At 37.4% G+C, this 144,179-nt stretch overlaps 5 protein-coding genes and 4 long non-coding RNA genes across 15 annotated transcripts; 2 read left to right on the plus strand and 7 right to left on the minus strand.

Moving 5' to 3' along the window:
- Positions 1-24,762: 24,762 nt before the first annotated feature.
- Positions 24,763-31,200, minus strand: LOC121810554. Its single transcript, XM_042211317.1, has 5 exons — positions 31,171-31,200; positions 31,034-31,044; positions 28,477-28,721; positions 28,282-28,368; positions 24,763-25,202 (listed from the first exon to the last, which is right to left on the minus strand). The coding sequence occupies exons 1-5, from the start codon at positions 31,198-31,200 to the stop codon at positions 25,027-25,029; spliced, it is 549 nt and encodes a 182-aa protein (XP_042067251.1). The 3' UTR covers positions 24,763-25,026.
- A 2,355-nt stretch (positions 31,201-33,555) lies between these two features.
- On the minus strand, positions 33,556-34,879 carry LOC121811564. Of its 3 annotated transcripts, none has more exons than XR_006052713.1 (3): positions 34,635-34,879; positions 34,440-34,526; positions 33,556-33,704 (listed from the first exon to the last, which is right to left on the minus strand). It is a non-coding gene; the product is annotated as an uncharacterized LOC121811564 (long non-coding RNA). The 3 variants fall into 3 exon arrangements; XR_006052712.1 differs by having other exon boundaries at positions 33,808-34,526; XR_006052711.1 differs by lacking the exon at positions 33,556-33,704 and having other exon boundaries at positions 34,237-34,518.
- Positions 34,880-50,537: 15,658 nt separating this feature from the next.
- LOC121811546 lies at positions 50,538-68,023 on the minus strand. Of its 2 annotated transcripts, XM_042212428.1 has the most exons (7): positions 67,847-68,023; positions 66,848-67,270; positions 66,647-66,738; positions 66,439-66,558; positions 65,517-65,567; positions 50,867-51,024; positions 50,538-50,628 (listed from the first exon to the last, which is right to left on the minus strand). In XM_042212428.1, the coding sequence occupies exons 3-7, from the start codon at positions 66,656-66,658 to the stop codon at positions 50,604-50,606; spliced, it is 366 nt and encodes a 121-aa protein (XP_042068362.1). In that variant the 5' UTR covers positions 66,659-66,738; positions 66,848-67,270; positions 67,847-68,023; the 3' UTR covers positions 50,538-50,603. The 2 variants fall into 2 exon arrangements, 1 of the variants encoding a protein (XP_042068362.1); XR_006052647.1 differs by lacking the exons at positions 50,538-50,628; positions 50,867-51,024; positions 65,517-65,567 and adding an exon at positions 61,705-61,854.
- On the plus strand, positions 51,593-69,489 carry LOC121811572. Its single transcript, XR_006052720.1, has 3 exons — positions 51,593-51,628; positions 56,521-56,522; positions 69,355-69,489. It is a non-coding gene; the product is annotated as an uncharacterized LOC121811572 (long non-coding RNA).
- LOC121811569 lies at positions 55,300-56,726 on the minus strand. The gene is made up of 2 exons (XR_006052717.1): positions 55,669-56,726; positions 55,300-55,586 (listed from the first exon to the last, which is right to left on the minus strand). It is a non-coding gene; the product is annotated as an uncharacterized LOC121811569 (long non-coding RNA).
- Positions 68,146-79,022, minus strand: LOC121811551. 4 transcript variants are annotated; one of them, XR_006052674.1, is made up of 16 exons: positions 78,270-79,022; positions 77,557-77,640; positions 77,309-77,480; positions 76,780-77,217; positions 75,849-75,944; positions 75,294-75,433; positions 73,997-74,091; positions 73,839-73,900; positions 73,570-73,653; positions 73,349-73,416; positions 73,065-73,116; positions 72,793-72,876; positions 69,460-70,203; positions 69,152-69,233; positions 68,539-68,684; positions 68,146-68,300 (listed from the first exon to the last, which is right to left on the minus strand). It is a non-coding gene; the product is annotated as an uncharacterized LOC121811551 (long non-coding RNA). The 4 variants fall into 4 exon arrangements; XR_006052675.1 differs by having other exon boundaries at positions 68,539-68,678; positions 69,152-70,203; XR_006052673.1 differs by having other exon boundaries at positions 69,152-70,203.
- A 16,557-nt stretch (positions 79,023-95,579) lies between these two features.
- On the minus strand, positions 95,580-96,319 carry LOC121810555 (protein TIC110, chloroplastic-like; the record flags this gene model as incomplete). The annotated part of the gene is made up of 2 exons (XM_042211318.1): positions 95,580-95,984; positions 96,071-96,319. Coding segments are annotated over 2 exons (495 nt in total), but the record flags the coding sequence as incomplete, so codon positions are not given.
- A 22,106-nt stretch (positions 96,320-118,425) lies between these two features.
- LOC121810556 (protein TIC110, chloroplastic-like) lies at positions 118,426-119,500 on the minus strand. The gene is made up of 3 exons (XM_042211319.1): positions 119,447-119,500; positions 118,759-118,971; positions 118,426-118,671 (listed from the first exon to the last, which is right to left on the minus strand). Exons 1-3 carry the CDS (start codon positions 119,498-119,500, stop codon positions 118,426-118,428), a joined length of 513 nt encoding a protein of 170 aa, XP_042067253.1.
- A 12,841-nt stretch (positions 119,501-132,341) lies between these two features.
- On the plus strand, positions 132,342-132,820 carry LOC121810557. The gene is made up of 2 exons (XM_042211321.1): positions 132,342-132,671; positions 132,731-132,820. Exons 1-2 carry the CDS (start codon positions 132,342-132,344, stop codon positions 132,818-132,820), a joined length of 420 nt encoding a protein of 139 aa, XP_042067255.1.
- Positions 132,821-144,179: the final 11,359 nt, after the last annotated feature.

Raw genomic sequence — 144,179 nt, forward strand, 5'->3', positions numbered from 1 at the left:
ACTAATCAATATTTTTAACCTCGATTCGGTCGCAATTTTGGGTAATCACAAATGGGTTGGCGTTTTGGTTAGGGTTTTGTGTTATTCTGCAAATGTAATGATTTACTAGTTTAAACTTGTGTATTCGGCGATTTGATTTGTTGTTCGTATGACAGAGTTTAAATGATGAAAAGAGGTCGACCGTCGAGATCTCAACCTACACAGGCTGCAGGTAACCAATCAATCGAATTGAATGTAGAATTACTTGAGTAGTTGAACTTTTTTTTTTCAAAAAGAAACTCCTATATTAAGAAGGAGGAAATTACTAATAAACTCCTATAGAAATGAGGAAATTACAATTGATGTCAAGAGGGCTCGAACTCGGCACCTCTTACAATAATGTCTAATCTCATTGCCGCTAGGACAAAGACTCTGGACGAGTAGTTTAACATCTATTAGGCTTTTGTTGTGCATTCATCGACAGATCTGGTAAATGGCTGGGTGGGTAATTGTAAAACTCGTTTGTGCATTATTTGATTGCTGTGGTACATGATTAAATCTCGGGTTACACATTATGTATCGTGTATTATTACTTTTTTAAAGTGCTTGTGTACCTGGGAGATTATCTCAGTAAAGTATTAATTTTTTTTTTGAAGCACTAATTCTTGATTAATAAATCGAGAATAAAATAACTTGAGATAAACGAAGGAGTAGGCAGAACTACTCTTAACTTGACCAAGTAGCTAGTTTCATGTATTCGATTTTATTAAAGAGTTTCTTATGCTCAAAGGATCGTGTTAGTTTTACGCTCTCTCGTAATTGATCATTTTGTAGGAGAATGACGCACCTAGAATAAGTTGATCATGTTTCCTAAGTTCCACTCGGTAATCTATTACCACTACTGACACATAACATGCTTTAGAAGCTAGCTTCTAGTGTAGTTCAACCATAAAGATTCGCCCCTAGACTGTCTTCTGATCAATTTAGTCGTAGGGTTTCTTGAACATAATAGAAAAGACTAGATAGCAAATCCAATTTAAACAATGAAAAAAATAACACAAATTGGATCAAACAGACAAACACAATAAAAATAACTAGATATCAAAAGAAAAATTGCACAATCATTCAATTAACAGAAAACATGTTTTGCAGCAAATTCTAATACAAACCAAGAGTAATCTGGAGTACTAGCTACTCATCATATTTACAAATATGCAATAAACAATTATAAGTACCATAGTGCCTAATGGAAGCTTCAATCTGTTTCCTCCATGCTGATTCATCGATTTGTTGAATTCACATCATGCGAATTTAGTGGCCCGCTAATTATGTTCTAGACCCTAAGAGCATCCACAATGGTGTCCCACTTAGGTGCCCGATTGCGCGAAATCGGGCTCGGGCGAGATCGGGCGTCCATTGCAGGCGCCCGACGCATCGGGTGATGCATCGGGCGCCCATTGCAACGCGACGCCCGATCTCGCCGAGCCCGAGCGACGCATTTTCATATATATATATATATATATATATATATATATATATATATATATAGGAGAGCATTAATCTCCTATTCATCCCTTAGATTTAAGTTTCTTCTTAATTTGGAGAGTTAGCTTAGATGGATGGAGGGACAAGATGGAATCCTTTTTTTAATCCCGTGTTGCACTATAGGGAGGATTCAGTGCATTATAAGGGTAAACAAATAAAACAACCTAATTAAAAACCTCCCAAAATGGCAGGAGCGAAATTTAAGCAGGATATTGATACAACCTTCCATCTACTCACTCTCTCTCACTCCAAACGTCAATCCCTCTCTCCACGCCTCTGCAATTCATCTCCTCGTATTCCACCAATCGTCAAACCCTAGTCGCCACTGATTTTCATCTGTTATCTCCAGAAACTAATCGTTTTCGTCGGTTTCACTCTCCAACTCGCACTCCGATAGCGCGCGAATATATTTTTGTACCCGTCGACAACGTAGGGTTGTAAAAATGTTTTTTTTAGTAATAGCAACCGGTAGACGGCGGTAGACACCGTGTACTAATCAATATTTTTAACCTCGATTCGGTCGCGATTTTGTGTAATCACAAATGGGTTGGCGTTTTGGTTAGGGTTTTGTGTTATTCTGCAAATGTAATGATTTACTAGTTTAAACTTGTGTATTCGGCGATTTGATTTGTTGTTCGTATGACAGAGTTTAAATGATGAAAAGAGGTTGACCGTCGAGATCTCAACCTACACAGGCTGCTGGTAACCAATCAATCGAATTGAATGTAGAATTACTTGAGTAGTTGAACTTTTTTTTTTCAAAAAGAAACTCCTATATTAAGAAGGAGGAAATTACAAATAAACTCCTATAGAAATGAGGAAATTACAATTGATGTCAAGAGGGCTCGAACTCGGCACCTCTTACAATAATGTCTAATCTCATTGCCTCTAGGACAAAGACTCTGGACGAGTAGTTTAACATCTATTAGGCTTCTGTTGTGCATTCATCGACAGATCTGGTAAATGGCTGGGTGGGTAATTGTAAAACTCGTTTGTGCATTATTTGATTGCTGTGGTACATGATTAAATCTCGGGTTACACATTATGTATCGTGTATTATTACTTTTTTAAAGTGCTTGTGTACCTGGGAGATTATCTCAGTAAAGTATTAATTTTTTTTTGAAGCACTAATTCTTGATTAATAAATCGAGAAGAAAACAACTTGAGATAAACGAAGGAGTAGGCAGAACTACTCTTAACTTGACCAAGTAGCTAGTTTCATGTATTCGATTTTATAAAAGAGTTTCTTATGCTCAAAGGATCGTGTTAGTTTTACGCTCTCTGGTAATTGATCATTTGTAGGAGAATGACGCACCTAGAATAAGTTGATCATGTTTCCTAAGTTCCACTCGGTAATCTATTACCACTACTGACACATAATATGCTTTAGAAGCTAGCTTCTAGTGTAGTTCAACCATAAAGATTCGCCCCTAGATTGTCTTCTGATCAATTTAGTCGTAGGGTTTCTTGAACATAATAGAAAAGACTAGATAGCAAATCCAATTTAAACAATGAAAAAAATAACACAAATTGGATCAAACAGACAAACACAATAAAAATAACTAGATATCAAAAGAAAAATTGCACAATCATTCAATTAACAGAAAACATGTTTTGCAGCAAATTCTAATACAAACTAAGAGTAATCTGGAGTACTAGCTACTCATCATATTTACAAATATGCAATAAACAATTGTAAGTACCATAGTGCCTAATGGAAGCTTCAATCTGTTTCCTCCATGCTGATTCATCGATTTGGTGAATTCACATCATGCAAATTTAGTGGCCCGCTAATTATGTTCTAGACCCTAAGAGCATCCACAATGGTGTCCCACTTAGGTGCCCGATTGCGCGAAATCGGGCTCGGGCGAGATTGGGCGTCCATTGCAGGCGCCCGACGCATCGAGTGATGCATCGGGCGCCCATTGCAACGCGACGCCCGATCTCGCCGAGCCCGAGCGACGCATTTTCATATATATATGTATATATATATAGGAGAGCATTAATCTCCTATTCATCCCTTAGATTTAAGTTTCTTCTTAATTTGGAGCGTTAGCTTAGATGGATGGAGGGACAAGATGGAATCCTTTTTTTAATCCCGTGTTGCACTATAGAGAGGATTCTGTGCATTATAAGGGTAAACAAGTAAAACAACCTAATTGAAAACCTTCCAAAATGGCAGGAGCGAAATTTAAGCAGGATATTGATACAACCTTCCATCTACTCACTCTCTCTCACTCGAAACGTCAATCCCTCTCTCCACGCCTCTGCAATTCATCTCCTCGTATTCCACCAATCGTCAAACCCTAGTCGCCACTGATTTTCATCTGTTATCTCCAGAAACTAATCGTTTTCGTCGGTTTCACTCTCCAACTCGCACTCCGATAGCGCGCGAATATATTTCTGTACCCGTCGACAAGGTAGGGTTGCAAAAATGTTTTTTTTTAGTAATAGCAACCGGTAGACGACGGTAGACACCGTGTACTAATCAATATTTTTAACCTCGATTCGGTCGCGATTTTGTGTAATCACAAATGGGTTGGCGTTTTGGTTAAGGTTTTGTGTTATTCTGCAAATGTATTGATTTACTCGTTTAAACTTGTGTATTCGGTGATTTGATTTGTTGTTCGTATGACAGAGTTTAAATGATGAAAATAGGTCGACCGTCGAGATCTCAACCTACACAGGCTGCAGGTAACCCATCATTCTAATTGAATGTAGAATTACTTGAGTAGTTGAACATTTTTTTTTTCAAAAAGAAACTCTTATATTAAGAAGGAGGAAATTACAAATAAACTCCTATAGAAATGAGGAAATTACAATTGATGTCAAGAGGGCTCGAGCTCGGCACCTCTTACAATAATGTCTAAGCTCATTGCCGCTAGGACAAAGACTGTGGACGAGTAGTTGAACATCTCTTAGGCTTCTGTTGTGCATTCAATGACAGATCTGGTAAATGGCTGGGTGGGTAATTGTAAAACTCGTTTGTGCATTATTTGATTGCTGTGGTACATGATTAAATCTCGGGTTACACATTATGTATCGTGTATTATTACTTTTTTAAAGTGATTGTGTACATGGGAGATTATCTCAGTAAAGTATTAATTTTTTTTGAAGCACTAATTCTTGATTAATAAATCGAGAAGAAAACAACTTGTGATAAACGAAGGAGTAGGCAGAACTACTCTTAACTTGACCAAGTATCTAGTTTCATGTATTCGATTTTATTAAAGAGTTTCTTATGCTCAAAGGATCGTGTTAGTTTTACGCACTCTCGTAATTGACCATTTCTAGGAGAATGACGCACCTAGAATAAGTTGATCATGTTTCCTAAGTTCCACTCGGTAATCTATTACCACTACTGACACATAATATGCTTTAGAAGCTAGCTTCTAGTGTAGTTCAACCATAAAGATTCGCCCCTAGACTGTCTTCTGACCAATTTAGTCGTAGGGTTTCTTGAACATAATAGAAAAAACTAGATAGCAAATCCAATTTAAACAATGAAAAAAATAACACAAATTGGATCAAACAGACAAACACAATAAAAATAACTAGATAGCAAAAGAAAAATTACACAATCATTCAATTAACAGAAAACATGTTTTGCAGCAAATTCTAATACAAACTAAGAGCAATCTGGAGTACTAGCTACTCTTCATATTTACAAATATGCAATAAACAATTGTAAGTACCATAGTGCCTAATGGATGCTTCAATCTGTTTCCTCCATGCTGATTCATCGATTTGTTGAATTCACATCATGCGAATTTAGTGGCCAGCTAATTATGTTCTAGACCCTAAGAGCATCCACAATGGTGTCCCACTTAGGTGCCCGATTGCGCGAAATCGGGCTCGGGCGAGATCGGGCGTCCATTGCAGGCGCCCGACGCATCGGGTGATGCATCGGGCGCCCATTGCAACGCGACGCCCGATCTCGTCGAGCCCGAGCGACGCATTTTCATATATATATATATATATATATATATATATATATATAGGGTTATTTTATATACCAAACTAACTTTAAATGCTAAACACTAAACACATCATTATAAAACAACGCGGAGTTCATTACAATTTTATTTGTAGTTCATTATAGGGAATTCAAAGATATAAAAACAATGACATCATCTAGCATAATATAAAGATCTAAAGTTCATTATAAGTTTGTTATTAGTTCATTATAATGAACTTCAGGTTGTCTTATAATGATGTTGTTAAGCGTTTAAGGTTTAAGACTGGTTTGGTACTGATCACAGTCCTATATATATATATATATATATATATATATATAGGAAAATGATCAATACAAAACTTGATCTCAATACAAAATCCAGACCAAATCCTGACCATGAGATTTGACAATCCAATGGTCAATAATTAAACAAAAACACGGAGGGTCATTGTAAAGCAGTTTTAGGTCATATTATAAACTATGGGTTTGAGGTCATGTTAAGATCATTTCATGTCATCCTTACTATAATGACGTAAAAATAAGCTTACAATGACCAAAAAATGACTTTTGTATGCTTGGTTCTGCATTATTGTATTAAGAATGGTTTTGCATAGATCAAAACCCTATATATATATATATAGAGAGAGAGAGAGAGAGAGAGTTGTGATCAATGTCGAACCAATTTTAAAGACCGAACTAGAGACCAAATTTGGGCCATTAGATCTATTTTTTTTTTATGAGATGTGTTGCTGTGTAAATTTTTCGGCCTTCATTAAAAGCCCATTTTACTTCATTGTATAGGTTTATTACTTCATTCCGTATGTAATAGCTTGAAACTACAACATGTTTTTACTTTCTTCCAGTAGGTTTCGAAATGATTCAACATATGTTTCATTTGAATTCATTGACCTGAGTTTTACTTTATTTACATTAAAAATGCAATTTATTCAAGTGCGTTTATTACTTCATTCAAAAACGTTATTACTTCATTGGATAATGTTTTTACTTCATTCCAGTAGGACTTCAAATGCTTCTACACATACTTCATTCCAATAATTTATTGCATCATTCCATATGTTTATTACACCATATCAGGGTTGTGGCGGTGGTGATAGATATTGTAGAGAGAAAGAACGGCACGCGACGGCGAAACCGCATTTACGTACTGGAATGAAGTAATAATCCTACTGAAATGAAGTAAAAACCTACTGGAATGAAGTTAAATCTTCGTAACATGTTAGTATGACTTATTTACCTTCGGATGAATTAAAATAGGCTCGTGATGAAGGCGAAAATAATTGATAAATTTGTGTCTTTCATCCATAAAAAACTAGATCTAAAAACCCTAATTTGGTATGGTTCGGTGGTTCGGTCTTTAAGAGTGGATTTGTGAATAATGGGACTCTATATATATATATATATGGGAACATTAATCTCCTATTCATCCCTTAGATTTAAGTTTCTTCTTAATTTGGAGCGTTAGATTAGATGGATGGAGGGACAAGATGGAATCCTTTTTTTTAATCCCGTGTTGCATTATAGGGTTCTGTGCATTATAAGGGTAAACAAGTAAAACAACCTAATTGAAAACCGCCCAAAACGGCAGGAGCGAAATTTAAGCAGGATATTGATACACCCTTCCATCTACTCACTCCAAACGTCAATCCCTCTCTCCACGCCTCTGCAATTCGTCTCCTCGTATTCCACCAATCATCAAACCCTATTCGCCACTGATTTTCATCTGTTATCTCCAGAAACTGATCGTTTTCGTCGGTTTCACTATCCAACTCTCACTCCGATAGCGCGCGAATATATTTCTGTACCCGTCGACAAGGTAGGGTTGCAAAAATGTTTTTTTTAGTAATAGCAACCGGTAGACGACGGTAGACACCGTGTACTAATCAATGTTTTTAACCTCGATTCGGTCGCTATTTTGTGTAATCACAAATGGGTTGGCGTTTTGGTTAGGGTTTTGTGTTATTCTGCAAATGTAATGATTTACTCGTTTAAACTTGTGTATTCGGCGATTTGATTTGTTGTTCGTATGACAAAGTTTAAATGATGAAAAGAGGTCGACCGTCGAGATCTCAACCTACACAGGCTGCAGGTAACCAATCAATCGAATTGAATGTAGAATTACTTGAGTAGTTGAACATTTTTTTTTTCAAAAAGAAACTCCTATATTAAGAAGGAGGAAATTACAAATAAACTCATATAGAAATGAGGAAATTACAATTGATGTCAAGAGGGCTCGAACTCGACACCTCTTACAATAATGTCTAAGCTCATTGCCGCTAGGACAAAGACTCTGGACGAGTAGTTGAACATCTATTAGGCTTCCGTTGTGCATTCATCGACAGATCTGGTAAATGGCTGGGTGGGTAATTGTAAAACTCGTTTGTGCATTATTTGATTGTTGTGGTACATGATTAAATCTCGGGTTACACATTATGTATCGTGTATTATTACTTTTTTAAAGTGCTTGTGTACATGGGAGATTATCTCGGGTTACCTTTTCCTCATATGTCATTGTTTTCCACTTCTCCCCACATGTTTTCCCAATATCGCGCATTGACTTGATATCAGGATTAGCGTCTCGGTATTCCTTACGAAAATCCTCCATGAAATAGAAGAAAGCCGTGGGAGGTTTCTTGGGCTTCATGGCGTCAATTTTTTATACCTTTTTTCGCGTCGTCTTCTTCCTTGCAATCTTCTTTGTATCTCCTGCCCAACCAATTTTCCTAGATGCCGAAGCTGAGGAAGTTGAAGAACTTCTAGTTTTGATTTTGACCATCTCGGCGGCGACGCCGCTTGATTGCGGTGGAGGGTTTTGCAGCGACCTTCAGTAAAGTATTAATTTGCACATTAGTTGATTGAAAATGTACATTATTTATGTATTGGTATACATTACTTGTCAAGTATTTGGTATTATTAGTTTGCTTGTTGAGTGGTGTGGGTAAAATGCTGAATGGAATATGCATATGTGCATTATTTGTTTGAATTTGTAAATTATGTATCTAGTAGTTTTCATTATGTACCATGTATGAGGCATTATGGGAATCATTGTGTACATGGGTGAAATGGTGAATACCACAACTCACAAGTGTGCTTGTACATTATTTGAGTGAAACTGTACAATATTTATTCGGTAGTATACATTATTTGTCAATTATTATGCATTTTTGGTCGAACCGCACCGCGAAATCTCGCCCGGAACTAACACACCGTTGCTATCACCATCGTCCGCCTTTAAGGCTTATCATGAGGAGTCCCCCCCCCTTGGAGAAGGGTCGAACCTTAAAGATTCGAGACGCCTTCGAGAGCGGGTGGCCGAAAGGATCGGGGACCGGGCCGAGATCCCTAGCGAATCAAGGCGCGATTTCTAGTGCGTATGTGAACCCGGGTGTGGGCGAAGCCACCACGGACATGGCCAACATCATTGGGGCCGAAGGAAATGCGGAGAACCCGACGCCATCATCCAAGCCGGGAGCAATGGCTGATCTTTCTAACGCAACTCCGGCAGCAACAATGAACGGGACCCAACCTAGAAGAGGGGAGGGAACTGGGGCAGGTATGAATGGCAACGCACAAACCGATGGAGCCGAGATGGCCCCGGAACCCAACAACGCTTGGCGCTCAATGGCCGATATGGTCAAGAGGGCTCCCGACCCGAACGGTCCACAAGTGTTCGTGCCCGACAAGATCCAAAACATTGGACTTGCATCAGTTTCAAATGGAAGACCGGCTATCTACTTCTCGGGGATGGAAATTCGGAAGCTCGCCGAGAATGTAGGGCACGCCATTGTAGGTAAATTCTCCCACTCCATCCCAACAGTCGGGCAAATCCAAAAGGCTCTTAACAACATTTAATTTCAATGTGGTTTTACTTTTTTTTATATATAAACACCGTCGCGGTGGAGGGTTCGTGGGTTCCTCAGCCCTATATATTATAACAAAAGGCGGTTACAATCAAAGAGTTACAGTGGACCAATCTTTTTTTCTTTTTTTTTTTTCTTTTTTTTTAATAAAAAACACCCCAAGGGGTGGAGGGTTAAGGCGGACCCACACATGTGCATTACCAAAAGCCATTTGCAACAACCATACAAACACCGAGTCGCCCAAAAGTGACGACTCGCCATGACAATTAGAGTACAACGAGGGCCTCCCTAACAACTAGAGTGGTCATCTATATACTCTCAAGAACCCTATTACACTTTTAATGCAGCCTGTGCATCACCAAAAACCTTAGTCCATCTCCTAATTAAGGCCCGCGATAGGGATACCTCCGCAGGGGACGCACCCTCCTGGGTCAAGGTCCTCAATGAAGCCTTCCATCTCCCGGTTGGGGGGCCCACATGCTACACTCATTGAGCCAGTGCCCGACTCGTTCACACCTGATTTATCAATCCCAAATGTCACCGTAGCAACATTCTCCTTCAAATGCCATGAATCAATGTGTTGCGCTTTGATGTACACATCGCCCTCATGTACCTTGCCTTTCCTCTTTCTCGACACCAATTGGAACCCATCAGCATCCACACGTGGTTGACTCCTGCTAGCCTCTTTAATCTTCGACGGTTCTGCATCCGTTGATCCCTCCATGTTCTTCGTTTGGTCGGTACATTCTTTAGCCTTGTTCGGATGCCCACTAGTTGATGAGGTGCCGGCCCAAGTATCCGCCTTTGGGCGCCACTCTTAGCGGGTGATCTTGGGGACATTGCTCGAGTAAAATGCCTTGGTTGGTACTCGGCGATCCCTACCTCCACCCCGATTCTTCCTTCTCGAAGCATGACAATCTTCTTTCACGTGCCCAACATGTTTACAATTTGCACAAAACAAAGGGATACGGTCCCATGCCACTTTGTACCTTGAATCTTTACCTCGGATATTGAGGATGATTTCTTCCGGCGGAGGGATCGAAATGTCAATCTCCACACAAATCCTAGCAAAGAAGAGCCGGCTTTGATGGATGGTGGCATGATCGGCTTGTAGTGGCTTGCCTAAGAGATTACCGATTGCCATGATGGCCGATTCCTCATAGAGATGCGCCGTGATGCCCATGATGTTCACTAAACGGCAACAAGCGGCGACTCGAAGAATGTATCGAAGTCCGGCGCCCATTTGAACACCCTCATCGGGTGAACATCAACATACCAATTCGGGCTCCCATTAGGACCATTTAACACCTTAACATAGTCGGCCATCTCATGGAATTGGATTAAAATATGCTTGGCATTCAAGTATTTCCAAGTAAATGAACCAACTAACCCCAATCCTCCTAGACTTTTTTGTATTTGGTAAGTAGATGGGAGCGAATGGGAGAATTTTCCAACGACGGCTAGCCCTAACTTCTCTGAGAGGTAATCCATTTCTAAGTCGGAAAAGGAGAGGGATGGTGTACCTTCAAAACAACCGGTTATCCCCAAGGCTTTGATCTTGGTGGCATCCAACGAGATTGGCTCGGCTTTTTGGAATTTTTGCGTGGCTGGTGCTCCTTCCACGGACCCCATCCCCACGCGAGATAGGGATTCTTTCGCCTCCTTCCACTCTCCGGCCCGCGGCACCAGCTTTTCCTGTGAGAATTCCGGCGGTGGTGCATCGGGAGGCCGACCCCCTTTGCGTTCACCATTGACTAGAGGTGGGAGGGAGGGGTGTTAGTCACACGGGGTTGAATTTGAATTCAAATTGTCACTTACCAAAAAAGGGCCAACACTTACTTCCCCATGCAAAGTAGAATTCGGCCTTTCCTCCATTTGTGGGTCACATGCATCCACTTCCTCACATGTCACCCCCACACCAAGACAAGGGTTCACATGACCTCTTGTACCATCCACATGATGAACGTTGACCAGCACCTTCTCCTTGTGTGGAACATCACGGTCCCCACTGGCCGGCGCCGGCAAAATTCTGGCGACCTCCTCACAATCGGGTTCCTCCATTTCACACGTTGGCGTGCTCCCTTCCTTAGACATTTGAGCTAGTGCGTTCAACATCTCCCCAGCAAGGGCTTGCTCAGCCTCCGGCGACCTCCTCCCTTCACCATGGGGCTTGCCTACGAGTCCATCAACCATTTCAAACGCCATCTTCTTCTTAGCCCGACTAACCTCCGAACCAGATTCAAGACCGGCTCGTTTGAGGGCTTGTCGAGCTTTCTCCGGGTGGGGCGTGCCAACCCTTTTGGTCTTAGGTCGTGCAAGCGAACGAAACTTCCACTCCGGCGAGGAAAGGGGCTGTATCGTGTGTATCAAGGCCGCGGCCTCTCCCTCCGGCAACTCACCACCGGACTTCACCTTGTGTCGGATGCAACAATCACGTTTCACCTCCCTCAAAGGGGAGGGAGGGATAGTGGACAAATTCTAGAGAGAAGGGAGAGCTTCTCTCTCTAATGTTGCGGGACTCCCAATCTATCAAAGCCTAGGTAACAAAATACATTTACAACCTACACTAGGACGACACCAAAAGAGTAGGGAGGGGACACGCCGAAAACGGCTCGACACCGTCGTACTCTATAGTGTCCAAGGGGATCAGGTTCATATGGTCCACCCATGGTCTTGTATCACTCTCGATCATCATCTTGGAGCCGTAGGTTGGGGATTCCCATCGCGTCCATACGCGCGATGGCCTTAAGCATTCTTGGGCATGTCTATGCGGACATGTGAAGGAAGGAGGCTTGCTCGAGTCCCATCTTAGCAAGAAAGTCAGCCGCTTGTTTCCTTCCTTATGGATGAAAGTAATCCATAAGGAAATATGTTACTTGGAAATATGTTAACGCCAAACATATTCTCATTCAATGCGAGGATTTGGCGGACTACGCTAGGCTACTTAGCGGCCCGAAGGGAACACAGGTTTGGTTCATCGATCGACACCCAATGAGGGTCGTCAAATGGTCCCCGGACTTCGATGCATATTGTGAGTCACCGATTGCAGCGATTTGGTGCAACCTAATAGGTCTCCCGATCCACTTGTTTGATCAATCAGCCATTAAGACAAGGCTGTCCTTTGTGACCCCAATTCAAGTCAATCGAGCCACCGCCATTAAGACAAGGCTGTCCTTTGTGCGCATTTGCGTCGAGATCGACATCACAAAGCCGCCCCTCGAAGAAATCATACTTGATATTTGTGGGAGAGAAATGGTTCAACAAGTCCAGTGGGATAAGATCCCAGCCTATTGCCAGGAGTGTAAGCATGTCGGTCACTCTAGTAATGTGTGCTATGCAGTGGGTAAGACCGAAAGACTAGCAAAAAGAAACTACACTAGGGTCTGATCGAAAAGCAAACTAACACGAAGCCTACATCAAATGATAACAATGAGTGGAGACGCCAAGGGAGAAACAAAGGAAAAGGAACATCCCCAAAAGCTAGACCGAATGGGGAGAAAAAACTTGATCCGGAATGGGAAGGTCCGGACATCGTTGGTGACCTTCATGAAGACGGCGAGATAGAAAATGGCCATCAAAACACTAGAAAGGTCCGAATGGAGGGAGCGGCCACCAACTATTCGATGGGGCCGGGTCGAACCAACATGAAAGAAGGTGAATCAATGGACGTGACTTGGGAACTCGGTGATACGCCCCGACGGATGTCGTCGAGCTCTCGAGGAGGATCACGAGGGGGGTTGAGAGGGGTTTGGCGACATTCCTCGGCCAATGGTGGAAGGAGTGGAGATGATTGGATGGGAAATGTCATGAGCACAAACAAGTACTACTCGCTCATGGCCAATGGGGAATATGGTGTTGATGGGTGTGGCGAGGTGGAGGCGGCGGCAATGGACATCCAATCATTGGGTGAACATGCTGAGGACACCCCCTTGCAAATTGACGCCAGGGAATACACAAGGGAGGACGAACAACAGATTGTCATATTCCAAGGAGGGCCTTCATACCTTCCGGGTACGAACCTACCTTTTTTTTTAATTTAAAACACCCTAAGGGGCGGAGGGTTGAGGCGGACCCACACCTGTGCATTACCCAGAACCATTTGCTACAGCCAAACATACACCGAGTCGCCCAAAAGTGACGACTCGCCAAGACATGACAATTAGAGTACAACGAGGGCCTCCCTAACAACTAGGATGGTCATCTAAATACTCTCAAAATCCAATTACCATTTGATGCAGCCTTTGCATCCCCAAAAATCTTGTCCATCCACCTAGCTAAGGCCCGCAATCGGGATACCTCCGCTAGGGACATGCCCTCCTGGATCAAGGTCCTCGATGAGGCCCTCTATCTCCCGGTTGGGGGGCCCACATGCGACACTCATGGAGCTAAATCTCGAGTCATTCGCACCCGATGGAACACTCCCGAATGTCACCGTAACAACATTCCCCTTCAAATGCCAATCCTCAATGTGTGGAGCCTTGGTGTGCATATCGCCCTCATGCACCTTTCCCTTCCTCTTCCCCGACACCAATTGGAAGCCATCCTCATCCACACTTGGGTGACTCCTACTAGCCACTCTTGACTTCGACGATCCAGCACCCGATGTACCCTCAATGTTCTCCGCGTGGTTGTTACTATCTTTGGCCTTCTCCAAGTGTCCAATGGACGATGGAGTGCCGACCCAAGCATCGGCCTTTGAGCGCCACTCACAGCGGATGATCTTGCCGGCATGGCTCGAGTGGTTCTCCTTGGATGATGCTCGGCGATCCTTGTCTCTGCCCCGAGCCTTTTTTCCTGTTGCATGGCAATCCTCGTTCTCGTGCCCAACATGTTTACAATTAGCACAAAACAATGGGATACGGTCCCATGCCACTTTGTACCTTGAATCTTTGCCTTGGATATTAAGGATGATCTCTTCCGTCGGGGGAGTAGAGATGTCAATCTCTACGCAAATCCTTGCGAAGGAGAGCCGGCTTTGATGGATTGTGGCATGATCGGCTTGTAGTGGCTTTCCTAGTAGTTTACCGATTGCCATGAGAGCCGATTCCTCAAAGAGATGCACCGGGATTCCCATGATGTTGCACCAAATGGCGACATCCGGCGACTCAAAAAATGTATCAAAGTTCGGCGCCCACTTGAACACCCTCATCGGGTGGATATCAACATACCAATTGGGGTTCCCATTGGGGCCATTTAAGACCTTAGCGTAGTCGGCCATCGCTTGGAATTGAATTAAGATGTGCTTCGCATTCAAGTATTTCCAAGTGAAAAAACCCACTAATCCCAAACTTCCAAGGTTTTTCTGGATTTGGGAAGGAGATGGGAGCGAGTGTGAGAACTTTCCAACGATGGCTAGCCCTAGCTTCTCCGAGAGGTCGTCCGTTTCAGAATCGGAGAAGGTAAGGGATGGTGTACCTTCAAAGCATCCGGCCTTCCCCACGGCTTTAATCTTGGTGTCATCCAAAGGTATTGGCTCGGCCTTAAAGGGCTTGTGCGTGGCTGATTCTCCTCCCACGCTCCCCGACCCCTTTTGGGGGTGGAGTACTTTCGCCACCTTCCATGCTCCCGCCGGATGCACCAGGTTTTCCGGCGAGTTTTCCGGCAGCCGGGCGTCTGGTGATCGGTCCCCCTTGTGTTCACCATGACCGATTGGTAGGGGAGGAGGGTGTGTGGCACATGGAGTAGAATTTGAATTCAAATTGCCACTGACAAAAAAAGAGCCAACACTTCTTTCCCCATGCAACGTAAGCTTTGTCCTTTCCCTCATTGGTGAGTCACATGCATCCAACTTCTCACATGTCACCCCCACATCAAGACAAGGATTCACATGGTCCCCTGTACCTTCCACTTGTTTATGGTTGACCAGCACCATCTCCTTGGATGGTACATCATCGTTCCGGCTGGCCGGCGCCGGTGAAGTTCCGGCCACCTCCTCACAATCGAGTTCCTCCAAATCACATGTTGGTGTGCTCCCCTCCTTAGCTATTTGAGCTAATGCGTTCAACAACTCCCCAACACAAGCTTGTTCAACCTCCGGCGACCTCCTCCCTTCACCATGGCGTTCGGCGGCAAGGTTGTCCGCAATTTCAAACATCATCATCTTCTTAGCCCTACTCACCTCCAAACCCGTTTCAAAGCCGGCGCGCTTGAGGGCTCGCCGTGATTTAACCGGGTATGGGGTTCCTATCCTCTTCGTTTTTGGCCGATCCATCATTGAGAAGGTCCATTCCGGCGTAGAGAGGGATTGCGACTCATGGCAAACGGCCATGGCCCCCTCCCCCGGCAACTCACCACCGGCCTTCACCATGTAGGCGCGTGCAAGCGCATATCACCACCAACCAAGCAAAGTAAGCCTTGGCCGAGAGACCGCGCACGTTCCCTCGACTGACCCGTCGGCGTGGAAGCCTCCTAGGTTACCGTCGGCGTTGGAGAATCTAGAGAGAGAAGGGAGAGCTTCAAAGTGAATTCGAATTCAAATTGTCACTTCGACAACACACTACTCCTTGACTCCGGGTACGAACCTACCTTGTTAATCATTTCTTACAATTTTATGTTTTGGAACGCTAGGGGAGTCGCTAATGCGCCGACCCAAAACGTCCTAAAAAGACTAATCAAGTGTTATAATGTCATGTTTCTTGCAATTTTGGAGCCACTTACTGCCCCCGACCCTGACCGATACTCCAAGGTGCTGGGGCTAAAATTCAAAAGAGCAAACATATCCGGTAAAATCTGGATCTTTGTTGAAGATGGAGCCGATTTTGAAATTGAGGAAGATTTGGATCAGGTCCTACATGGACGGCTAACCTCTCACCGCATGGCGACACGCATTTCCATCTCGGCGGTCTATGCTAAGTGTACAAGATCGGATAGATATCCACTGTGGGATAAAATGAGGGAGATTTCAACTCGGGCGGACGGAACACATTGGTTGATTGGAGGAGATTTTAACACGGTCCTTGCTCACGAAGATAGGGCCGAGAGCGAGACCAATAGCCAAGTCGAGATGATTGATTTTGCCGAAACTATTGAAGACTGTAGGCTCCTCGACCCAGGATACGATGGTGCGGATTTCACATGGGCTAAAAATGGGCTATTTGAAAGGTTGGACATGTTGTTCGTTAGTGAGGAGATCCACTCCAAGGCCGACCATGAAAGGAGTTGGAAACAAAAGATTCATCACCAGCCCGTCCCCCTCGGCCAAGCCGAAGTTCAAGAGAGTCGCGGCAAAAGAGGAGGAAGGAGAAACATCCACAATACTCACTCATAAGAAAAATCTGATGGAGGAAATGAATTTGGTTGCGGAGCCCGCCGGTAAAGGTACGGCTGTGGATGATGATAGCACGGTGTGGGAAAGGAGTCCGATTGATGGAGTGAATGCCGAAAAGGAAATGACCGTTGCGGATGAAGGCCCCGTCGGTAATGATGCAGGTTCGTCGGCGCAAATCTCCGGCCATTGCCCCGGCGACGGCGTGAAGAATGATGATGAGGATGGGGACAATCCGCCACATGCTTCCAAGATTCCTTTTGCTGGTCCTAGAGAAGGACAAACACCCTTGGTGGGTGTGAAGGTCAACCTACCTGAAATGGAAAAAGCAACAAAACCTATTTTTGAAAGTCGCTTGGTGCCTTTCCAAACCGAGCCTTCACGTGACACACTAGCCGTTGGCCTCCCAATGCAGCCAAAACATGACTCTATTTTGCAGATTATATCATTTGACTCGGCGGAGATATTGGACTCCATGGCGGCGCAGCCCCTTCTCGCCGTCAACCGGCCGGCGGACGTCCTTGCGGTAGCCGAACCACAACACCGCCTCCCATGGTCGAACGAACCAGCCTCGGTGATGTCTCTTGAATCTAATATCCCATCACTTAGTGAGGCCTCCACCGAGAAGGTCCCTCCAGAATGCATGCATCCGTCCTTTTATAGACACGGACATAATCTTCTAGAACCTTCGTAGAAATCACCATTCTACCCTTCAGTTCTGAGATTTACTCCGTCTTGCAATTTCTTTCACAACGTTCACTTATTCGCCAGTTTCCTCAGGCGTGTGATTGCCTCCTTCTTTTCCTAGACCTGGCGAATTTCTTCTATACACCTGGCTTAAAACATGTGTTAGACCCAGCAAATTCACGAATTTATCCCCTAGACCTATGCATGAAATTAGCCTTATCACCTGCCTATGGCCGCGGAATTTACGTGTCCGATCTGGGTGGAATCTGACGCTGACCAAGCGGTGAAGCCCCTCAATGGGACTAAATGGGGGCCAGCGCATATTCGTCGAACCAAGGCATGGCTGGCTATCCGCAAGCGCCAAATCAACCCTCGGGCCACCTTCATTCATAGAGAAGGCAACAAGGCGGTTGATGCACTCGCCAAAATGGGCCTTGAATTGGCCAACTTTCAACGCCTTAATGACCAAATGTTTCCAAGTGCCCTTAAGACAATCATCCGGATGGATGAGTTGGGAATGGCCAACATCCGTTTGCGTGAAGAAAACCAAGTACCAAGACCGGAGCCACCGGTTTGAGCCATAGTTACTTGAGCTTAATGGGAACCGTAGAGTAGGTAGGTGTTGGGCCTTGTTTGGCGTGTCCCCGTAGTACTCTAGTGGTCCTTACCATGAGTTTTGCTACATTTTGTTTTTGTAATTGACCTAGATGGTTAGGAGTGATTGTAATTTACTTGTAATCCCCCTTTTGTTAATATAGGGATAAGAGACCCACGAACCCTCCACCGCAAAGGTGTTTGATTAAAAAAAAAAGGGTGGCCAACCTTCCAAGGGTCTCTTCGGACCATGGACCGATCCTCGCTAGGTGCAAGATGCCAAGGCCCCCCACCGTGGGTAGTGCATTCCGGTTCCAAAATATGTGGGTCTGGCATGACGGCTTTAAGAAGCTTGTTCAGGAAACTTGGGAACAACCGGCGGGGGCAAGTGGGCTACTAAATCTCCAAACTAAGCTGGCTAGGAGTAAATTGGCACTAAAGGTTTGGAATAAAGAAGTTTTCAGTAATATTCACGCCAACCTCCAAGCTTTGGAGGAAAGGATAGCACAAGCCCAAGCCGACTTTGAGGCTGACCCAACACCCCGGAACAGAACCGAGATCAACAAGAACATTGCCGAATACATCCTTCTGCTTCAGATGGAGGAGGATTTCTGGAGGCAAAAGGCGGCTTTGAGGTGGCTTGCGGATGGAGACAAAATCACCAGGTTCTATCAAAGCTGGGTAAAGCATAAGAGAGTTAGACTACGCATACACTCCATTAAGGCGAATGGCCGGGAGATTGCGGATGAGACAAAGATAAGGAACTCGGCCATTGATTTCTTCCGGAGCCTACTAACACCGGACAACCCAACCCTTGCGGAGCCAGATCTAGACCTAATCCATCAACTCCCCCCCCCCACACCGGACCTAGAGGAGCTTCATAAGCCACCGGACCCCGAGGAGGTGAAGAAAGTTGTGTTTGACATCTCCGGGGATAGTGCACCCGGGCCAGATGGCTTCTCGGCCGTTTTCTACCAAGCTTGTTGGGGGATTATAGGATCGGATGTTGTGGAAGCTATAACGCAGGTTTTTCTTGGGGCATATCTCCCCCGAAGCGTCACGGCCACCAACATAGTCCTCATTCCGAAAAAGGCCTCCCCCGAGACGTGGGCTGACTACCGCCCCATTAGCCTCTGTAATGTTCTTAACAAGATCATCACAAAAGTACTAACGGCACGTCTTGCTCCCTTCTTACCACAAGTAATCTCACCAAACCAGAGTGGGTTTGTGAAGGGACGGCTCTTACACGACAATGTTCTTCTCGCCCAAAAGATGTTCCATGAGTTAGCAAGGTGCTCCCCAGCACCGAACGTGGTGATCAAGATTGAAATGGCTAAGGCTTACGATAGGGTCCAATGAAACTTTTTGCTTAAGGTCCTTCGGCGCATGAGATTCCCGGATGCATGGATAAGCCTTATTGAAAGATGCATTGGCTCATGTTGGTTCTCACTCCTCATTAATGGCGCCCCTGCCGGATTTTTCAAATCAACTCGAGGGCTCAGACAAGGAGACCCCATCTCACCGGCATTGTTCGTGATTCCCTCGACAAGCTAATTCTCGGCAAGAAGGAGATGACCTTCAAAGCCTCTATGAGATGCATGGAAATCAGCCATTTAGCATATGCCGATGATATTATTATTTTCACCCAAGCAGCTGCAAACCCCTTGCGCCGGCTCAGAGCGTGTCTCGACGGGTACGAGGGAGTCTCCTAGCAACAAATCAACCTCGCCAAAAGTAATTTCTACATTGCCGAAGCACATGAGCAATGGGCTCATGCAATTCAAAGTGAAGGAGGTTTCGCCCGATGGACTTTCCCCTTCCTCTATTTAGGGGTCCCCATATTCCGAGGAGTCAAGCGTACAGATATGTTTATGTTCATCCGGGAGAAGATTGCTAGACGAATATCCTGATGGGCGCATCGTCACTTATCCTTTGGAGGGAGGTTAACTCTTATTAAAAGCACCCTAGAGGCGGTTCCTATCCATATTTTCCAAGCTATAGAGCCGACAGCCGGCACTCTCAAGCTTCTTGATCAACAAATGGCACGATTCTTCTGGGGCTCGACAAATGAAAGGAAAAGGACCCATTGGATTAGCTGGGACCAAATGTGTCTTCCCACCAACGAGGGAGGGCTCGGCATTCGCAAGTTCACAGCCTTTAACATCAAACTATGGTGGCAGTTTCGAGAACAGAGCTCCCTATGGGCACGCTACATGATGAAAAAGTATTGCTCCACATATTCGCCACTCACCTCGAGAACCTCGGGAAGAAATAGCCCAACGTGGAAGAGATTGGCCAAAGTGTGGGTCCACGCTCACCCGCACATCCAGTGGCTAGTAGGGCAAGGGAGGATCTACTTTTGGGATGATATATGGCTCGGCAACAATCCTCTTAGGGAACTCTGTTTTGATGAGCGGGGCAGCCCCGGGACGACGGTCTCGGAGTACATCAACGATGGCGCGTGGGATGTTCCTAAACTGCAGTTGCTACATGACCAGGCTGGCCTCCCACAACATATCATTGATAAAATCCGCAACAACCCGAGATGGACCCTATCCCGACGAGGTGATTTCTCACTAGCCTCGACTTGGGAGACGGTCCGGACCCCTAGGCCCACCATCCAGGGACTTGAAGACATTTGGAAGGCTGGCCTTACTATCACCATTGCCATCTTCATTTGGAGGCTCTTATCTAATCGAATCCCTGTCAACTCAAAGCTCCAATGGCGCAAGATTGAGTTTGCGTCCAAGTGCCAATGCTGCCCCCTCCGGCCAAGCACCGAGTCCCTCCAGCATCTCTTTATACAAGGTGCCGGCGCGAATAGAGTGTGGAGGGAATTCGACGGGTGGTTCGAAGGCTCTTCCCCTCCTCTCCGGATAAATGACACTATCCCAACAAGGCTTGAAGTGTGGGCGCAAAGAATGCAGCACCCAAGCAGGAAGCATCTCAGCCGAGCCATGCCATACCTCATTCTATGGTTCCTCTGGGCAGAAAGAAACAGAAGCCGTCATCAAGAAGTTCAGTTCAAGGTGAACAGCGTGATTTGGCAGACCCTCACGTTCGTTCGGAATAGCATGTCTAATGGACGTCTCAAGCCAAAACATTGGAAGGGAGTTAGGCCAGGAGTAAGTATTCCAAGCCATGCCAAACCGCAAAGGCCATGGCTACTTGCAATGTCGATCAAATGGACCCCCCCGGACCAGCCTTGGATAAAACTCAATACGGATAGCTCCTTTACTGAATCAATAGGACAAGCCGGGGGAGGAGGTCTCATTCGAGACCATTCGGGCAGATTGCTCGTAGCTTTTGCGCTCCCTCTCGAAGCACACTCACCCCTTGAAGCTGAGCTACTTGCCATGCATCACAGGTTGAAGTTGGCCACGGATTTTGCAAAGCCAATCTGGCTTGAGACGGACGCCGAGCAAGCAGTCAATTTAATCAAAGGGACAAGCTGGGGGCCGGCTCACATTCACCAAGTCATGGCGCACATTGCCCTACACAAGTGCCAGCTCACCCTTCGAACAACCTTCATTCACCGAGAAGGTAACAGGGCGACTGACTTTCTTGCGAAGTTGGGTGTTGAATTGAGCATAGCCACATTTTGGGTGTCCAGAATGCGTCGAGGGACCTCAAGAATATCATTCGAATGGAACAAATGGGGATCCCCAACATCCGATTCCACGGCGATAAAGAAGCTTAGAGTGGTCACCGTAGAGTAGGAAGGTGTCGAGTCAAGTGTGACACGACCCCGACATACTCTTGGGGTATCTTTTGAATTTTGTTTTGGTAGTTTTTGGTTTTGGATGTAATAGCCCCATGTAATCGTAGGATACCATTCTGTCACGACCGCACTTCCTAAGGATAGAAAGCACGGTGGGTCGTGACTAATGGGGGAATTAAGAAGCGGGGAAGAAAGGGGAATCAATCAAGGGGTACGACATGTAGATCAAAAGATGAAACTTTATTACCAAATTATAGTCTGAAATCACGAAGCAACAAAGTTCGTAGGAAAAATAGTCCAACAGAATAAAGAAAACATAATAGTTTAAAACTTTACGTAGCGGAAACATTTGAGAGTTGGCTACAACTATGTATGAAGACACAATAGCAACCAGAACATTTATTGAATACGGTCCTTGTCCAAATGCTCAACATCCTCCGTCCCCCGTCCACGCTCAACCTGCACATAGGGAAAACATATGCAGGGGCTGAGTACTTGATGCACTCAGTCATGCCCAAAATACCTTTTATCAATAAAGTTATGTCAAGCCATCATTGAGTGAAACTCGGGTTTTACTTTAAAAAAAATGCCGAGAAACACTAAAATCATTTCTATCGTAAAACATGGCTGCGCAACCCATCATCATCATCTGAACCCATCCTCCATCATGTACCATATCTGAACCATCATGTGAAACGAGAATGTGGCCACAAACTCGATCACTGGACCGGCCGACCACAAAGGACGGCTCACGATCCCCATCAGTGCACTAGTCTGAGTAGGGACTCACTCTTTAGTCAGACCCGAATTCGTTAACCATCAAAGTCTAGTAGAACGTTATTGTAGTAGACAATCAGATAGGCAATTCAAAACATAAAATACGGCATGACATAACATTTAAACCACCCTTATCTCACCATATACATATCATTGCAAATAAAAGAGTTTAAGTAATAAAGCCCACCTCAAAGCTTAGAGTTTTCCTTAGTAGCTTCTCGTCCCGACCTTAGTGGCTGTGCGAACCACCTTTTCAGAAAATATTAAAGTACACATCAATCTCAAGAAAGAAACCATTTAGAATGCATGCACTCTAATTAAAGTCTTTTATCTCATTTTTCGGTTTTCGTGCATTTTCGATTATTCGGCTGCCGCCCAAGGCGTCGCCGGTCGGCCGCTTACACCAATACTTCCTCCGTTGGCACCTCGTATTTTCCACCCGGTGTCGAATTAAATTCCCGAAATTAAACAAGTACATAATTAAATTATCGCAATTATTTCCATTCGAAATTATTTTATTTCGGACTTGGGATAAAATTATTCATCCTTCAAAATATTTCGGAATTAATTAAATAATTCGTCCCAATTAATTATCGGCCTAAAACATAATTATTTCCCCATGTTATATCTCCAATTTAAATTAGAAAGCACCAAATAAATTAAAGAGAGCCCAACTTTTGATAAACCTTCCAATTAAATTAAAGGCCCAAATTAAAAGCCCAACAAAAACAAAGCCCCATTCTTATCTTCCTCTCATCCCTATCTCCTTCTCTTCCACTCTCTCACTCTACTGCTCTCTCTCCCTCATTTTCTTTCTCCTGTCGTCTTCTCCTCAACTCCGCCAGAGTCTGCCGCCGTCGCCGCCGGGTTGCTGCTGGCCGTGCTGCTCGCTGGAGTCGCCGGGGTTGCTGCCGGAGTCCAGTCGGCCGTCGCAGGGTCGGCGGCGGTTCTGCCATCCACCGCTGCCGCCACTGCCGGCACCTCCCTCCACCCCCGGCGATTTCTCCCTCCCCGAAAACACTCCGAACCAGCCCGGAACCACTCCGAAACGTCCCGCACAATACATTTTTATCTCAAAGTTAAGTTCTTTCACATTTTCGATTAAGTACGGCGGTGTTCGATTGGTTCTTAGTTGTTAAATTGTTTGAATTACTTGTGGGAGTGGATGTATGAAAATAATGTATGAAATTGCTACAAAAATTCATGCTTTGGGATTGGATTGGATAAGGATTATACTTCCTGACATGGGACAAATGTAACTTTTTTTTGTCGTTGCAATATAGGGATGAGAGACCCACGAACCCTCCACAGTGAAGGTGTTTGATTAAAAAAAATTCCTTTGTGAATTATTTGATTGCTTGTGTACATTATTTATCTATTTTTATACATTATTTATCAAATATTATGCATTATTTGACTGCTTGTGTATATGAACCCAATGGGTGCAATGTAATATTTCGTTGTGCATTATCTGATTGCTTCTGTACATTATTTAGCAAGTATTATACATTATTTATCAAGTATTATGCATTCATTGACTGCTTGTGTACATGTGTGAATGGTGCATTATCTAATGTAAATGCGACACAATATTGATAGCTTTCGTTATAATCATGTTCTGATGTTGTATGTTGGACAACAGCGAAGCAGCTTAGATTGGACATTGACGAAGCGGTCGAAGATGTAATTCTAGTTGCGATTGCCCAGAAATTTCGGGAGAGATTGGCCGAGGCCGAGACAAGTACAACTCAGGAAGAGGCTGAGCATAGGAAACCGAGGCTGATGATTGCACAATTATGGGCTGGAGTGATTGTTTGAACTCTCAGATTTTTTTTGATAACTCTTGTTGGAAGGGGAAATAGCCGACTTGTGGCTTGGTTTGTTTTGCACAATATGTAGTGTGCTTCTTCCAAACAGAAGCATTTTTTGGTATTAATGTATGATGAAATTAACTCAAAACATGTAATTGATGTATATTACAGAATAATGAAACGTCACTCCCTAATAATGGAAAATAGGAAAAAAATAATATAGAACAAGTTAACTGTATTTTAATAATAATGTACAACAAACTGCACATAATGGATATAATTAACCGAATAATGAACGTAATGTTCTTATTAATTAACTGTACTAGAATATTAATGTACAGACCATTAAGTGATTGTGAATAAAAATGTACAACTTCATGAATAATAATGTACATTAACAATTTCGTAATGCAATGTGTAATATACAGAATGTGTCTAATAATGAACTGTACTCGAAACATTGTGTGCAGTAAGTTAAGTGCTAATAACCAATAATGTACAACTTCAGTAATGAAAATGTACGTTAACATATTAATAATGCAATAATATTATGTATAAAATGTTGACAGTGGTAATACTAATAAGACTAAGACAACGATGTAAATCATAAGACTAATCAAAAAACAAAACCAAAAATATTGTGAGGTGCAAAATACATCAACTTTTCCTCTTGCCCTTCTGCAGCTCATTCTCCATTGCCATCTCTTTAAGCATTGGACAATTTCTAGAGTCGTGATGACCCATCTCATTGCACGCCTTACACCGTCTAAGAGGCCTAGTAGCCTCCTTTACAGCCTTTTCTCTCTTGGAAATCAGACGGCTCGCTGAGTGCTAGCGTGGCCCTTGGTCTTGACAACATCCGGAGGATGGACCTCAACTACTTCAGGCCTTACCATACCATAAAACTCTTCAATCATTCGCCTCTTTTCAGAGGCGGGTGTTGTAGGAGTTCCAACTAGAAGAGAATTACCAAGTATAACCACCACCACTGTATAAAATCGCAAAAAAACGGCTCAGCAAGCATTTACATTACAGATCATAAATCGTCCATTACTGAAAATAAAAAAACCATTACAGAGTAATATACGTACATTATGTGTATCAGTAAAAACTACTACTTAGCCAATATTATGTCTAAACCCTAGATGAATGACTGAAGCTCGTGTACTTAGACTACGGTTTTAAGAATTATTACATACTACACCCTAGCCCCAAGGATTGATAAACCCTTTGGGAAAACAAGAAACGTGCACCGAACAAGCAAACACAGCCAAACTCGAATTAAACTGTTCAGTAAAAATGTACATTACATGCTTTCTAAACCCTCGTTGAATGACTGAATCGTAGACTTTGACGACAGTTTTAATTTGTACACAGAAAACCCTTCCCCCAATGATTACTAAACCATTGGGGGAAACAAGTAAGGAGCGTCGAACAGTGAAACTCGACAAATAATATATTACTCATGACTTTGGATAACAAAACAAAACATCACATACGGTCGACTACTCCACCAAATCTGAATTTAAGTTAACAATTAGGAGTACAAATTTATGCAGACAAAAAAATAAGTACATTCTTCATTGTTCAGTAAAACAAAATCAACGACCGAGCCCTCCACCAAATCGGCGTTGTTAGCGACAAATAAAAAGCCGGAACGCGTCGACAAACAAAAACGCATGAGAATTTCAGACCTTAATGTGTTCTATGCAATATAAACGCTTAACTTTTATGGAGAGAAGACAAATTGAACGAAAATATCATTGAGAATAACCGCTGAGATTTTGGAAGAAAAAATCAAGGAAGTTACCATAACAAACACATTTGTGTATACCAAATTTAGCCTTTTCAAATTTTTTAATGATTTAATTTAAATTCATGTGGCATTATTTTGGGCCATTAGATCTTGAAATTGAATGGACGAGATTAAAAAGAATAATAGAACAAAAGATGGAAAAAGTATATGAATACATCCATATATATATATATAGTAGTGATATAGGGCAAGTGCCTATTAAGTCCATAACTAGAGAACAAATTTCAGCCATAAGATCAAGAAATCAAGGGCTGATATTAGCCATGTCATTTTCGAAATTGAAGCAAAATCAGTTCACTATACTAAAGATTTACTTCACTATAAGAAGGCGGGGGTATAATTGTCATTTAACAAACAAAATAGATCAAACAAAGTGATCAGAATCGGACGCCGAGGTGTTCTCGGAAGGAGATGAATTTCATGCTCTTCGCAGCGATTCGCGTCTTCTTCTCTCAGATTCCAGCAATAGACACGACGGCCTATTCCAGTGAGAGAGAAGAAACAATCTGAAGCTTAATCGCACACTGTGATGGATTTGTTGGCTAATTTTTCGATCAGATGCAGCGTTGGTGAGGAAACTCTGAATAAACAGAGAAGAAAATCGATCACCGCATGTCGTGGAGTTTCAACGTGACGGATATGTTTAGCTACGTTCATTACTTCACCAGATAAATCAATCCCAAATTAATTGAAAATGAATTCCAAATTTTATTTTGATGGCGATTGATAGGTGGGTCATGGAAATTCTATTCTTTTTAAGCTGTTTATTCTTCAATGATATGAAGAAAATAGACCACTATACGCATATATCACAGAAACATCACTTAACCGTGGAACACATCACTCTAAGCATGTTTTTACTTCACTGGTGTTAACAAAATAGATCATTATACGCATATATCACAGAAACATCAGTTAATCATGGAAAACATCACTCTAAGCATGTTTTTTACTTCACTGATATGAATAAAATAGATCACTATAAGAAAATATCACAGAAACATCACTCTAACCGTGGAAAACATCACTCTAGGCATGTTTTTACTTCACTAATGTGAACAAAATAGATCACTATACGCATATATCACAGAAACATCACTTACCGTGGAACACATCACTCTAAGCATGTTTTTACTTCACTAATATGAAGAAAATAGATCACTATATACATATATCACAGAAACTGTAACGACCCGCTACACCGATATTATTATAAACTATATTATTAGCTTGGTTATCTATATAAGTGACTTTTATGCGATTAAATCTGAGCTAAGATAGATTGTCGTTGTTGTTTGTTTTGATGTCAAGCAAGTGAATAGAACATGTAAATATATTACACATATATGAATATAATAAATCTAAATAAACAAATAAATAAATAAGATCCCAAAATTAAAATCTTGATGTCTTATACATCCAATTAAAGTCCAACAAAATTTAATTTATGCATCATATGTTTTAAGAAGACGGGCACTTCTACATGGACGGCCACGAACTTGAGCCGATTATACCTAAACCAAATTAAATAATCAAATAATTACAAAAAAATAAATAAAATAATAAATAAAATAATAAAAAAAATTCAAAAGGGAAGGCAGATTCAGAGGCTCTTACACAGCATTTAATGCTGCAACCCAAAATTTTCTAAAGAAAAATAATCCTTCTGACAGCATTTAATGGTGCATTAAATGGGATGTCGGTGTAATCATCATTTTCTCTGCTAAAAGAATATTTGAGAGGATTTTGTCATACCACTTGTTGTACTATTATATACATACCAACCAGCCATCGCCTTCACTACCCCACCTCCAACCAAACAATACACTAATCCAAATCAATTCCAACAAAGCAGAAAAAGAAAGAGGACACGTACACATCAGTGGAAAGTTGTAGTGAAGCTTTTTCCTAACACATAAAAAGGTGAGGAATAACGACATAAGTTTTTTTTTTCTTCTTTCCACAACATGCATATGGCAAGATTTTAGCCACTGACGAATACTAGCAAATTGCATCTATAGCAAAGAAAATATAGAAATAACAATCTCTAGCAAAGAACTCATAAACTTAATTTAGGGACGAAAATCTGCTGCCCTATCACCAATTTAGCATGATATGGATTTCATATAGACATCTTAGCACCTCAAGGACATAGAAGCCATAGCATCCAAAGAACATAAAAATATCAGATTCTTAATGAATAATGGGAACTTAGCTTGAAATGACATAGGAGCCTGCCGGAGGAACTTACGGCAACGAGCTCGGCACTCTGTCGCCGACGATGGCAGCCCACGCTCCAAAAACACATCCTTCCTTTTCTTTCCTTGAATCTGGAAATCTTGGAATGAAATTAACAAAGTTTATTATCAAAAAGGAATTTAAAATATAATCTTTAAAAGAAAAATAATAAAAATAAAAATAAAAGAGAGGGGGTGGAGAAACCGACCACCTACATGTCGGAAACGGCGTCGGCGACTGGAGGAAAGATTCTCGGTGATGGCGGCGGGGATGCGAACCCGCGACGACGGCGGACCCGCAGCGGTGGCGGCTGGACGGAGAAAACGGTGAGGATGGCGGCGCGACGGTGAAGAGAGAAGAGAGATAGAGGAGAGAGGAGCGCCGCCGCTCCGCGAGCGGCGGCGGTGAGGCTGGTGGCGGCGAGTCCAAGTGGGAGAGAGAGAGAGAGAGCTGCTGCTCTTTTTTTAAAAAAAAAATAAATGAGGGAGGAAGATAAGTGGTAGGGTTTTTAGTGTGTATTATTCCTAATGGGCTCCTGATTTAATTAGTTGGGCCGTGTAAAAAAATTTTATAAATATTTTGAGCCCAGATCTTTAAATTAATGAAGGTTGTTTTAAATGGAGGGAAGCTCAATTCCGAAATTAATTATGTTTTGGGCTGAAATTTAGTAGAAAATAATATCTTTTGGGAGCAAAATTAATATTTAAATTTTTGCCTAAGTTTTAAAATAAGATTTCACTAATGATTACTTTAATTTTTTTTTTATTTCTTCCATTAATGTAACTAGCGAAAATAACTGATCCTTCTATTTATTTTAAAGTTTTGGTTAAGAGTAAAATTTTCAAAGTAAGAAGATACATAGATCCAATTTAGTCGAAGCCGAAAATGGTGGATGAAGACGCATCAAATAATATATGAGTTTAAGAAATTTCTTAAAGATAAGTGAAGTAAGAAAATGAGATTTATTATGAGGCATGCATTCTAATTTAAGTAGGTTTGTCCTTGAGTCTAATTAGTGTATTATTATATTATGAAGTTTTCAAAGAGGTTACCCTTGCAAGTAAAGTTGGAACAAAAGATTCAAGTTAAATGAACTAAATGATCCAGGTGAGCTTTCTTATACTAAAATACAAATCGTATTTTATGAAAACACGAATATATGTTCGTGATTTTAAAGACGTTGTCCTGCCATAAATGTTTGTGTATGATGCCTATCTGTTTGGCTAAGGCCAAGTGAAATATGAATGATGATATAAGTCGAATTCGGGTCCCAGTGAGGGTGGTGTCCCCGCTCGGACTAGTGTACACAAGCTACCTCTGACATGTTGGGAAGAGCAGGTGACCGAGGAAGGTGGCCACCTTCCCGGCACAAGGATACCTCTGACATATTGGGCAGAGAAGGTGACCGTGGAAGGTGGCCACCTTCCCGGCACATGTATGTAAGGTGACCGTGTGAGAACACCATCTCGACGGCACAATGTGATCAGATATGGCTAAGTACAGGAAAAAGGGGCTGCAGTCCAATGTGACTATTTTTAGTAAGCTCGGGCCTTTTCAATAAACCCCCGAGTGTTACTGTGATGATGGCTTGACAATATTTTCAAATGTATATGTGTAACTTTTGGCAATGTGTTCACTGAGTACTTTTTGTACTCAGCCCTGCATATATTTCTAAATGTGCAGGTTGAGCAGCGAAGTGGTGGGGGAAGTGCTATTGAGACAAGACATTAATTCCGTCAGATTTTGACTCTCGGAGGTTCATGTCTTCATACATGGAACCGCGTTCATTTGTTTCCGTTGTGCATCTTAAAAGACTCAAGTCTATTTTGTTCAAAAGTCTGATATTTTGAAATTTCTTTACAAACAATTACTCGAGTTTTCATGATCGAGTATCTTTCTTCTATGTATCAACACTTGAGTAGTCATGTATCGCAACCAATGCTTGATTTTATTTTCCCCTTATTTCTTTTCCCGCTTCTTTAACCCTCCCCTAGTCGCGATCAACCGTGTTTTCTATCCTTAGAAAATGCGGTCGTGACAGAGTGGTGTCAGAGCGTTCTTCCTCACTCTGAACCCGAGAGTCTTCTTTGAAAATCTTTGGTCTAGCCTTGTTCCACTAGACTGTCTAATCGATGAAAATGCTCTTAGCACTCCCACCAATCGCGCTCAATGAGAAAAAGGTAACTTGTTCTTTTTCAAAAGAAAGTCAAGATGTTTGAAAGTTTGAAATGGAGAAATAACACATGCAGTTAATTTGAGTGAACATATGAAAATACTAAATTTAAATAAAGAGTTGATGTTTCTTGATTGGGTAACGTGCTTAAAGAAAGAGTTAGCATGTCTTTCCTTTGCTAAAGACTGTGAATGTATGAATAAAAGAAGTAACTTTCCTAAATGGAAAAAGGTACTGAAATATGCAAGTATAAAGTATACGAGTCTGGTACCAATTGGTGAAATGACATCTCTTTTTGAGTTAGTCATTAAATCATGTTGCTAGTATGGGGAAATTGAAATTTTCAAGAACTTAGAATACTTAGTTATGCGTCCCTTCTAGAACACAATATGAGCTCGAACTTAGAAGTACAGTATGAACATTTCTCGCTTTCTCGAGCGACGAAAAGAAAATGGCGCGATAAGAAAGAAAGTTCGCCACGAGAAAAGTAATCCAACATAGAACAAAACGATTTTTCTACGTCCCAATGACATGAATAATCTGGGTTTGCCATTGTCTTTCTTGGCAATCCAATCACTCCAAAGGATCATACCTTTGATCCAACTAAGAGATGTACACATACATAGCAAGAGAATATGATTACAATGTAAAGAAAGAACCTAGCTCTACAATGTAAGTAAACATAGTCGAGGTGTTACGAGGATGAGCGTTATGACGAACCGAGAGTACCAGAGAGTCGTAATCCCCGCATATGGTCATCTGACGTGATCGTAAAGTGAAAATAGCTTTTAACCAAAGTTTCTCATAACCCAGTTAGCATTCTCTATAAAGAATTAAACAGGGGAGTATCACCATTGTAGCTAACCAAGAAGATTCATCAGCAACGCTTACTTGGATTCACATGAATTCTATTTTCTCACATCCCCCTTGATCAAAATACTTTTGTTGAATTAAGATCTTAAATGACTTCCTTCGCAAGGCAATGTGCCATTATTTTCCCTCTTCTATGTCAAGGTTGTGAATCACTTACAGTTTTGAGCTTGCTCCCTCATGTTTTCTGATAACCTCCAGTGACTACGGTCCTTCTTTACTCGTTCTGTATAAAAGCAATACTTTGACTCTCTGAATTCTTGCCACCAAACTCCTATACTCGGAGCTGCTTTATTTATAGCCTTCAGAATGAACATGTTTCCCTAAACTATTGTCTCTTCAATGATAATATATTCTTCAAAGATCATTAGTAGACCTTTAGTGTTTTCAAATGTGCTTGTTGACAAGCTCTTTAATTTATAAAGAACAGTCCCCTCTTCTTAATTCCTCTATAATTATTCCATCATGCTGTGAGCTCTTCAGCAACTCCAGGTTTAAAGCAATTTTCTCTATCCCTGAACTAGTTTGCTCTGGTTGTCTTCTCTACTAGTCAATTTCCGTGATTTGGTTATAAACTTTGTGAATTCATTAACGTGATACAGTATCACGATATTGATGACCCAAAAGGGTAGTTCCTTGTTATTCTTCTTTCTCAAATCCACTTGGGGCCAATCATTTTCAGTCTTACTATATTGGAGCAACCATCTAGTGAGACCTTAAACTTTTAATTTGACTTTTTGTGTTTTCAGACATATTGGCAAGCTCTTTGTTTTACATGAGTACTCTCATCTTCTAAATTCAAATATGACTGTTGTCTCTTGATCTGAGCTTTTATGCAAGCTCCATGTTAAAGCTAGCATATTGCTTCTTCCTTGGCTAGTTTCCTCTTGTTGCCCTCTTTATTAGTTAGTTTCCCTGAATTGCTTATAAACTCTAAAAATTTTGTTGATATGATATTCTATCACAGTGTCGTCGAGCAAATTGCAATTGTTTGTTTTTATATTCTTTTCAAATCCATTTGTAACCCACAATCTCAGGTCTTCCTGTTATCATCTGGGAATACTGGAAACTTGTATACTTCACTGTTCATTTTGATTATATTATTGGCAACCTATTATTGACATCTACATTCTATTCATCATACCCTCACTTTCGCAATCTATTCCATCTGACAAGCTCTTCCCATAATAAAATTCTCAAGTTCTATGGGTATAGCTCAAGCCCTTTGAAGTTGTATCTTTTCTTTTCCAGGAGTGAGCATAATGAGCCCAATTGAGCCTAGTCTTTGCACTTCATGAAAACCTTTGTTGCAAGCTACTGGTGAAAGTTTGTGGTGAACCAAACACTCACGTAATTGAAATAATTATCATTGTTTTGTTTTCATGGTTACCTTGGAGCCTACACAAAGCAAGAACGATTCGAATATTTCTCTTGGAATCCCAAATTCAGTTCCTATCATAGTTAAAACGGTTAGATCAACTATATATTTCCTCGAGTGAGACCCTCATGGGAGGCAAGACATTGATCACAGCAGAAAAAAAAATCATACTCCGACGAACGTCGAATCGAATTGAAATTTAACATCGGGGAGAAAATATTCTTGAAAGTATCCCCTTCCAAAGGGATAACTAGATTTGGACTCAAGGGTAAGTTAAAACCACGATTTATTGGACCCTATGAAATTCTGGAAGAAGTGGGCCTAGTAGTATATCGTTTGGCATTACCATCCAACTTTGGGAACGTTCACAACGTATTCCACGTCTCCCAACTTCGAAGGTACGTGTTTGACCCGAAAAAAAAAGTAAATAAAAAATGTGATGCGCCACGAAAAATCGCTCTAGAGCCTGACCAGAGTTACGAAGAAAAGCCGGTAGAAAAACTAGATCGAAAGGTGCAGCAGTTTCGGAACAAGTCGATTACTACAGTGAAGGTTTTGTGGAAAAACCACGGACAGGAAGAAGCAATATGGGAGCTAGAAGAGAAAATGAAGGAAAAATATCCCGAGCTTTTTGTCTAAATACATCCTAAATTTCGGGACGAAATTTCTTTTAAGAGGGGTAGAATGTAACGACCCGCTACACCGATATTATTATAAACTATATTATTAGCTTGGTTATCTATATAAGTGACTTTTATGCGATTAAATCTGAGCTAAGATAGATTGTCGTTGTTGTTTGTTTTGATGTCAGGCAAGTGAATAGAACATGTAAATATATTACACATATATGAATATAATAAATCTAAATAAACAAATAAATAAATAAGATCCCAAAATTAAAATTTTGATGTCTTATACATCCAATTAAAGTCCAACAAAATTTAATTTATGCATCATATGTTTTAAGAAGACGGGCACTTCTACATGGACGGCCACGAACTTGAGCCGATTATACCTAAACCAAATTAAATAATCAAATAATTACAAAAAAATAAATAAAATAATAAATAAAATAATAAAAAAAATTCAAAAGGGAAGGCAGATTCAGAGGCTCTTACACAGCATTTAATGATGCAACCCAAAATTTTCTAAAGAAAAATAATCCTTCTGACAGCATTTAATGGTGCATTAAATGGGATGTCGGTGTAATCATCATTTTCTCTGCTAAAAGAATATTTGAGAGGATTTTGTCATACCACTTGTTGTACTATTATATACATACCAACCAGCCATCGCCTTCACTACCCCACCTCCAACCAAACAATACACTAATCCAAATCAATTCCAACAAAGCAGAAAAAGAAAGAGGACGTACACATCAGTGGAAAGTTGTAGTGAAGCTTTTTCCTAACACATAAAAAGGTGAGGAATAACGACATAAGTTTTTTTTTTCTTCTTTCCACAACATGCATATGGCAAGATTTTAGCCACTGACGAATACTAGCAAATTGCATCTATAGCAAAGAAAATATAGAAATAACAATCTCTAGCAAAGAACTCATAAACTTAATTTAGGGACGAAAATCTGCTGCCCTATCACCAATTTAGCATGATATGGATTTCATATAGACATCTTAGCACCTCAAGGACATAGAAGCTATAGCATCCAAAGAACATAAAAATATCAGATTCTTAATGAATAATGGGAACTTAGCTTGAAATGACATAGGAGCCTGCCGGAGGAACTTACGGCAACGAGCTCGGCACTCTGTCGCCGACGATGGCAGCCCACGCTCCAAAAACACATCCTTCCTTTTCTTTCCTTGAATCTGGAAATCTTGGAATGAAATTAACAAAGTTTATTATCAAAAAGGAATTTAAAATATAATCTTTAAAAGAAAAATAATAAAAATAAAAATAAAAGAGAGGGGGTGGAGAAACCGACCACCTACATGTCGGAAACGGCGTCGGCGACTGGAGGAAAGATTCTCGGTGATGGCGGCGGGGATGCGAACCCGCGACGACGGCGGACCCGCAGCGGTGGCGGCTGGACGGAGAAAACGGTGAGGATGGCGGCGCGACGGTGAAGAGAGAAGAGAGATAGAGGAGAGAGGAGCGCCGCCGCTCCGCGAGCGGCGGCGGTGAGGCTGGTGGCGGCGAGTCCAAGTGGGAGAGAGAGAGAGAGCTGCTGCTCTTTTTTTTAAAAAAAAATAAATGAGGGAGGAAGATAAGTGGTAGGGTTTTTAGTGTGTATTATTCCTAATGGGCTCCCCTGATTTAATTAGTTGGGCCGTGTAAAAAAATTTTATAAATATTTTGAGCCCAGATCTTTAAATTAATGAAGGTTGTTTTAAATGGAGGGAAGCCCAATTCCGAAATTAATTATGTTTTGGGCTGAAATTTAGTAGAAAATAATATCTTTTGGGAGCAAAATTAATATTTAAATTTTAGCCTAAGTTTTAAAATAAGATTTCACTAATGATTACTTTAATTTTTTTTTTATTTCTTCCATTAATGTAACTAGCGAAAATAACTGATCCTTCTATTTATTTTAAAGTTTTGGTTAAGAGTAAAATTTTCAAAGTAAGAAGATACATAGATCCAATTTAGTTGAAGCCGAAAATGGTGGATGAAGACGCATCAAATAATATATGAGTTTAAGAAATTTCTTAAAGATAAGTGAAGTAAGAAAATGAGATTTATTATGAGGCATGCATTCTAATTTAAGTAGGTTTGTCCTTGAGTCTAATTAGTGTATTATTATATTATGAAGTTTTCAAAGAGGTTACCCTTGCAAGTAAAGTTGGAACAAAAGATTCAAGTTAAAGGAACTAAATGATCCAGGTGAGCTTTCTTATACTAAAATACAAATCGTATTTTATGAAAACACGAATATATGTTCGTGATTTTAAAGATGTTGTCCTGCCATAAATGTTTGTGTATGATGCCTATCTGTTTGGCTAAGGCCAAGTGAAATATGAATGATAATATAAGTCGAATTCGGGTCCCAGTGAGGGTGGTGTCCCCGCTCGGACTAGTGTACACAAGCTACCTCTGACATGTTGGGAAGAGCAGGTGACCGAGGAAGGTGGCCACCTTCCCGGCACAAGGATACCTCTGACATATTGGGCAGAGAAGGTGACCGTGGAAGGTGGCCACCTTCCCGGCACATGTATGTAAGGTGACCGTGTGAGAACACCATCTCGACGGCACAATGTGATCAGATATGGCTAAGTACAGGAAAAAGGGGTTGCAGTCCAATGTGACTATTTTTAGTAAGCTCGGGCCTTTTCAATAAACCCCCGAGTATTACTGTGATGATGGCTTGACAATATTTTCAAATGTATATGTGTAACTTTCGGCAATGTGTTCACTGAGTACTTTTTGTACTCAGCCCTGCATATATTTCTAAATGTGCAGGTTGAGCAGCGAAGTGGTGGGGGAAGTGCTATTGAGACAAGACATTTAATTCCGTCAGATTTTGACTCTCGGGGGTTCATGTCTTCATACATAGAACCGCGTTCATTTGTTTCCGTTGTGCATCTTAAAAGACTCAAGTCTATTTTGTTCAAAACTCTGATATTTTGAAATTTCTTTACAAACAATTACTCGAGTTTTCATGATCGAGTATCTTTCTTCTATGTATCAACACTTGATTAGTCATGTATCGCAACCAATGCTTGATTTTATTTTCCCCTTATTTCTTTTTCCGCTTCTTTAACCCTCCCCTAGTCGCGATCAACCGTGTTTTCTATCCTTAGAAAATGCGGTCGTGACAGAAACATCACTTAACCGAGGAACACATCACTCTAAGCATGTTTTTACTTCATTGATATGAACAAAATAGATCACTATAAGAAAATATCATAGAAACATCACTCTAATCGTGAAACACATCACTCTAAGTATGTACTTACTTCACTGATGTGAACAAAATAGATCACTATAAGCAAATATCACAGAGACTTCACTATAACTCTAAACTTGGAACACATCACTCTAAACATGAACTTACTTCACTGATGTTAACAAAATAGATCACTATAAGAAAATATCAAAGAGATTTCACTCTAACCTTGGAACACATTACTCTAAGCATGTACTTACTTCACTGATGTTAACAAAATAGATCACTATAACCAAATATCACAGAAACATCACTATAACTGTGGAAAATATCATTCTAAGCATGTATTTCATGGTTAGAGTGATGTATGTGTTATCCTTGCTTAGAGTGTTATAATTGCAATTAGACAAAGAGTGTCATAATTGCACATGCTAGAATTGCAACATATCAAAACCAAATAAATTGCAAGTATTTGAATTCGAAAACACTCATCTAAATTTCGATTATTTTATAAATGAACCAATCTCAACTTCTAAAATATTTTTCCTTTTTTTGTTTGCTTTACCAGCAAATTCAACAAATACGATAAAAGTCATCAATAAAAAGACCCAGAAAGTGCATTAGCCAAAGGCAGAATGCAAGATCGCTAATACTCCGTATAAGAAGACATCTGCGGCAAAATTTGATCAAGTAGATTCCCATCATTACTTTTGCTTCCCTACTCTTTATTCAAGCAAGGCATGCTATTATTTTGAACAAATACCTAGCTCTGAAATCAGTTAACGCCGTATATCCACTTCTCCGCGTTGCTCGTGTAGTTAACCAGCTCCTCCTGTTTGAACCACAGCTTGATTTCATCCTTGGCGGTTTCAGGCCGTCGCTGCCAGAAATCAGAATTTTTTCATGATTTTGTTTTCTGATATTTATTTCTATTTTCCCAAGAATCTAAATCACCTGAGGAGGTGAGCCGTACTCCGCGAGAGGTAGACCGGAGGAGGGGGCTACAGATGGGGAGGCAGCCGTGAGAGGCAAGTAGGCCGGAGGAGGGTGTCGCCGGAGAGGAGGTGCAAGCTGCTCCGCCACCTCTTTCTTGAGAGAAGGAGAGAGTGTGTGTTTGTGTGTGAGCGTGAATAGTGTGTGTATGTGAAAATATAAGAATAAAGTTGATTTCCTAAAATACCCCTATGCAGTTTTTATTAACTAAAAATGTTTACTTATTTTGGTCATTGGATTAAGATAATGAGTGGCTGAGATTTATTCTCTAGTTATACACTTAATATTAATTATACTTTGATGATCTTCATATATATATATATATATATAGGGTTTTGATCTATGCAAAACTAGATTTAAATACAGAAACGCAGAACAATATCATAATTAGGTCACTTTTAGGTCATAATTAGGTAATTTTTAGGTCATGCTAACAAAGCATGACCTAAAACGATCTTAGCATGACATTAAACCCAAATATTATAATATGACCTAAAATTGTTTAATTATGACCTTCCGTGTTTTTGGTTAATTATTGACCATTAGATCATCTAATCCTAGGGCCAAGATTTGGTCTGCATTTCTTGATTTAAACACATACTTATTTTGATCATCCCCCTATATATATATATATATATATTAACACTATATATTAACACTAGAAAACAATAGAAATCATCCATATAGTAACACTAGAAAACATAATTTATTTTTATTTACAAATAAGGATTTAATGTAAAAAAATAAGGATAAAATTTTAATCGAGAAAACATTACAAAGAGAATAAATGGATTAGTTTAATATTATAAATCCAAGTTGTTATAATTATTTTTCTCACCTCATATCAAAAATTCTGGATACGCCACTGAACAGAAAGAAGGTAGAAAAAGTTAGTGGGGGTGGGTCATACTTTTATATACTAGTTTTTAAATAAATATGAATGAGAAGAGTTAGTGGAATGTGAGGTCATTACTAAAAGTAGTAAAAATATATGAGACACTAAATTTTAGACGGACGAAAAGGAAAACTTGTGACACTCAATCTGAAGGTGTTGACAACGGAAGCACAAATCAGAGAATCAGAGGTCATTAGCTCTTCTAATTAAATTGAACCCACATTTTAATTCAAGCTTATATTAGAATATTATTATCAGCAACTACAGTAATAATATTGTATTACCCATCCAAATTCAAAATTACAAGTAATCTGAGTTTCCACTTTTAAAAGGTTATTCCCCTCGCTTAAGATATAAATGTCCATTAATTAATTAATGTCTTCTATAGACTTAATTAATTAATATATTTTTAATTCCAACAATGGACTTCAGGAAAACACTTTTTTATTATTCATAGAATAATTAAAATTCCAACTAGCTAGGTTCCGAATAATAAAACGAGCTCCACTTGAGGACATTATTAAACCAGACTCACCAGACGCACGTTCCAATATAATAGCAATCCTAGCAGCGCTAGATGTTAATCAACACTACCCAAAATATCATGATTATTGGGTTGCGAAAACCAGCACCATTTGATAAATCAAAGTAATGCAAAAAAAGTAATGCATAATCAATAACGAATGTTCAATGCTAAATATATTGATTAAGAAATGATTATTTATCAAGACCTCGTCTTTTAGTAGATAGCATAAAGACATGTCTTGCTGTTAGATACGTTCAGTGCTATACCACACCAATGTTATCTGATTTCAGTAAGACTTAGAAATATGCGGACTGACATTGCAACCTTTCGCGATAAGTAATCAAAGCCTATCTGGGTTGTGAAATTGTGTTTTTTCTTTGTTTTAGAACTGATCGTGTTACCTTAAAGTGGACGACGCCCACAACCGGTCTACTAAAACAAAGACTTAGACTTGTTAAGTTTCTTATATATTTAAACATGTAAATAAACAACTGTTAAATGTAAAACATAACAATCATTATGACAAAAATAATCTATTTTATTCCTTAGAAATTAAAATAAGAGTTTTTATAGTATGCAATCACTCGAAATGTGATTTCTAGTATACAAAACTCTAACACAATCGTGGACGGAGGAAGTATCAGTAAAATTAGTATGGAAAACAATATATGTCATACTACATGATATGTCACGACGCACTTTCTAAGGATACAAAGCTCGGTTTACCGTGACTAGGGGATGTTATGAAGCGAGAAAGAAAGGGAAAAAAATGTGCAACTTAACTGAAACTAGTATCTCCCCCATGCTATGCATGGTAAATTGAAATTTTTTAAATATATATTGTTCTATTTCTATAATTTGAAATTTGTATATTTGATACTAATAACAACTTAATTAAATAGAAATGTTGGTATAATAGTTGACCTGTTTGATAAGTTAGTAATGCCTAGATATAGATATGTATATGACTATTTCCAGGTGTTTGGTATCATAGTTAACCTATCATGTAAGCCTGTGTTATCCTCTATGACCATCCAAGCCCGTAGTTTTTTCATTAAACTATAAAGATATGTATCTCACAAATTTGGTTGGATAGCATTTCTACCTCATTTTTTGTCTACCAAACAACAACAAAAAAAACCCTCATTTAATCTTATCTTGACATGAAGCTCGCATTTCTTATCTTACTTTGCAAATCATCTTATATCCCTTCTTTCTTAGCAAACGAGCCCAAGTGTGAATAAAATAAAAATATTATAAACTAAATCACAATTAATAATTCTAATCTTGATTTAGAGTAATATAAGTAAAATTTTAAACCCAATTATGCAGTTTAAGTTCAAAGCATGATTATAATATTTAAAATTATAGTAATACTCCGTTAAAACAACAAAGACACATATTAAATAGAAATATTTTGATATATACTACTTACTTCAAAAAAGATATTCACATTTTAACAATGATAGTGCAATTTAATACCAAAACACCATTAATTTGAAATTATTAATATACAATTTATAATAATTATAGAAAAATATAATTAAAAAAACTATATAGCAAATAAATATATAAAATATAATTTGCCTTCATATTTCATCAAATTCAAAAATATAATTATTTAAATTAAACAAATAAATTTATTAAAATGAATCCAGTTCATCGCATGAATCCATAAGTGTTTATTACATCTATATGTTCCATAAAAAATTCATGTGTAAACTCTTCCCCAATCATGTCCTGCACTTTACTTGTCCTACAATGGCTTTTTTAATTGGAGCCTCTTCATGTTTCTTTTACGTAGGAGTATGAAAGTAGACATATATAATTGCCACTATCACATGAATAAAAAAGATAATAATATTGATTGAATTTGCATTCAACTATGACTTGTCATTAATATAATTCGAATTAATAAACTTTATATGCATTTACTTAAACTTTTAATATATATTTAGAATATTAATAACAAATATATGGTACATAGAATATAATTCACTTCATCTTCTTCAAAACCATTCACTTCCCCATTATTATTATGATAATAACAAAAAACTTTTTGACTTCTCTAAATTTATGATATGTAATCAATTATTTTAATTTATAATATCATAATGACACTTCTGTTATTTTCTTCAAAACTTCCCTTTTATATATGTATAGATAGATATAGATGACTTCGGATCAACATAAAATATATCAGAGCACACGCATATTATAATGAACATAGACTCGAGTTTAAGTTGTAGCGAATGGTTCAAGAATGAATGACATTATGTATGGATACATAATGCACTCCACATTATACTATTAAAAGCTTGTCATCTCTGCTCAACATACCCTATCATCGTTGCCGCTCAACCTGCACAATTTTATTTTTCGGAAAAGAAACTTTAAGCCACAATTGATTAACGCAACATTTTATTTTAAAACGGCCCGAGAAACACTAAAATAGTTCATACGTAAAATTCTACTTTAGTCTAAGTTCTTTTAACATATATCATATCTAAACATACTTTAACACAGAATGTGGCCATATTCCACGACAGTCACTGGACTGGCCAACTCGAAGGATGACGCCCGACTAGTCTGAGCAAGGACCTGAATTCGGTAGTAACATAATTTATCTAGTTGGTATGCTCCCCTTTGCTGGTCAAACAGATAGACAATGCTCAAGACAAAACATGACATTACATAACTTATATAATGCCATTTTCTCATAAAACATACATGAAACGTAGCTCGTATTTAGGAAGAAAGCCTACAGTAATATAGGATTAGTAAAACCCACCTCATTTACTTAAATCCTTGATTGAAATTTTCTCTTCGGTCTTAACTTTCTTGTCGGTATAGCCCTTTTAAAACAATGATAACATGCTGACTAGACTCAATAAAATATTTAACTTAATTAGAATGCATGCTTGTTCATTTTATTTCTTAATCTTTTCTTAGGGAGCTTTTAAGATTCTTTTACATGAATTAAATTAGGGTTTAATTATTTGCATTAACTTAATTTATCTTCTATGAGTTATTGAATAATCCAACATATTAAACAATTTGACACCAAATTATTTATAACTAGTCCACCTAAAGTCAGCCCACTATTAATTAAATTAATCTAGAACAAAGAATTTAAAAGTTTAAAATTAGGGTTTAATTATTTGCATCAACTCAGTTACTATAATTTAAAAATCAGCCCACTAATTATTGAAAAATTGCCCACTTAAAGTGGGCCATAATTTATTGATTTATTCAACTTATTTCAACACATGGGAACGGATCCTCCGCTATTTGAAAAAACCCAGCATAATATGTTGTGCATTAAACGCACATGAAATGGAATGAAACGCAGACATATAAGTTAATTCCATTTTCAACCCCTTTCCCTTTTATTATGCTTTAGGTAAATATTAATACAAATTGCCCACCATACAGAGGGAAGCCCAATAATCATTATCTCTTTCATAGTATAATACACGCATACAACGTAGTATTTTAATAAAAGTTATTTTCAAATTTCTTATAATTAATTGCTAAAAACTGATTTCTTTTATTTATATATTATAAAAATATATTAGAATTGTAATAAAACAAAGTATATCATAAAAATACATACTAAGGAGTATTATTATATAAAAATATTATTCTATATGTAAAGAATTATTATTCAACATGATAATCAATAATTAAAATTTCTGTTTAAGTACAAATCTTATAAATCAAGTTGATTTTATTTTTTAAAAAATTAAAATAAGATGATTTTTACGTGATAAATAATTCAAAGAATTATTCAAAGGTGTAAATAACTAAAGTATACTTCGTCTGGGTCATCTTCTATTGCTTATATCATCATAATCTAAAATAAAGACCAAATCTTCACCATTAGATTTCAAAATGAGAGGATGAGATTAAATCTTACGAATTTCAATAAATAGTAGACAAAATATCAACAAAAGAGTAAGATCGTCATTCTATTATCATATCATAATTTTGGTGTTTTTTTATATTAACATAGTGTATTACAAATATCAACACAATGACATGAGTATTTCAACACAAGTACACGAAAATATCAACACTGTTTTATTGAGATTTTACATGCATTATGTTGAGATTTTACATGCATTATGTTGAGATTGTACATGCATTGTGTTGATATTTTACATACATTATATTGAGATTTTTTGATGTATTTGTTGATAAAAATCTGTTTATCAACATATTCGAAAATCTGAAATAAAAACCATCAAATTCTATCATCCGAACGTCGTCGGAATATATGCAATTGAGATCTCGTTAGAATCCTTATAAAATTACCTTTAAATTGATATTTTTTTGCGAAAAAATAATTTTAATCGAGCGAGTTACGTAAATTTAAAGTTTTGGGATAAATTTTATAAGAGAAAAATTGACATTAATACCCTTTAATTTTATTTAATAATTATTTAAATGTAAAATATAATCTACTTGACATTATATCAACCACTAGATCTCCTAATCTAATGGTTAAAAATTAGTCTTAATTTTGGATTGGTAATTACTTAGCAATTGATCACATTCTCCTGCTTCATATATTGATAAAATTTAACTAAAAATATATTATTGCATCTTCTTAAGATGCTAATTGATTCACCATGATCCTATTATATTAATCTGATTTTTTTTTCGTGCAAAAGTCATTGTATTCTAATTTGTAAAAATTAACTTGACATATAGAAATTACTAATACAAATGTTTATTATTGATATGCAGAATATTTTTTTTTAACTTATAAGAGAATATTTTTTTTTAACTTATAAGAGAATATTTTTTCTTTGTGGTGCTTCTTTTATGGTAGTATTAGTATATGGAGTATTTATATATTACAATAACACTTAGCTTTTAATAAGTACACCTATTCCATGCAATAAAACTAAGTACGTATTACTACTATTATATCTTAAATATTACTATTATAAAAGAAGTATTGTATAAAGAAGTACTCCATCCGTTCCACGGTAGTTGAGTTATTTCATTTTCTGCACTCGTTTTGGGAAAATAATAATAAATAGTTAAAGTGAAGAAAAAAATAAAGTAATTGAGACTATAACGTAAGAAGAGTCTTATCTACGTTATGCTCTATCTTACTTTACTATTTTTCTACTTTAACTATTTATGATAATTTTTCTAAAACGAGTGCAGAAAAAAAAATGACTCAACTACCGCGGAACGGAGGGAGTATTCAACATAAAAATTAAAAAATTATTTTATTAATATATTTTATAAATATGTCAAAAAAACAAATCAGTTTTAAGTAATTAGTGATAAAAATAAAAAAACCAACTTTTGTAAAAAATGATACGTGTACTATACGGAGTATGAAAGAGGTCACGATAGGACATGAACAAATAACTAATGCCTAGTTTCTGCATGGAAGGAAGGCATAAATTCAAATTACCTCCACAGTTATACATCATCTTCATTCAAAACTCCTGCAACTAAAGACATAGCATGACTTAAGTAAACCTACAGCAATAGTGTATTAGAATATAGATATGTACTACTACTTGATTAACCAAAGGGAAGAGTTAGAAGCAGGTATACATAAGTTCTGGCTAATTGTGGATACTTTGTCAGCTCTGAAGTAGAGAAAAGAATACATCTGACAGTTTCTGATAGTCCTTTTGTATGAACCGAATGAACTTGTGGACAGATCCTTCTCATCTGAGATTGAAACAAATGTAATTAGTTGCTATATAATAGTAGCAAGCGGCATACCCTTACTAAAAACAGAAATTACTAAATCATTTACCGTGGCATACATCACGAACAGAGAAATGAAGATTTGCAATCACTTTAATCAACAAAGACTTTCTTTGATGAGCATAAGAGGAACGAGGTACACAGCAAGGGGTTAATTCAAATAAAATGTGTCTATATACATTGATGATGACTTGGGGTGTTTAATGCAATAGTTGTAACTAACTGATTTGGCGAAATAAGAATTATCGAGGTGATGTATATAATACATAGTCTAATGGTGCATCCTCTTCAGAAACTAGAAGGTCAGACGAGCACCAGCCAGATACAAACTCTCCACGAGGGAATAGAAAGATTGCAGCTAAGGGTTCCCTGTAAAGGTACGCATTTTTTGGGTAAGAAAAAAAAATGCAAAATTTCCATGAGAAAAGATGATAAATTAAAAGAATTGATGTGTATGGTATGGCATACAAATGTCCGTTTACTCTTTAGACATGAAACGTCAAACAATATAAATATTTAACCATCATACATTGACAAGCTGAAACTCTTCTTACTAATCATTTGTATTTGTTTGCAGTGACAAAAACCAAACGAGGAAATGATGTCACTTGAACAGTTCGTGGTACTTTCCAATTAGATGATTAAAATGACAAAAATATTTATACTGGTAACTTACAAACTCATTGTATGTGCCAAGTGACTTGTGAACATAGCAACAACAGTTTGGGAAGCCCTCATTATTCCATTTCACAAGATACCAGCATATTCAAAAAATTAGTTGGTTAGGTTTGAGTTCAGAACTTTGCTACTAGATCCACATGCACACTATACTTGCAAATGACATGCAAAATACAAATAAGATTGTCGACAGACAACATAATACTACCATTTAAGCTAAGATAAGCTCGGAGGCGATCGTCAAGTCTAAGGTATTGCAGGTACTCAAACTCTCACCTTTTCATTAAAAAGTTACTCTCATAAAATTAATATCCATTTGTTAAAGCCAGCAATTTGATCAAAAAAATCTCTTCAAGCACATCATTGGTGTGTTCAAATAGGCAAGGACATTTTCTAAGAAACTCAGATGTCATGCTTCGAGTCTTTTCGACCTTCAATCATGAATAGCAAAGAAACCATGGCACGGAATCCATAGCACTCTAAAATTTTAAAATTAGTTGTACTGATGGAAAGCTTACAAAGTTTATCGATGAATGACCGAAAATTTGAATCATCTGAGAAGACATCTGCCAAGCGCATTGCATTAAGTTCCAGTTGCCCCTTCGGGTAGCTTGCTGCGGAGGTAGCATTAAACATTATTTTAGCAATGCAAGAACCTATACAAAACAAATGCCCATGATACCACCAAGTAAGACGAAATGACAAATTGACAACTGCATATGTGTATTGGAGGCCGATATTGCAATGCTTATTGTATAGGAAATACTATAAACATTTGTAATAGACCGGATTGCGACTGAGTAATACTACAAACTAGGATTATAATAGGCGGTTAAAAATCACAAGAAAAAGTTTGAAATGTGTCATATTTGAGTTTTCTCGATGTGTAAAATTTCTGCAGCACATTTAAGATTATTTTAGTTTCATTTTCAGTGTACAAAACTTGTTGGTTTTTCAATGTAATTGTAACAATAGATATAAAGGGTCTGGGAATTCTTTTTCTATTATAAATGCAATGAAACATGTATATCTATCAAAGTTATAACAGAAACTGCATGATGCTTTGATTTTAGAATACCTCGAGTCCAACAAACTTTGCTATATCTTGAGTTGCTGTGTTGCTGGCCACCTCATCCAGGTAGGATACACTTTCAGCTTCACAAAAGTGCAAAAGCAACAACGGAAAAAATCAGATTTACTTTAAGAAATAAGGGTCTGTTCACACAAGCACATAAAATTTTTATGGTGTGCTAACTTCACCAGCAGTTGTAATATTAAAAGACATATATCCACTTATCTTAACTGGAAAGTGCACTCACAATAGATAAAGCTTTAGATATTAGGTGGGAGATAGCATCCATGTATGAGGAAATATTGTTTGAGCCTGATAACTTTAAGTTCATGACGGCCGGACCAGAATAAGAACGCCTCCATTTCCACACAACTCCAGAATTAATAAACAGGTAACAGGGAAGAAACAAATAATAAAGAAACAAAAGGGGAAAAGGAAAAAAGAGAAAGTAATCAGGAATGAAGAAGTGTGAGATTTTAGTTAACTAGTGGGATATAAGTGCTATTAATAGAACTTGTAATAAGCTAATTCACATATGCAGGTTCAACTACTTAACTGGAAGATAACATTAATACCTCAATCTGTGGAGCAGAAGATTGAATAAGACCGGGTCGGTGATTAGTATTGGAACTATGGCCAACATCAGGTTCAGTATGAGCAACTGAAATAGCTCGTAAAGCAATGGCCAACGTAAGGTGAGTAACAAGTTGATGCTTAATGACTGATCCTGAAGCTGAAGCAGAAGCATTCACAAAGGATAAACATTAGGCAAGCTGAATATTTTAGAACAGGAAAACATTACAACTAACATAGTTAGGTTGAAGAGTACTTTACAACACTATTTATCTGTGCTCATGTTCAATCAGTAACCCAGAATTTGTTGTATCAAGCATATCATCAAACGGACCAATAAAGATAACAAACTCAAACACAGTAGACTATGTATAAAACTACCTAATTGACATATAAGAGATGTTAAGCCAAATTACAGTGTTGAGGAACTTGACCAAACAAATCAAGTCAACAGATAAAATATACAGAAATCAGAGATGCTAGAGTCCATACATTGTAATTAAATTATTTAGTGCACGAAAATTGTTTGCAAAATAAAGTAATGAAGGAAACTTCCCCAATATGTAATTCAAATTATTAATTAGATTTTCCTACATTGGCCTATATAATTTTTGCAGACACCCTGCCACTGTAGATGCAACAAGCTACACCTTATATGATGAGAGTGGCTGCCAAGATGGGGGAGAGGCAGCAACATCAAGGGGTATCTCAATTTAGTTTAGTGTCGAAATAGTTCCGACATTCAATTTTGATTGATCGATTACATTGTTTTCTTTAAATATATACTGCCATCTTTCCTATCATCTTTACAAGATAATCTTACCTTCGTACCTTCCTTTTCTGCATTAAAACTCCTTTTTAGGACGCTTATTCCCTACAAAACAGTGTAAAATCATTTGCATATCATGTAAGACCCTGAACAAATTAAGTGTTATTTAAACGTGGTTTTTTATTTACATGATTTTCAAATCTTAAGTAAAAGGAAGTAAACGTTTTATATCATAAAAAAAATCCTTCGTTTTCTTTTATCAAGTATAAGTTTTGTCTTACATCACTAGAATAGGTAATTACAACATCACAAGAAAAGATACATGAGATGATCTCTTACAGAAAAAATGTAGCGTTGGGCTACTCTTTTTTTCATCTGGGCTTAGAGTCCAATAAAGGAAGCTAGTCCTAAAGGTAATATAAAAAATGGTTAGTGATAAAATATATATTTGCTAAGGTAAATATCATTTCTACTAAGCCCCAAAAACAGATGCACTTAACATTTTATGGAAAAAGGTGTGAATGATATCCATAGGTTAAGCATGAGAGGTTTTACATGGACTAATTGTTTTTCAGATGCAGCACGAACGATCTGGGACACAAACTGACTTATAAATAACCTACAAAGAAGATTGCCTATCTACAAAATGCACATAATGAATAAATGTGGTGAGTGAAGCAGGTTTATTAAAGAAAAAAAGTGCAACTACAAGAAGCTGCATAGTGACTATGTGCTAGATTGTTTCATTACCTAAATTGCAAACCAAGAAAGATAGGAAAAACAAATAATTAATGCCCGATTTCAGCATGAAAGGAGGGCATACATTCTTATTATCTCAACAGTTGTACATCATCTTCATTCAAAAATCCTGACACTAAAGACTCCGCATAACTTAATAGTGAACCAACATGCAATAAAGTATTAGAATATAGGTATGTACTACTACTTGATTAATCAAGGGAAGAGTTAGAATCAGGCATACATAAGTTCTTGCTAATTGTGGATACTCTGTCAGCTCTTAAGTAGAGAAAAGAATCCATCTGACAGTTTCTGATAGTCCTTCTATATGAACCGAATGAATTTGTTGACAGATCCTTCTCATCTGGGATTGAAACAAATGTAATTAGTTACTAAATAGTAGTAGCAAGCGGCATACCCTGATTAAAAATGAAAATTACTAAATCATTTACCCTGGCATACATCAGGAACAAAGCAATGAAGGTTTGCAATCACTTTATTCAACAACGAAGTTCTCTGATCAGCATAAGAGGATCGAGGTACACTGCAAGGGGTAAATTCAAATTTAATGTGTCTATATACATTGATGACTTAGGGTGTTTCAGACAATGCAATAGTTGTAATAAGAATTATTTAGGCGATGCATATAATACATAGTCTAATGATGCATCCTCTTCAGAAACTAGAGGGTCAGACGAACACCAGCCAGATACAAACTCTCCATGAGGGAATAGAAAGATTGCAGCTAAAGGTTCCCTCTAAATCAGGTTCAGTATGAGCAGCTGAAATCTTATGAAGTGCCCTCTCTATAAATGCTACAAAGTGCATGATAAGATCGCAGTACTGTGACCATCCAATGAGACAGTCCACAAACTGCTCCAATGCCTCAGTCCCAAAGAAAAACATATGAATGTCATAAAGCCATGGTCAGACTGAAATTCTCAATAATAACATTAACTGATAACCTAGGAAGGAACAAACTTTTGAATCTTCAGGCTTCCTCAAAGCATCTAAAACAGCTCGTAAAGCAATGCCCAGCGTAAGGTGAGTAACAAGTTGATGCTTAATGCCTGATCCTGAAGCAGAAGCATCCACAAAGGATAAACATTAGGCAAGCTGAATATTTTAGGTTGAAGAGTATTTTACAACACTATTCATCTGTGCTCATGTTTGTTCAATCAGGAACCCATAATTTGTTGTATCAAACATAATCATCAAACGGACCAATAAAGATAACAAACTCAAAGAAGTAGATTAATGTATAAAACTACATAATTGACATATAAGAGATGTTAAGTCAAATTAAATTGTTGAGGAACTTGACCAAACAAATCAAGTCAACAGATAAAATATACAGAAACCACATAATCCTGGACATTATAGTACAAGTATCTAGTTGAACATAGGTAATGATAGACAATTCAAGAAACGGAAATTGATTCGAGAATACAACCATTTTTATATATATGATTGAGAGTGCTATCAGTTAGCACATAGGTTACCAGAGGAACCGATCAAAATTACAAGTCATTTTAGTAAGGAGTCCATAACAAGGAAGAAAATCCTCAGAGTAAAAGCATGTGAAAACCAAAAGGATCAAGATAAAGCGTAAACAGAGACCAAAACAATATAAGACAGCTACATCCAATCACCTCTATGGAAGTTTCTCTTCTCTCAGCTGTAACACTAGTCCCAATGTTAATGTAACCAACAAACACACCATGAGAGAAAGTAACACAGCTAAAAGTGATAATTTTCTTGCTGGGGTTGATCTAGAAGACCGTGGAAAACCCACGAGGCAGATTGTATTGACAGCATAGCGCCACTGCGTCACTGCATTGTGGGTTTGAGTAGATTAGCTCTCAAAAATACAGTCAAAACGATGTAAAAATAGAAAAAGTATCGAGTGAACTACATCAAAGTAGACAAAGACCCTATTACTTGCCTAGGGAAGGGTAGGTGTATTGTGTTGGCTTCATGAAATTAGGAGTCCACTCTCATCTAGAGAACTTGGTGGTCTCTGCTGTAGTGGGATCTCAAAGAGGGAATTGCTAATCCAGACAATATGCTGCCGGGTCCGATCAGAGAAAATGGTGAGCCTGCAATCTGAAAACAAAAGGACACAATTACAGTGATCATGAGTTCACGCAAATCACTTGGAATAGAAGTATTATCCACAACTACATAGACATGAGAAACCAGAAACCACACATAGGCATGAGGGAAGATGATTTTGGATGATGACATCCAGATAGCAATTTAACATTTGTCATGTTTTCAAGGAAACAGTCCTCTGTTCCTCATATGCAGGTTCAACAACTTAACAGGAAGATAACATTAATACCTCAATCTGTGGAGCAGAAGATTGAATAAGACCGGGTCGGTGATTAGTATTGGAACTATGGCCAACATCAGGTTCAGTATGAGCAACTGAAATAGCTCGTAAAGCAATGCCCAGCATAAGGTGAGTAACAAGTTGATGCTTAATGACTGATCCTGAAGCAGAAGCATTCACAAAGGATAAACATTAGGCAAGCTGAATATTTTAGAACAGGAAAACATTATAACTAACATAGTTAGGTTATAGTAGGCTAATCAAGTAATCAAGTCAACAGATAAAATATACAGAAATCGGAGTAGGCTAGAGTCCATACATTGTAATTAATTATTTACTGCACGAAAAATATAATTTTTGCAGTCACCCTGCCACAGTAGATGCAACAAGCTGCACTTTATATGAGAGTGGCTGCCAGGATGGGGGAGAGGCAGCAACATCAAGGGGTATCTCAATTTAGTTTAGTGTCGAAATAATTCCACATTTCACCTCATGCATTCTTGGTGGTTGTGAAGATCAAACATCCTTATTTAAAAAATCAGGATTACCTTCAAATTGTCAAACTACATCCTTTAGAAGAGAAAAGGGTGTGACATCCTTGAGGTCAACACTTAAATGCTTAAACAGAACCTGAAACCAAAGAGATATCAACAAAGAAAATTGTCCAAAATTTATGATTTGGAATCCAAAACAAAGATTAACTAGATATGTTTATACAGAATTACTTCAATCTTAAATTTGAGATTACCACTGCCCAAGGGTGAGGAGGCCGTATGCAATGCTGTTTGAACAGGCTTTGAAAATCTAAAACAAACACATTTTGAGTTGAAATAAACTTGGACTCGCAAGTACATAAAAAAATAAACCATGGATCGTACCTTTGAGGTAAAAGGACCAACAGGCATCCTGAGTCCCTTAAAAGCATTCAACAAATAATATACTTCCATGTGTCAGAAAAAAATTTGAATCAAGAAGATGAGATAATAATATTTATTGCAACATGAGGATTTCAGACAACCCAACTCCAAGTTTATGAAGTAAACTCAAAAACAAAACAGACGAAAAAAAGAATCTATCACTCGTTCCCTTAGAACTTGATTTTTTCCAATAGTAATCTTCCCAAGCCAGCTTCCTAAATTTTCAGCAGTGATAGTTCTTCCACACTAGATTTTACAAGTTCTGTTTAAACAGAACCTAGACATAGTACAAATACCAAGAATAAAGACCGTCTTTCCAAAATGAATAAAGTAAGTAGAAAAATCAAACCTTGCAGTTTACATAAATGGCTTGCACAATATCTCTGTTCAAATGTTTCAATTTTATTTCAAAATATTTCAAAATGCCAAACAGAAAGAGTAACTCCAACGGTAAATTGCATCCAGAGAACTATTTAAGGTAAGGAATGTAGTGTCAAGCTAAATCTCTCCCTCTCCATAACTATATACAACGCAAACCAGATATCTAGTCCTGAGCTTCTGATGCTGGAGCCTGTTCCAAACATGGATGGATAGTATAAAATTCAAAATTTCAATAAACTCTTTAGCTTTAGCCTCAACATTTGCAGTGGACAAGTTATTTATAATAAAAAGATATCTAGTCCTGAGCTTCTGATGCTGAAGCCCTGTTCCAAACATGGACGGAAGAGTCAGATACTAAAACAGAATAACAAAACAACAGATTCAACAAAAGATCAGTATTGTTTATCAACAAATATTGCAATGCATCAATTGCAATATTGCATTGCATCGTGTGTATTATAATGTGCATATTTGGTTGAATGATTGTTATTATTGTATATAAAGTACGTGATAGCATTTCCGGCTATTTCCGGATCTCTACAGCAACCACCTCGCTGCCACCCCATCGCACGACGGATCATCGCATCACGCTGCAACCAGGATCGAAACCAGTGTCGGTCCGACCCTATCGTTATAACCACACTCAAAAGGAAGAAATAGAGAAGTTGGTCTCGGAGATGCTGGCCGCAGGGATTATACAACCGAGTACAGGCCCATATTCAAGTCCAGTACTCTTTGTCCGGAAGAAAGATGAGTCCCGGCGATTTTGTGTTGATTATCGCGAACTTAATAAAAGGACCGTGCCAAACAAGTATCCCATCCCGGTGATCCAACAATTATTGGATGAATTACACGGTTCACAATGGTTTAGTAAACTCGATCTTCGTGCCGGCTATCATCAGATTCGTGTGGCTCCATCAGATGTGGCTAAGACTGGCTTCCGTACCCATTCAAGCCACTATGAATTCCTTGTTATGCCATTCGGATAGACGAACACACCAGCCACATTTCAGAGCCTCATGAACGATTTTTTTTGACCATTTCTTCGAAAATTTGTTCTAGTCTTTTTTGATGATATCCTCGTCTACAGCCGTACGTGGGAAGAACATATTGGTCATCTCCATCAAGTCTTTCAGCTCCTGTACAATCATGCCCCGATACTTAATCCAAAGAAATACATTTTGGGGCGTCAACATGTAGAATATCTGGGGCATATTGTGTCATTCGAGGGAGTACGTATGGATCTTATGAAGATAGCCGTTGTCATGAGCTGGCCGATTCCATCAACAGTGCGCGGCATAAGAGGGTTCCTCGGCTTAACCAGCTATTATCGCAGTTTCATTCGTGACTATGGTAAAATTGCTGCATCTCTCACAACCTTGTTAAAGAAACCCGATGGCAAGAAGTTTCAGTGGACGAAGGAGGCAGATGAAGCTTTTCAAAATCTCAAGCTTGCTCTCACCACAGCTCCCTTGCTCCGAATGCCAGATTTTTCAAAAGATTTCATTGTGGAATGTGATGCCTCGGGGCATGGTTTTGGTGCTGTTCTGATGCAAGAGAATCAACCCGTTGCCTACTTTAGCAAGACAATCTCTCCACACCTTCTCTCCAAATCTGCCTATGAAAAAGAATTGATGGCCCTCGTGCTCGCTATCCAACATTGGAGACCATATCTCCTAGGTCGCCGTGCTGGGGCTTATCGCACCTATCGCCGACTTGCTGCTAATGTGTATTGGCCTGGTATGGTAAGCATGTTACCAAATTCGTTGCTTGTGCAATCTGCCAAAAGAACAAGTACGACACACGCGCCCCTGCTGGCCAGCTTACACCATTTCCGATCCCTTCAAGGATTTGGGATGACATCAGCATTGATTTTATAACGGGGTTGCCCAGGGCAGGAAGTGTGGACTGTGTGTTGGTCGTTGTGGATAGGTTCTCAAAATATGCCAATTTTTGGGTCTCCGTCATCCCTTTACTGCTCGTCAAGTTACTGATCTCTTCACTAGAGAAATTGTGCGGCTGCACGGACTGCCCACTTCTATTGTAACAGATCGAGATCCGATTTTTCTCAGTTCATTTTTGCAAGAATTATTCCGATTCTCTGGCACTTCACTCCAGATGACTTCCGCCTATCATCCCGAAACTGATGGACAAACTGAAGTCCTCAACCGTTGTCTGGAGACATACTTACACTGCTTCTCTTCAGAGCGGCCTAAACAATGGAGCAATGGCTTGTGTGGGCTGAATATTGCTATAATTCTAGCTTTCAAACGGCTGCTCATATTACTCCTTTCGAAGTGGTGTATGGTCGTCCTCCCCCCACTATTCAAAGCTTTCTGCCAGGAGAGGTCAGAGTTAATGTTGTTGCAGAAGATCTGCGTGCATGTGATGAGTCGTTAGCTCACCTACGTTTTCATCTTGAGAGAGCACAACAGAAAATGCTACGTTCAGCAAATAGACATCGCCGCCACGAAGAATTTGATGTTGGAGATCTGGTCTATCTCAAGTTCCGGCCATATCGCCAGTAGACTTGTTTCGCTCAAAGAATCGTAAGCCTGCACCACGCTACTTCGGTCCCTTTAGTGTGGTGGGAAGAGTGACAACTACCTCCTGAGTCTCACATTCACCCAGTTTTCCATGTCTCCCTTCTTAAGAAAGCTATTGGGGCGACTGTTGCTGAACCCTAAACCCTAAACCATCTCTCCTTGAGGATCTCTTGTGTGTGGATCCACCTTATTTACCAGAGCTGGTCCTGGATCGTCGTTCAGTTATGAGGGACAGTGTCTCAGTTGCTCAAGTGTTAGTGCAATGGGTTGGATTATCAGCGGATGAGGCAACAAGGGTGGATGAAGAGGATATGCGATGCCAATCTTCCTTGGAAGGTCTACACACGTGGACCACGACATGTGGCGAATTATAATCAGTAGCCAAATCAGCAAGAATTAAGGAGATCATGGTAATTGCTAGAATTAATGTAATAGCCGCGACCTTTATTTTTGAGACTTTGAAATAAAGTGGGGAAAAAGAACAATTTCATCTTTTCGATTAATTAATGAGTACGATCCTTAGACTCTTGAGAAATGCGATGCGAATTGTGAGGAATACCAAAACTAGAAATTTAAAGAAAGAAGATAAGCTCAAACGGAGTGGAAGAGTATGTGTGTATTTCTTAAACGAACGAAATACAATATATGAAAGTCTTAAGCTATGTATTGAATTACAATGAGAATGATAGAAATAAAGGAAAAACGAAACACACACCAACTAACTATTACATGTTGAAGAAAGTTTACACGTAGAGCTACTCTATTACAATACGAGAAAGAAGAGAGAACTAGCTTCGACACATTTAGCACCGGTTGCTGCCTCGACTGTCGACGGGCGATGGGCCGAGGCAACGTGCTAATCGCCGGCGATGGATAGTCTCTTCCCTGCAAAACACAAACAAGTAAGCCAAGGAAAGCAGGGAAAGGGAGCAGCAACTTACGACTAAAGGGGAAAGGGTAGTACTACCTTTCTATGAGATGGCAGACCACCCTGCAGCGGACTGCACTCTGCGGCCAAGGCTGCCGCGCGTCCAGCGAGGGAGGAGAGGCTGCAGCAACACCCTGCACTCCAGCCAACCATGTCAGTTTCAGTCCACCTGCAAAACCGTACCCGAAGTCAGTAGGGGGGTTGGAAAAGGGGGAGGGAGTGAGATCCCGTAGTAGGCTGCCGAGTGAGGAGGGAGCAGCCACATTCAATTCACGAGTACACACCCCATAAACAACTAGAATCTGTTAGAAAGGAGTCAGGGATTCAAAGTACATCTCTGTCAAGAGTGCTAACAAACTCTAGGTACACAAGAGAGCCTATAAAATCCCCCTCCATATGCAACAAGTTTTCCCCCACCACACACACCAAACCTCCAGCCACGCATAGAGAGGGAATGCAGCTCTCGTTGACCGGAGATTAGAATAGCCTCGTTCATCAAGCAGCGAAGGTAAACCCCACTCCATTTGGAACTCAGTTTGAACACCATATCATCAAGTAAGAATTTAGAGCCGTCATCATTCATAATGGGACAGAATGATGGAGTAAGATGAAGTAGTGAAACCTCCACACACCCCTGCTCGTTTAGCTCAGGTATAACATAGGAAGTAGGAGCTTATCATACACACATTAACAGAGCTATCATATACCATCACTTGATCAGAAACCACAAACTTTACTCAAATTAGAATTTCTAATGCTACTATATCCCATACAAACTTCAATAGAATGAAATTTAAGAACTAGAACGAGGAGTGAATGGAGAATTAGCATGGGTGAGGGACGGCTCTTGCCGAGGGCAGCCGGAGGGAGCGCGGACTCGACGAGCGACAGCGGTGCGGCATTCCTGCTCCTCCTCCGAAAGCATAGGGTCAACGATGGAGAGACGACGACGGAGGAAAACGAGGAAGGCTGACGCCTCCCTATACACAAAATACGCACTCACACACACTTTACACAAAATACACACTTCACACACTGCACACTATACACACGCTATACACCAAATACACACACTACACACATTACAAACACACTATACACACCATACACACGCGGAACACACCATACACAAAATACACACACTACACAAAATACATACACTGCACATAAAATACACATTGCACACAATATACACGCACTACACATATTTTATAAAAAATACACACTACACGCAGACTACACACATTATATATAAAATACACACATTCCACACACTACACGCATTTTACAAAAAAATACACACACATGCTCAGCTCAAAATACACACACTACACACACTACGTACACTATAAACAAAATACACATTGTTCACGCACTATACAAAAAAAACATTTCACACATTGCACACTCTACACACACGGTATACATAAAATAAACATACTACATGCACTAAACACAAAATATACATACTACACACATTACATACAAAACACACACACTAAACATATTTTACACAAAATACACACACTATACATAAAATACACACACTGCACACACACTATTCACAAACTGAAATTTCAAATTTGGTTCAGTTTTTTAGGTTTTTTGTTAGTTCAGTTTAAACTTTTTGAAAATTTCAATTATCCAATGCAGTTCGGTTCGGATCAAGAAAATCTAAGAGCAGAAAAAAATATTCAAAAATCAAATGATTGAAATGTGTGAAATGTTGAAGTGTGTGAAGTGTGTGTAGTGTGTGAAATGTGTTTAGTGTGTGACGTGTGTGTAGTGTGTGACGTGTGTGACGTGTGTGCAGTGTGTGGTGTGTGAAGTGTGTGAAATGTGTGCAGTGTGTGCCGTGTAGAGGAGGATTGAGGGGAGAGAGAAAGAGTCGAGAAAGATTTAGGGTTTTTAGAGAAGAGGAGGATTGGGGAGAGATAGGAGTCGATGCAGATTAATGGTGGAGTTGGGTGAGAGTCTATTTTCTCAAATTGATACGCAAGAATTAACCCCCAAAAATATGATTCAACTTTAAATTTTTCGAAATGACTAAATTAGCCCCGACAACAATTCCTAATCCATTAGATAACAACATTTACTCTGTGCGCGGGATTTAATCATGAGCATTGGATTTCCAGATCTAGTGGACTATATTGGTGGTATGGTGTTACTCTATATATGGTGGCATCATAGTGCTCCCAATAAATAAATGTTGCATGTTCGAAATGTCTAACTAAATTACATTAAAATATCTATAAAAAATATTACATAAACCATAATCGATTAATATATTTTGGTACTATTTTTGTGGTTTTGAATATTTTTCTAATATTATATATGTAGCAAAACAAAGTTTCATTTGGAGGTTATATTAATGTCACTATATTATAAATTTTGATGAGATTCTATTTCTATAGAGTTCAACTGTAATATTACAAAAATTTAAAATTTTAGAAATTACAAATTTAAAAAGTAAAAAATTAAAATATAAATTATAAAATTTTAAAATCAAAACAGCAAACTCAATTATTATTTATATATTATATATCAAATTTCATTTTATTTTTATGATGTAATAAATTAAATTATGAACTCTAATATTTTATGAAACATATACACTACACACATTACGTAAAACACATATACTACACAATACTCACAACGCAGACTGCGTAAAACACATACACTACACACTACAAACATACAAAAAATACATGCACTACAAACACAAACAGATTGCACACACTACAAATAATCACACATTTACACACAAAAACAAAATACATGAACTACAAACACACACATTGCAAAAACTACAAATACTTATACAAAGTACACTCACTTCACACATAAGCACAAAATACACACAGTTAGTACATTATACACAAAATACACACAGTTAGTACACTATACACTTAATACACACACCGTGTGACAAAATACATACATTGTACACATTACAAACTATATTCAAAATACAAACATTGTGCTAAACACACAATAATCACATACATACACAAATTTCATAGACTATACACAAAATACACACTACAAATTCAAAAGCACACACAAAAACAAAATACATGCAGTACAAATACACATACACACACTACAAATACTAATACAAAATACACTAAATTCATACAAAATACACCGTTCGTATACTATTCACAAAATATACATAATTCATACACTATACACTAAATACACACTCACACGCATATGTAAAATACACACACATGTTACAAAATACATACACTATATACATTGGACACAATACAAACTATATTCAAAATACAGATGTTGTGCTAAATACATACAATACTCACACTGCACACTACATAAAACACGTACACTACAAACATTGGACACAATACAAACTATACTCTAAATACTGAAATTGTGCTAAACACACGCTAACACACGATACTCACACAGCACACTTCGTAAAACACATACACTACACACATTATACACACTACAAACATACAAAAATTACATGCACTACAACCACATATAGATAGATTCCACACACTACAAACAATCACACATTTACGCACAATTCATAGACTATACACAAGATACACACACTACAGATTCAAAAACACACAAAAACAAAATACATGCACTGCAAATACACACATTGCACAAACTAGAAATACTAATACAAAATACACTCACTTCACACAGAAGCACAAAATACACACGGTCATACAATATACACAAAATATACACAATTAATACACTATACACTAAATACAAACTCACACGCATACTTAAACCCATACACTACACACTTCATACACACAGAAATATAAAATACACATAGTTGATACACTCTACACTAAATACACACTTATGTTGTGTTACAAAATAAATACACACAAAATACATGCATTGTACACACTATACACAATACATACTCTGCACTTACACCCACCATATACACAATACCCACTACATACACAATACACACTACCTACACTACACAAATACACACAATTTACACACAAACATACAAAACAAACACTACACTTAGTATACTAACATAAAATACACACATTTCACAAAACACTACATACACTACACTTAGTATCCTAACACATAATACACACATTTCACAACTATAAACATTGCATACACAAAATAGAGAAAATGTACTATACACATTATATACAAAATACACACTACATATTGCATACACAACAAAATTCACGCACTGCGCACTCATATAAACAACTACATGCATCGAAAACACATACAGATTACATATATTGCACATAATATGCACACAAAATACAACCAACACACACTTCAGACATACAAGCACAATCCACAAAATATAGAAAATGCACTACACACACTATATATAAAATACACACACTACTAAAACAAAATACAAAGTATGCTACACATAAAAAAGACATATTATACAACACTATATACAAAATACACACAATACACAATGCACTTCAAACACACCCAACACAAATTTCACACTGTGCACACTATACACAAAACACATACAATGCACTACACACTATATACAAATATACATGCTACAAAACAAAAATACACCATACACCACACAATTAAAATACAAAGTACGCTACACAAAAAACACACATATTACACACACTATGCACAAAATACATGAACTTCAAACACATATAAACACGTTGCACACTATATACGAAATAAGACAAGGCTACACACTACATATAAACACGTTGCACGCTATATACGAAATAAGACAACTCTACACACTACACAAAATACATATGTTTTGCACGCACTGTACACAAAACATTTACATTGCACACAATACACAAAATATATTTATTTTGCACACACTATACACAAAATATTTGCATTGCATACAATATTCACAAAATACAGACATTGCGCTTCACACTCTATACACAAAGAACACACACTATACACAAAGAACACACACTACACATATTGCACACACTATAAACAAAATACACACTGCAAACACATACACATTGCACATACTATTAAAACTAACAAAGAATACACATACTTCATCCACAAACACAAAATCACAGTTCATACGCCGTACACAACACAAACACTACATACAATACACACACTACAAATTACAAGTTACACACTACACACGAAATACACAAACTGCAGACACACACACTATATACACTACATACATTACACATAATACATATATTATACACAATACATAATACACAATACACAATACACAATACACAATACACAATACACAATGCACATTATATATTCAAAGTAAAATTATACACTATGTGATACGAGACATATCTTCCATATCTCCCATATATTAGTAATTAATATCTTTACCGTATATTTTGCTTAGTTGGTTAAGATTAGACTAGATTTATTTATTTGAGGATTCCACATTATAAATATGTGGGAATATTCCATAATCATCATTCATATGAAATAGAATATTTTTATGCAAATTTACTTTCTTCTCTATCACAAAACCTAGTTCTTATCGTGCTTGATCGTCGGGCAAGAGATCCCGCGACTTCACGGGGGAATTAATCGCAGAACGGGAACGCATTCTTAACACTATGCGCATTACATTCTAGCATTTAATACACACATTGTGCACAAAATAGAGACAATATACACTGCACACATACATAAAATAAACATACTACACACTATTAAAAAAATTAACAAACTTACACACACTATAGACAAAATATACATACTTCACGCACTGCACATAGACTACACTACACACAAAATATACATACTTCATACACTACATACATCATTGCACCCACTAAACACACTATAAGAAATAAAAATTTCCAAGCATATAGATTGCACATAGTATCCACAAAATACACACACACACACACACATACACACACACACACACACACACACACACACACACACACATATACACATACACATACACATACACATACACATACACATACACATACACATACACATACACATACACATACACATAGACATACACATACACATACACATACACATACACATACACATACATGCAAAAACACAACACACAATGCATGCTAAGAAAACACATGCACTACACACATTATACATATATTACAAACACTATAAACAGATCCACACACTATACACCAAATACACGCATTTCATTTGGTTTGAGAGTCCAATATAGGAAGCTAGTTGTTCTGTCCACTCCTTCCCAAGCTCCTGCAAGAAGAAACAAACTTTAAAACAACAAATATGATCAATAAATGTGGTGAGTAAAGCAGATTTGTTAAAGAAAAAAAAAGTGTAAGAAGCAGCATAGTGACAATGAGCTAGAATGTTTCATTACCTAAATTGCAAACTAAGAACGATAGGACATGAACAAATAACTAATGCCTAGTTTCTGCATGGAAGGAAGGCATAAATTCAAATTACCTCCACAGTTATACATCATCTTCATTCAAAACTCCTGCAACTAAAGACATAGCATGACTTAAGTAAACCTACAGCAATAGTATATTAGAATATAGATATGTACTACTACTTGATTAACCAAAGGGAAGAGTTAGAAGCAGGTATACATAAGTTCTGGCTAATTGTGGATACTTTGTCAGCTCTGAAGTAGAGAAAAGAATCCATCTGACAGTTTCTAATAGTCCTTTTCTATGAACCGAATGAACTTGTGGACAGATCCTTCTCATCTGAGATTGAAACAAATGTAATTAGTTGCTATATAATAGTAGCAAGCGGCATACCCTTACTAAAAACAGAAATTACTAAATCATTTACCGTGGCATACATCACGAACAGAGAAATGAAGGTTTGCAATCACTTTAATCAACAAAGACTTTCTTTGATGAGCATAAGAGGAACGAGGTACACAGCAAGGGGTTAATTCAAATAAAATGTGTCTATATACATTGATGATGACTTGGGGTGTTTAATGCAATAGTTGTAACTAACTGATTTGGCGAATTAAGAATTATCGAGGTGATGTATATAATACATAGTCTAATGGTGCATCCTCTTCAGAAACTAGAAGGTCAGACGAGCACCAGCCAGATACAAACTCTCCACGAGGGAATAGAAAGATTGCAGCTAAGGGTTCCCTGTAAAGGTACGCATTTTTTGGGTAAAAAAAAAATGCAAAATTTCCATGAGAAAAGATGATAAATTAAAAGAATTGATGTGTATGGTATGGCATACAAATGTCCGTTTACTCTTTAGACATGAAACGTCAAACAATATAAATATTTAACCATCATACATTGACAAGCTGAAACTCTTCTTACTAATCATTTGTATTTGTTTGCAGTGACAAAAACAAAACGAGGAAATGATGTCACTTGAACAGTTCGTGGTACTTTCCAATTAGATGATTAAAATGTCAAAAATATTTATACTGGTAACTTACAAACTCATTGTATGTGCCAAGTGACTTGTGAACATAGCAACAACAGTTTGGGAAGCCCTCATTATTCCATTTCACAAGATACCAGCATATTCAAAAAATTAGTTGGTTAGGTTTGAGTTCAGAACTTTGCTACTAGATCCACATGCACACTATACTTGCAAATGACATGCAAAATACAAATAAGATTGTCGACAGACAACATAATACTACCATTTAAGCTAAGATAAGCTCGGAGGCGATCGTCAAGTCTAAGGTATTGCAGGTACTCAAACTCTCACCTTTTCATTAAAAAGTTACTTTCATAAAATTAATATCCATTTGTTAAAGCCAGCAATTTGATCAAAAAAATCTCTTCAAGCACATCATTGGTGTGTTCAAATAGGCAAGGACATTTTCTAAGAAACTCAGATGTCATGCTTCGAGTCTTTTCGACCTTCAATCATGAATAGCAAAGAAACCATGGCACGGAATCCATAGCACTCTAAAATTTTAAAATTAGTTGTACTGATGGAAAGCTTACAAAGTTTATCGATGAATGACCGAAAATTTGAATCATCTGAGAAGACATCTGCCAAGCGCATTGCATTAAGTTCCAGTTGCCCCTTCGGGTAGCTTGCTGCGGAGGTAGCATTAAACATTATTTTAGCAATGCAAGAACCTATACAAAACAAATGCCCATGATACCACCAAGTAAGACGAAATGACAAATTGACAACTGCATATGTGTATTGGAGGCCGATATTGCAATGCTTATTGTATAGGAAATACTATAAACATTTGTAATAGACCGGATTGCGACTGAGTAATACTACAAACTAGGATTATAATAGGCGGTTAAAAATCACAAGAAAAAGTGTGAAATGTGTCATATTTGAGTTTTCTCGATGTGTAAAATTTCTGCAGCACATTTAAGATTATTTTAGTTTCATTTTCAGTGTACAAAACTTGTTGGTTTTTCAATGTAATTGTAACAATAGATATAAAGGGTCTGGGAATTCTTTTTCTATTATAAATGCAATGAAACATGTATATCTATCAAAGTTATAACAGAAACTGCATGATGCTTTGATTTTAGAATACCTCGAGTCCAACAAACTTTGCTATATCTTGAGTTGCTGTGTTGCTGGCCACCTCATCCAGGTAGGATACACTTTCAGCTTCACAAAAGTGCAAAAGCAACAACGGAAAAAATCAGATTTACTTTAAGAAATAAGGGGCTGTTCACACAAGCACATAAAATTTTTATGGTGTGCTAACTTCACCAGCAGTTGTAATATTAAAAGACATATATCCACTTATCTTAACTGGAAAGTGCACTCACAATAGATAAAGCTTTAGATATTAGGTGGGAGATAGCATCCATGTATGAGGAAATATTGTTTGAGCCTGATAACTTTAAGTTCATGACGGCCAGACCAGAATAAGAACGCCTCCATTTCCACACAACTCCAGAATTAATAAACAGGTCACAGGGAAGAAACAAATAATAAAGAAACAAAAGGGGAAAAGGAAAAAAGAGAAAGTAATCAGGAATGAAGAAGTGTGAGATTTTAGTTAACTAGTGGGATATAAGTGCTATTAATAGAACTTGTAATAAGCTAATTCACATATGCAGGTTCAACTACTTAACAGGAAGATAACATTAATACCTCAATCTGTGGAGCAGAAGATTGAATAAGACCGGGTCGGTGATTAGTATTGGAACTATGGCCAACATCAGGTTCAGTATGAGCAACTGAAATAGCTCGTAAAGCAATGGCCAACGTAAGGTGAGTAACAAGTTGATGCTTAATGACTGATCCTGAAGCTGAAGCAGAAGCATTCACAAAGGATAAACATTAGGCAAGCTGAATATTTTAGAACAGGAAAACATTACAACTAACATAGTTAGGTTGAAGAGTACTTTACAACACTATTTATCTGTGCTCATGTTCAATCAGTAACCCAGAATTTGTTGTATCAAGCATATCATCAAACGGACCAATAAAGATAACAAACTCAAACACAGTAGACTATGTATAAAACTACCTAATTGACATATAAGAGATGTTAAGCCAAATTACAGTGTTGAGGAACTTGACCAAACAAATCAAGTCAACAGATAAAATATACAGAAATCAGAGAGGCTAGAGTCCATACATTGTAATTAAATTATTTAGTGCACGAAAATTGTTTGCAAAATAAAGTAATGAAGGAAACTTCCCCAATATGTAATTCAAATTATTAATTAGATTTTCCTACATGTGCCTATATAATTTTTGCAGACACCCTGCCACTGTAGATGCAACAAGCTACACCTTATATGATGAGAGTGGCTGCCAAGATGGGGGAGAGGCAGCAACATCAAGGGGTATCTCAATTTAGTTTAGTGTCGAAATAGTTCCGACATTCAATTTTGATTGATCGATTACATTGTTTTCTTTAAATATATACTGCCATCTTTCCTATCATCTTTACAAGATAATCTTACCTTCGTACCTTCCTTTTCTGCATTAAAACTCCTTTTTATGACGCTTATTCCCTACAAAACAGTGTAAAATCATTTGCATATCATGTAAGACCCTGAACAAATTAAGTGTTATTTAAACGTGGTTTTTTATTTACATGATTTTCAAATCTTAAGTAAAAGGAAGTAAACGTTTTATATCATAAAAAAAATCCTTCGTTTTCTTTTATCAAGTATAAGGTTTGTCTTACATCACTAGAATAGGTAATTACAACATCACAAGAAAAGATACATGAGACGATCTCTTACAGAAAAAATGTAGCGTTGGGCTACTCTTTTTTTCATCTGGGCTTAGAGTCCAATAAAGGAAGCTAGTCCTAAAGGTAATATAAAAATTGGTTAGTGATAAAATATATATGTGCTAAGGTAAATATCATTTCTACTAAGCCCCAAAAACAGATGCACTTAACATTTTATGGAAAAAGGTGTGAATGATATCCATAGGTTAAGCATGAGAGGTTTTACATGGACTAATTGTTTTTCAGATGCAGCACGAACGATCCGGGACACAAACTGACTTATAAATAACCTACAAAGAAGATTGCCTATCTACAAAATGCACATAATGAATAAATGTGGTGAGTGAAGCAGGTTTATTAAAGAAAAAAAGTGCAACTACAAGAAGCTGCATAGTGACTATGTGCTAGATTGTATCATTACCTAAATTGCAAACCAAGAAAGATAGGAGAAACAAATAATTAATGCCCGATTTCAGCATAGGGCATACATTCTTATTATCTCAACAGTTGTACATCATCTTCATTCAAAAATCCAGACACTAAAGACTCCGCATAACTTAATAGTGAACCAACATGCAATAAAGTATTAGAATATAGGTATGTACTACTACTTGATTAATCAAGGGAAGAGTTAGAATCAGGCATACATAAGTTCTTGCTAATTGTGGATACTCTGTCAGCTCTGAAGTAGAGAAAAGAATCCATCTGACAGTTTCTGATAGTCCTTCTATATGAACCGAATGAATTTGTTGACAGATCCTTCTCATCTGGGATTGAAACAAATGTAATTAGTTACTAAATAGTAGTAGCAAGCGGCATACCCTGATTAAAAACGAAAATTACTAAATCATTTACCCTGGCATACATCAGGAACAAAGCAATGAAGGTTTGCAATCACTTTATTCAACAACGAAGTTCTCTGATCAGCATAAGAGGATCGAGGTACACTGCAAGGGGTAAATTCAAATTTAATGTGTCTATATACATTGATGACTTAGGGTGTTTCAGACAATGCAATAGTTGTAATAAGAATTATCTAGGCGATGCATATAATACATAGTCTAATGATGCATCCTCTTCAGAAACTAGAGGGTCAGACGAGCACCAGCCAGATACAAACTCTCCATGAGGGAATAGAAAGATTGCAGCTAAAGGTTCCCTCTAAATCAGGTTCAGTATGAGCAGCTGAAATCTTATGAAGTGCCCTCTCTATAAATGCTACAAAGTGCATGATAAGATCGCAGTACTGTGACCACCCAATGAGACAGTCCACAAACTGCTCCAATGCCTCAGTCCCAAAGAAAAACATATGAATGTCATAAAGCCATGGTCAGACTGAAATTCTCAATAATAACATTAACTGATAACCTAGGAAGGAACAAACTTTTGAATCTTCAGGCTTCCTCAAAGCATCTAAAACAGCTCGTAAAGCAATGCCCAGCGTAAGGTGAGTAACAAGTTGATGCTTAATGCCTGATCCTGAAGCAGAAGCATCCACAAAGGATAAACATTAGGCAAGCTGAATATTTTAGGTTGAAGAGTATTTTACAACACTATTCATCTGTGCTCATGTTTGTTCAATCAGGAACCCATAATTTGTTGTATCAAACATAATCATCAAACGGACCAATAAAGATAACAAACTCAAAGAAGTAGATTAATGTATAAAACTACATAATTGACATATAAGAGATGTTAAGTCAAATTAAATTGTTGAGGAACTTGACCAAACAAATCAAGTCAACAGATAAAATATACAGAAACCACATAATCCTGGACATTATGGTACAAGTATCTAGTTGAACATAGGTAATGATTGACAATTCAAGAAACGGAAATTGATTCGAGAATACAACCATTTTTATATATATGATTGAGAGTGCTATCAGTTAGCACATAGGTTACCAGAGGAACCGATCAAAATTACAAGTCATTTAAGTAAGGAGTCCATAACAAGGAAGAAAATCCTCAGAGTAAAAGCATGTGAAAACCAAAAGGATCAAGATAAAGCGTAAACAGAGACCAAAATAATATAAGACACCTACATCCAATCACCTCTATGGAAGTTTCTCTTCTCTCAGCTGTAACACCAGTCCCAATGTTAATGTAACCAACAAACACACCATGAGAGAAAGTAACACAGCTAAAAGTGATAATTTTCTTGCTGGGGTTGATCTAGAAGACCGTGGAAAACCCACGAGGCAGATTGTATTGACAGCATAGCGCCACTGCGTCACTGCATTGTGGGTTTGAGTAGATTAGCTCTCAAAAATACAGTCAAAACAATGTAAAAATAGAAAAAGTATCGAGTGAACTACATCAAAGTAGACAAAGACCCTATTACTTGCCTAGGGAAGGGTAGGTGTATTGTGTTGGCTTCATGAAATTAGGAGTCCACTCTCATCTAGAGAACTTGGTGGTCTCTGTTGTAGTGGGATCTCAAAGAGGGAATTGCTAATCCAGACAATATGCTGCCGGGTCCGATCAGAGAAAATGGTGAGCCTGCAATCTGAAAACAAAAGGACACAATTACAGTGATCATGAGTTCACGCAAATCACTTGGAATAGAAGTATTATCCACAACTACATAGACATGAGAAACCAGAAACCACACATAGGCATGAGGGAAGATGATTTTGGATGATGACATCCAGATAGCAATTTAACATTTGTCATGTTTTCAAGGAAACAGTCCTCTGTTCCTCATATGCAGGTTCAACAACTTAATAGGAAGATAACATTAATACCTCAATCTGTGGAGCAGAAGATTGAATAAGACCGGGTCGGTGATTAGTACTATGGCCAACATCAGGTTCAGTATGAGCAACTGAAATAGCTCGTAAAGCAATGCCCAGCATAAGGTGAGTAACAAGTTGATGCTTAATGACTGATCCTGAAGCAGAAGCATTCACAAAGGATAAACATTAGGCAAGCTGAATATTTTAGAACGGGAAAACATTATAACTAACATAGTTAGGTTAGAGTAGGCTAATCAAGTAATCAAGTCAACAGATAAAATATACAGAAATCGGAGTAGGCTAGAGTCCATACATTGTAATTAATTATTTACTGCACGAAAATTGTTTGCAAAATAAAGTAATGAAGGAAACTTCCCAAATATGTAAGTCAAATAATTAATTAGATTTTCCTACATGGGCCTATATAATTTTTGCAGTCACCCTGCCACAGTAGATGCAACAAGCTGCACTTTATATGAGAGTGGCTGCCAGGATGGGGGAGAGGCAGCAACATCAAGGGGTATCTCAATTTAGTTTAGTGTCGAAATAATTCCACATTTCACCTCATGCATTCTTGGTGGTTGTGAAGATCAAACATCCTTATTTAAAAAATCAGGATTACCTTCAAATTGTCAAACTACATCCTTTAGAAGAGAAGAGGGTGTGACATCCTTGAGGTCAACACTTAAATGCTTAAACAGAACCTGAAACCAAAGAGATATCAACAAAGAAAATTGTCCAAAATTTATGATTTGGAATCCAAAACAAAGATTAACCAGATATGTTTATACAGAATTACTTCAATCTTAAATTTGAGATTACCAGTATGCAATGCTGTTTGAACAGGCTTTGAAAATCTAAAACAAACACATTTTGAGTTGAAATAAACTTGGACTCGCAAGTACATAAAAAATAAACCATGGATCGTACCTTTGAGGTAAAAGGACCAACAGGCATCCTGAGTCCCTTAAAAGCATTCAACAAATAATATACTTCCATGTGTCAGAAAAAAATTTGAATCAAGAAGATGAGATAATAATATTTATTGCAACATGAGGATTTCAGACAACCCAACTCCAAGTTTATGAAGTAAACTCAAAAACAAAACAGACGAAAAAAAGAATCTATCACTCGTTCCCTTAGAACTTGATTTTTTCCAATAGTAATCTTCCCAAGCCAGCTTCCTAAATTTTCAGCAGTGATAGTTCTTCCACACTAGATTTTACAAGTTCTGTTTAAAACAGAACCTAGACATAGTACAAATACCAAGAATAAAAACCGGCTTTCCAAAATGAATAAAGTAAGTAGAAAAATCAAACCTTGCAGTTTACATAAATGGCTTGCACAATATCTCTGTTCAAATGTTTCAATTTTATTTCAAAATATTTCAAAATGCCAAACAGAAAGTGTAACTCCAAAGGTAAATTGCATCCAGAGAACTATTTAAGGTAAGGAATGTAGTGTCAAGCTAAATCTCTCCCTCTCCATAACTATATACAACGCAAACCAGATATCTAGTCCTGAGCTTCTGATGCTGGAGCCTGTTCCAAACATGGACGGATAGTATAAAATTCAAAATTTCAATAAACTCTTTAGCTTTAGCCTCAACATTTGCAGTGGACAAGTTATTTATAATAAAAAGATATCTAGTCCTGAGCTTCTGATGCTGAAGCCCTGTTCCAAACATGGACGGAAGAGTCAGATACTAAAAGAGAATAACAAAACAACAAATTAGACAAACATCATAGGTAATAGAATAGAATATCAGAGACTATACACCGCAGATAATTCATATAATACCGGAACATATTCTAAGTAGGACATAGCAACATATGGACAAGTACATCATAAAACTCCACATTATCTTAGAAAATACTATGAATACCACATTTACCTTTGCCAAGATTGAGGACAGTAACAAATGCTCTAGCATATAAATCACTTTTACCTTTGCAGATATTTGCATAATTCTATAATGACCATTTGATACCAGAAACAACATAATCATGGACATACATTTAACAGATATATTAAGAAGCCAGATTTGACAATCAATGGGGTTTATATATCAAAGAAACACAACTAAAGCACATATTTGTACACGGCATATGACACAGAAAAATAGAATATTATGTATGTGTTAATTATAAAGCTGCAAGGTAGCAAAAAAGTGGATTAGAAAAAGTAGAAACACGTCATGCACAGTATAACTCACAAAAATATAATATATGTAACAGATAAATTATAAAGCTCGCCCTCAAGCAAGTTAGACAATTAAGCACACTCACAAGACATTAGATAATCCTCTACTTCAAGTCAGGCCAAATCGCACAAATCATTAGAGAAATTAGGTTGACCCCGAATTCTCTCGCGGGTAAGACTTTAGAACAACAACTGTACACGAACTAATTCCCTAAGAGCTAGGCATCCCAATGCTTCAATCTAAGTTCGAGTTATGTCTTGGGAGTCTCAAACCATCGTCGCTAATTCCTAAAGAAAAGTTCTTCCGGCTATTCTTTATTTTAAGCACATAAGATCTTTCTCCCAAACTCAAACAAAATTCATTGCTCACAAGTCAATATGATGCATAAATGAAAAGGTCTTATTCATTTGGATGTAATGGGGCTTTTGGTAAAGGTGTGATCATATATGGTTAAGTAGGTTACCACCATTATTAAAATGCTAGCACATCCATCAAAACATCCTTCACATCTCACTCAATGCGTACAAAATTTTGATAGCTCAGACCCCAAACTCGAGATTTTCTACCATCTAAACCAATTCATCTTATTCTTTTGAGCGTTCTTTAACCATTTCTAATTTTCGCTGAATATTTTTTTTTCTAGCATTGGCTTTTTTTACACATGAAAGGCTGCCTTTTTATTTTTACTTTTTTCCTGCCTTGCCTTTTTTTACACATGAAAGGCTGCTTTTTTCTTTTTTTTTCCGAGCCTTGGCTTTTTTTAAACATGAAAGGCTGCCTTCTTATTTTTATTTTTTCGAGCCTTGGCTTTTTTTACACATGAAAGGCTGCCTTTTTCTTTTTTTTCGAGCCTTGGCTTTTTTTACACATGAAAGGCTGCCTTTTTCTTTTTTTTTCAAGCCTTGGCTTTTTTTAAACATGAAAGGCTGCCTTCTTATATTTATTTTTTCGAGCCTTGGCTTTTTTTACACATGAAAGGCTGCCTTTTTCTTTTTTTTTCAAGCCTTGGCTTTTTTTAAACATGAAAGGCTGCCTTCTTATATTTATTTTTTCGAGCCTTGGCTTTTTTTACACATGAAAGGCTGCCATTTTACTTATTTTTTTTTAGCCTTGGCTTTTTTTACACATCTCAGGAAAAATGAATATCACCAAATGAATGTTCCAGGACTTCCATCTTTTTCTTGCCACCATAAATACCCTCCCAAGAATGTGCTAGCACTTTAATTTTAGTGACTGGGGTAGAAAATACAGGCCAATGAATGGATATAATAGATAGGCTAATATAGTGACTTCAATATTTTTAACAAAGAAATTAGGCTTTGGGGGCTCAAACTGGCTCACTAGGGGTATATGCAGGGTTAGGCATGTGATAATTTGGATATGAGGCTTTTAGTCCTATTGCCCAAATCATTATTATGCACCAATATCAACAAGATTGCAACTCGTAAAGCTCTCATTCAGTCGATCGACCATATGGCTTTTTCAATTAATTTTTCAACACCGGAATAGTTCTCTCTCCTTAGCTCAAGAAATCGGACACCAAATAACACTATTGTCACTTTATCTGAAGCACGGGAAACCTAGCTCTCCAGAAGTTAGTAAGCAACAACAAGTTTGCAGACCAACCCTTGAGGGAAACGAAGTCTACACTAACCCATAAAAAAGTGTGTTAGTTACAATCAATATAGAGAAAATCTTTCATGCACACACAAATAGCAAGTGGTGAAAGTCTGTTCGTGGAAGCTTTTTGTTCTCATAACAAAGCAGTATAGTACTAGGGCACTTTCGGATATTTATGAAGCTAATATCCCTTGTTTATCTATTGGTGATGCGTCTGAATTCATTAAAAAATAGGGAGATGCACATATTAAATAACCATGACAGGCAACCTTTCGGAAATTTACTCTCAATAATAACATGTCAGTTACAAAGAGAAAATAACATTTAAATTCTCTATAAAATTAACATTTCAGCCACAGCTGAGAATAAATAGCAGAACATCACAAGTTGAGTATATACAAGTTTGAATAACACCCGAATAAGATGAGAAGTAAACTTACCAGAATCCTCAAAGACTAGGATTTGATGGAGAGTTACCAGAATCCTCGAATACGTATGGGAAAACTACTTGCTTGTAAAACTACCTGCTGACATACCAAAATGCTGAAAACAAACCTCTACCAGTATATCTTTAGCAGACCAAAAAAAAATTACTCTGTCAATTTAGATCATCTTCGAAACTTTGCGACATTCAATTTTGATTGATCAATTACATTGTTTTCATTAAATATATAGTGCCATCTTTCCTGTCATCTTTACAAGATAGTCTTACCTTCCTACCTTCCTTTTCTGCATTAAAACTCCTTTTTTATGAAGCTTATTCCCTACAAAACAGTGTAAAATCATTTACATATCATTTAAGACTGTGAGCAAATTAAGTGTTATTTAAACGTGGTTTTTATTTACATGATTTTCAAATCTTAAGCGAAAGGAAGGAAACGTTTTATATCATAAAAATATCTTTTGTTTTCTTTTATCAAGTGTAAGTTTTGTCTTACATCACTAGAAAAGGTAATTACAACATCACAAGAAAAGATACATGAGATGATCTCTTACGGAAAAAATGTAGCATTGGGCTACTCTTTTTTTCATCTGGGCCGAGAGTCCAATATACGAAGCTAGTCCTAAAGGTAATATAAAAAATGGTTAGTGATAAAAATATATATGTGCTAAGGTAAAGATCATTTCTATTAAGACCCCAAAAACAAAACAGATGCACTTAACATTTTATGGAAAAAGATGAATGATATCCATAGGTTAAGCATGAGAGGTTTTACATGGACTAAATGATCTTCAGATGCAGCACGAACGATCCGGGACACAAAATGACTTATAAATAACCCACGAAGAAGATTACCTATCTACAAAATGCACATAATGAATAAATGTGTTGAGTGAAGCAGGTTTATTAAATAAAAAAAAGTGCAACTATAAGAAGCAGCATAATGACCATGTGCTAGAATGTTTCATTACCTAAATTGCAAACTAAGAAAGATAGGACAAACAAATAATTAATGCCCGATATCAGAATGGAAGGAAAGCATACATTGAAATTACCTCAGCAGTTGTACATCATCTTCATTCAAAAATCATGACTTAATAGTGAACCTACATGCAATGGTGTATTAGAATATAGATATGTACTACTACATGCAATAGTGTATTAGAAGCAGGAATACATAAGTTCTTGCTAATTGTGGATACTTTGTCAGCTTTGAAGTAGAGAGAAGAATCCATCTGACAGTTTCTGATAGTCCTTCCATAAGAACCGAACGAGCTTGTTGACAGATCCTTCTCATCTGGGATTGAAACAAAAGTTATTAGTAGCTAAATAATACCAAAATTACTAAATCATTTACCCTGGCATGCATCGGGACAAAGCAATGAAGGTTTGCAATCACTTTAATCAACAAAGACGTTCTCTGATGAGCATAAGAGGAACGAGGTACACTTCAAGGGGTAAATTCAAATTTAAAGTGTCTATATACATTGATGACTTAGGGAGTTTCAGACAATGCAATAGTTGTAACTGACTGATTTGGTGAAATATGAATTATCGTGGTGATGTATATAATTCATAGTCTAATAGTGCATCCTCTTTAGAAACTAGAAGGTCAGACGAGCACTAGCCAGATACAAACTCTTCATGAGGGAAAAGAAAGATTGCAGCTAAAGCTTCCCTCTAAAGGAACGCATTTTTTGTGTCAGAAAAAAAAATGCAAAATTTCCATGAGAAAAGATTATAACAATTGATAAATTAAAAGAATTGATATGTATGGTATGGCATACCTATTTTCATTATACTTGAGACATGAAACGTCAAACAAAATAAATAATTAACCATCATACATTGACAAATAGCTGAAACTCTTCTTACTAATCATCTGTATCTGATTGCAGTGACAAAAACCAAATGAGGAAATGATGTCACTTGAACAGTTCGTGGAAGTTTTTCGATTAGATGATTAAAATGACAAAAATATTTATACTGGTAAACTTGCAAATTCATTGTATGTGCTAAGTGACTTGTGAACATAGCAACAACAGTTTGGGAAGCCCTCATTATTCCATTTCACAAGATTAGTTGGTTAGGTTTGAGTTCATAATTTGCCACTAGATCCACAGGCACACTATACTTGCAAATGACATGCAAAATACAAATAACATTGTCCACAGATGACATAGTACTACCATTTTAAGCTAAGATAAGCTCGGAGGTGATCGACAAGTCTAGGTTATTGCAGGTGCTCAAACTCTCACCTTTTCATTTAAAAGTTACTTTCATAAAATTAACATCCATTTGTTAAAACCAGCAATTTGATCAAAATATCTCTTCAAACACATCATTGGTGTGTTCAAATAGGCAAAGACATTTTCTAAGAAACTCAGATGTCATGCTTCGAGTCTTTTCGACCTTCAATCATGAATAGCAAAGAAACCATGGCATGGAATCCATAGCACTCTAAAATTTTAAAATTAGTTGTACTGATGGAAAGCTTACAAAGTTTATCATGATGAATGACAGAAAATTTGAATCATCTGACAAGACATCTGCCAAGCGCATTGCATTAAGTTCCAGTTGCCCCTCGGGTAGCTTGCCTCAGAGGGAGCATTAAACATTTTTTTTAGCAACGCAAGAACCTATACAAAACAAATGCCCATGATACCACCAAGTAAGACAAAATGACAAATTGACAACTGCATATGTATAGAAGGCAAAATCTTCTCAAAGTGCAGACATTGCAATGCTTATTGTATAGGAAATACTATAAACATTTGTTATAGACCGAACTGCGACTGGGCAATACTACAAACAAGAAAAAAAAAATTTGAAATGTCAGATTTGGGTTTTCTCGTGTGTAAAATTTCTGCAGCACATTTAAGATAATTTTAGTTTCATTTTCAAAGTACAAAACTTGCTGGTTGTTCAATGTTATTGTAACAACAGATCTAAAGGGTCTGGGAATTCTTTTTCTATTATAAATGCAATGACACATGTATCTCTCTGAGAGTTATGACCAAAACTGCATGATGCTTTCACTTTAGAAACCAATACCTTGAGTCCAACAGACTTTGCCACATCCTGAGTTGATGTTTTGCTGGCCACCTCTTCCAGGTAGGATACACTTTCAGCTTCACAAAGGTGCAACAGCTGCAGTAGAAAAAAATACATTTACTTCAAAGAAATAGGGGCCGGTTTACACAACCACACCAAGCACAAGCACATAAAAATTTTAAGGTGTGCTAACTTTACCAGCAGCAGTTGTATTATTCGAAGGCATAAATCCACTAATCTTAATTGGAAAGTGCACTCACAATAGATAAAGCTTTAGATTTTAGGTGAGAGATAGCAGCCATGTATGAGGAAATATTGTCTAAGCCCAATAATTTTAAGTTCATGACGGCCTAAACCAGAAGAAGAACGACTACATTGCCACACTACTCCTGAATTAATAAACATGTCACAAGGAAGAAAATAAATAATAAAGAAACAAAAGGGGAAAAGGAAAAGAGAAAGTAAACAGGAATGAAGAAAGAATTCAGAAGTGTGAGATTTTAGTTCTCTAGTGGGATAAAGTTATAAATGCTATTAATAGAACTTGTAATATGCTAATTCACAGTACTAATCTAGCTTAAAAATAAGTGACTGCCCAACATTGTATAATCATTCTCTAGTGTAACAATTACTTTATCCGTCCCCCAGTACTATAGCACAATTACTATGTCTGGTGTCCCCTAAAATTTAGCACTTTCCATTTTGGTTCATGAACACACTCTAGTTTATATTTCAAACTTCCAAAGACACATTTATCAAAAAATCATATTTTTTCACAACATAGTGGGGCCCTCAATAATACCCTTTATCCACTTAAACCACATCGACCAAATGTGCTATACTATTGGGAGACAAAGAATTACATTCCCACGTATCAAACATCAACTTTTTCACCCAAGCTCAAATGTAACAAACAAATCCTAGGACATACATCAACATGCATCAGATAAAGCTGCAGCCACATAAGTAAATCAAGCTGATTATGGAATCTCTTACTATCTCACTTGGACAGAAATAAATAAAGTCCCTGGAGCAGAAACATGTATACAAAATAGAAATTCCAGCTCAAGTTCCCTGGAGCAGAAACATGTATTCACCACATTTGACATTTTAAAGAAATGTCAATGCTTTCAGGCAGTGAAAACTCTAATCAGATGAAAGGATAAAATCTTGTTATTCACAATGCATTCCGGGAACAACTTTTGCTGACACAAGGACTGTAGAAATTGAAGAGAAGAATCACACTCTGGCAGAGGTGATTCAAGGTCTCTTCAGTAGTAGGGAAAGCACTTCCAAATGAATCGTTGGTCTGCAGAAACTTGACATCTACACAAACAGCAGCAAATTCTGCCTCTATGAATATGTCCACCTGCCACCAACTCCACTTACTCAGCCACAATATTACTTGATAACACTTTGAAATAACAACAATCAAGATGATGGAGTAGGAAGATTTATACCATTAAACAAGTAATTTAATGTTCTTAGTTTTCACCAAATCCTGGATTGCTACCTTGTAATATGCAGTCAATGCTTGAGCAACCTCTTGGTAGTGTGGAGAAACAATTTTATAATACAAGCTACCAGAGCCGAATGAAGAAGAACCATGCCATTGGGTATGGTGTGAGATTCCTGGATACGAAGTAGTAAGTACATATCTACAAACAACAGAGTAAAGATCTAAAATTTCAAGGAAATGAATACTGACATGTCTGTATGGACCAAGTAGAACTAGCAGATAGAAGACCAGGTCAATCAGTTGTTCTGATATCTTCACATCATCAAGCAATATCTGAAGAAAACATATGATGATATATGAATTAAGGGGGATACAAAGGATGTATACAAATATAACCATATCATGACACACGTAACAAGTATGATGCCAAAAGTTGAGAATGTCAATAATTTTCAAGTACAATAAACAACAAATATAAATTAAGAAAGAGCTAGGATCAATGTGAAGATAAGGAGCAGTGAATCATAGTTATTAAAGGTTAAAGACCAAAAGGGCACTGGAGAGGTGGAACTAAAATACCTACACAACATTAAGTAGTGCATTTTATTGGTGAGTTTATGAGCTTAGGAAGTTGTGGTTTATGCAAAAACATTAGCAACTGCACATACCTAAAACTAGAGGAAATTAAGCAGAAAGGTTGTCAGGATAACTAGAAAAAAACTTGTTAAGATACTTTTAAACCTCCATATTACAATAGTTTCCTAAAGCAAAAAGAAGGAAAGTGAAAACAAAGATACTATTACATGATGCAGTGGAAAAAACCACTATAAGAGAATACATGTCGCTAGTAAAGTAACCAAGTCAAAATAAAAAATTCTTTCAATCCGTGTATGTTTGCTATCTTGCATCAATCAACACACAAATCCAATTATAAGTGTAATATAGGGCTTTTGAAAACTAACAAAAATTAGACCAGTGTCGTCTGCTTGATACGATGATAGATAATACAGTTTGACTTCCGATAACCTGTTCAATTTTGGGCACCCGAGAGGTAAGATGAAACATGGAATGCAAGAGAAGAATTCCACATAGCAAATATGTGCATTCCGAAGTATAAATACCAATAACAATATCTGTAACATAAACAGCAACTTTTAGAACAACCCTATTAATTTCTACGAGTACATCCCTAATACAAGCAGCCAAGAAATTGAAGATTTAACCTCTGCAGAGTTCCCAACAAACTACAGTTCCAGCATCACACAACTGTTTCACCATCAAAATCGAGAGAGAAATAGAGTCAGTCAGTGGGCCTAGCTTGCAAAATGGCTGAGACCAAATTCTAAGAGAAATGCTCAGAGGAATAACACCAATCTACAAATAAACAAGCGATGACCTTCTCTTTCAACCCAAGAATGTTTGGACATCACAATAAGTTTAATAGCTTCACAAATCAAGATGAGAGCCCATATATCATGACCCAGATCTAACTCCCTAACATATCTAGCCAAACAAGAAGATAAAATTTATAAACTGGAAAATTAATGGAAACAACTTAGTTAGGCCGAGAAGTCCACGGCAGTCCACCGCTGCAACGACTGCTTGGTGGATTCTGGAGAGCCGCTCGGAGAGAATCGGTGGCACCGAAACCAGACGGTGAGTCCGTGAGGAGGTCTACGGTGACGTGTATCCCGCCTCGTCGATTTAAATAAACACCGACATGAAACAAAGACAGTGAAATTCCAAAAAGGAACACAAAATAGCAGGAAAATACAAATAAACAAGGGAAAAGGACAATACCTACACCTAATCACCTACACCCATTTTTTGTTGCTTAATTTGCACGCATTATCACAAACTACAACTTCGCCCCCAACACTACCACTCAGTAACGCGCCGCTGGGAACTAAACCAGTTTCGCAAACCCATGTCAAACTCCATTTCCACAAAACTAAAATAAACATACAACTAAAAGCAAATTCAGCGAGAAAAAAGTTACCGGAGATTGCTTCGACGTCGGCGGCGCCTGGAGCCACGATGAGCAGCCGGAATCGGAGGCGTCGTCGCAGCCGGAGAAATCGAGACTAGACAGTGAGGCGGTTAATGGGAGTGATGCTTTTTTTCTAACGGGAATTCTAATTTGGGGTAATTCAAATCGAAAAAGAATTTTAGATAGAAAGGGTAATTTATTTGGGCTGGGATTAATTCCTTGATGCGTGTGTTGAAGGGAACGAATATTTCTGTAAAAACACAGCACAATATGTTGTGCATTAAACGCAGAGGAAATAGAGTAAAACGCAGACATACAAGTTATCTTCATTTTCAAACCATTTTCCCTTTTATTATGGTTTAGGCAAATATTAATACAAATTGCATTCCAACCCCATCGCCCACCATACAGCACGACCTCTTTCATACTCCGTGTAGTACAGGTATCATTTTTTACAAAAGTTGATTTTTTTTATTTTTATCACTAATTATTTAAAACTGATTTGTTTTTTGATATATTTATAAAATATATTATAAAAATAATTTTTTTAATTTTTATGTTGAATACTCCCCCCGTTCCGCGGTAGTTGAGTCATTTCTTTTTCTGCACTCGTTTTTAGAAAAATGATAATAAATAGTTAAAGTAGAAAAATAGTAAAGTAAGAGAAAGCATAATGTAGATAAGACTCTTCTCTACATTATACTCTCTCTTACTTTATTTTTTTCTCCACTTTAACTTTTTATTATTATTTTCTCAAAACGAGTGCAGAAAATGAAATAAATCAACTACCGCGGAACGGATGGAGTACTTCTTTGTACAATACTTCTTTTATAATAGTAATATTTAAGATATAATAGTAGTAATACGTACTTAGTTTTATTGCATGGAATAGGTGTAATTATTAAAAACTAAGTGTTATTGTAATGTATAAATACTCCATATACTAATACTACCATAAAAGAAGCACCTCAAAGAAAAAATATTCTCTTATAAGTTAAAAAAAATCCAGCATATCAATAATAAACATTGTATTAGTAATTTCTATATGTCAAGTTAACTTTTACAAATTAGAATACAATGACTTTTACACGAAAAAAAAATCAGATTAATATAATAGGATCATGGTGAATCAATTAGCATCTTAAGAAGATGTAATAATAGATTTTTAGTTAAATTTTATCAGTATATGAAACAGGAGAATGTGATCAATTGCTAACTAATTATCAATCCAAAATTAAGACTAATTTTTAACCATTAGATTAGGAGATCTAGTGGTTGATATAATGTCAAATAGATTATATTTTAAATTTAAATAATTATTAAATAAAATTAAAGGGTATTAGTGTCAATTCTCCTTTTATTAAAATTATCCCAAAACTTTAAATTTACGTAACTCGCTCGATTTAAATTATTTTTTCGCAAAAAAATATCAATTTAAAGGTAATTTTATAAGGATTCTAACGAGATCTCAATTGCATATGTTCCAACGGCGTTCAGATGATAGAATTTGATGATTTTTATTTCAGATTTTCGTATATGTTGATAAACAGATTTTTATCAACAAATACATCAAAAAATCTCAATATAATGTGTGTAAAATATCAACATAATGCATGTAAAATCTCAATATAATGCATGTAAAATCTCAACATAATGCATGTAAAATCTCAATAAAACCGTGTTGATATTTTCGTGTACTTGTGTTGAAATACTCATGTCATTGTGCTGATATTTGTAATACACTATGTTAATATAAAAAAACATCAAAATTATGATATGATAATAGAATGACGATCTTACCCTTTTGTTGATATTTTGTCTACTATTTATTGAAATTCGTAAGATTTAATCCCATCCACTCATTTTGAAATCTAATGGTGAAGATTTGGTCTTTATTTTGGATTATGAAGATATAAGAATTATTCATCACGTAAAAATCATCTTATTTTAATTTTCTAAAAAATAAAATCAACTTGATTTATAGATTTGTACTTAAACAGAAATTTTAATTATTGATTATCATGTTGAATAATATTTCTTTACATATAGAATAATATTTTTATATAATAATACTCCTTAGTATGTATTTTTATGATATACTTTGGTTTTAAAACAATTCTAATATATTTTTATAATATATAAATAAAACAAATCTGTTTCTAGCAATTAATTATAAGAAATTTGAAAATAACTTTTATTAAAATATTACGCTGTATACATGTATTATACTATGAAAGATATAATGATTATTGGGCTTCCCTCTGTATGGTGGGCCATGGGGTTGGAATACAATATGTATTAATATTTGCCTAAAGCATAATAAAAGGGAAAAGGGGTTGAAAATGAAATTAACTTATATGTTTGCGTTTCATTCCATTTCATGTGCGTTTAATGCATACCATATTATGCTGGGTTTTTTCAAACAGGAGAGGATCCGTTCCCATGTGTTGAAATAAGTTGAATAAATCAATAAATTATGGCCGACTTTAAGTGGGCAATTTTTCAATAATTAGTGGGCTGATTTATAAATTATAGTAACTGAGTTGATGCAAATAATTAAACCCTAATTTTAAACTTTTAAATTCTTTGTTCTAGATTAATTTAATTAATAGTGGGTTCACTTTAAGTGGACTAGTTTTAAATAATTTGGTGTCAATTTGTTTAATATGCTGGATTATTCAATAACTCTTAGAAGACAAATTTAAGTTAATGCAAATAATTAAACCCTAATTTAATTCATGTAAAAGAATCTTAAAAGCTCCCTAAGAAAAGATCAAGAAATAAAATGAACAAGCATGCATTCTAATTAAGTTAAATATTTTATTGAGTCTAGTCAGCATGTTATCATTGTTTTAAAAGGGCTATACCGACAAGAAAGTTAAGACCGAAGTGAAATTTTCAATTAAGGATTTAAGTAAATGAGGTGGGTTTTACTAATCCTATATTACTGTTGGCTTTCATCCTAAATACGAGCTACGTTTCATGTATGTTTTTTGAGAAAATGGCATTATATAAGTTATGTAATGCCATGTTTTGTCTTGAGCATTGTCTATCTGTTTGACTAGCAAAGGGCCGTTTGACTAGTAAAATACGAGGTACGTTTCAGGACTAGTCGGGCGTCATCCTTCAAGTTGGCCAGTCCAGTGACTGTCGTGGAATGTGGCCACATTCCGTGTTAAAGTATGTTTAGATATGATATATGTTAAAAGAACTTAGGCTAAAGTAGAATTTTATGTATGAACTATTTTAGTGTTTCTCGGGCCGTTTTAAAATAAAATGTCGCGTTAATCAATTGTGGCTTAAAGTTTCTTTTCTGAAAAATAAAATTGTGCAGGTTGAGCGGCAACGATGATAGGGTATGCTGAGCAGAGATGACAAGCTTTCAATAGTATAATGTGGAGTGCATTATGTATCCATACATAATGTCATTCATTCTTGAACCATTCGCTACAACTTAAACTTGAGTCTATGTTCATTATATTATGCGTGTGCTCTGATATATTTTATGTTGATCCCAAGTCATTTATATCTATACATATATAAAAGGGAAGTTTTGAAGAAAATAACAGAAGTGTCATTATGATATTATAAATTAAAATAATTGATTACATATCATAAATTTAGAGAAGTCAAAAAGTTTTTTGTTATTATCATAATAATAATGGGGAAGTGAATGGTTTTGAAGAAGATGAAGTGAATTATATTCTATGAACCATATATTTGTTATTAATATTCTAAATATATATTAAAAGTTTATGTAAATGCATATAAAGTTTATTAATTCGAATTATATTAATGACAAGTCATAGTTGAATGCAAATTCATTCAATATTATTATCTTTTTGATTCATGTGATAGTGGCAATTATATATGTCTACTTTCATACTCCTACATAAAAGAAACATGAAGAGGCTCCAATTAGAAAAGCCATTGTAGGACAAGTAAAGTGCCTACATGATTGGGGAAGAGTTTACACATGAATTTTTTATGGAACATATAGATGTAATAAACACTTATGGATTCATGCGATGAACTGGATTCATGTTAATAAATTTATTTGTTTAATTTAATTAATTATATTTTTGAATTTAATGAAATATGAAGGCAAATTATATTTTATATATTTATTTGTTATATAGTTTTTATTATATTTTTCTATAATTATTATAAATTGTATATTAATAATTTCAAATTAATGGTGTTTTGTATATATCAAAATATTTCTATTTAAAATGTGTCTTTGTTGTTTTAACAATGTGTCTTTGTTGTTTTAACGGAGTATTACTATAATTTTTAATATTATAATCATGCTTTGAACTTAAACTGCATAATTGGGTTTAAAATTTTACTTATATTACTCTAAATCAAGATTAGAATTATTAATTGTGATTTAGTTTATAATATTTTTATTTTATTCACACTTAGGGCTCGTTTGCTAAGAAAGATGGGATATAAGAAGATTTGCAAAGTAAGATAATAAATGCGAGCTTCGTGTCAAGATAAGCTTAAATGAGGGTTTTTTCGTTGTTGTTTGGTAGACAAAAAATGAGGTAGAAATGCTATCCGACCAAATTTGTGAGACACGTATCTTTATATTTTAATGAAAAAACTACGGGCTTGGATGGGCCATAGAGGATAGCACAGGCTTACATGATAGGTTAACTATGATACCAAACACCTGGAAATAGTCATATACGTATCTATATCTAGGCATTACTAACTTATCAAACAGGTCCTTACTATTATACCAACATTTCTATTTAATTAAGTTGTTATTAGTATCAAATATACAAATTTCAAATTATAGAAATAGAACAATATATATTTAAAAAATTTCAATTTACCATGCATAACACGGGGGAATACTAGTTTCAGTTAAGTTGCACATTTTTTCCCTTTCTTTCTCGCTTCATAACATCCCCTAGTCACGGTAAACCGAACTTTGTATCCTTAGAAAGTGCGTCGTGACATATCATGTAGTTGGAATATATTGTTTTCCATACTAATTTTACTGATACTTCCTCCGTCCACGATTGTGTTAGAGTTTTGTATACTAGAAATCACATTTCGAGTGATTGCATACTATAAAAACTCTTATTTTAATTTCTAAGGAATAAAACAGATTATTTTTGTCATAATGATTGTTATGTTTTACATTTAACAGTTGTTTATTTACATGTTTAAATATATAAGAAACTTAACAAGTCTAAGTCTTTGTTTTAGTAGACCGGTTGTGGGCGTCGTCCACTTTAAGGTAACACGGTCAGTTCTAAAACAAAGAAAAAACATAATTTCACAACTCAGCTTTACTGAAATCAGATGACATTGGTGTGGTATAGCACCGAACGGATCTAAAGCAAGACATGTCTTTATGGTATCTACTAAAAGACGAGGTCTTGAAAATAATCATTTCTTAATCAATATATTTAGCATTGAACATTCGTTATTGATTATGTATTACTTTGATTTATCAAATGGTGGTGGTTTTCGCAACCCAATAATCATGATATTTTGGGTAGTGTTGATTAATATCTAGCGGTGCTAGGATTGCTATTATATTAAAACGTGCGTCTGGTGAGTCTGGTTTAATAATGTCCTCAAGTGGAGCTCCTTTTATTATTCAGAACCTAGCTAGTTGAAATTTTAATTATTCTATGAACAATAAAAAAGTGTTTCCTGAAGTCCACGGTTGGAACTAAAAGATATTAATTAATTAAGTCTATAGAAGACATTAATTAATTAATGGACATTTATATCTTAAGCGAGGAATAACCTTTTAAAAGTGGAAACTCGGATTACTTGTAATTTCGGATTTAGATGGGTAATACAATATTATTACTGTAGTTGCTGATAATAATATTATAATATAAGCGTGAATTAAATTGTGGGTTCAATTTAATTAGAAGAGCTAATGACCTCTGATTCTCTGATTTGTGCTTCCGCTGTCAACACCATCAGAATGAGTGGCACAAGTTTTCCTTTTCGTCCGTCCAAAATCTAGTGTCTCATTTATTTTTACTACTTTTAGTAATGACCTCACGTTCCACTAACTCTTCTCATTCATATTTTATTTAAAAACTAGTATGTAAAAGTATGACCCACACTCCACTAACTTTTTCTACCTTCTTTCTGTTCAGTGGCGTATCCAAAATTTTTGATATGGGTGAAAAAAATAATTATAACAACTTGGATTTATAATATTAAACTAATCCATTTATTCTCTTTGTAATGTTTTCTCGATTAAAATTTTATCCATATTTTTTACATCAAATCCTTTTTTGTAAATAAAAATAAATTATGTTTTCCAGTGTTACTATATGGATGATTTCTATTGTTTTCTAGTGTTAATATATATATGTATATATATATATATATATAGAGGTTAGTGATCAAGATATAACTAATTTTAAGTGTATAACTAGAGAACAAATCTCAGCCACACAAATAAATGGAACAAATATTATTTATTTTAATAATATAAAATAGGCCAAGGGTATTTTTGGAAATTACATTATGAAATTTAAAGGAGAAATCAAGCGGATAAATGTTGATTTTTCTACTGTTGCTTCCCTGATTCGGAGGCGTACAAGTGTTTTCGAGGATGATTAGACTATATGGGTTGGTTTGAGGTTTGTATGATTTTATACTAAGCTTGATTTAAAAATACTGGCATATCGTAAAATCCATCCTATGGTGTGTGGTGGTTGTAATTGTTTTGAGTGTGATCGTTGAATATTCCGCCGCTCTTATTGCCGGAATCGGCTTTTTTGAGGATCAGATCGTAGGTCTCGCCGGAGAGGCCGAGGGTCAGTGATGGCTCGGCGGTTTTGGTGATATAATCGAGATTTCTGGAGGGCTTTTTGGTGGTGGATGAGGAGAATCCCAGCCCCAAAACCAGCCCCGTGTTGTATAAATCGTCATAACCCATTTAAAAACAGAGTTTAGAGAGAAGAAAAGTGTGTTGTGTGTGTGGAATTGAAATGAGGAATGCGAGAAAAAGGGAAGGAGAGGGTGGTTTTGTAATGGGAGGAACGGTGGGTGGGTGGGTTGTATGATTATTAATCAACAGGGAATATATTATTTTATAAAATTGGCCTATTTTATATTATTTTATACAATCAAGATATTTTAATAATTAGCATGATTTTACTTCATTGTTGTTAACAAAACACAACACTATTAGCATGATTTTACTTCACTGTAATTAACAAAACGCATCACTCTTAGTATGATTTTACTTCACTGTTGTTTACAAAACACATCACTCTTGTTTACAAAACACATCACTATTAGCATGATTTTACTTCACTCTTGTTTACAAAACTAAACACATCACTCTTATTATGATTTTACTTCACTCTTGTTTACAAAACACATCACTCTTGTTTACAACACATCACTCTTAGCATGATTTTACTTCACTCTTGTTTACAAAATACATCACTCTTAGCATGATTTTACTTCACTATTGTTTACAAAACACATCACTCTTGTTTACAAAACGCATCACTCTTAGCATGATTTTACTTCATTCTTGTTTACAAAACACATCACTCTTATTATGATTTTACTTCACTATTGTTTACAAAACACATCACTCTTAGCTTGATTTTACTTCACTCTTGTTTACAAAACACATCACTCTTATTATGAATTTACTTCACTCTTGTTTACAAAACACATCACTCTTATTATGATTTTACTTCACTCTTGTTTACAAAACACATCACTCTTGTTTACAAAACACATCACTCTTAGCATGATTTTACTTCACTCTTGTTTACAAAACACGTCACTCTTATTATGATTTTACTTCACTCTTGTTTACAAAACACATCACTCTTAGCATGATTTTACTTCACTCTTGTTTACAAAACACATCACTCTTAGCATGATTTTACTTCATTCTTGTTTACAAAATACATCACTCTTGTTATGATTTTACTTCACTGTTGTTTACAAAACACATCACTCTTGTTTACAAAACACATCACTCTTAGCATGATTTTACTTCACTCTTGTTTACAAAACACATCCATTTTATTATGATTTTACTTCACTCTTGTTTACAAAACACATCCCTCTTGTTTACAAAACACATCACTTTTAGCATGATTTTGTAAATCAAGGATACATCACTTGCCAATCAAATTCATTCTACTATTTAACAAAATCCCAATATACAAAATACATAGTAGATAAACACAGTGAATTAATTACTAATACGTAGGCGACAAGAAAAGACACAGACAGTAGAGTTGAGTAGCAGCAATCCCTTAGAATGCATCTTCAGTTGTGGGAAGGGAGGGCGAGAGCGAGTTTCGTGAGTCATCGTAGTCCTCCCCTAAGGGCGAAACCTACACTCTTATATCCTCAATCATCTTCACAACCTGCGCCATCGTCGGCCTCTTCTCCGGCAGCTCCACCACACACGCCATCGCTACGTGCAGCATCGACACCATCTCCTCCTCTATGTTCTTGTACCTCAGCAGCTCCTGATCGAACACTTCCGCCGTCCACTCATCCCTCACCACCGACTGCACCCACCTGGGCAGGTCGGCGCCCTCCCTCCCCGTCAGAACCTCAAGCACCACAACCCCGAAGCTGTACACATCCGCTTTCTGAGATAGCCTCTTCACCTCATTCTGCTCCGGCGCATTGTATCCTTCCAATCTCGCAATCGCGTGAGCATCGGAGATCGGCCGTCTCCTGTCGGTGGCATAATTTACATAACCTAATTTTTTCTGTGCAATGACCATTATACCCCCGCCTTGTTATTGTGGAGTAAATTTGTGATTGAGGAAACTAATTTCTCCTTAAATTCGAAAATTACATGTAATAATACTAGCCCTTGATTTTCTTGATCTTGTGACTGTGATTTGTTCTCTAGTTATGTAGTTAAAGGGCACTTGCCCTAGATCACTACTATATATATATATATATATATATATAGTCTCATTATTCACAAATACAGTCTTAAATACCGAACTAGAGATCAAATTTGGGCCCTTAGATCTTAAATTTGATGGATTAGATGAAATGATGTAGTGTTAATTTTCGCAGTTCGTTATGTACACAAATTACTTCAACACGGGGGTATTTACGTCATTTTGCATTGGGGGTAAAAATTTTAGGGTTAAACACATCCAAACAATTTACTCTAATTCACATTCACGCCTCTTCTTCTCCCCAGAATCTCCAAATCGAGAGCTGATTCATCTCATCTTCAAATCTCCAAATCGAGTTGCCGAATTTGATAACAACAGTCGCTGAGTTCAACAACTACAGCAGCGAATTCATCTCCATCTTCAAATCTCCAAATTGAGTCGACGAGTTCGACAACTACAGTCGCCGAGTTCAACAACTAAAACAGCGAATTCATCTCCATCTTCAAATCTCCAAATCGAGTTTCCTGAGTTCGACCAACTACAGCCGTCGAGTTCAACAACTGCAGCAGCGAATTCAAATCTGACACAGATTCAAAAATGGCTGAAACAAGCAACTCGTTGAACGAAGGCACGTCGATTAATTTGTTTTCCCATTCTATTCAATTAGTTCATAGGCATTCAATTGTGATCCGAGCATGAAGAGACATAGTAGAAGAGGAAGGCAATCTGAGGTAAGAGATGTTACTTGGAATTGTGCCTTTGATGTGTTCGTAGAGATGTTTCAAAGAATGTAGAGGTTTGATGATTAAGTTGTGTGTTTTTTTGTTATTTATGTCAGCTGTTCTTGCCCTCCAGTACGAAAAAAATGGCTGAATATTAATTCTAATGTTTATGATTTCAATGAAGATGAAGTGGACACAGAGAGTGAAGATGATGATATAGCTTATCATTCATGTTTTTTGCTTCATCACTTTGTGAGCTTTGCTTTTGGTTTCTGACATGACTACTGTTTTTGAAAGCTTGCTCTTGTAAAAATGAATCTATTATGCTTGATGATCATGTCGACTCTACTAGTGGATTTGAATATGCTTCCTCAAACAAAACTACAACAACTGATCATTATTAATTAATTCATAGACAGTGAAAACGCAGGGAAACTTGGTTTTTCGAATGTATATAGCATTTGTTTGATCAAATACTGGAATGAAGTAAAACCGTAGTCCAATGAAGTAATAATGTTTTAGAATGAAGTAAATATCTATTCATTTTCAATTTATTACATACCGGAATGATTTGTGTTTGTTATGATTTTTTGACTAACAATAGTTAGTTTTTAAATTTTATACCAGTGTCTTTGTTTTATTTGCCAAATAAAGTATATGCCCAAGCCTGGTCGTAGATGTGCCAAATGAAGAAATAAAGGATTTGTCCAAGCTTGGTCGTAGATGTGACAAATGCCACGTGGTTGGTCGGCATGATTCAAGGAATTGTGACAAAACAGATGAGAAGAAGAAGCAAATATAAGTGATGAGTTGCTTTATTAATATTCGTTTGTTAGCATATTGTTTTTTTAAAAATGATGTGATACATTTATTTGTTTGTAATTTATTACTTCATTCCAATAGGTTTGATAATTCATTCCAATAGTTAACTACTTCATTTTGGCACTTTATTACTTCATTCCACTTTGAATTTGAATCTTTTCAAATTTTTTGCAAACTTTAAAGTGAATAGACTGTATGAAGTGTTTTATTCATATATGAATACTGAACCTATTCATTTAAAGATAACTATATGTGCCTGCATTATTAAGGTATTTCCACATCCTCGGTATTTATTATGACGTATTCGTATAGTTTGTGATCGTTTAAATTTTTGGAGGTAAAATAAAATATCATTTCAAAAGCACATAATAATTTTACGAACGAAGTACTTTTTTTGCATTTGGTTTCATTATTTGTTAACCTTCCAATCTCTTTCCAAACAAAATATATAGCATATGATTAATATTATCGTGATAAATGTTCTGTTGGACAATCATTTATCAATAGTTCTTGTCTTGTTTTATGTTGACTCAAAGTAATGAACGGACGAAATGAACTAAATCATTTACGAAATGAAGTTTATAAACCAATGCTATAAAGGATTCAAGTGAAGATCAGGAAGAGTAATCACTACTTCATTTGTACGTGCATTTAGTTCATTTAACAAGTATATCACTTCATCACAATAGCTTTTTACTTCATCGAACATCAGGTGGGTTATTACTTCAGTTCACTACCTTATTAAATGAGATTATAATTTCATCAATTATGTTATTTAGTCAATAAAGGTACAAGTCCAACTGTGCACTTATACATAAACACAATTCAGTTCATATTACTTCATTACATGTGGTTATACCTTTATTGAATAATTCTTTGCAAACTACGCATACAACACAGTTCAGTTCATATTACTTCATTACTTAAGGTTATAACTTCATCAAGTGCGTTATTCGGTTCATTACAATATTAATTCTTCGCAAACTATATATACAACACAGTTCTCCATCCGTTCTTCCCCACTCTGAAAAATTCCTTCAATCTACCGTGATGATTTCCACCAGAAATCCTTCAAAATCAAACCAGATGACGATTTACCAACTTTCTCCTACTATGGAAATAATTGGCTATTTTGGAGAAAATCCAAACGATTTTAGTTCACACACACTAATAAATTACTGGAATGAAGTAATAAACTAGTGGAATGAAGTAATAAACTACGACAATGAAGTATTGAACATACAAGAATGATTAATAGGCAGGTTCAGCCTTAGCATACGAATACATCATAAAAAAGAATAAATACTTCATTAATAAAACACTTCATATGGTCTATTTGATTTAATGTGTGCCAAAAATTTAAATAAATTCAAATTCAAAGTGTAGTGAAGTAATAAACAACTGGAATGAAGTAAATAACTACATGAATGAAGTACGAAACCTACTGGAATGAATAATTTACTATAAGGAAATAAGCTCATCAGTTCTTCTTCTTCTTCTTCTTCTTCCATATCTTGTCGCAATTCCTTGAATCAAGCCGACCAACCTCGCCACATTTGACACATTTACAGTTGGGCTTGGACATATTCTTTATTTCTTTCTCAAGTCGTGAAACTTTCTGACTACTTCAACCCTTGCCGCTATTTGAATGAAGTAATAGAACAGAAAACGAAGTAATAACCTAGTCAAATGAAGTAATAACCCAGGTGAATGAAGTAATAATTTAACTGAATGAAGTTATAGCCTAGGTGTTTGAAGTAATATATAAATCTAAATAATGACGATTTCCAGACTTTCTTCTCCACTCAGAAATACCTCCAATCAATCACAACGACTAAAGAAGGTGACGCTGCTCTGCAGCTTCTTCCTCTTCTCAGCCACTGACGGCAACTCGTCTAGCATCCCCTCCAGCCCATTCTCATAACCTCATCAATTATCTTCTTATGTTATCTACCATCCTCCCCATCACCACCACCCATTACGCCGATATCATCATATTCAGATCGTACGCTTCCTGCACCACATCCTCGTTCACACCCCATAGATGCGCGATGCAGCGAGAAACTGCCGTGAATCCGTTCCATGAATTTGTTCTGCTCTGCCATCAGCTTGTTCCACGACGCTATATGCCTCTTTCCATATGTAGTCGGAGAGCTTCTCCATCTCCACCAGATTGAAGATCCACTCCGCAGAGTGGTGTTTGTTCCTCAACTCCGATGCGGTGGGGCGGGGGAGACCGCACGACGGAGGTAGTTACGCTGGGGATAGGTGAGAGAGAAACGTAGAGATCGAGAGAAGTGGATTGGATTTGGGAAGGGAAATGGTGTATACACGTAACTGCATCATTTTGGTTATTCCAAAACTACCCTTGTGTCAATTTAACTAAATAAAAAAACCAGCTAATGTGTAATTATTAATAACCATTAGATGTGATTAATGGGTGGATGAGATTTAGTCTCTAGTTCGGTCTTTAAGAATGGTTCGACATTGATCACAACTCTCTCTCTCTCTATATATATATGTATATATATATATATATATATATAGAGTTGTGATCAATGTCGAACCAATTTTAAAGACCGAACTAGAGACCAAATCTGGGCCATTAGATCTAGTTTTTTTGATGAGATGTGCTGCTGTGTAAATTTTTCGGTCTTCATTACAAGCCCATTTTACTTCATTGTATAGGTTTATTACTTCATTCCGTACGTAATACCTTGAAACTACAATATGTTTTTACTTTCTTCCAGTAGGTTTTGAAATGATTCAACATATGTTTCATTTGAATTCATTGACCTGAGTTTTTACTTTATTTACATTAAAAAATGCAATTTATTCAAGTGCATTTATTACTTCATTCAGAAACGTTATTACTTCATTGGATAAGGTTTTTACTTCATTCCAGTAGGACTTCAAATGCTTCTACACATACTTCATTCCAATAATTTATTACATCATTCCATGTGTTTATTACACCATATCAGCGTTGTGGCGGTGGTGATAGATATTGTAGAGAGAAAGAACGGCACGCGACGGTGAAACCGCATTTAACTACTGGAATGAAGTAATAGTCCTACTGGAATGAAGTAAAAACCTACTGGAATGAAGTTGAATCTTCGTAACATGTTAGTATAACTTATTTACCTTCGGATGAATTAAAATAGGCTTGTGATGAAGGCGAAAATAATTGATAAATTTGTGCCTCTCATCCATAAAAACTAGATCTAAAAACCCTAATTTGGTATCGTTCGGTGGTTCGGTCTTTAAGAGTGGATTTGTGAATAATGGGACTATATATATATACATATATATATATACACACATATATATATATATATGTATACATATATACATATATATATGTATATATATACACATATATATATATATATATACACACATATATATATATATATATACATATATATATCTATATAGGGTCAAGATAATCTACAAACCCTCTATAATACAAACTATACACACTTTAGGCGCTGACATTGACATTCCCCCCAGTGACAGAATTTGTATTAGGCGTTGACATTGACATATGAATCCCATTGCTAATCGTTGATTACTTACAAGGAGTGTGTAGGATCAATGTCAACGCCTAATATAAATTCTGTAACTGGAGGGAATGTCAATGTCAACGCATAATACAAATTCTGTCAGTGAGGGGAATGTCAACAATGTCAACGCCTAAAGTTTGTATAGTTTGTATTATAGAGGGTTTGTATTTGATCACACCTCTATATATATATATATATATATATATGGATGTATTCATTTCCTTTTTGTATCTTTTGTTCTTTGTTCTTTTTAATCTCAGCCCCACGATTTTGTCATCCGACGGTTAGATTGGTGCCATGTGTCATTTAATAATGCAGATTTTCAGTTGAATAATGCACACCGACTAATAATGCACCATTATAATTTAATAATGCACATTTTCAGTTGAATAATGCACACCGACTAATAATGCACCATTATAGTGTAATAATGCAGATCATCTGTACCGTTGATAAATGAGATCTAACGGCCCATATTAAGAAGAATAAAGGATCTAAGGGATGAATAGGAGAATAATGCTCCCCTATATATATATATATATATATGAGGATGATCAAAGTATAACTAATATTAAGTGTATAACTAGATAACAAATCTCAGCCACTCATTATCTTAATCCAATGACCAAAATAAGTAAACATTTTTAGTTAATAAAAACTGCATATGGGTATTTTAGGAAATCAACTTTAGTTAATAAAAACTGCATAGAGATATTTGCTTTGTTGGCATTTGCTTTTGAATTCATGGCGACGACCAAAGTGGGGGTGGCGCCGGAGAGGATACTGGCTGCGGTGGGGGAGCTGGCAAAGGCGATCATGACAGAGGGGCTGGTGGCGGGGCAGGTGGTGGACCTCAACTGCCTCTGTACCGCTTCCACTCCGCACATCATCATCACCAGTTGCCCTGCAAATTGATCGAGTATTAGTATAGGTTACTTAGTTTCCTAGCTGATTCATCACCATCATCATAGAGAGATATATAGGAAATGCACCTTCTGGAGAATTTCTGGAGAATTTGAAAGGAGAGAGATGTCCAGACGAGTCTGTAGCAGCCAATCCAAAGGCCTTCACAGGGTGCTCTGTTTCATGTGATTTTGCCATTTCACAAATTAGTAGAATATCAAAGAAAATAGAGAGATTATTGGAAATGTGTTTGTGATTGTTTGGAAGAAGTAAGAATGGTATTTATAGATAAGTGTTGAGATGAATGCAGATGTCCAATTCCCATTCCCATTCCCATTCGACTGCTATTGTGTGAATACTGAAGCGATAATAACCGTAGACTGAAGAGAGTTTGTCAAGATAGGCAATTCAAATTTTGCATTGTTCTAGAAATTGAGAAGTAAAATCATGCTAATAGTGACGTGTTTTGTTAACAACAGTGAAGTAAAATCATGCTAATAGTGATGTATTTTGTTAACAACAGTGAAGTAAAATCATGCTAATAGTGATGTGTTTTATCAACAACAGTGAAGTAAAATCATGCTAATAGTGTATGTTTTATCAACAACAGTGAAGTAAAATCATGCTAATAGTGATGTGTTTTGTTAACAACAGTGAAGTAAAATCATGCTAATAGTGATGTATTTTATTAACGATAGTGAAGTAAAATCATGCTAATAGTGATGTGTTTTGTTAACAACAGTGAAGTAAAATCATGCTAATAGTGATGTGTTTTATTAACAACAGTGAAGTAAAATCATACTAATAATGATGTGTTTTTTATACAACAGCGAAATAAAATCATGCTAATAGTGATGTGTTTTGTTAACAACAGTGAAGTAAAATCATGCTAATAGTGATGTGTTTTGTTAACAACAGTGAAGTAAAACCATGCTAATAGTGATGTATTTTGTTAACAACAGTGAAGTAAAATCATGCTAATAGTGATGTAATCCAGGGTTAGAGTGATGTTTCTTTGATTTTTGGCTTTAGTGATGTATTTTGTTAACAACAGTGAAGTAAAAACATGAGTATAGTGATGTTTCTTTGATTTTTTGCTATAGTGATGTATTTTATTAACATTAGTGAAGTAAAAACATGGTTATAGTGATGTGTTCAACTGTTAGAGTGATGTTTCTTTGATTTTTGGATATAGTCATCTATTTTCTTCATATCAGTGAAGTAAAAACATACTTAGAGTGATATTTTCCACTAAAACTTACATTATATCAAATGAAATAGGGAAGCAGATACATTCATTCCTAGCAAGAGCAGAAATATTAATCACTTTTTTGCATTAAGCAATTTTTCTTTCCAGTGTATCTAACTTATTTTACTTGTACAACATCTATAAAATACAAAGAATTCCACTCAACATCATCATCCTGCTCACCGTGTTCTATGCTCTAACAATATGAGACAAAATTGGCAACCATTAGTAGCATTTTTGCATCAAACTTCGACCGGCAAACTATTAATCCTAAAAAGACACATTTTCAAATCAAAATACGAACTCCTCCTGCTCAGCTGATCCATTTGATGATCCCTTATATTTCATAGCTTGTAGAGATTCTGCTGTCGAGTCGCTGATGTTCAGTAGATACTGTACTCTTGCTACTTTCTCAGGCGCCTGATCGCTTTTCAAGTACACGAGAAAGAGGTCTGCCAGTTCCTCAGGCATCTCCCATGAAACGGGGGTTGCGGGTACAGCCTTGTCGCAGGCTAACAAATCGTTCAGAGAATTAACCTGCAATGAGACAGAAATTTAGTCGAGCAACACTCTGCTGAGACTATTGTAAGACCGCAGAATGTAACTAAACTTGTGCCACTTACCACTCCTTGATTGTTTCTCTGCCGTAGCAGTGCTACTGCTTGAATAAGAGAATTAGATAATCTAGCCTGAGCAAGTTCATGAACAACTTGTCTGGCCTTCTCTGCATCGATGGCTACGGCGAAGGCAATAACGATGTTGAATCGCGGTTTAATTTTGCAGAAGAGAAGAGGAGAAGAGGTGAAGAACGCGGGTTTGTTCTCAAACGAATTGAACTTGTGAATTTGCCAATGACGTAATTTTGGCTGCAATGACAATTATACCCCCGCCTTATTATTGTGGAGTAAATTTATGATTGAGGGAACTAATATCTCCTTAAATTTGATAATTACATGTATTAATACTAGCCCTTGATTTTCTTGATCTTGTGGCGGTGATTTGTTCTCTAGCTATATAGTTAATGGGCACTTGCCCTAGATTACTACCCTATATATATATATATATATATATATATAGGGGTGCATTATAATGATAACCTCAATTTGTGTGATAACCCTATAACTAAATCTCCACCACGCATTTTTAAAATATGTGGTCTAGATTTAATCTAACAAAACTATCATTATAATGGGGAAACTAACAAAACTATCACACACTTGCCCTAGATTACTACCCTATATATATATATATATATATATATATATATATATATATATATATATATATATATATAGGGGTGCATTATAATGATAACCCCAATTTGTGTGATAACCCTATAACTAAAAGTTTTTTGTTATTATCATAATAATAATGGGGAAGTGAATGGTTTTGAAGAAGATGAAGTGAATTATTGTCACGACCGCCCATACAAGGGGTACCACAAACGCGACGATCGTGACCGACATGCATGGATTACAATTTAAAAAGAACAACTTAATTAATTTGAAGAAAGGAAAACAACTTAGTTTGGAGATTTTAAGGTTATATTTTTTTTTGAAAAGACATAAGATAAAATACTTTTAAAAAGACAATGGGAAAAATTAGACTTAAGAAATATAATAACTAAAAACTAAAGTGCGACGAATGTGCGACGAAAGTGTGGCCACACTATTCGCCCACGAGACCGGCCGACTTGCAAGGACGGCTCACGATCCCACCAGTGTACACAGCCCGATAGGGTTTACGGCCCTACTCGGACCCGAATTCGTTTCACAAAACAGCCATGTAGCCTAACGGAGTAAACTCATACGAACTAGGCATCAGGCACACAATCTCATAACAAAAACAGTCCATGGCATGACATAACAGTTAAACCACCCTTGTATCTCCACATAATATTTTTCGGAAAAATAAAGAGGTTTTAAAAGAAAGCCCACCTCGTTCTCTTAGTAATTCACAACCCAACTTAGCAACTCTCGATCCTCGAGTTCACGAGTACCCAACACCCTTGTCAACGACAACACAAGTCAGCCTCACACAACATTATTTTACTATGCATGTCCTATCGTCTCTCTCTCAACGTTTTCCTCAATTTCCCAAACCCAACATACATCTCAAAGGTGTAAAACACACGTAACACATTTCAACTTCTCACAAGTGATTTCAACATTTAAGCACATTCCTTGGACATACATGCATCATACAATACTTTTAAACTTGAGAAATAAGTGTCATTTAATCAGGGCAGAAAACTGGTAGAATTGCGCGACCGTTTTGTAAAAATCACTTTAAATTCACCCGACCTCAAAACATGCTAAATTTTGGTCACGATACAGAGGACACATTCAAGTTCATCCATGAAAATTTTCATATCGAAATCACGTCATTCAGTCAGTTATATCACATATTGAACTCTCTGGTCGGAACATACAATTTCTGACAGTATTGTGCAGTTCATTTGAACAATTCACCATAAATTCATACGATGCCCAAAAAGGCTGAAAATTTAACACAACACAGAAGACACTTCAAATTTTCACATAGTTTAAAAATCACATCGATCGGAGGTGATTTGGTCAGTCAAACAGAAAACGAAACATTCCTGGCGAGAACTCACGTTTCTGGCAGATTTGCGCAGTCAACTTCAAAAATTTATTAAAAATTCATTTTTCAATAAAACAGGCTGAAATTCACACGAGACACAGAAAACACCTTGAAGTTTACTCAGTAAAAATTTCGTAGCAAAATTCGTTCGTTTGATGGGTCGAACACAGATCATAAGTCACTGGTCGTGCATCACAGATTTCTGGTTCAAATTCGAAAATAGGGTTTTTAAAACATCCACAACAAAACACCGATTCTTCATGCTCGAGAACACACATTCATGCTCACACGTTCCTCATTCACATATTTGCATATAAACACATATCATTCACAAATATTTCGATCCAACACCCATGATTTCAACCAACAATGCAAAAATCAAACAAGTTCTTACGAACACACAATTTCCCTCCCGTTAAAACTTGCGATCTATCAAACCTACACTCTCTACATGCATGTAGGACTCAAAACATGGTTCAAAGGAGAAGGAGGAGGAAAAGTGTGCGAATATACCTTCCTTTGACAAAACGAATCGGTAGAAACGTAGAATGGAGCGATTCGTCGGAGGTTCTCGAAGATAACTTCAACGGATTGCAAGAACAAGGGTTGGATGGAGGATTTTTGGAGATGGGAGAGTGGGAGAGATGAAGAACCGTGTGGGAGAGTGAGAGAGAGGGGTGGGCGAAATTTTGAAGGAATGGGGGCTAGGGTTTGATAAGTTGGTATTTATTTGCTAGGTTTAAGTCCATGAATGAATTAAATAAATAAATTGTGGAGAATTAAAATATAGGCTAATGAATAAAAATCCCTAAACCCAACATACATCTCAAACAACATTATTTTACTATGCATGTCCTATCGTCTCTCTCTGCACGTTTTCCTCAATTTCCCAAACCCAACATACATCTCAAAGGTGTAAAACACACGTAACACATTTCAACTTCTCACAAGTGATTTCAACATTTAAGCACATTCCTTGGACATACATGCATCATACAATACTTTTAAACTTGAGAAATAAGTGTCATTTAATCAGGGCAGAAAACTGGTAGAATTGCGCGACCGTTTTGTAAAAATCACTTTAAATTCACCCGACCTCAAAACATGCTAAATTTTGGTCACGATACAGAGGACACATTCAAGTTCATCCATGAAAATTTTCATATCGAAATCACGTCATTCAGTCAGTTATATCACATATTGAACTCTCTGGTCGGAACATACAATTTCTGACAGTATTGTGCAGTTCATTTGAACAATTCACCATAAATTCATACGATGCCCAAAAAGGCTGAAAATTTAACACAACACAGAAGACACTTCAAATTTTCACATAGTTTAAAAATCACATCGATCGGAGGTGATTTGGTCAGTCAAACAGAAAACGAAACATTCCTGGCGAGAACTCACGTTTCTGGCAGATTTGCGCAGTCAACTTCAAAAATTTATTAAAAATTCATTTTTCAATAAAACAGGCTGAAATTCACACGAGACACAGAAAACACCTTGAAGTTTACTCAGTAAAAATTTCGTAGCAAAATTCGTTCGTTTGATGGGTCGAACACAGATCATAAGTCACTGGTCGTGCATCACAGATTTCTGGTTCAAATTCGAAAATAGGGTTTTTAAAACATCCACAACAAAACACCGATTCTTCATGCTCGAGAACACACATTCATGCTCACACGTTCCTCATTCACATATTTGCATATAAACACATATCATTCACAAATATTTCGATCCAACACCCATGATTTCAACCAACAATGCAAAAATCAAACAAGTTCTTACGAACACACAATTTCCCTCCCGTTAAAACTTGCGATCTATCAAACCTACACTCTCTACATGCATGTAGGACTCAAAACATGGTTCAAAGGAGAAGGAGGAGGAAAAGTGTGCGAATATACCTTCCTTTGACAAAACGAATCGGTAGAAACGTAGAATGGAGCGATTCGTCGGAGGTTCTCGAAGATAACTTCAACGGATTGCAAGAACAAGGGTTGGATGGAGGATTTTTGGAGATGGGAGAGTGGGAGAGATGAAGAACCGTGTGGGAGAGTGAGAGAGAGGGGTGGGCGAAATTTTGAAGGAATGGGGGCTAGGGTTTGATAAGTTGGTATTTATTTGCTAGGTTTAAGTCCATGAATGAATTAAATAAATAAATTGTGGAGAATTAAAATATAGGCTAATGAATAAAAATCCCTAAACCCAACATACATCTCAAACAACATTATTTTACTATGCATGTCCTATCGTCTCTCTCTGCACGTTTTCCTCAATTTCCCAAACCCAACATACATCTCAAAGGTGTAAAACACACGTAACACATTTCAACTTCTCACAAGTGATTTCAACATTTAAGCACATTCCTTGGACATACATGCATCATACAATACTTTTAAACTTGAGAAATAAGTGTCATTTAATCAGGGCAGAAAACTGGTAGAATTGCGCGACCGTTTTGTAAAAATCACTTTAAATTCACCCGACCTCAAAACATGCTAAATTTTGGTCACGATACAGAGGACACATTCAAGTTTATCCATGAAAATTTTCATATCGAAATCACGTCATTCATTCAGTCATATCACATATTGAACTCTCTGGTCGGAACATACAATTTCTGACAGTATTGCGCAGTTCATTTGAACAATTCACCATAAATTCATACGATGCCCAAAAAGGCTGAAAATTTAACACAACACAGAAGACACTTCAAATTTTCACATAGTTTAAAAATCACATCGATCGGAGGTCATTTGGTAAGTCAAACAGAAAACGAAACATTCCTGGCGAGAACTCACGTTTCTGGCAGATTTGCGCAGTCAACTTCAAAAATTTATTAAAAATTCATTTTTCGATAAAACAGGCTGAAATTCACACGAGACACAGAAAACACCTTGAAGTTTACTCAGTAAAAATCTCGTAGCAAAATTCGTTCGTTTGATGGGTCGAACACAGATCATAAGTCACTGGTCGTGCATCACAGATTTCTGGTTCAAATTCGAAAATAGGGTTTTTAAAACATCCACAACAAAACACCGATTCTTCATGCTCGAGAACACACATTCATGCTCACACATTCCTCATTCACATATTTGCATACAAACACATGTCATTCACAAATATTTCGATCCAACACCCATGATTTCAACCAACAATGCAAAAATCAATCAAGTTCTTACGAACACACAATTTCCCTCCCGTTAAAACTTGCGATCTATCAAACCTACACTCTCTACATGCATGTAGGACTCAAAACATGGTTCAAAAGAGAAGGAGGAGGAAAAGTGTGCGAATATACCTTCCTTTGACAAAACGAATCGGTAGAAACGTAGAATGGAGCGATTCGTCGGAGGTTCTCGAAGATAACTTCAACGGATTGCAAGAACAAGGGTTGGATGGAGGATTTTTGGAGATGGGAGAGTGGGAGAGATGAAGAACCGTGTGGGAGAGTGAGAGAGAGGGGTGGGCGAAATTTTGAAGGAATGGGGGCTAGGGTTTGATAAGTTGGTATTTATTTGCTAGGTTTAAGTCCATGAATGAATTAAATAAATAAATTGTGGAGAATTAAAATATAGGCTAATGAATAAAAATCCCTAAACCCAACATACATCTCAAACAACATTATTTTACTATGCATGTCCTATCGTCTCTCTCTGCACGTTTTCCTCAATTTCCCAAACCCAACATACATCTCAAAGGTGTAAAACACACGTAACACATTTCAACTTCTCACAAGTGATTTCAACATTTAAGCACATTCCTTGGACATACATGCATCATACAATACTTTTAAACTTGAGAAATAAGTGTCATTTAATCAGGGCAGAAAACTGGTAGAATTGCGCGACTGTTTTGTAAAAATCACTTTAAATTCACCCGACCTCAAAACATGCTAAATTTTGGTCACGATACAGAGGACACATTCAAGTTTATCCATGAAAATTTTCAAATCGAAATCACGTCATTCATTCAGTCATATCACATATTGAACTCTCTGGTCGGAACATACAATTTCTGACAGTATTGCGCAGTTCATTTGAACAATTCACCATAAATTCATACGATGCCCAAAAAGGCTGAAAATTTAACACAACACAGAAGACACTTCAAATTTTCACATAGTTTAAAAATCACATCGATCGGAGGTCATTTGGTAAGTCAAACAGAAAACGAAACATTCCTGGCGAGAACTCACGTTTCTGGCAGATTTGCGCAGTCAACTTCAAAAATTTATTAAAAATTCATTTTTCGATAAAACAGGCTGAAATTCACACGAGACACAGAAAACACCTTGAAGTTTACTCAGTAAAAATCTCGTAGCAAAATTCGTTCGTTTGATGGGTCGAACACAGATCATAAGTCACTGGTCGTGCATCACAGATTTCTGGTTCAAATTCGAAAATAGGGTTTTTAAAACATCCACAACAAAACACCGATTCTTCATGCTCGAGAACACACATTCATGCTCACACATTCCTCATTCACATATTTGCATACAAACACATGTCATTCACAAATATTTCGATCCAACACCCATGATTTCAACCAACAATGCAAAAATCAATCAAGTTCTTACGAACACACAATTTCCCTCCCGTTAAAACTTGCGATCTATCAAACCTACACTCTCTACATGCATGTAGGACTCAAAACATGGTTCAAAAGAGAAGGAGGAGGAAAAGTGTGCGAATATACCTTCCTTTGACAAAACAAATCGGTAGAAACGTAGAATGGAGCGATTCGTCGGAGGTTCTCGAAGATAACTTCAACGGATTGCAAGAACAAGGGTTGGATGGAGGATTTTTGGAGATGGGAGAGTGGGAGAGATGAAGAACCGTGTGGGAGAGTGAGAGAGAGGGGTGGGCGAAATTTTGAAGGAATGGGGGCTAGGGTTTGATAAGTTGGTATTTATTTGCTAGGTTTAAGTCCATGAATGAATTAAATAAATAAATTGTGGAGAATTAAAATATAGGCTAATGAATAAAAATCCCTAAACCCAACATACATCTCAAACAACATTATTTTACTATGCATGTCCTATCGTCTCTCTCTGCACGTTTTCCTCAATTTCCCAAACCCAACATACATCTCAAAGGTGTAAAACACACGTAACACATTTCAACTTCTCACAAGTGATTTCAACATTTAAGCACATTCCTTGGACATACATGCATCATACAATACTTTTAAACTTGAGAAATAAGTGTCATTTAATCAGGGCAGAAAACTGGTAGAATTGCGCGACCGTTTTGTAAAAATCACTTTAAATTCACCCGACCTCAAAACATGCTAAATTTTGGTCACGATACAGAGGACACATTCAAGTTTATCCATGAAAATTTTCATATCGAAATCACGTCATTCATTCAGTCATATCACATATTGAACTCTCTGGTCGGAACATACAATTTCTGACAGTATTGCGCAGTTCATTTGAACAATTCACCATAAATTCATACGATGCCCAAAAAGGCTGAAAATTTAACACAACACAGAAGACACTTCAAATTTTCACATAGTTTAAAAATCACATCGATCGGAGGTCATTTGGTAAGTCAAACAGAAAACGAAACATTCCTGGCGAGAACTCACGTTTCTGGCAGATTTGCGCAGTCAACTTCAAAAATTTATTAAAAATTCATTTTTCGATAAAACAGGCTGAAATTCACACGAGACACAGAAAACACCTTGAAGTTTACTCAGTAAAAATCTCGTAGCAAAATTCGTTCGTTTGATGGGTCGAACACAGATCATAAGTCACTGGTCGTGCATCACAGATTTCTGGTTCAAATTCGAAAATAGGGTTTTTAAAACATCCACAACAAAACACCGATTCTTCATGCTCGAGAACACACATTCATGCTCACACATTCCTCATTCACATATTTGCATACAAACACATGTCATTCACAAATATTTCGATCCAACACCCATGATTTCAACCAACAATGCAAAAATCAATCAAGTTCTTACGAACACACAATTTCCCTCCCGTTAAAACTTGCGATCTATCAAACCTACACTCTCTACATGCATGTAGGACTCAAAACATGGTTCAAAAGAGAAGGAGGAGGAAAAGTGTGCGAATATACCTTCCTTTAACAAAACGAATCGGTAGAAACGTAGAATGGAGCGATTCGTCGGAGGTTCTCGAAGATAACTTCAACGGATTGCAAGAACAAGGGTTGGATGGAGGATTTTTGGAGATGGGAGAGTGGGAGAGATGAAGAACCGTGTGGGAGAGTGAGAGAGAGGGGTGGGCGAAATTTTGAAGGAATGGGGGCTAGGGTTTGATAAGTTGGTATTTATTTGCTAGGTTTAAGTCCATGAATGAATTAAATAAATAAATTGTGGAGAATTAAAATATAGGCTAATGAATAAAAATCCCTAAACCCAACATACATCTCAAACAACATTATTTTACTATGCATGTCCTATCGTCTCTCTCTGCACGTTTTCCTCAATTTCCCAAACCCAACATACATCTCAAAGGTGTAAAACACACGTAACACATTTCAACTTCTCACAAGTGATTTCAACATTTAAGCACATTCCTTGGACATACATGCATCATACAATACTTTTAAACTTGAGAAATAAGTGTCATTTAATCAGGGCAGAAAACTGGTAGAATTGCGCGACCGTTTTGTAAAAATCACTTTAAATTCACCCGACCTCAAAACATGCTAAATTTTGGTCACGATACAGAGGACACATTCAAGTTTATCCATGAAAATTTTCATATCGAAATCACGTCATTCATTCAGTCATATCACATATTGAACTCTCTGGTCGGAACATACAATTTCTGACAGTATTGCGCAGTTCATTTGAACAATTCACCATAAATTCATACGATGCCCAAAAAGGCTGAAAATTTAACACAACACAGAAGACACTTCAAATTTTCACATAGTTTAAAAATCACATCGATCGGAGGTCATTTGGTAAGTCAAACAGAAAACGAAACATTCCTGGCGAGAACTCACGTTTCTGGCAGATTTGCGCAGTCAACTTCAAAAATTTATTAAAAATTCATTTTTCGATAAAACAGGCTGAAATTCACACGAGACACAGAAAACACCTTGAAGTTTACTCAGTAAAAATCTCGTAGCAAAATTCGTTCGTTTGATGGGTCGAACACAGATCATAAGTCACTGGTCGTGCATCACAGATTTCTGGTTCAAATTCGAAAATAGGGTTTTTAAAACATCCACAACAAAACACCGATTCTTCATGCTCGAGAACACACATTCATGCTCACACATTCCTCATTCACATATTTGCATACAAACACATGTCATTCACAAATATTTCGATCCAACACCCATGATTTCAACCAACAATGCAAAAATCAATCAAGTTCTTACGAACACACAATTTCCCTCCCGTTAAAACTTGCGATCTATCAAACCTACACTCTCTACATGCATGTAGGACTCAAAACATGGTTCAAAAGAGAAGGAGGAGGAAAAGTGTGCGAATATACCTTCCTTTAACAAAACGAATCGGTAGAAACGTAGAATGGAGCGATTCGTCGGAGGTTCTCGAAGATAACTTCAACGGATTGCAAGAACAAGGGTTGGATGGAGGATTTTTGGAGATGGGAGAGTGGGAGAGATGAAGAACCGTGTGGGAGAGTGAGAGAGAGGGGTGGGCGAAATTTTGAAGGAATGGGGGCTAGGGTTTGATAAGTTGGTATTTATTTGCTAGGTTTAAGTCCATGAATGAATTAAATAAATAAATTGTGGAGAATTAAAATATAGGCTAATGAATAAAAATCCCTAAACCCAACATACATCTCAAACAACATTATTTTACTATGCATGTCCTATCGTCTCTCTCTGCACGTTTTCCTCAATTTCCCAAACCCAACATACATCTCAAAGGTGTAAAACACACGTAACACATTTCAACTTCTCACAAGTGATTTCAACATTTAAGCACATTCCTTGGACATACATGCATCATACAATACTTTTAAACTTGAGAAATAAGTGTCATTTAATCAGGGCAGAAAACTGGTAGAATTGCGCGACCGTTTTGTAAAAATCACTTTAAATTCACCCGACCTCAAAACATGCTAAATTTTGGTCACGATACAGAGGACACATTCAAGTTTATCCATGAAAATTTTCATATCGAAATCACGTCATTCATTCAGTCATATCACATATTGAACTCTCTGGTCGGAACATACAATTTCTGACAGTATTGCGCAGTTCATTTGAACAATTCACCATAAATTCATACGATGCCCAAAAAGGCTGAAAATTTAACACAACACAGAAGACACTTCAAATTTTCACATAGTTTAAAAATCACATCGATCGGAGGTCATTTGGTAAGTCAAACAGAAAACGAAACATTCCTGGCGAGAACTCACGTTTCTGGCAGATTTGCGCAGTCAACTTCAAAAATTTATTAAAAATTCATTTTTCGATAAAACAGGCTGAAATTCACACGAGACACAGAAAACACCTTGAAGTTTACTCAGTAAAAATCTCGTAGCAAAATTCGTTCGTTTGATGGGTCGAACACAGATCATAAGTCACTGGTCGTGCATCACAGATTTCTGGTTCAAATTCGAAAATAGGGTTTTTAAAACATCCACAACAAAACACCGATTCTTCATGCTCGAGAACACACATTCATGCTCACACATTCCTCATTCACATATTTGCATACAAACACATGTCATTCACAAATATTTCGATCCAACACCCATGATTTCAACCAACAATGCAAAAATCAATCAAGTTCTTACGAACACACAATTTCCCTCCCGTTAAAACTTGCGATCTATCAAACCTACACTCTCTACATGCATGTAGGACTCAAAACATGGTTCAAAAGAGAAGGAGGAGGAAAAGTGTGCGAATATACCTTCCTTTGACAAAACGAATCGGTAGAAACGTAGAATGGAGCGATTCGTCGGAGGTTCTCGAAGATAACTTCAACGGATTGCAAGAACAAGGGTTGGATGGAGGATTTTTGGAGATGGGAGAGTGGGAGAGATGAAGAACCGTGTGGGAGAGTGAGAGAGAGGGGTGGGCGAAATTTTGAAGGAATGGGGGCTAGGGTTTGATAAGTTGGTATTTATTTGCTAGGTTTAAGTCCATGAATGAATTAAATAAATAAATTGTGGAGAATTAAAATATAGGCTAATGAATAAAAATCCCTAAACCCAACATACATCTCAAACAACATTATTTTACTATGCATGTCCTATCGTCTCTCTCTGCACGTTTTCCTCAATTTCCCAAACCCAACATACATCTCAAAGGTGTAAAACACACGTAACACATTTCAACTTCTCACAAGTGATTTCAACATTTAAGCACATTCCTTGGACATACATGCATCATACAATACTTTTAAACTTGAGAAATAAGTGTCATTTAATCAGGGCAGAAAACTGGTAGAATTGCGCGACCGTTTTGTAAAAATCACTTTAAATTCACCCGACCTCAAAACATGCTAAATTTTGGTCACGATACAGAGGACACATTCAAGTTTATCCATGAAAATTTTCATATCGAAATCACGTCATTCATTCAGTCATATCACATATTGAACTCTCTGGTCGGAACATACAATTTCTGACAGTATTGCGCAGTTCATTTGAACAATTCACCATAAATTCATACGATGCCCAAAAAGGCTGAAAATTTAACACAACACAGAAGACACTTCAAATTTTCACATAGTTTAAAAATCACATCGATCGGAGGTCATTTGGTAAGTCAAACAGAAAACGAAACATTCCTGGCGAGAACTCACGTTTCTGGCAGATTTGCGCAGTCAACTTCAAAAATTTATTAAAAATTCATTTTTCGATAAAACAGGCTGAAATTCACACGAGACACAGAAAACACCTTGAAGTTTACTCAGTAAAAATCTCGTAGCAAAATTCGTTCGTTTGATGGGTCGAACACAGATCATAAGTCACTGGTCGTGCATCACAGATTTCTGGTTCAAATTCGAAAATAGGGTTTTTAAAACATCCACAACAAAACACCGATTCTTCATGCTCGAGAACACACATTCATGCTCACACGTTCCTCATTCACATATTTGCATATAAACACATATCATTCACAAATATTTCGATCCAACACCCATGATTTCAACCAACAATGCAAAAATCAAACAAGTTCTTACGAACACACAATTTCCCTCCCGTTAAAACTTGCGATCTATCAAACCTACACTCTCTACATGCATGTAGGACTCAAAACATGGTTCAAAGGAAAAGGAGGAGGAAAAGTGTTCGAATATACCTTCCTTTGACAAAACGAATCGGTAGAAACGTAGAATGGAGCGATTCGTCGGAGGTTCTCGAAGATAACTTCAACGGATTGCAAGAACAAGGGTTGGATGGAGGATTTTTGGAGATGGGAGAGTGGGAGAGATGAAGAACCGTGTGGGAGAGGGAGAGAGAGGGGTGGGTGAAATTTTGAAGGAATGGGGGCTAGGGTTTGATAAGTTGGTATTTATTTGCTAGGTTTAAGTCCATGAATGAATTAAATAAATAAATTGTGGAGAATTAAAATATAGGCTAATGAATAAAAATCCCACAATTATAAAGAGCCTAATTTTCGAAAATTATGGCTGAAATTTAATAAGAGATTATTTGATATTTACTTGGAGAGAAATAAATCCACAATTTGGGAAATAAAAATAATGAGTACAAGGAAACAAATAAATCAAATCTCCAAGTAGGAGCAATTGTGGTGGGGGCCGAAAATTTCAAGGACTTTGCACAAGGAAATTATTTAAATCCCCAATTAAATAGAATAGGATTTAAATTTGGTAATTTCTTTTATGGAAAAAGGCTCCCATAAAATAGGTAACAATCAATTAAATTCCCACAAGGAAAATAATAGTATGGGGCGTGTGACATGGAAGGGAAGTAGTAGAAAAATATTCACATCCCCAATTAAATTGACATAGAAATTTATTTGAATAAATAGGGATTCCACAAATTAGGAAACAAATAAAATATTCTCCAAATTTTATTGGAGAGGGCCGAAAATTGCTAGGCTAAATAGCCAAGGAAATATCCCAACTCTCTATCTATTTTGGGTGAAGGAATAAATTTTAACATGATTTAATTGGATTAAATTCAAAGGAAGGGAGTCAATAAAGCACCAATTAAATCAAATGAAAATAATTCTTTCTCCTATAGGAGATTTTCGAACACTCCATTTTCGAACACTCCCAAGGAAAATAAAAATGGAGTTCAAATTTCATGTAGTACTACTTAGGGTTCATTAGTTTGGATTTAATTTGGATTAAAGTCCCAAAACAATTAATTAAATCCACAAAAGACGTACTATTTCAATAATTAGGAAGGCCGTATATTTCAATGAATCGACTCGAGAAAGAAATAAATGCATGATCTTATTAATTATTTCCCTTCATTGGAAAAGTATAAAACTCAAGCTCATCAATCACATTAAACACGATAATTCATTCCACGTAAGGCCACTTAAATCACATAGAAGCAAACGTTTCTAAAATTCCAAAATTCCAATAACGTATCAAAAGGGTCACAAAAGTTTGGGATGTTACAATTATATTCTAGTAACCATATATTTGTTATTAATATTCTAAATATATATTAAAAGTTTAAGTAAATGCATATAAAGTTTATTAATTCGAATTATATTAATGACAAGTCATAGTTGAATGCAAATTCAATCAATAATATTATCTTTTTGATTCATGTGATAGTGGCAATTATATATGTCTACTTTCATACTCCTACGTAAAAGAAACATGAAGAGGCTCCAATTAGAAAAGCCATTGTAGGACAAGTAAAGTGCCTACATGATTGGGGAAGAGTTTACACATGAATTTTTTATGGAACATATAGATGTAATAAACACTTATGGATTCATGCGATGAACTGGATTCATGTTAATAAATTTATTTGTTTAATTTAATTAATTATATTTTTGAATTTGATGAAATATGATGGCAAATTATATTTTGTATATTTATTTGTTATATAGTTTTTATTATATTTTTCTATAATTATTATAAATTGTATACCGGTTGTGGGCGTCGTCCACTTTAAGGTAACACGGTCAGTTCTAAAACAAAGAAAAAACATAATTTCACAACTCAGATAGGCTTTGATTACCTATCGCGAAAGGTTGCAATGTCAGTCCGCATATTTCTAAGCTTTACTGAAATCAGATGACATTGGTGTGGTATAGCACCGAACGGATCTAACAGCAAGACATGTCTTTATGGTATCTACTAAAAGACGAGGTCTTGAAAATAATCATTTCTTAATCAATATATTTAGCATTGAACATTCGTTATTGATTATGTATTACTTTGATTTATCAAATGGTGGTGGTTTTCGCAACCCAATAATCATGATATTTTGGGTAGTGTTGATTAATATCTAGCGGTGCTAGGATTGCTATTATATTAAAACGTGCGTCTGGTGAGTCTGGTTTAATAATGTCCTCAAGTGGAGCTCCTTTTATGATTCAAAACCTAGCTAGTTGGAATTTTAATTATTCTATGAACAATAAAAAAGTGTTTCCTGAAGTCCACGGTTGGAACTAAAAGATATTAATTAATTAAGTCTATAGAAGACATTAATTAATTAATGGATATTTATATCTTAAGCGCAAGGAATAACCTTTTAAAAGTGGAAACTCGGATTACTTGTAATTTCGGATTTAGATGGGTAATACAATATTATTACTGTAGTTGCTGATAATAATATTATAATATAAGCGTGAATTAAATTGTGGGTTCAATTTAATTAGAAGAGCTAATGACCTCTGATTCTCTGATTTGTGCTTCCGCTGTCAACACCATCAGAATGAGTGGCACAAGTTTTCCTTTTCGTCCGTCCAAAATCTAGTGTCTCATTTATTTTTACTACTTTTAGTAATGACCTCACGTTCCACTAACTCTTCTCATTCATATTTTATTTAAAAACTAGTATGTAAAAGTATGACCCACACTCCACTAACTTTTTCTACCTTCTTTCTGTTCAGTGGCATATCCAAAATTTTTGATATGGGTGAGAAAAATAATTATAACAACTTGGATTTATAATATTAAACTAATCCATTTATTCTCTTTGTAATGTTTTCTCGATTAAAATTTTATCCTTATTTTTTACATCAAATCCTTAAATTATAAATAAAAATAAATTATGTTTTCCAGTGTTACTATATGGATGATTTCTATTGTTTTCTAGTGTTAATATATATATATATATATATATATATATATATATATATATATTTAATATATATATATATATATATTTTGATGGATTAGATGAAATGATGTAGTGTTAATTTTCGCAGTTCGTTATGTACACAAATTACTTCAACACGGGGGTATTTACGTCATTTTGCATTGGGGTAAACATTTTAGGGTTAAACACATCCAAACAATTTACTCTAATTCACATTCACGCCTCTTCTTCTCCCCAGAATCTCCAAATCGAGAGCTGATTCATCTCATCTTCAAATCTCCAAATCGAGTTGCCGAATTTGATAACAACAGTCGCTGAGTTCAACAACTACAGCAGCGAATTCATCTCCATCTTCAAATCTCCAAATTGAGTCGACGAGTTCGACAACTACAGTCGCCGAGTTCAACAACTAAAACAGTGAATTCATCTCCATCTTCAAATCTCCAAATCGAGTTTCCTGAGTTCGACCAACTACAGCCGTCGAGTTCAACAACTGCAGCAGCGAATTCAAATCTGACACAGATTCAAAAATGGCTGAAACAAGCAACTCGTCGAACGAAGGCACGTCGATTAATTTGTTTTCCGATTCTATTCAATTAGTTCATAGGCATTCAATTGTGATCCGAGCATGAAGAGACATAGTAGAAGAGGAAGGCAATCTGAGGTAAGAGATGGTTGCTTGGAATTGTGCCTTTGATGTGTTCGTAGAGATGTTTCAAAGAATGTAGAGGTTTGATGATTAAGTTGTGTGTTTTTTTGTTATTTATGTCAGCTGTTCTGGCCCTCCAGTACGAAAAAATGGCTGAATATTAATTCTAATGTTTATGATTTCAATGAAGATGAAGTGGACACAGAGAGTGAAGATGATGATATAGCTTATCATTCATGTTTTTTGCTTCATCACTTTGTGAGCTTTGCTTTTGGTTTCTGACATGACTACTGTTTTTGAAAGCTTGCTTTTGTAAAAATGAATCTATTATGCTTGATGATCATGTCGACTCGACTAGTGGATTTGAATATGCTTCCTCAAACAAAACTACAACAACTGATCATTATTAATTAATTCATAGACAGTGAAAACGCAGGGAAACTTGGTTTTTCGAATGTATATAGCATTTGTTTGATCAAATACTGGAATGAAGTAAAACCGTAGTCCAATGAAGTAACAATGTTTTAGAATGAAGTAAAATCCTACTAGAATGAAGTAAATATCTATTCATTTTCAATTTATTACATACCGGAATGATTTGTGTTTGTTATGATTTTTTTGACTAACAACAATTAGTTTTTAAATTTTATACCAGTGTCTTTGTTTTATTTGCCAAATAAAGTATATGCCCAAGCCTGGTCGTAGATGTGCCAAATGAAGTAATAAAGGATTTGTCCAAGCTTGGTCGTAGATGTGACAAATGCCACGTGGTTGGTCGGCATGATTCAAGGAATTGTGACAAAACAGATGAGAAGAAGAAGCATATATAAGTGATGAGTTGCTTTATTGATATTCGTTTGTTAGCATATTGTTTTTCTAAAAATGATGTGATACATTTATTTGTTTGTAATTTATTACTTCATTCCAATAGGTTTGATAATTCATTCTAATAGTTAACTACTTCATTTTGGCACTTTATTACTTCATTCCACTTTGAATTTGAATCTTTTCAAATTTTTTGCAAACTTTAAAGTGAATAGACTGTATGAAGTGTTTTATTCATATATTAATACTGAACCTATTCATTTAAAAATAACTATATGTGCCTGCATTATTAAGGTATTTCCACATCCTCGGTATTTATTATGACGTATTCGTATAGTTTGTGATCGTTTAAATTTTTGGAGGTAAAATAAAATATCATTTCAAAAGCACATAATAATTTTACGAACGAAGTACTTTTTTTGCATTTTGTTTCATTATATGTTAACCTTCCAATCTCTTTCCAAACAAAATATATAGCATATGATTATTATTATCGTGATAAATGTTCTGTTGGACAATCATTTATCAATAGTTCTTGTCTTGTTTTATGTTGACTCAAAGTAATGAACGGACGAAATGAACTAAATCATTTATGAAATGAAGTTTATAAACCAATGCTATAAAGGATTCAAGTGAAGATCAGGAAGAGTAATCACTACTTCATTTGTACGTGCATTTACTTCATTTAACAAGTATATCACTTCATCGCAATAGTTTTTTACTTCATCGAACATCAGGTGGGTTATTACTTCAGTTCACTACCTTATTAAATGAGATTATAATTTCATCAATTATGTTATTTAGTCAATAAAGGTACAAGTCCAACTGTGCACTTATACATAAACACAATTCAGTTCATATTACTTCATTACATGTGGTTATAACTTTATTGAATAATTCTTTGCAAACTACGCATACAACACAGTTCAGTTCATATTACTTCATTACTTAAGGTTATAACTTCATCAAGTGCGTTATTTGGTTCATTACAATATTAATTTTTCGCAAACTATATATACAACACAGTTCTCCATCCGTTCTTCCCCACTCTGAAAAATTCCTTCAATCTACCGCGATGATTTCCACCAGAAATCCTTCAAAATCAAACCAGATGACGATTTACCAACTTTCTCCTACTATGGAAATAATTGGCTATTTTGGAGAAAATCCAAACGATTTTAGTTCACACACACTAATAAATTACTGGAATGAAGTAATAAACTAGTGGAATGAAGTAATAAACTACGACAATGAAGTATTGAACATACAAGAATGATTAATAGGCAGGTTCAGCCTTAGCATACGAATACATCATAATAAAGAATAAATACTTCATTAATAAAACACTTCATATGGTCTATTTGATTTAATGTGTGCCAAAAATTTAAATAAATTCAAATTCAAAGTGTAGTGAAGTAATAAACAACTGGAATGAAGTAAATAACTACATGAATGAAGTACGAAACCTACTGGAATGAATAATTTACTATAAGGAAATAAGCTCATCAGTTCTTCTTCTTCTTCTTCTTCTTCTTCTTCTTCTTCTTCTTCTTCTTCTTCTTCTTCTTCTTCTTCTTCTTCTTCTTCTTCTTCTTCTTCTTCTTCTTCTTCTTCTTCTTCCATATCTTGTCGCAATTCCTTGAATCAAGCCGACCAACCTCGCCACATTTGACACATTTACAGTCGGGCTTGGACATATTCTTTATTTCTTTCTCAAGTCGTGAAACTTTCTGACTACTTCAACCCTTGCCGCTATTTGAATAAAGTAATAGAATAGAAAACGAAGTAATAACCTAGTCAAATGAAGTAATAACCCAGGTGAATGAAGTAATAATCTAATTGAATGAAGTTATAGCCTAGGTGTTTGAAGTCATATATAAATCTAAATAATGACGATTTCCAGACTTTCTTCTCCACTCAGAAATGCCTCCAATCAATCACAACGACTAAAGAAGGTGACGCTGCTCTGCAGCTTCTACCTCTTCTCAGCCACTAACGGCAACTCGTCTAGCATCCCCTCCAGCCCATTCTCATAACCTCATCAATTATCTTCTTATGTTATCTACCATCCTCCCCATCACCACCACCCATTACGCCGATACCATCATATTCAAATCGTACGCTTCCTGAACCACATCCTCGTTCACGCCCCATAGATGCGCAATGCAGCGAGAAACTGCCGTGAATCCGTTCCATGAATTTGTTCTGCTCTGCCATCAGCTTGTTCCACGACGCTATATGCCTCTTTCCATATGTAGTCGGAGAGCTTCTCCATCTCCACTAGATCGAAGATCCACTCCGCAGAGTGGTGTTTCTTCCTCAACTCCGATGCGGTGGGACGGGGTAGACCGCACGATGGAGGTAGTTGCACTGCGGATAGGTGAGAGAGAAACGTAGAGATCGAGAGTAGTGGATTGGATTTGGGAAGGGAAATGGTGTATACACGTAACTGCATCATTTTGGTTATTCCAAAACTACCCTTGTGTCAATTTAACTAAATAAAAAAACCAGCTAATGTGTAATTATTAATAACCATTAGATGTGATTAATGAGTGGATGAGATTTAGTCTCTAGTTCGGTCTTTAAGAATGGTTCGACATTGATCACAACTCTCTCTCTCTATATATATATAGGGGAGCGTTATTCTCCTATTCATCCCTTAGATCCTTTATTCTTCTTAATATGAGCCGTTAGATCGCATTCATCAACGGTCCAGATGATATGCATTATTACACTATAATGTTGCATTATTAGTCGGTGTGCATTATTCAACTGAAAATCTGCATTATTACACTATAATGGTGCATTATTAGTCGGTGTGCATTATTCAACGGAAAATATGCATTATTAAATGACACGTGGCACCAATCTAACCGTCGGATGACAAAATCGTGGGGCTGAGATCAAGAAGGAAAAAGGAGATAGGAAAAGGAAATGAATACATCCCTATATATATATATATATTTATATATATATATATATATCTATATAGGGTCAAGATAATCTACAAACCCTCTATAATACAAACTATACATACTTTAGGCGTTGACATTGTTGATATTTCCCCCAGTGACAGAATTTGTATTATGCGTTGACATTGACATTCCCCCCAGTGACAGAATTTGTATTAGGCGTTGACATTGACATATGAATCCCATTGCTAACCGTTGATTACTTACAAGGAGTGTGTAGGATCAATGTCAACGCCTAATATAAATTCTGTCACTGGAGGGAATGTCAATGTCAACGCATAATACAAATTCTGTCAGTGAGGGGAATGTCAACAATGTCAACGCCTAAAGTTTGTATAGTTTGTATTATAGAGGGTTTGTATTTGATCACACCTCTATATATATATATATATGGATGTATTCATTTCCTTTTTGTATCTTTTGTTCTTTGTTCTTTTTAATCTCAGCCCCACGATTTTGTCATCCGACGGTTAGATTGGTGCCATGTGTCATTTAATAATGCAGATTTTCAGTTGAATAATGCACACCGACTAATAATGCACCATTATAATTTAATAATGCACATTTTCAGTTGAATAATGCACACCGACTAATAATGCACCATTATAGTGTAATAATGCAGATCATCTGTACCGTTGATGAATGAGATCTAACGGCCCATATTAAGAAGAATAAAGGATCTAAGGGATGAATAGGAGAATAATGCTCCCCTATATATATATATATATATATATATATAGGAGGATGATCAAAGTATAACTAATATTAAGTGTATAACTAGATAACAAATCTCAGCCACTCATTATCTTAATCCAATGACCAAAATAAGTAAACATTTTTAGTTAATAAAAACTGCATATGGGTATTTTAGGAAATCAACTTTAGTTAATAAAAACTGCATAGAGATATTTGCTTTGTTGGCATTTGCTTTTGAATTCATGGCGACGGCCAAAGTGGGGGTGGCGCCGGAGAGGATACTGGCTGCGGTGGGGAAGCTGGCAAAGGCGATCAGGACAGAGGGGCTGGTGGCGGGGCAGGTGGTGGACCTCAACTGCCTCTGTACCGCTTCCACTCCGCACATCATCATCACCAGTTGCCCTGCAAATTGATCGAGTATCAGTATAGGTTACTTAGTTTCCTAGCTGGATTCATCACCATCATTATAGAGAGATATATAGGAAAAGCACCTTCTGGAGAATTTCTGGAGAATTCGAAAGGAGAGAGATGGCCAGATGAGTCTGTAGCAGCCAATCCAAAGGCCTTCACAGGGTGCTCTATTTCATGTGATTTTGCCATTTCACAAATTAGTAAAATATCAAAGAAAATAGAGAGATTATTGGAAATGTGTTTGTGATTGTTTGGAAGAAGTAAGAATGGTATTTATAGATAAGTGTTGAGATGAATGCAGATGTCCAATTCCCATTCCCATTCCCATTCGGCTGCTATTGTGTGAATACTGAAGCGATAATAACCGTAGACTGAAGAGAGTTTGTCAAGATAGGCAATTCAAATTTTGCATTTTTCTAGAAATTGAGAAGTAAAATCATGCTAATAGTGACGTGTTTTGTTAACTACAGTGAAGTAAAATCATGTTAATAGTGATGTATTTTGTTAACAACAGTGAAGTAAAATCATGCTAATAGTGATGTGTTTTTATCAACAACAGTGAAGTACAATCATGCTAATAGTGTATGTTTTATCAACAGCAGTGAAGTAAAATCATGCTAATAGTGATGTGTTTTGTTAACAACAGTGAAGTAAAATCATGCTAATAGTGATGTGTTTTGTTAACAACAATGAAGTAAAATCATGCTAATAGTGATGTATTTTATTAACAATAGTGAAGTAAAATCATGCTAATAGTGATGTGTTTTGTTAACAACAGTGAAGTAAAATCATGCTAATACTGATGTGTTTTATTAACAACAGTGAAGTAAAATCATACTAATAGTGATGTGTTTTTTTACAACAGTGAAGTAAAATCATGCTAATAGTGATGTGTTTTGTTAACAACAGTGAAGTAAAATCATGTTAATAGTGATGTGTTTTGTTAACAACAGTGAAGTAAAACCATGCTAATAGTGATATGTTTTGTTAACAACAGTGAAGTAAAATCATGCTAATAGTGATGTAATCTAGGGTTAGAGTGATGTTTCTTTGAGTTTTGGCTATAGTGATGTATTTTGTTAACAACAGTGAAGTAAAAACATGAGTATAGTGATGTTTCTTTGATTTTTTGCTATAGTGATGTATTTTATTAACATTAGTGAAGTAAAAACATGGTTATAGTGATGTGTTCAACTGTTAGAGTGATGTTTCTTTGATTTTTGGATATAGTCATCTATTTTCTTCATATCAGTGAAGTAAAAACATGCTTAGAGTGATATTTTCCACTAAAACTTACATTATATCAAATGAAATAGGGAAGCAAATACATTCATTCCTAGCAAGAGCAGAAATATTAATCACTTTTTTGCATTAAGCAATTTATCTTTCCAGTGTATCTAACTTATTTTACTTGTACAACATCTATAAAATACAAAGAATTCCACTCAACATCATCATCCTGCTCACCGTGTTCTATGCTCTAACAATATGAGACAAAATTGGCAACCATTAGTAGCATTTTTGCATCAAACTTCGACCGGCCAACTATTAATCCTAAAAAGTGACATTTTCAAATCAAAATACAAACTCCTCCTGCTCAGCTGATCCATTTGATGATCCCTTATATTTCATAGCTTGTAGAGATTCTGCTGTCGAGTCGCTGATGTTCAGTAGATACTGTACTCTTGCTACTTTCTCAGGCGCCTGATCGCTTTTCAAGTACACGAGAAAGAGGTCTGCCAGTTCCTCAGGCACCTCCCATGAAACGGGGGTTGCGGGTACAGCCTTATCGCAGGCTAACAAATCGTTCAAAGAATTAACCTGCAATGAGACAGAAATTTAGTCGAGCAACACTCGTGCTGAGACTATTGTAAGACCGCAGAATGTAACTAAACTTGTGCCACTTACCACTCCTTGATTGTTTCTCTGCCGTAGCAGTGCTACTGCTTGAACAAGAGAATAAGATAATCTAGCCTGAGCAAGTTCATGAACAACTTGTCTGGCCTTCTCAGCATCAATGGCTACGGCGAAGGCAACAACGATGTTGAATCGCGGTTTAATTTTGCAGAAGAGAAGAGGAGAAGAGGTGAAGAACGCGGGTTTGTTCTCAAATGAATTGAACTTGTGAATTTGCCAATGACGTAATTTTGGCTGCAATGACAATTATACCCCCGCCTTGTTATTGTGGAGTAAATTTATGATTGAGGTAACTAATTTCTCCTTAAATTCTATAATTACATGTATTAATACTAGCCCTTGATTTTCTTGATCTTGTGGCGGTGATTTGTTCTCTAGCTATATAGTTAATGGGCACTTGCCCTAGATTACTACCCTATATATATATATATATATATATATATATATAGGGGTGCATTATAATGATAACCCCAATTTGTGTGATAACCCTATAACTAAATCTCTACCACACATTTTTAAAATATGTGGTCTAGATTTAATCTAACAAAACTATCATTTTATCAAATAAAACTATCATATTCGGATATCTTAAGGGCAAATTTGTCATTTCGTTGTAAAATTGGGCGCATAAAAAGAATCGTGGATTAAACGCTACATTCAATTTCTCTCACACTCAAACTCTCCGAATCGCAGTCAAACCCTCCGAATCGCCATCAAACCCTCCGAATCCCATTTCAAACCCTTAATTCTTCCGCTTCAAAGGAAAAACCATACAAATTCTGGAATATGATGACGGAAAACGCTCTAGCATTATCGAAGAACTGTTGGATGAAGTTTATTACTTATTTCACTGTTGTTTTGGCTCTATTTTATCATTTTGCCAGTGATTCACGTTTTTTTAGATTCTATAGTTTTTTAGTGTAGATTTAGAGTTACATATGATAGCATGGTGAATTTACTTTGAATTTACTTCATACTTTGTTTTGTATCATCAATTCATACCTTATTCCATATCCTAACCTCCTGACCTTTTACACTTGAGAAGCCATGATCTATTAGTAAAACTCTTTGGTTTAGAAAATTGTGTGCAGCAGTAATGCAGATTCGAAGCAGTTTCTTTGAGTGCTGATTTTGTGAGTAGTGTTTTGTTCTACTTAAGTGACAAGTTAGGCTCTCTCTGCTGTTTTGAACTAATTGAAATTTAGGAAATGATACTTTCAAATGGTAAAATGATAGTTGCACTTGATAAAATGATGGTTTCAGATTATGAAATTATACTTCGAGTAGATAAAAAGATATTTGTGTAGATAAATGATAGTTTCAGTGGATAAAATTATGGTTTCAGGGGATAAAATGATGGTTTCAGACATTTGTTTCTGCTGTTTTGAACTAATTGAAATTTAGAAAATGATAGTTTCAGTGGATAAACTGATAGTTTCAGGAGATAAAATGATGGTTTCAGATTATGAAATGATAGGTTCAAATGATAAAAATGATATTTTTGCATCATAAAATGATAGTGTAAGGGATAAAATGATAGTTTCAAATGATAAAATGATACTTTTGCATAAAATGATAAAATGATAGTTTCAGTGGGTAGAATGATATGTTAAGTGATAAAATGATACTTTTGCATCATAAAATGATAGTTTCAAATGATAAAATGATACTTTTGCATAAAATGATAAAATGATAATTTCGGGGAATAAAATGATAGTTTCAGTAGGTAAAATGATAGTTTCAGTAGGTAAAATGATAGGTTCAGTGATAAAATGATATTTTTGTTTCATAATGATAGTTTTAGATTTTTGGCTGATAAAATGATATTTTTGAATCATAAAATGATAGTTTCAAATGATAAAATGATACTTTTGCATAAAATGATAAAATGATAGTTTCAGTGGATAAAATGATAGTTTCAGTGGATAAAATGATAGTTTCAGGGGATAAAATGATACTTTGACTTTATATAATGACATAAACCGTTTAACACACTGAAATCTTTTGTGTATTAGGAAAGAACATTCGTGATGATGCTGCTGATGATGATGATAGACTATTAGCAGATGAAATAGAAAGTATAAGAAATAAGAAGAAAAGAAAGAATGATGATGCAATTAATAGTAAGGCACTTTTAAAGAAGGGCAAGAAAAAAGTCATTCAAGATGATACAGCCATTCAGACACCAACTTTGGCAGGAAGAAGGAACACTGAATTCTTCGTTGACAGGCTTGAATCTCTAAATAAGAATAAAAAAAGAGTTGTTCGAGAGATTGGGTTTGGCGCACTCTTAAACTTCAATATAAGAAGTTTCCCAAGAGCATTGACATATTATCTGATTTACAACTTTATGCCTAAAAGTTCATCAATTCAATTGAACAGCGGGGAATCACTGTTTTTAGATGATGAAGATGTTCACATAACTCTTGGGTTCCCGATTGGATCTCTACCTATGAATAGGATCAAATTTCAGAAGAATATCAACATCAAAACACAAATTGCTAGATTCTGTAAAGGTGGAGAGAAAAAAATGTTGCCAAAGTATATTGTAGAGCAGATGAAGAAAGACGAAGAAGGTGGTGAGTGGTTCAAATGGAATTTTATGGTTCTCGTGGAGTATGCCTTGATCAATACTCCTGCCGATGGAAATGTGAGCCCACAAATTTTAGATTACATAGATGATATTGAGAAGATCAAAGAATACAATTGGTGTAGCTATGTCATATCTAAATTGCATGAAACACAAAAGAGATAGAAAAGAAACACAGCAAAGATATTTACCGGACCAGTTATCTTTGTAGTGGTAAGAATATATTTGTTTTCCATTGTCTATGAATCTATTTACAGAAAAACTAATATTTAGTTTTTGTTAATGTAGGCTTGTTACGTGGACAGAATTGTCTTTGAAAAAAAAATGGTGCCAAGATGTTATCCAACAGTTAAAGGATGGACTGCCGAACTGTTGAAATAAAGACAAAGAGCAGAAATGATTGATTCAGATTTTGGTCTCGGTCATAAGTATGACCGATATATAAAGCAACCACATGAAGAGAATGATGAAGATGATGAATCTAAAGATGAAGATGATGAACCTGAAGATGTACAAGCTTTGATGATGAATGATCATGATGAAGAGGGGACAAGCAGTGGAAGTCAAGAAAAGACTTTCATAGATAAATGGAAGGAAGCTGCCAGGGATTGTAAAGCCTCAATGTTGAAGATGCTTGATGTCCTTGAAGAAGCACCGAATGAACTCAGGAACTTTGACAGCTTTAAGATAATCTGTGATACAACAAGAAATGCAATGGGATTGAGAGAGGAAGGTGTGCAGAATGTTATAGAAACTCAAAAAACAATGACACATGCTATGAGCAATGATGAAATTGATGATCCTGAATGGATCGATATCATGATTGAGCTAACTAAAGCTGCTGAGAGGGCATGTATACTGAAAAATAGGAATGAGTTTCCTACCTCCACTCTGATACCGGAATATGAGAACACTCCAGATGAGAATCAAAATATTAATCAGAAAAAGGATATGGAGAAGGAAAAAAATGATGAGGTGGAAAACGAGCAAGAGAAACAGAATGAGAGCGAAAAGGAAATGGCTAATAAAGCAGCTCGAGAAGAGAAGGAAAAAGGCTAGAGAAAGAAGTTCAATTCTTTCTCAATGATGAATATGAGGTAACTTTTAAAAATGATAGTTTAAGTACATAAAATGATTGTTTATATGGTTAAAATGATATAGGTTTGATGATGTTTTTTGGTTGTTATGTTTTATTTGAAAAATGATACTTTTGCATCATAAAATGATAGTGTAAGGGGATAAAATGATAGTTTCAAATGATAAAATGATACTTTTGCATAAAATGATAGTTTCGGGAAATAAAATGATAGTTTCAGTGGGTAAAATGATAGGTTCAGTGATAAAATGATAATTTTGCATCATAAAATGATAGTTTCAAATGATATAATGATACTTTTGCATACAATGATAAAATGATAGTTTCGGGGAATAAAATGATAGTTTCAGTGGGTAAAATGATATTTTTGTTTCATAATGATAGTTTTAGATTTTAGGCTGATAAAATGATACTTTTTGGCTGATAATATGAGTTCCATTGGGTAGAATAATATTCCTTCTGTCAATAACAATTTATATTTTTGAATGAAAGCATGACAGAGCATATACCACCATAATATCCACTATCATGGAGGATATACATGGTGAAATAGGAGATAATGAAGTTTTCCAAGAAAATTTGAAAAAGGACAAAGGGAAGAAGATGGTTTCCCAAGAACCTCCAGTTGAAAAGGAGAAAGTGGCCAGGACAACAAAGAAAATTGTTGAAGCATTGTGCTCTCCCTACAATATCAGAGCAGTAAATCTAAAAGGAAAACTGAATAAAGAAGGGAAAGAAATAATGTACTGGTTGATGACACATGAAGAAAGCGAATAGTAAGTTTTGAATTACATAATTATATTCTTATTAAGTTCTTTTAACTAACATTAAATATGAATTTGAAATCAGTTATGAGACAGTTTATGAGAACAACATGATGAGCATGTTCAAGATTGATTTCCACAGCCTTGCTCCACGTACATACGTCAGTATCAACATCATAGATGCATGGGTTGTGTACGTCAACTACCAAGAAAAATTCAAATCAAAGGCGTCACCGCGAGTTGTCTTTTCATCAACACCACACCTACGGTACAGTAAACGAGAAAATTAATAATAGTGTTAGATTAAAAGTTAAATTTATTTACAAAAATGTAAGCATGTCAGGTATACAATATTACTGCAAGGAAATCTGAATGGACTGAAGCCAACGCTCATGAAAGATTCTGCTCAGCGTTAAATGAATTTGTGTCAAAGATTGAAAATTTCAAATGGGAAAATTATGACATGGTAAGTCATAATGAGATATACATTACAGAACAACATACCTATATTTTTGAAAATGACATTTGTATATAATGTTTTGAAAATTAGATATTCTTTCCGATCTGGGCGTACGAACATTTTTATATCATTTGCTTCAATCTCAAAATCCAAATGATGGATGTGATTGACAATGCTCTGATTAGTGAAGAGTTGATTGAGAAGAAATATGGAGATGCACCACGGATGCTGGTATGTTTAGTTAAATGCATTCAATATTTATTAGTTAAAATGCATTGAATATCATTTAGTACTTTTTAATCAACCTCATGTATGTTTTGTGTTATTTGAATAGAAACATTTCTTCCGAATTTATATTGAAAATGGAGTTAATCCATCAATGGGGAGAATTGTCAAAATGTCAAAAACCAGACACATGAATATGCCATGGCAAAACGATACAAATAAAGTTGACTGTGGAGTTTATGTGATGCGCCATTTGGAGACTTACATGGGTGGTGCTGTTCGTAACTGGAATTCGGGTTTAATGAAGAAGGGGACATAGGCTTTCACAAAACTCCGTGCCAAATATACTGAAGCATTGCTTATTGGAGATACTAACAAGAAGGCTTTTGAGACATTAACAATGATACATAAGAAGTTTCAGAATGATAGCAAAAATGGGGAAATCGATGTTGAAAAGATGATTAGAGAATTTGAACCCCCTAAAGAGAGCTATTACTTGTAATAGTAACTTGTATGACATGATACTAGTGTTTTGTAATAGTGATTTCGAATATAATCCCCAAGATTATCATTTTATCTGCTGCAAGTATCATTTTATCTGCTGCAAGTATCATTTTGTCATTTTATAGGTCAGAAGTATCATTTTATCTGCTGCGAGTATCATTTTATCCGCTTAGATTATCATTTTATCAGGTTAAAGTGTCATTTTATGACAAATGTATCATTTTATAAACAATAGTACAATTTTATGCGCTGAAAGTAATATTTTATCTGAAAGTAACATCATTTTATAAACTATCATTTTACCCACTGAAACTATCATTTTATGATGCAAAAGTATCATTCTACCCACTGAAACTATCATTTTATTCCCCAAAACTATCATTTTATCATTTTATGCAAAGGTATCATTTTATCGTTTGAAACTATCATTTTATCCCCTTACACTATCATTTTATGATGCAAAAGTATCATTTTCAAATAAAACAGAACAACCAAAAAATATCATCAAACCTATCATTTTATCCACTGAAACTATCATTTTATGATGCAAAAGTATCATTTTACCCACGGAAACTATCATTTTATCCACCGAAACTATCATTTTATCATTTTATGCAAAAGTATCATTTTATCGTTTTACCCACTGAAACTATCATTTTATGATGCAAAAGTATCATTTTACACACTGAAACTATCATTTTATCCACCGAAACTATCATTTTATCATTTTATCCAAAAGTATCATTTTATCATTTGAAACTATCATTTCTATATCATTTTAATCATATAAACAATCATTTTATGTACTTAAACTATCATTTTTATAAGGTTACTGTCATTTTATCCTCTTAGATTATCATTTTATCAAGTTAAAGTGTCATTTTATGAACAATGTATCATTTTGTTAACAAAAAGAGTATCATGTTATCAGCCAAAGTGTCATTTTATAAGCCCAATGTATCATTTTATTAAACAAAAATGTCATTTTATACACCAAAAATACCTATCATTTTATCTGCTGAAAGTATCATTCTATTAGGTGAAAGTATCATTCTATCAGCTGAAAGTGTCATTTTATATCAAATGGCTTCAATCTGCCTTCTCATTGACTCTACCACAATTTCTTGAATCATGACGACCCATCTCATGACATTTACCACAGCGTCGTAAAGGCTTATTTGCTTTCTTTATTGCACTCTTCCTCTTTGATACCTTGTCACTAGCTGATCCTTTGGTTCTAACAATGTCTGGAGGGTGTACATCAATGACATCAGGTACTGCCATTCCATAAAATTCCTCAACCATCTTTTTCTTTTCAATGACTGAAGGTATTGCACAATTTCCAAATATATGCTCTTCCAAAATCATCAAGACCAGCACATAACAAAGACAGATGATCCATACTTCCCTCAGACTTTTGGACTAATCGATAAAAGTTGGAGAACAACTTTTTCTTAACTTCCTGCTTTTCATCCAAATCTGCAAGGTAAAATATAACATTATTACAATAAATACTATCATTTATCTGACTGAAAAATAGAGTTTTTACAAATAAGGTTAAAAATGGAGCACACGTTCAAATGGTTGTATCTCCTCAGATGGTAGACCATGGGCTGCCTTTAGTAAAGAGCTCTTCAACCACCTTCGACCAAAATATTTCTCAGGAATGAGATTAGCAGACTTATTCTTCAACAAACAAAATATATGGCAACATAACAAACCAATTCTGGAAAACTTCTTACAACTACAGTCGAATGTGTCTTGCTTACAATCATGCTTAACATCCCATATTCTACCATATTGGTCCTTGACCTTATGCATCTTGATGTTATCCTCAACAGTTATAGAAACAATCTCACATACCATACTTATTTCCTGTTGTACATGTTTGAAAATGGAATTAGTGTAGATTGTAGATGCATGCTTCTCAATAGGCAATTTGGTTGACAAATCAGGAATAGTTGAGTAATCCAAGTAGTTCAATCGTGAATTGGCATTCCTTTGATCTCCCACAGCACAGTTAAAGAAATTGATGAACTGTACAAGATTTGCACGAGGCTTTGTTACCCTGATCCACCATCATCTCTCCCTCCAAAATTCCGTCTTCAGCAAAGCCCTCTCTTGCCCCCGCAACTTCTAGCTGACCTTCCTTACCTTCCGAGATAGTCTCAAGCATCTGCAACCTCCTCCCCCTGACCTCTTTTTTCCAGACAACATATTTAACTCAGAGACCTCAAAACCCTTTCTCCCCGAATGTCATAGAACCCTACCCCTCAAACCCCCTTTCCTCATCTCGGCCATTCGTAGGAGAAGAGATTTTGGCCTCGAATTAAGAAGACGCCCTCGCGTTGAGATGGTCCGAGGTAGCTTTGTCCTCTCCAATCGCCTAACCTTCTACAGATTAAGATTCGTTTGTCCCTCACTTCCGGGATGAGATCTCTCGAATCTACTACCGGATCCAGAACCCCTCTCGATTTCCAGCCATCCTGAAACCCCTACACCAACCTCGCCCCGCTCTAACTCCAGCAACACCAAAACCTTCTAGAATCGAGTGAAGAACGGTAATCGGGGCAGGAATCGGACAGGAAAAGCAGAGCTAGCAATCGAGAAAACCAATGAAATCGGACGTTAACCAAATACAGAACTCAGTGAACAGTGAAAACGGAATGACGCAGATTCAATCAGTGTGTGAAAATCCCACGCACTGAAGGTGAAATCGCCTCATTGGATTGAAATGGTTTGCTTTTTTTTTTTTAATCGAACACCTTCACGGTGGAGGGTTGAGTAGGACCCTCATCCCCTATATATCATCAAAACCGAAGAGTTTTAACAAAGACCATCCCAAAAGTGGATTGTCTTGCAAGAAGCAACAAACAAACAAAACAACTATTACAAATGGGAACAAAAATTAAGTACATATCAGATGAAACTGCATAGTCATCGAACCGGCAACAATCCCTAGCGCCAAAAATTAAGTACATATCAGATTGAAATGGTTTGCTTGTTGGCCAAGTAAACCCAAATATAAAGAGTTAAGCTTTAAATGAACTTGCACAAAACAACAATGATTATTATGCTCTATTGACCAAATTGATCTTGTCTTCGATGTCATTATACTATAGATACCACACAATGCATGTGTGTGGGCAATTCTGATTTAAAAGGTTAGCTTGTTGGCCTAAAAAACCCATATATATGAGTTATGTTTCAACTAAGCTTTTAAGATATGACAATTTCTATGATGTATCTACCAAAATGATTCTATCTTGACGCTATTACCTAACAGAGATCGTACAATGAAAGTTTTTAGGTCATTTTGATTGAAATGGTTTGCTTTTTTTTTTGGGACAAACGCCTTCTTGGTGGAGGGGTAGGCAGACCCTCAACCCGTTCATTTCACAAAATCATTTTGGGTTACAAAAGTAGCCATAAAGTGGCTAATGAACAACATATTACAATTACGGATTACATAGGTATCATAGAAGGATAAAATAGAACACCTCAAGAGTACGAAAAGGGCCCTCCTCAACCGAGGACTGAGTCACCTGAATACTCTAAACCCAACTCCATGCCAATCTTCCCGAGAGAAACCTCCATCTTTTATTATTCTGACCACCGAGTTTGGAATCAAAAATTTCGTATTCTATTTGCCTCCAATTCAACCAAAGCTTTCAACCTATCCGGAGCTGTGGCTTGCTCAAAGACACTTAGGCCTTGGCCTTCTAATCAACGTTCTGCAAGGAAGTCTGCTGGTTTATTTCCTTCTCGAGTAATGTAGGAGATTTTGATGTTTAGGTTCTTGACACGGCCAACGGTGTGTCTGATCGCTGCTGGGCCGTGCTCATCCTTTGTCATCATTTGAACGATTGAGGTTGCATCCGCTTCCATCCAAATATTATCCCTGTGTCTGACCGCATATCTGATGCCCAATTCAAATGCTTTTAGTTCTGCCTCAAGGCTAGAGGACACAGAGAAGGACGTACAAAAAGCGGATACCAGCTTGCCTTCCGGGTCGCGGATTATTCCTCCCCCTCCGGCCGTATTCTTTGCAGGTGAGTATGCACCATCAGTATTTACTTTTATCCAGTTGGCCATAGGAGCCGACCAGCTCACTTTGGATGCTCCAATGATTTTTTCCTTTGGTCTATGGCCAATCAGCAAATGGTGTTGGAACTGCATTCCATTCTAGTGTTCTATATTCGAGGTACCTCCGAGAATGATGCGTTCTAGTTGCTGGTTGATCCGCCAGATAACATGCCCGCATTAAACGAAGCAACTCCAAACGTGCAATTATTTCTTTCAAGATATAGGAGCCACATAATCAAACAGGGGAGGATGGAAAAAAAAAGTTTCCTTGCCTCTCTAACCTCTCTCTAACTTCTCTCTAACTTCTCACTAATTTCTCGGCCCTCTCCCCCGCCTTTGGGTAAGGTGGATATGCGGCCGGCCTAACGGCAGTCATGGTCCAGCCCGGAAGGGACTCACCGGGGAAGGAGGTCAAGGACACAAGCCCCTCTCCCTCGCCGCAATGGGTTTTCCGTCCAACCAATGCAAAACGGAAAATGAAAAAGCCAGCCACTCCTCTCCCCGTAAAAGCCGGTGGTAACACAAAACGCAACGCTTGTGTGCCACTGACGGAGACTGAACGGATGAGGAAGAAGATTGTGTTTGAGTTTGAAGAGCTTGTTGCCGGAACTAATGGCCGAGGTAGCGCCATTGCCGGAAAAGACGGTGGGAGCTCCCTGCCAGGGGAGAGAGAGATGGGCCGGTAGAAGAGAATGGCGCGACCTGGGCCTTTTGAAGCCAGCAATGGTGTGTTTGAGGTGGTGCCGGGAGTTCTCCCATTACTCGCGTAGGAGCTTCGTTTCTCCATGGGACAGAAGGAAAACTCGGCTAGGCACCAGCCGGAAGTTGTGAACGGAACTCGGATGGAGGGTGTACTACCGGAGGAGAACGATGCCGTTGCACAAGAGGAGCTCTGGTCAACTCGTGTGCCGGGCTGGATAGTGGAGGAACACCGAAATCCGATGCGGTGAACCTTGACGCTGATCACGACAGGGAGATGGGGACAACCGGATGGTGTGAGGGGATCCCTTCGCTTACATTCTCAAACGAGAAAACAAAGTGGTTGGCGGACAAGGTAGGGCACGCCATCATCAGAAAGTTCTCCCACACCCTCCCAACGCCACAACAAATCCAAAAATCCCTTTCCAACATCAACTTCGTCGATGGCCTCAAATGGAAGTTCGTTAATGCCAAGCACATCCTAATCCAATTCCGTGATGTACGAGACTACGGCCGGATGCTCAATGGTCCCAATGGGGCGCCGGTTTTGTTTGTAGAGCATCATCCAATGAGGGTGTTCAAATGGACTCCGGAGTTCGACACGTTCTTTGAGACACCTATTGCGGCCGTTTGGTGTAAGGCGGTAGGACTCCCGATCCATCTCTATGACCAAGTAGCCCTCTTTGAGATTGGCAAGTTGTTGGGGAGGCCAATCCAAGTGGATCATGCGACCTTCAACTAAACCCGACTCACCTTTGCCCGGATGTGTATTTAGATTGATATATCGACGCCTCCACTGGTAGAGATCAATCATTCTCAACATCCTAGGCAAAGACACTAGGTACAAGGTGGTATGGGACCGAATTCCCCTATTTTGTGCGGAATGTAAGCATGTTTTGTTTTACTGCAAAACGATCTTTGATTAGAAAACACAGTTGAAGGTCAATCACAAGTTTGTGCTCCTAAAGCTAGTGATTCTTGTATAATGGCTCCTCAACAGTAATTGAGACACTATAATTGATACAATTGACAATCTAAAACAAGCAAGAAATAGCATCAGCAATACTCCGGAATATGAATGTACACTCATTTCTTTAGCTATTTCCACCGGACTTTGGTTCTTCTCCGGAGCCCTCTTGACCCATCTCGGTCCTAAGATAGTTGATGCTCTGCTCCAACTCATCAATCCGGTTACCCATCTCATCAATTTTAGAGATGATAGATCCTTACATTATCTAAAACCTTGATTGCATTTGCTGAAGAAGATTTTGGACAAATGCAGTCATGTCAGCCGTGCTTTGTTTAGCATCATCTTGACCATCCATTATTTGGGAGTGCAATCTTCGATGGAAATGGAGAATTTGGGATGGAAATTTTTGAGATTTTGAATTGCGGAATGTAAGCATGTTGGGCACGTCAAGGAAACATGGCTTGTCCTAGGGAGGAAAACGGAGCAGGCCACCACGGATCCCACTCGACCGCCACAACCCCGTCGACCCCATTCTGCTTCAAAACCCACCCGTCGGGAATGGAGGCTGAAAAATCCTTTGCGTGGCACCCACAATCCGAAGCCAGACCAAGGGTCTATGCCAAAGGTGGAGACCGAGTCGGGGCCTTGCGAAGAGAAGAGCAGTGCGGAAGCGGCTCCTAGTTTGAAAGCATCACCGAGGGTGCAAGTCCAAGTGGATGAAGACGGGTTTCAATTAGTGACTAAACGACGAAAGGGAGAAGTGATTTATCCACCACACCAAGTGAAAGGAGATAACCAAAAAGTAAATTACGTAGAAAAACTCCTCAAAGGCAGCAACGTGGCTACGGTATTTCGGAGTCTGAATTTTCTAGAGAGAGACGCTCTCCCTTCTCTCTAGCAATCCCCCCTCCCCACTTCGATTCATACCGCCGTCCATCCACACACACCCACGACCGTCCGGGGTATGGAGGGAGTTTGACTCCTGGTTTGAGGGATCTTCACCACCCCTCTGGATCAATGATACTATCCCAGAAAGGCTTGAAGTCTGGGCACAAAGAATCCAGCAACCCGGCAAGAAACACCTTAGTCGGGTCATGCCGTATCTTATATTATGGTTCATTTGGGCGGAATGGAATAGGAACCGCCATCAATTGGCGCAATTTAAGCCATTCAATGTGGTTTGGCAAGTACAAGTCTTCATCAGAAATAGTATGGCCAACGGAATCTACAAGATGAAGCACTGGAAAGGAGTTCGCCTCAAAATCACTATACCAAGCCATGCCGAGCCAAGGAGAACTAGGCCTCTCGCATTGGCAATCAAATGGTACCCGCCAGATGATCCCTGGATCAAGCTCAACACCGACGGTGCATACATGGAAGCGTCGGATAAAGCCGGGGGAGGAGGAATTATCCGAGATCACAAGGGTAAAATGCTTGCAGCCTTTGCCTCCCCGCTTGCGGCTCACTCGGCCCTTGAAGCGGAGCTTCTTGCCGTCCAACTTGGGCTGACCCTCGCCTTGGAATTCAATCGACCTATTTGGGTTGAATCGGACGCACAACAAGCGGTCAAGCTCCTTAATGGCACAAGTTGGGGTCCGGCCCACATTAGTCGGGTGATGGCACAGCTTGCAACCCTCAAGCGCCAACGAGACATGCGTTTCACCTTAATCCATCGGGAAGGGAATAGGGCCGGAGATCTCCTCGCTAAAATGGGTTTGGAACGTACCGACTACTGCCGTATGAATGCCTTCACGGCGCCAAGACACCTTACAACAATAACTAGAATGGATACAATGGGAATCCCGAACATTCGGGTCCAAAATGAGGATGAAGAATAGACTCTTGCTTTGGAGGAAAGAAGGGTATAGCCTTTGGTTTTGCTTAATTGTATTTTGACTTTTGAAAGGGAGTATGATGAGGTCTGGGCATGTGGCTACCGACCGCATACTACTCCTAAGTTTGTGAAGGGACATCACTTTCGGGTATGGCCACGTTTTGTATTCATCACCTTTTGAAATATAGGGATGAGGGACCCACGAACCCTCCACCATGATGGTTTTTAATAAAAAAAAAGAAAAACGTGGCTACGGTATTTCATAACAAGACTAGATTAACTATTGCATCAAATACCAAATTCCTAACTCTCGAAACCACAAATTGGCACCGCCGTGCCGGCGGAAATGGCGGCGCATGGCACACACCTCCTCCAATTAGTTCTGTCCAGCCAGAAAATCACGGCGCAGGTGACGTGCAGCAGCTCAAAGTCGATCATAGCCATGGCCTCATCGAGCGAGGAAGAGTTCATCAAAGCTTACAGAGCGAAATTGAACCGATTCCCACGGTCGAGCATCTACTGGGACTCGAAGACCGCATCACGAATCGGCGATAAGATCGGGACCCGCCTCCAAGAGAAGGGCATGTCGAGCGTCGTAATTGATGTAGGGGAGGAGCTCTCAAGGCCTATCCACTACCGCAGGCTGCTGGGGCCCTTCTTCGAATTGATTGGTGAGGTATTGCGATTGGATCATCTACGCAGACGAATTTGTTTAATTCTGTTTTGGATTTTTAGATAGTATTGTCTGTTTATACAGTTGCAATTGAAATTTTGAGCTGGTGTTTAATAACTGCTCAAACTCAGAATGAAGAATTGAGCAAATAGTGATGCTAACTATGTTGATAGAATCATCTTAAAAAAAACGTGGCTACGGTTTCATTTGATCGAGTTGACTCTAGCGCGAACGAGCCGGGCACTTGCTCAATGCGTGTCTCATGTGGGCTCCCCGACCGGGAGAAGGAAGGCTTCATCAAGGAACTTGATCTAGGTGGGATTATCCATCGCGGGGGTATCCCTATTGCGGGTCTTAATTGAGGAATGGAGGTATGTTTTGTGACGGGAAGTTTTCCGTCATGTTAATTGTAATTGGATTGCTAAGAGTACATTGATGACCACTCTAGTTGAAAGGGAGGCCCTTGTTGTACTCTAATCGGTTGCTGCGAATCGTCACTTTTGGGCGATTCAGTGTTTTGGTTGTTCGTTGCAATTGACTTTGGTAATGCACAGGTGTGGGTCCGCCTTAACCCTCCACCCTCGAGGTGTTTTAAAAAAATAATAAAGCTTTATGCTTCAAAAAAAATAGGGGAGGACGGAACTGATGTGAATATGGTCATGGCAGGGTAGGCAGACCACCACTGTCGAATTCTCTGTGTGATGCTTCTCGCATCTCCTCCTGCATTAGGTGTGTTAATAAACCATCTTCCATAGAAGGACCAGAGGTGCTGGGCCACCTCGCTTTCGATGAAGAGATGTTCAGCAGTTTTCACCCCTGATGCCTTGCAGCATCTGCATTTGGATGCCATTTGCACCATCCTCCATTGGATCTTTATGTGAACAGGGATGCGATTAGCCACTAACCGCCACATGAAGATGGACATGGAGGGGGTCAGAGCCTTGCACCAGAGGTGTTCATAAATGATGTAGGATGGCTGGTGAGTCCGAGCTAATTGCCATGCTAAGGCCAAGGTGAAATTGCCGTTCCCAGTTAGGGTCCAGCGGCATATGTCTTTTTCTGTCCTACAGAAGGGGTCTCCAAGATTTTCCCTTTTTTTATATAGAAACACCACGAGGGTAGAGGGTTGAGGCGGACCCATACCTGTGCATTACCAAAGTCAATTGTTACGAACAACCAAAACAGCGAATCGCCCAAAAGTGACGATTCGCAACAACCAATTAGAGTACAACGAGGGCCTCCGTATCAACCAGAGTGGTCATCAATGTACTCTTAGCAATTCAATTACAATTAAAATGACGGAACCTTCCCATCACAAAACATAACTCTATCCCTCAATTGAGACCCGCAATAGAGATATCCCCGTGATGGATAATCCCCCCCGGATCAAGTTCCTCGATGAAGCCTTCCTTCTCCCGGTCGGGGAGCCCACTTGAGACATTCATTGAGCAAGTGCTCGGCTCGTTCGCGCTAGGTTCATCTTGAAGAAATGAAATCATAGCCACGTTGTCTTTTGAGCGCCAGTAATCGATGTGTTGAGCTTTGGAGTGCGTTTCTCCTTTACGAGCCTTGCCTTTCCTTTTCCATGACACCAATTGGAACCCATCCTCATCCACACTTAGTTGACTCCCAAAGGCCGCTCTTAAGCTCGGTGGATCGGCATCCATTGTGCCCTCCTTGTTCTCCTATTGGTTGGCACTTTCTTTCCCCTTGTTCTTGTGATCAATGTTCGGTGAAGTGCCAACCTTAGTCGACGCCTTTGGACGCCACTCTCGGCGGGTGGCCTTGGGTTCAAGGTTCGAGTAAGCCTCCTTTGTTGGTCCACGGTTATCCTTGCCTCCTCCACGTAACTTCTTTCCCGATGCGTGACAATCATCTTTCATGTGCCCAACATGCTTATAATTGGCACAAAACAACGGAATACAGTCCCATGCCACTTTTTTTTTAGGAAGAAACATTCAAACCCAGCAAAATCATTAAAACCACTACCAAATCCAGTGGATGCCACATTAGATTCCAACCCTAATCAACGTATCACGTTATAATTTAAACTTCATACAGTATTATAGGAAACACGATTCCAAGACTTTCTCTCCGAACAAATACCATTATCAATCCAACATTATTCTATTCAAAACTAACAGCATTATCGGTTCACAGCAAAAGGCAAGCAGAAACGAACATGGTGCCTGCAAATAGGAGTTCATACTAACTTCATCTTCCCCTCCGTGAACAAAACATGGCGATTGACACGGAAATCATACTTTCGGAACTCCAGCTTGATATTATTGCTATGGAGCTGATAGGAGGGAAAAGATGAGACTATGACTCTGTGTGTGTGTCAGCTGGCCAGGAGGGTACCTAGACCTAGCTGTGTCGTTGGGTCTGTGTCTATCTTTCCTATCAACAAAAAAATACCTCAACCCACTTCTACTGGCTAGTATAGTGGAGTAAGGGTCGAATCCCACAGAGATGGATGTAGGCGAGATACACTTGCGATGACATTCTGGGAGCGGTTGGTTAGCTACCACGCTTTTTTGGGGTTGAGTTTTACCTAGTCGGAAAATGAAATGGAACCTATACCCCTCCTGACCAGTAGGTCAGGGTGGGCTCTAAATGTTGCGTGCTAAGAGAAATTAAAGTGCGTGTGTAAATTAGGGTACGAGTGTGTATGTGAGAAGCTACTAGACAAAACTTACTAAAAATGACTAGACAAAAGGTAAACAGAATCAAAGGACATGCTGGCAGACTGCCTCCTGGGTGTGCAGAAAAGCTGAAAAAGTGCAAGTACAAAAGCAAAAAGCAACAAAAGCAACACAAGTGGTCCCATTCTTTGATTGTGACATTATCTTCTTTACCAAGCTAAACAACAAGATCTAAAAAACTCCATTGATGAATGATCAAGCTTGAAAATTCGTAAATGCAATATTTAACTTGAAATCGAGAACGAAAGCTAAGAAAACTGAGATCTACGCAAACTGGTCAGCGAGACAAGGTGACAGAAGCAAGCAGAAACGATTCCCATGCATTTTTTAGAAACTTAACTCGATTAAAACTTGTAAACACTCCAAGAAAACCTAGATCTAACTAAGCAAAGCAGATTCAAGCACTTAAACCACGGAAATCAACGTAAAACTACCAGATCTAGCTACTTGGCAGAAAGAAATAATAAGCAAGCTGAAACACAAAATAAAACCACAATAAACTTCATTGCATTCAAGATTATCACCCAAAAGATATTCCAACTAAGTAGCTACTGGAATCCAAATCAAAGGCAAGCAAAAACAAGTACTTAAACTAAGAAATCTTAAAAACAAAGCAAGTAAAAGATTGTTTGGCTCATCGGAAACTGAAACTGGAGGAATTTCTGGAACTACGGCGGCTGGAATGAATCAGGCATGATGCTCCTTGCCGGCAGGTGGCCGGAATCTTCAAGTCAGGATGCTGGATTTAGATGGAACTAAGAGCTAGTGGAGCTATTCTCCTCAAAAGTGATGATAAGTCCTAAGTAAAGTGGTGTGTAGATCCCTCCTTTTCTTTATGTTAAGCTCCTATTTATAGGGTGGCTTGCCCTAATTTCTAGGGCTTTCTCTTCATGTGGAATGACAATTTTGCCCTTCTTTAGATAGGTGATTATTCCAAGCAAGTCCTTCCTTCTCGTGTCCAGTTCTGTAGCATCCATCCTGACCAGTTTGCGTATTTTCTGCTCATACTGACCAGTTTGCACACTCTTCGCAGCTTTTTCACTCGAATTCCTTCTGAACCTTCCCTCCTGATTTAGTACTTCAACCTGCACACTTTAACAACTATTTTGCAGATATTATCCAATAAAGCACCTTATACTGACCAGTAACCAAGGCCTAGAATGCGACTTATCAAACTGCTCACACTTACCACATGCTTGTCCTCAAGCGTGAAGAACAAACATAAAGAAATAAGTCGAATTCTAGCCTGGTTACACCTCTGACCGACCTAAGACTCTAAAACTTGGACGCAAAGAAAAACACATAAACGACGGACAACACACATAAATAGACTCACAAGCACTTAAACACATTGAACGGGCTATATTTTCAACCATCCATCCCCTTGGGATTAAGTGCAATCCGGCCTTAGACAGCCTTGAACTTCTGCCGCGCCCCTTTTCCTTCCCAGTCAGTATATCTGCTCGTCAAGATCACCCAAACTCTCGGCCAAACACCAGATTCGCTCAGTCGCTCATTCCTCACTAGGGATATTAGGACTGTTTTCTCTCAAAATGCTGAACCACAGATGCTTCGGACTCAGATCTCACGTGCGGCTCCTGAAGGGCTTTAAGGTTTGTAACGGGGCTATTGGTTTGTAGTGTATGGGGTAGATGTTCCTAAGGCTCTAAGGTTCAAAAACTACTACTTTATTTCGATGTGGGGGAACTGTGTGCATTTGAGCTCTTGGCTGTTGCTTCTCTTTGGCTGGACGTTTTCTGATATTGGACTCCAACTGGTCAGTAGCTTCTTTGTGGCTTCGCCACCCTTATTCCTTCTTCTTTCTTTTTGTGGTCAAGTGTTTTTGACCATTTTCTTCAACATTTCTTTATGTGGCTTCGCCACCCTTATTCCTTCTTATATTTTTTTTGGACCTGGAATTTCTCCTGATCGATTTTCTCCTTCCTTCTCGATTTCTTTTTCTAGTTGTTTTTTTTTCTTGTATGTCCTCCTGGCCAGTCGCCTTCTTGCCTTATGCCTCGCACACACAGTCCCAGTGGCTTGTGGGTTATATATCTGGGTATAGATTTGGCTAGAAAGAGGGGTTCTAAAGGATGGTTTTTTTTTTTTTTAAGATGGGGGGTTTCCTACTGCCTTCAGGTCTTGCTACACGCAGTCACCTTACCCTAGGCATCATGTGGCAGGCACTCTTTTCTTTTCTAAATTGGTGGAAAGTGGTTCCACTTAGGCTTATAACTCACAATTTAAGAGGGCTTTTGTATCTGGCTCTAAGGATGAGTTTTTCTCTCATACTTGCGTCATCTATACTGACTAGGAGATACTAAGGGGGGTGGTTTCCATTGTCCAGCATGTCTTATCTCCCTCAATTCCCTTCACCGTCAGTTCGAAGCAGTTGAGTTTTAAGCCCGTGTTTTAACACATGTCCTAAAAAAAAACTTAACCTAAACTGACTTACTAGGGACTGACACAACACATGACAACACATATATACAATTATACTGGCCATTATCTCCTCCTCCCACTTCATCCTTGCTTGCCTTCACGCAAGTTTAGTGAAGTGGAAAACAGGATGACCAGTATCCAACACATAGAAACACAAAAGACCAGAAAGCACATAATACATGGGAAACATATTATATATGAAACTTCTCACACTTAGACTATGTAATAGGCTAAGTGGGAGAAGAATAACGAACATAGAGAACACATCGACAATGTGGAACAAGAACTAATATGAAAAACATACTATGTCAACAAAAACTTCTCACACTTAGACTATGCAATAGGCTAAGTGGGAGAAGGTATAGGACTCACATAAAAAAAACACAAAACAAAGACAACTTCTAAACATCCTAAACACATATAAAGTTGTAAACCCTCTTCTTCTCACACTTAGACTATGGCATAGACTAAGTGTTATGAATGAGGGTATACGCATGCTAAAACATGTACAAAAAAAACAACACAGCTAGAAAAAAAACTCAAGTTTACTGAAAATAAAAAGAAAGCTAACTGGTCAGTTGGTAGGGTTGGTCATCTTCTCTTCTGAATCCTCTTTGGTCAGGAGCCTTGTGCAGTTTCCTTCTTGAGTTCCTTTGTTGGTACACATCAGGGGTGCCACTCTTTTTCTTATGATTCTTGAAAGTCCCCTTGATTTTCCTCTTTTCCATGGGCCGCAGATGATGGTTGCTGGGGACCTTGCTCCCGATCAGTTTGGGCACTTGTCCCAGCTTCTTGATCATAATGGCCGATAGGACCACCCTGGGCTTCTTCGTCTCCTTCTTTTGCTTTGCTGCCCCATAGCCTTTCCTCTTTCTTTCTTGGTTGCATTTTCTTTCTTTGTCTTGATTTTCCTGTAAGTCAGTTTCTGATACTGGTGTCTCTTTCTGGGCAGTAGGGATGGCAAGTGGATTGTCGATGTTGGCCTCCTGTACTGGCTGGGCGAAAGTAGCAGTCGGGTTCTCCCCAGGTTTTGTAGGAAAACCCCATTCTTGGATAGTAAGAGTTGATGACGGATGTCTAGCAACAGTTGTAGTATGTTTTGGATCCTCCCTAGGTTTTGTAGAAGGTCCACTATCTTCCTGGCCAATATCAGTGTCCTTGCTCTTCTTTTTGTTGCAAGGATTCTTGTCCTCCTTGTTTGAGATCTCTACAAGATCATGAACCTTGCTGGCCCCCTTCTTTTTCTCAATCCTACGCCCGATGATTTGCCTCGATGCGCGCTTCATCCCTTGTTTTCTCTCTGCATTCTTCTCGGCCAGTAGGTGAGCCCAAGTGGCTCTAGCGAATCTTGACTTCCGACAAATAGTCTCTTCAATATCCTCTTCATCAGGTTCTTTGGTGGCTTCCCTTGAACTCTCTTCCAGACCCTGGTTGATTTGAGGTTCAGCAACTGGTTCAGTTTTATCAGGACCACTCCTCTTGATCAGTATGTCCTCCATATCCTTCGTCTTGCTTGATTCCCCAAATGACTCATTCCCTTCAAGCTCCTTGTAGGATGTTCTTGACCACAATGTCACCTTGCTAACATTAGGCTTGTCATGTATGTGCACCATAACTGGGAGCCTTTCCGCATTCCCACAAATCTCATTCATCGAACTGGCCAGGTAGGACAGTTGCTTATTCAACATGTCCATATTTTCTTTATGCTCTTTCTGGGCGTTTTGCATGCCTTGCACCACTTCATTATTTGACTGAAATTCACTCCTCATGGTTTGTTGGTAAGCAAGCATCTCTCCCATCATCTCTTCCATAGATCTTTCTGACTTGTTTTGGTGTGGGAAATGGTTAGGGTTTTGCTGATGGTGGGGATTATACTGGGTGTTAGGGTATGGGTGGTAGGAATAGTTTAGCTGATTTTGATGAGAGGGGTACTGGCCGAATTGGTTAGAGTTGTGGGATTGACTGTGATTGGGATTCAGGTGGTGTTGGTAGGGATATTGCTGGTGATGGGAGTTATACTGGCCGTTGGGATACGACTGGTAGTATGGATGGTTTTGGTTGTAGGGGTAGTTTGGCTGATTTCGGTATGAAGGGTACTGACTGAACTGGTTGGGGTAGTGATGCTGGTTAGGGTTAGAGTTTTGGTTTTGTGGGTTTTGGTTTTGGGGTTGTTGGTTCCTTCCTGACCAGTTAAACTGGTGGTCAGGGTTTGCTAGGCCACGGTTTGGGTTTTGGTTCGGATGGGAGTTATATTGGTTTTGACCTTGACCTTGGTTTTGATTCTGGTTTCCATCTCCCCAACGAAAGTTCGGGTGATCCCTCCATGGTGCATCCCGTTGCCTACCCTGGATCCAATTCCCACTTGAATTAAAGTAGCCGGCAGCATTGACCTGCTCCATACTGGCCAAGTCGTTTGGCTGATCATAGGTCAACCCTTGATTCCCTTGCTTTGCACCCTTGTAGCTCCCAGTTGAGGAAGGTGGTGGAGTGTTTTTCTCAATTGCACTCAGAAGTGTCTTCTTTAACTCCTCCATCTTCAAATCCATCTTCTGTTCAAGCTTCTGCTCCTGATCAGTAAACGAGGCACTTGCAACCCTTTCTCGGCTGTATCCATCCCTTGAATTGTCGTACTCCTTCTTTGCACTCAGTAGCTTCCCTAGGACCCTCTTCGCTTCGCTGACCCGTAGTTGCGTGAAGCTTCCTCCGGACGATGAGTTTACAAGATCCTTGGTTGCCTTGTTCATCCCCTCATAGAAGGTATGGTGTATCTCAATATCCGTCATGCGATGGTTCGGACATACATCCAACAGACCCATGTATCTTGACCAGTACTGAGTAAGGGTCTCATCATAACTTTGTGTAACTCCTAGAATTTTTTCTCTTAGTGCGCTTGTCCTGGCCGCTGGGAAGAACTGATCCAAGAACATCATCTTGAAGTCAGACCAAGTTCTGATACAATTTGGTGGCAGCCTCTTGAACCAAGTATTCGCCTCCCCTTTAAGGGCAAGGGGAAGGGCCTTCAGTCTGTAATCATTTTCGCTCGACCCCGCTGGCCGCTTTTGAGCCTTGCAGATTTTGCAAAATTCATGCAAGAACTCGTATGGGTTGTCACAACTCCTCCCCAAGAACACAGGCAGGACGGCCATAATACGAGGCTTCACGTAGACTGCTTCTTGTCCTAGGGTCATGATGATTGCTTGCGGTGGTTCACCATCCAAGTGGGCGTACAATGAGCTTATCTCGGGATCATCTTCCTGGTCGTCAGCCATGTTGGCTTTCTCCTCTTCAGCTGCGGATATTGATTCCGGTTCACTCTTGATAGCTGTGCCGCGATCCTCCTCACCGCTCGCATCCAAGTCAACAGGCAAGGAAGTGGTTAATTCTGAATGAGTGGTGACTGGATTTACCCCTTCTTCCTTTGGCCAGTTGGACTCAGTTTCATTTAACTACGGAACACAAAAAATAAAGAAAAGTTTATCTACAATATTCACACCCAAATTCTTAACAAAACTCCTCATAAACTACGAAACAAAAGAAAAGAAAAACAATTAACTATATGTACACCAAAGTGTCATGCAACAAATGTATGCAAAAACGCCATCCATCCCCGGCAACGGCGCCATTTGATAGGAGGGAAAAGATGAGACTATGACTCTGTGTGTGTGTCAGCTGGCCAGGAGGGTACCTAGACCTAGCTGTGTCGTTGGGTCTGTGTCTATCTTTCCTATCAACAAAAAAAATACCTCAACCCACTTCTACTGGCTAGTATAGTGGAGTAAGGGTCGAATCCCACAGAGATGGATGTAGGCGAGATACACTTGCGATGACATTCTGGGAGCGGTTGGTTAGCTACCACGCTTTTTTGGGGTTGAGTTTTACCTAGTCGGAAAATGAAATGGAACCTATACCCCTCCTGACCAGTAGGTCAGGGTGGGCTCTAAATGTTGCGTGCTAAGAGAAATTAAAGTGCGTGTGTAAATTAGGGTACGAGTGTGTATGTGAGAAGCTACTAGACAAAACTTACTAAAAATGACTAGACAAAAGGTAAACAGAATCAAAGGACATGCTGGCAGACTGCCTCCTGGGTGTGCAGAAAAGCTGAAAAAGTGCAAGTACAAAAGCAAAAAGCAACAAAAGCAACACAAGTGGTCCCATTCTTTGATTGTGACATTATCTTCTTTACCAAGCTAAACAACAAGATCTAAAAAACTCCATTCATGAATGATCAAGCTTGAAAATTCGTAAATGCAATATTTAACTTGAAATCGAGAACGAAAGCTAAGAAAACTGAGATCTACGCAAACTGGTCAGCGAGACAAGGTGACAGAAGCAAGCAGAAACGATTCCCATGCATTTTTTAGAAACTTAACTCGATTAAAACTTGTAAACACTCCAAGAAAACCTAGATCTAACTAAGCAAAGCAGATTCAAGCACTTAAACCACGGAAATCAACGTAAAACTACCAGATCTAGCTACTTGGCAGAAAGAAATAATAAGCAAGCTGAAACACAAAATAAAACCACAATAAACTTCATTGCATTCAAGATTATCACCCAAAAGATATTCCAACTAAGTAGCTACTGGAATCCAAATCAAAGGCAAGCAAAAACAAGTACTTAAACTAAGAAATCTTAAAAACAAAGCAAGTAAAAGATTGTTTGGCTCATCGGAAACTGAAACTGGAGGAATTTCTGGAACTACGGCGGCTGGAATGAATCAGGCATGATGCTCCTTGCCGGCAGGTGGCCGGAATCTTCAAGTCAGGATGCTGGATTTAGATGGAACTAAGAGCTAGTGGAGCTATTCTCCTCAAAAGTGATGATAAGTCCTAAGTAAAGTGGTGTGTAGATCCCTCCTTTTCTTTATGTTAAGCTCCTATTTATAGGGTGGCTTGCCCTAATTTCTAGGGCTTTCTCTTCATGTGGAATGACAATTTTGCCCTTCTTTAGATAGGTGATTATTCCAAGCAAGTCCTTCCTTCTCGTGTCCAGTTCTGTAGCATCCATCCTGACCAGTTTGCGTATTTTCTGCTCATACTGACCAGTTTGCACACTCTTCGCAGCTTTTTCACTCGAATTCCTTCTGAACCTTCCCTCCTGATTTAGTACTTCAACCTGCACACTTTAACAACTATTTTGCAGATATTATCCAATAAAGCACCTTATACTGACCAGTAACCAAGGCCTAGAATGCGACTTATCAGGAGCCTCTTCGTCTTCTTCAAGACATAGAAAAATCCAGTTCCAGCTGCCGACACAAGGCGAACCAACATAGCACCTGCCTTCTTCTTCTCTCCCATTTTTATGCCTCAAAATCAGACTCAAGCAGGGTCAGAGGCGGCGGCTGACGGGATGAGGCGGAGACCGGAGGTGGTGGTGGGTAGTGGAGGAGGCGCAGCGGCGCGTCAACTCAGTCCCATGCCACTTTGTATCTTGATTCTTTTCCTCGGATATTGATGATAATCTCTTCCGTCGGGGGGATAGAGATGTCAATCTCTACACATATCCTAGCGAAGGAGAGACGGGTTTGATGAATTGTGGCATGGTCGGCTTGTAATGGCTTGCCTAGGAGTTTTCCGATTGCCATGATAGCCGATTCCTCATATAGATGGGCTGGGATTCCAATGATGTTACACCAAACGACAACAATCGGCGTTTCAAAGAAGGTATCAAAATCTGGCGCCCATTTGAACACCCTCATCGGGTGGATACCAATATATCAATTCGAACTCCCATTAGGACCAGTTAAAACCTTAGCATAGGCGGCCACCTCTTGGAATTGGAGTAAAATGTGCTTAGCATTCAAGTATTTCCAAGAGAATGAGCCAACTAATCCCAACCCTCCTAGGGTTTTTTAAATTTGATATGTGGATGGGAGCGAATGGGAGAACTTTCCAACAATGACTAGCCCTAGCTTCTCCGAGAGGTAATCCGTTTCTAAATCGGAAAAGGAAATGGATGGTGTACCTTCAAAAAATCCGGCTATCCCCAAGGCTTTGATCTTGCCGGCGTCCAAGACGATTGGCTCGACCTTTTGTGGGTTGTGCGCGGCTTATGCTCCCTCCACGGGCCCCATCCCCACGTGGACGAGGGGTTCTTTCAACCCCTTCCAAGTTTTCACCGGCGACGCCAACTTTTCAGGCGAGGATTCCGGCGACTGAGCACCGGAAACTCGGTCCCCCTTGCATTCATCCAAGACGAGATGAGGTGAGGGATGATGTGTGGCACATGTTGTTGCATTTGAATTCAAATTGGCATTTTCCAAAAATGGACCAACAAATCCTTGCCCATGCAAAGTGGAGTTTGGCCTATCCTCCTTTTGTGAAACACATGCAACCACACCCTCACATGCCACCCCAACAAC

The sequence above is a fragment of the Salvia splendens genome, chromosome 7, assembly GCF_004379255.2.
Source record: "Salvia splendens isolate huo1 chromosome 7, SspV2, whole genome shotgun sequence".
NCBI classification, from domain to species: domain Eukaryota; kingdom Viridiplantae; phylum Streptophyta; class Magnoliopsida; order Lamiales; family Lamiaceae; genus Salvia; species Salvia splendens.

Bases quoted from the DNA above. Each gene is read 5' to 3' on its own strand.
- LOC121810554 (XM_042211317.1), bottom strand. From the start codon at position 31,200: ATGACCATATGCGGGGATTACGACTCTCTG. The intron at 28,369-28,476 runs GTCGGTTTCTCC...TTTCATTCCAAG, and splicing joins CCGTTTCCGACATGTAGGTG to ATTTCCAGATTCAAGGAAAG. The intron at 25,203-28,281 runs GTAAGTTCCTCC...GATTTTATACAG, and splicing joins AGAGTGCCGAGCTCGTTGCC to TGGTGGTGGTTATACTTGGT.
- LOC121811546 (XM_042212428.1), bottom strand. The intron at 65,568-66,438 runs GTATGCCTGATT...ACTGTTTTGTAG, and splicing joins CACAATTAGCAAGAACTTAT to GGAATAAGCGTCATAAAAAG. The intron at 50,629-50,866 runs GTATTAATGTTA...TTTTGTTTTCAG, and splicing joins CTTCTGCTCCACAGATTGAG to ATTGCAGGCTCACCATTTTC.
- LOC121810556 (XM_042211319.1), bottom strand. From the start codon at position 119,500: ATGGGATTCGGAGGGTTTGATGGCGATTCGGAGGGTTTGACTGCGATT. The intron at 118,972-119,446 runs GTTTGAGTGTGA...CAAATTCACAAG, and splicing joins GTTTGACTGCGATTCGGAGA to TTCAATTCATTTGAGAACAA. The intron at 118,672-118,758 runs GTAAGTGGCACA...GTCTCATTGCAG, and splicing joins AGAGAAACAATCAAGGAGTG to GTTAATTCTTTGAACGATTT.
- LOC121810557 (XM_042211321.1), top strand. From the start codon at position 132,342: ATGGCGGCGCATGGCACACACCTCCTCCAATTAGTTCTGTCCAGCCAG. The intron at 132,672-132,730 runs GTATTGCGATTG...TTGGATTTTTAG, and splicing joins TCTTCGAATTGATTGGTGAG to ATAGTATTGTCTGTTTATAC.